At 41.4% G+C, this 121896-nt stretch overlaps 3 protein-coding genes across 3 annotated transcripts; 1 reads left to right on the top strand and 2 right to left on the bottom strand.

Moving 5' to 3' along the window:
- Positions 1 to 566: 566 nt before the first annotated feature.
- On the bottom strand, positions 567 to 32305 carry Tcea1 (transcription elongation factor A1). Its single transcript, XM_051197834.1, has 10 exons — positions 31993 to 32305; positions 23800 to 23862; positions 17814 to 17919; positions 13846 to 13933; positions 10980 to 11122; positions 9882 to 9938; positions 8821 to 8975; positions 6212 to 6358; positions 3388 to 3459; positions 567 to 1909 (listed from the first exon to the last, which is right to left on the bottom strand). Exons 1-10 carry the CDS (start codon positions 32053 to 32055, stop codon positions 1901 to 1903), a joined length of 903 nt encoding a protein of 300 aa, XP_051053791.1. The 5' UTR covers positions 32056 to 32305; the 3' UTR covers positions 567 to 1900.
- A 7007-nt stretch (positions 32306 to 39312) lies between these two features.
- Lypla1 (lysophospholipase 1) lies at positions 39313 to 65064 on the bottom strand. The gene is made up of 9 exons (XM_051197808.1): positions 64908 to 65064; positions 64372 to 64403; positions 51802 to 51867; positions 50459 to 50506; positions 49760 to 49830; positions 46904 to 46977; positions 44081 to 44182; positions 42366 to 42542; positions 39313 to 40978 (listed from the first exon to the last, which is right to left on the bottom strand). The coding sequence occupies exons 1-9, from the start codon at positions 64974 to 64976 to the stop codon at positions 40925 to 40927; spliced, it is 693 nt and encodes a 230-aa protein (XP_051053765.1). The 5' UTR covers positions 64977 to 65064; the 3' UTR covers positions 39313 to 40924.
- Positions 65065 to 78593: 13529 nt separating this feature from the next.
- On the top strand, positions 78594 to 86508 carry Mrpl15 (mitochondrial ribosomal protein L15). Its single transcript, XM_051197737.1, has 5 exons — positions 78594 to 78758; positions 79477 to 79631; positions 80261 to 80426; positions 84142 to 84265; positions 84829 to 86508. The coding sequence occupies exons 1-5, from the start codon at positions 78654 to 78656 to the stop codon at positions 85164 to 85166; spliced, it is 888 nt and encodes a 295-aa protein (XP_051053694.1). The 5' UTR covers positions 78594 to 78653; the 3' UTR covers positions 85167 to 86508.
- The last annotated feature ends 35388 nt before the right edge of the window (positions 86509 to 121896 follow it).

Genomic DNA, 121896 nt, shown 5'->3' with positions numbered 1-121896 from the left:
AAACAACACACACAGTGCTGATTTCCTTTGTTGTTTTGTTACAACTTCAAATATTTTTCATTTCTATATTATATATACATATATATACACACACACACACACACACACATTTGAGCTAATATAAATATTTCAGAATTTTTGTCATGCCCTAGCAACATTTCTAAATCAATGTTCAGCAGCACTGAGAGGCAAGCCAGGCTGTTACTTTCTCTTTGTGTGATGGTTATGGCTCTTCATTGTGTGCACATGTATCTGTGCAAGTAACTCTCCCCGTGGTCACTTCAGTTGTGCTGTCTAGGAAATAACTGTAAGATCCCTAAGAATGCATCTAGCATTCTTACACAAAGTCACATGTGTAACTATGTGCATCTAAGTTGAGATCATGTGACTGAAGACCACTGTTCTCCATCACCAGGAGTTCAGGCAAAGAACAGAAAATGACAGTTTTGACCTGTATGACCAAGCTTGAGTAGAACAGAGAACCTAAGAGCATGCTAATAGTTGAGGGAAGAAAAGCAGACAAAATTTTTAAAGTGTCAATAGCTAAATAAAATGACAAAGTATAACACCTGTTTAACAACAAAAAAATTTATTGATTTACAAATTTTAAAATGGATCACTTGAAAGTGGGACTATTTTAATCTTATTACTTTTAAACTAATTCTTTCAAAATGTACTTTATTTTTTAAAGTGGCAGAAATTACCGATGGACCAATCTTTTTTAACAATCTGCAGAGCAGAGCGCAAAGCCTGTGCAGTGGTCTTTACACAGACATCTGGCCAGATTCAAACACACAAGTTGTAAGCTTTGCAACAGTGGCCTTTACTATATGTATCAGAGCATCTGTATCAAGAAAGCTATGTGGAAACCACTGCTTATTACCACTGCAAAACAAGCAGAACACATTTAAACAAAGGTAAAACTTAATTGTGAAATATGCATTGTAAAACTACTTGCTACAGCCTACATTTCAGTTGGCTTAACATCATCATGTAAGAAAAAAGTCAGCACAAAAGATTCAGACTAAAAGATTTTTCTTTTTGCAACCTCCATATGCAAACAGCACAGCTTAATGATTAACACAGTTCTTAGGCTTAGTCCTTGTTCAGTAGATTCCCAAGTGCAAGTCCAGTCCAGGGAACTCTACTATGATACTGACATTTCCTTCCCAGTATGTCTTCCTATGGGCGAAAAGTCACCAGAAGTATGCCTGTGAGTGGCTTTGTAAAAAGCCTAGAAACTATAACAGAGTTCTGTGAAACTAAAATAGAGTGCAAAGTCAAATAAAACCAAATTGATTGTAATTAGGTCAATTCTCAAAGAAAAATCTATTAAAACCAGTAATATACATGAATGAGAAAGACAAGAAATGATCACTGCTGTTAGTAACAGATGCAAGATCTAGGGACTCGAGGCTTTGTGAGCACGGTAATTAAGAACAAATTGATATACTAATTCAAATAGTGTGCACAATTTTGATAAGCTGGTCAAGTACTACTGGAATACATATCATTTTTTTTTTTTAACTCTGACGTTTGTATTACTCCATTTCTCCTCCTTTAATATTTTAGGTACATAACAATGAGAAAAGCAATTTGTCTTTATGCATTAATGGAGAACAACACAATATTTAATAAAATGTAACATAAACTTACTTATAAAATTTTAAAAATGTGACACATTAGATACATTATCTAATTCTTCTATGGCCTCCTGGCTGACTTGAAACCATAGAAGGCCTTTAAGAAAGATGTTAGGTGAGAAACAAAAACCAATCCATGGGATGTGTACTGTTTACAAATATCATTTGCAGAGAAATAAGTTGCCTGGCCTAATTTTAAAGCTAATTACAAAATCCATTTTTCTTAATGGTCCAGATACCTTGCCGATTCTTCCAACTCAACAGAACTGCAAAAAAAGAAAAAAAAGAAATAGATTTTAAAAATACAAACAACGGGTATATATCTCAGCTTTATGTACTATATGAAAGGAGTAACTTTGAAAAAGACTTTCTATACCCAGTAGACCCTCATTTTGACTTTCCACCACAGAATTACAAGGACAGTGTAAGTAAAGAACAAATTTGCAACATTTTGAGCATTTTTAGTGTTTCTTATCAGCTTTCTACATTAAAATGAACTGTCTTAAATTCATTAGGTACCATATACTTTGAGCATTTTTATGTTTCTTATCGGCTTCCTACATAAGTACCATAAGGCACAGCCTGTTTGATGAACTGCTTATAGTAAAACAAACTACTGTATCTGCTCACTGCAGTGATACAACTATCCAGCATGTACGTAAACAGATCTAAGAGATGTATCTAGTCAGGCCAAGTTTGTTCAACAAGATTGGAAAGGGACAGGATGACAGATGGGGAGCTCAGGTATTGTTCATGCCTACTACATGAGGAAACAATAGACCTGTGAGGGTGAGATGCAAGGGATTTCCAATCATTGTGTGACTCCAAAGACTTGACCTTACCATGGGCATCTGTCTCCCAATCCCACACTACTAACAGCCTCATCTTAGTAATAATAAAGGTAACCTTGGGACTTTAACTAATAATGTGCAATCCTAATGTTACATTTTAGTTTTGGAGCTCAAAAACAAAAACAAACAAACAAAAATTATCACTCAAACATTACCTTTCCACTGGCCTGTACAGAAATGGGAGTGTCATCAGAAGTACTTATGATCAGGAGGGATGCACAGCCCCACTCCTTGCTTAACTGTTGGTAGACTGTTGGGGAGGAGCAATGGAAACGCCAATGGACAGTTTATAACCCTCAGTCATACCGACTGCTTTGGTTAAACTCAGTGCATCACAAAACACCACAACAAGAATGTGAGAAGGGGACTTGTAGAGAAGGGTGATTGACAGGGGTTGAGAGAGCTGAGAGGCTAGGGGTAAGAATAACCACAGTACATTATATACATGTGTGAATCAGCAAAGAACACATACAATAAACATTAGAATAGACAAACACTTGAAAATATGTATTTAAAAAAGCAAACTTGCCTTTATGACACAAATTGAGAGGCAATATGAAGGCTTACTGAAAAGCTACCAAACCACAACAAAGCCCCCTAGAATTCCTAAAATAAACATTGATATCATATATACCTCTAGACAATTTTCCAAGGTCAAAATTTTTAAAGTAAGTAATAAACACACACGGCTTTTCTGGAAGAACAAGAATGGAAATAATTTAATGACTACAGTATATATGGGAACATGTGAAGGTACTATAATATTCTTTCCTGCCATTCCAGCATTAAAACATATGTGTTTTTAAGATAAAGCTCTTCGAGGGCACATACTACTATCTTAGAAGGCTAAAAAGAGACAGTAGGTTATGATACACAACCATGGGGTGCCATACCTTCCACCGATTTCCACATTCATTACATACGACAAATGTTGTCATTGGTTCATCAGCACTACGAGTTTGCACCTGTAGCAAAATTAAATGAAAAAAATACTACTTACACACTAAAAATAATCAAACCTATGTAAGAACATACTTCATAAAGATATACAATAACTCCAGTGATATCACCCTAAGACGTGGAAAAGCATTATACAAGTTCAAATATACTACTGGCAAAGGAGCATATATTTTCAAATATCATTTTTCTCAATCCTTCTGTTTATCTGTCATGTGTAATTTATACAGTTAAGTGGAAAAAGTCTCTAAAAGACACCCTTTAAATTATGCTTTCTACAAATGATTAATAAATATGCAAACCATTAATTAAAATGTTAATGGCCTAAAGATGTTAATAAAATCCAAAGCATCTCTTTATAGCACACATAACTGCCACAATCTCTCTAAAAGCAGGTTAAAAAAGCAGGTTAAATAACCATATCTCTGCCATAGGAACTTGGCATTCTCATCTACTCTGATACATAATTAGAAATACAAAGATCTCAGTAGGGCAGTGGTGGTGCAAGCCTTTAATCCCAGCCCTCAGGACTCAGAGGCAGGCAGATCTGGGAGATTCAGGCCAGCCTGGTCTCAGAGCTAGTTCCAAGACAGCCAGGACTACACAGAGAAATCCTGTCTCAAAAAGCCAAACCAGGTGGGGTGGGGGTGGGGAGAATACAAATCTCTGTATAAGGACATTGAAGAATATCATTATATCATTTAATAATAGCATATATGCTGGAAATGAACACAGAAGAGTAAATGCATCTGATCAAACTAAGATGTTTACAAAAAAAGCTGGGCATGGCACAAAATTCCCAAAGAAAGGAAGCCACCATCTCAAAGACTTACTGTTCACATGGCAGTATAATTCACAATGGTCAATGGCTACCCAGTTTAATGGGAATGGAGTTTCACTTTTGTAAGCAGAAAGGCAAAACAACAAAACACTGCACTGCGACCATGTCTTAAATACCTGCCCCCACCCCCAAATAGAACACTCTGGAAGAACAGGGATGACAGGGTTGAGGAGGTAGCTTAGCCGTGAAAGGGCTTGCCTAGCAGGGACAAAGGCCCAGGTCCAATCCCTAGCACCACCATCTATACCAGGTATGGTGCTTCTTGCCTGGAATACCAGCATGTGGGAGAGGCATGAGGGTCATTAATTCAAGGTCATCTCTAGTTTAAGAGTTTACCCTTAAAAGACAGACATGGTGGGAAATACCTGTAGCCCTAATACATGGGAAATGGAGGCAGGAGGATGACATTTCAAAGCCAGCATCTATTGCAACATCACACCTCATTCTTAAGTTTATTAAGTTACAGAATGAACAGGAATGCCAACAATACTGCATTGTGAACAAGATATACTTAAATTTAGTAGATGATGAAATTCTAATTTAGCATCACTTCAAAAACTGGAAGTTTCTGGTAAATCATTAACATGATTTTAATTCAAAGCCCACGAAATAAACATTCTAAAGGCAGAAGAGCACTGTTCTTGCAGAGGATCTGACATCCTCTTCAGATCTCCAAGGGCACCCAGAAGCACCAAGATATAATACATGACAACATGCAGGCAAAACACAGAATAAATATATCTAAAAGAAGAAGGAGGAAAGGAAACATTCTAAATATAGTAATACAAGACTTTTGGATAAAAATAAATAGTCCTGTAATCTCAGCATTTGGGAGACAAGTGTTCTCTGTGAGTTCAGGTCTACAAAGCAAGTCCCAGGACAGCCAGGGCCAGGGCTATGACATAAACAACCCAGGTCTCGAAAAACACCAACCCCCCCCCCAAAAAAAAACAACAATAACAAACCACCAGAGTCCTTGACCCATTTTCTCAATATGATATGTTCTACACCCCATATCTGACTTTATCCCAACCTCTACCTTGATAAGTTTTGACAAATAACACTGAAACATTAGGCCAAATTCCTATGTTACAAATAAATAAATAAATAAATAAATAATAGATCCCCCAACCCTTGGAAATCCTTGTCTTGCATTTTCTAAAGCTATATAAACCCCACTCATTGTCTCCATCACTGCTATTTTCTCAATCCCTGCTTTAAGAAGATAGCAGAGTTCCTATCCTGTCTAACAGAAAATAAAGGTGTCTTAATTTGGCTAAAAGAATTGGGTAGGGATGTTTACTCTGCTCAGTGAGATGACACCTACACCCACAACCTGAAACATATGACCTTTAAGAGAAAATTTCTAAGGTCAGTAGATGACAGAGATAGAACAACAACAACAAAAAGTCCTATCTGGCAAATGAAAATGAAGAAAATGGTAAAAGTATTTTTATAGACATATACCAAACAGACATTTGTTAACAGTTCTTTATGCTATTAAAAAAACAAAAAAATCATATATGAACGTAAAAGTCATCATGCTTCAAATAGGAACAGGCAACTATTTGTAAGGCAGTTAGGCCTAAAGTACCTACAGGCCATGTGAGAATGGAGAACTTCCCTTAACTATATGGTCCTGCTTACTAGGACACAGTAATAGGCAACTGCTTATGAGCTATTACAAACAGCGGCCATTGTAATGTACCTTGTACATTTACAGTTTTTACAGTAAACATTTTCATGATGAAACAAATATGTCAACTTATATCTTCAATTAGCTGGGATCTACTGAGAAAGCACTTTTTCACCAGAGAGATCACATCTTTTGTGGAATAATATCAGGTCCTGTAATTATCTTTACTCTGAAACAGGTGTGAAACCTTAATGTGCACATGAGACCACAGTCAATCACAAACCTGTGTGTAAGTGCAGTTCTTCTTTTTACATTTGCCACACGTGAACAAGTCAGTCTGGGTCCCACCTGTCTTGGCCATCTGATGCTCTCTGATGGCTTCCTTAGTCAGGTTTTTCCTCATTTCTTTGAGCTCATCACTAGCCATTTCCTATGACAGAAACAGCAGTATCAATGAGTTACAGATACTTTTGACAGCTGCTCTATACATTGGATGCTCTATATACAGATGCTCTATATACATAGCTTAACAATAATCAATAGTAAAAGTAAAACCAGCTTATAAAATTTTAAGTTTGAAACTAATATTTTCCTTCAGAAGATTAAAATAATTTGTTTCCTTTTGAAATCTCTTTAAAGACGTATACATTTTTATGTGAAAATTAGGTATACATACTGTTTAAAATAAACAAACAAAGCAAGCCTATAGTGATCACCTCTGGAATCCACAAAGTGATCTAAATATTATCACCACCCATGCCATCCTCAAAGAAGCCAGGGGCCTTTGGAGGGACATCTGGAGGGGCTTAAATGAAGGTGGGGCTTAAATGAGTTCACCAGACCCAAGATAAATGATAAATAGGTGTTTATTAGGGAAGGACTTATACCCATTGAGAGTAAATATCTGAAGCAGTCTTCCTGCTGTGGAAGATGCAGTCTCTGTTGATGCTCTCCACAACCCAAGAGAGCACAAGCCAGCCCTTCCTCTCCCTTATAATGCCTCAAGTCTGCACCAGATAAATCATGCCTAAGGGTGTGGCCACCACTACAAGTCCACTGGCAAGGCAAGATGTATGGGTCAAATGGGCAGAAGACTAGCACCAAGCAGAGTCTGGTAGTCCAAAATAAGATAGCTTCTTCAGTCACTGAAATAATTATCGCAAGGAAAAACCCCACAAGGGAGATAAATAGCCAAGTCCCTGATAGTACTTAGTAAAGGGAGTGTACATATGAAAGCAAATAGCAGCTAACATTGTGATAATGGATTAACTAAACACAAAGAATTTTAAGTTCATCCTTTCTTATCAAGCCAACCGGGTAACTAACAGCTTGAATTTATATGAAAAACTGCTTCTATAAAAGAATCCTAGCTATAATAACATTTTAGAAATTACAGTGGTTATTCTACTCCAGTAACACATGATCATCAGTGGATGAACTCACTGGATAAAAGATTAATGGAGTACTTTACAATGGAAAAAAAAAATCACTAACATTACCCAAAGCCACTAACAAACCTCAGCATGCCACAAGGAAAGCGACAAGACAGTGTGTGCCTTCTGACAGAATGCACCTGAAGCAAAATCTATCACTTAAGGAAAGGGAAACTTGAGTATAATCAAACTATACAGGAAATCAGGGAAGAAAAAAATTAAGAAATATGATCTAATATAGTATTCACAGAAATTTATAATGCATGGGGCGAAGCAGAGGGGGTGCTGGCAGTACCACACAGTAAAAGAAGGTGGAGGAGAGGAAACATGAGAGGCAAAAGAGACTGCCTTAACACAGGTAGTGGTGGCATAGCTTTAATTTCAGCACTTGGGAGGCAGAGGCTGGCAGATCTCTGTGAGTTTTGAGGCCAACCTGGTCCACAGAGTGAGTTCTAGGACAGCCAAGGGTACACAAAGAAACCCTGACTCAAAACCCCTACACACCCAAAAGAAACTGTGTTAGCTTAAAAACCCAAATCAAAGGTGATGTGTAGACTTCAGCTCCTGGTACACCTAATGTATAATCAGTGCATATTATTAGCATTGCTGACCACGGTGATGGCAATTTAGTTATACAAGGATAATTATTTTAAATATATATTTAAAAATATGTATATGCATATATGTATATAGTGTTGAAAGGATAAAATCTTGGGATTTGTTTGACATAAATTCAATAAAAAAGAAAACAATAGAAAAAAGTATGATTTAAAAAAGGATGACAAGCCAGGCAGTGATGGTACACAACTTTAATCCTACCACTCAAGAAGGCAGAAGCAGGCAGATCTGTGTTCGAGGCTAGCCATGTCTACAAAGGGAGTTCTAGGACAGCCAGGGCTACACAAAGCAACTCTGGGTTAAAAGCCACCCCAGCAACAAAGGGTGACAAATTCTCAAAAGCATGTGGAAGTGGACCTCATGATGGACCCATGGGGTCTGATCACACTGTGTTCTGTACTTTGTGGAGGTTTGAGAGTATTTGTTTTATTGAGACAAAGTTTCTCTGTGTAGTCCTGGCTGTCCTCAAACTCAGAGATCCAGTGACTGCCTCTGACTCCCAAGTGCTGGGATTAAAGGTGTGCTAGTTACAGATATTTTAGTATGGATTAATTAACCACTGTTGGTTAATAAAATAACAGATTGTAGATACAATATAGTGAATGTTACCAGGCCCCTCCAGACAGGGTTTCTCTGTGTAGCTTTGAGCCTGTCCTAAAGTTTGCTCTGTAGACCAGGCTGACCTTGAACTCACAGAGCCTGCCTCTGCCTCCCTAGTGCTGGGATTAAAGGAGTGTGCCATCACCACCCCGCATCTTGAGTGTTTTCTAATATATATAATGTCATAGTTGTTTTTGTAGCCATTTTCACACATGAGATATTTATATACAGACTTGCTTACCTCTGCTGTCATTCTAGCAAACAGGTCAGGAGGAATATTCCCACACAGCACATTTTTCCTTAAATTTGGATTCTTTGCATCTTTAAGATTTGATATCCTACTCCGTACTCTGTTTTTGTATTTCATGTCTGTATTCCTTATTTCTTGATAAATAGGTACTTGACCATTAAGGAAAAAAGATTGTTATAAAGATAACATTTTTTTCTGCCAAATTCATAATTAATCCTTAAATTTTCTAACCAATTCATGAAAATGGTTTCCAATCTAAATAAGACGGTAATTCTTTCAGATTCCTTCATCTGTAATTGGTCAATAGTGCTAATCTTTACAACTACGACTAAGTGATGCTTTTTTCAATGCTTAATGTCAGAAGCATGCATGACATGATTCCAAAGAGTAACTCTGGCACAACCCAAGTTAGCAGATGTTTGAAAAAGAGTTCTAAAATCAAAAGAGCTTTAACTTGCCCAAGTCTGAATCCCACTAAGGACCTCCACATCTATGAGCATGGCCATAGCTCCCTCAGAGGTCTTATGAGTAGAGACCATTAGAAGCAGCACCGGAAGCCCATCTCATCTACCAGCTCAGTGACAAGACCACAGAAGGCCTGGTCAAAGCAGAGACCAAGGCCCAAGGGGACTCACTTTTTACAAAGGCCAGTTCCTCAAAACAGACATCCCCATCGTACACTGCCACGTAGGTACTCCCCATGCAAGACCTCTTGTGGAGTCTTTTCTATGGTGCAAGGCATGGATACATGTCCTGGCAGAAGGAACAGGGACTGAATACTGTGATGAGACCCTCCTCCTGAGTGAGGGTCACCTGTTCCTCCCCATTTTACATAACAAATTCAGATGCTACACTCCCAATATGAAAAGGCAGAAGGACAAAGCTATCATCAATCATATGCTGTTTAGTTTTGTATGAAATGAAAACTAAACATGAATGTCCTTCTCCTTCCTAAAAGTACAGATAAACCTCTGACTTATGTAGCAGAAGGAAAAGGACAATTAACCTCACAGATTACTAGACACAGCTTTGGATGTGAACAAAAAGGATATCTTCTTCAATCTGGGATCCCAGTTCTTCCTCATCAGCTCCAATAGCAACGTAGTCATCTAGAAAAAGAATGAAAAACTCATTGTTGTACAGTGTAAGCAAACCACTCCTATTTCTTCAATCCCATTTGCCTCCTCCACAAAATCTCTGAGTTTGTTAGGACCTGGTATCTTACTGCCCACTATTCCTAAGCTCTGGAATTGATCTAAGATCTGTGCCACACTACTTTTGCCCTGATAACTCCTTTTCCTGAGGAAGTAATTCATATACGAGGCAATTCTTCACTGCATAACACCATCAATTCTGGGTGCTTCAACTGAGAAGAGAAAGAACAGATATTGGGAAGACATGCCTTGCCTCCTGTGACTCAGCTACCACACAGAGAAACTACTCATTTCATCTGCCAATCACATACACAGATGCACTCACAAGACTACCACAGATGCTCAAAAAAGGAGAGAAGGAAGAAATAGAGCTGCCAGATAGAAAAAGGGAAAAAGCAGACAGAGGCAGTAAGGAAATTCAAGTAGAAAGAGCCAAGTAAGAAGCAAAACTGGTCACCCTAGCTATGCATAATTCAGCATAAAAGAAGAGAAAAAGGGTTAATTTGTATAAAATGTCAACCATTCTGTCTTTCAAACTTACTTTCTTAACTTATACACATACATTTTACACATTTTAGGGATGCAATGTGGTGCTGTACTATATATGAGATCTTATTTGTATGTTAAGTCTAAGATTAGTATTTCTTAGTATCAACCCACAGAAGTGTAAACTTTAAATTGTATATTACCTTTAATTATTAATATAAAACTTAAATACTGTATGTCATACTAACACTTAATAATTCATGTTGTTACTGCTTGACTCAAGGTAATGAGTTTTGCAAGTCAAAGATTTATGTGGGAAAAGCTTAAATTAGCATGAATCAGGAGAAGTATTAACACCCTAGAAGGCTCTGCTTCCTACTGCCCTCCAAGAACTGTTATTGGCAACAAAATCCTAAGCTAATCAGTGGGAGCTATCAGCAGGGTGATACCTAACACCAACATGAAGGGGGAGATAGCATGGGAGTGCTAAAGAGCAAACACTAAACTTACCTCCTGTCCGGAGAGCTGCAGCAAGCATCTCTCTGCATTTCAACCGCACAGAATCAGAAGTGCTTGGTGCCCGAGGAAAAGATGAAACGTAAGTGTCTCGAGCGTTTGTCTCATCCTTTCTGCTGCTTACATTGCTGCTGGAACTACTAAAATACATATATGTGGGTAAACAGACCAGAAAACAATCAGGGAAACCTTCCAAATAGCATTATCACTACTCTCTAAAAATAAAAATTGGGGTCTAAATGAGACATAGTATCTCAGTCACTATTACTTTGTTTTGTTTGTTTTCAGACAGGGTTTTTCTGTAGCTTTGGAGCCTGTCCTGGAACTCGCTCTGTAGACCAAACTGGCCTCAAACTCACAGAGGTCTGCCTGCCTCTGCCTCCTGAGTGTTGGGATTAAAGGAATGCACCATAGTGCCCAGCATCACTGTTACATTTTTAAAAGTTTCAATTTAATAGCTAAATCTCATGTCTTAAAAACACAGAAACAACCAGGCGGTAGTGGTACATGCTCTTAATACCAGCACTTGGGAGGCAGGGGCAGGTGGATCTCCAGGTATGAAGCCAGTCTGGTCTACACAGTGAGTTCCAGGACAGACAGGGCTACACAGAGAAACCCTGTCTCAAAAAACCAAATTAAAAACAAAACCAAATACCAAATATATTTTATTTTCCTCTAAACATTAACAGCAAGATTTTTTTTCTTTTTTGAGACAGAGTCTTATTGTTACATAGCCCTGGATAATCTGGAACTATCTATGTAGACCAGGCTGGCCTTAGCTCAGAGGTCTTCCTGTCTCCACCTCACCAGCGCTACGACTAAAGTGAGCAGCATCACAGTCAGCCCTATACTGTATCTAACAGGAAAAAATAATCCATTATAGTTTAGCACAGTACATAGAAATCAAGGGTCTTCTTGGCTTGAGGATAGGCATGAGGGATGGACCAGAAAACAAGGCAATGCAGCCAAACTAGAAAGGGGAAAAAACCGTTTCAAAACCTCCATACTAACTAGTTAAGACGGGCTCTAGTGAAACTTTAAGAACAAGAGCAGGTGTAATAAAGCAAGACTGTAAAAAGATTTCTTCTTAGAAACAGTACCTTAATCTGTATAGTATAATAATTTTCTAGACAACCTCAAAACTTTAAGTACTATCTGATTACCTACTTCTACTGGACATTCACCCCAACAAGTTCTTTTCAAAATGTTTCGGTGTAATCTCAATTATGTGTTGTTATAACATTAATGGTATCTATCACAAATTTTTTCCAAAGATTTATTAAGTTGTCTACCTCCTACTATCTACCATTGAACTAACTTGCTGAATTTGCTGTCAATAATACATCTTCTCCACTTCTCTCCAGGACAAACTACTGTTAAACATCAAAACAGCTCACTATGGACAAGAGTCATCTGTGTTATCTAATTCTAGTCAGTTTTATCAGAGGCCATCTCATATGACCCCTGTATTAGAAAATATTGTCTATACAGAGGTTTGTACATATCACACTCTCCCCTACAAGACCAAGTTTTCCAAAAACAAGAACTAGGATTTCATCCTGTGTGTATTTTCAATTGTAGCAGGGCACCTGTAAGTAGTAAATGAAAAAAAAAAAAAAAAATGCTCGTTTTTGAGACAGAATTTTATGTAGCCCAGGTTAGCTTTGAATTCTCAATGAAGCCAAAAATGACCTTCAATTTCTGATCTTTCTGTTTCTACCTCCCCAGTACGGGTATTACAGATGTGTGCCACTATGTCCCATTCTTAATAAGTTTGAACAAGATTGCTAGGACGAGCAGTCATAGATAGTGATAGTGAAGGTACTGATTAGGGATTCAAATAGCCCTTGAACTCATTTTCATTTGCCTTTTGAAGACTTTTCCTCCTAAATTTAGCCATTTAGAAGAAAATTATTTTTTAGTATTATTTTTATTAGTACTTAAAATTTAGGTAGAATATTATCTGCTAAAGTCTGGCATCTATCTAGAACAGGACACAGGAGGAAACAGGATTATCAAGACTAGTCCGATATATAATATAAAGGAAGTTGTAAGTCAGATCTGAGTGGCTTGAGGTTGAGCAAGGGTTTACATTTTGGTGCAAGAATTTGAAAATTTTTTTTCCAACCCTAGGCATCACATTTTAAGAGATAGGGTTGGTAACAGTGAAGCTAGGCTCCATCAGACCACATAGGCAAGTTGCAGTGCTTTGACTAAGTGTTGGCCCTAGGCAAAGCAGCAAAAGCCTTTAAAGTATTTAAGAAGTTTTGTTTTGTTTGTGAACATTGGTGGGGAGCTGGAGATGTAGTCCAGTGCTTGCTGAGCATACGCAAAGCCTGGATTCAATGACTAGACAGTGGAAAGAGGGGGTGCAGGCACAATCAGAGACCAGAGCAAAATGATGGAGCAGCAAAACTATCTAGTTATCCTCGCTGCTTGTGTGTCTTTGTTGACTTGACAAAAGCTAGAATTGTCTGGCAAGAGCAACCTCACCTGAGAAAATGGCTCTACCCATAGAACAGTGTGTGGGCATATTTTGATTTATATATGACATTGAAAGGTCCAGTTCATTGGGAGTGATGTCACTATTGATGTCCTGGGTTGTACAAGACAGCAGGAAGCTACAGGAAGCATCATTTATTCCTCGATGGCTTCTGCTTCAGCTCCTGCTTTGGCTTCCCTCAATGAGCTGTGTCCTGGGTAATGTATGCCTTTTGATCACAGATTTTTTTTTTAAAAGTCGGGATTTCTTTGTAGTAGCCTTGGCCACCCTGAAGCTCACTCTGCCTGTCTCTGCCTCCGTACTAGAAACCCTAACATAGCAACCTTAGCAGAAATTAATTTATATAAAGTAAACTACCTTTCTTCTCTTGCTTCAGGGCTATTCTGTGATGAAATTGTAGGTTCTTTTTTCTTTTCTTCAGGGTCTTTATCAGTTGATGGACCATCTGAAAAATTTATCATATTCCTAAACAGTCTACTTTTGTTAAAAATGCAAACAATTACATTATTGTACATTATTAATAGCTTATCCACCTCAAAAACAAATAAATGAAAATAAAAACTCAAACCCCAAAGAGGACCCGTTCACCATTAAAAATCTTCAATTCCACAACTGTATATAAAGTATAAGCAAACTATTATGTTAGCATATGTACTGGGGTATTTTTCATAACAGCTGTACAATCAACACTCCTAAATTGTCACTTGGAAAGAAATAGACATTCACATGCCAATGGCACCTGCAAGTTTAAAAGGAAAAAATAAAAAGGAAAGAGTATGGATGAATATATACACAGACATCCTGAAAATGAGTGCCCAAGCACAGAGAACAACAGTATTTGAGTGATCTTTTTCAAGAAAGTTAAAAACTTTAAAATACTACCTAAAGCAGTTAAGTTTTCTGCAAGAATAAATGAAGAGCATCTTCATAGAGACCATTCCAGCATCAGGATGGTCCATCTAGCACCTTCTTTTACTCAATGATCTATGAACAGAGCAGAGTCTGTACCCTTTAAGACTTAGAGCAGTAGTTCTCAATCTGGGAGTCATATCTTAGATATCCCGCATAACAGACACTGACATGATTCATAACAGTAGCGATTTACAATTATGAAGTAGCCACAAAATAATGTTATGGTTGGGGTCACCACAACATGAGGAAGTGTATTAAAGGGCTGTAGCATTAGGGTGGTTGAGAACCACTGACTTACAGGAAAGTGGCCAGACACTGGAAACAGATGTAACATGAGTTAATGCAATCATTGCACTGACAAGAAGCAATCATCTTAAGCCAGTCACAACTGTCCCTGAGCTAGGTTTAGAAAACATTTAGGTCAACTGTAGAAATTATTTCACTTATCTATACTTTGTTCTCTGGGGTATCTCACATTCTGTATAAAACCCTGTAAATACATATGAATGGTAATAGATTGCATCTCACCATTTAGAATAAGAATCCACAAAAGACAATGTTTTCTAACAGTTTAAAGATGATTTAAAGATTAAAGAAATAAAAATTTGTAACCATAAATATAGAGTGGGTTAGGGAAAAATTATGATACTAAATTGGAGGAGGGGATCTGAAAAAAATGTAAGATAGTTTCAGAGTCTTAAAATGTCTATCATAGACTGTTACAAGAAGGACAATAAAGTATACATTTTGACTTGGGTATGAGACGTAAGAATCTAATACATTTACTGAATATTCCAAATGTGGATATAAAACACGATCTAAACATGAGAAAACAGACAAAACAGAATAAGGGAACATACCACAAGAAACAAGGCAAGTCTTAAACCTAGGACAAATGGCTGAGGTGCCTATTTAACATATTGTGATAGATAGATATAACTGGCCCCCATAAGCACATAGGGAGTGGCACTATTAGGAGATGTGGCTTTGGTGGAGGAAGTGTGTCACTGTGGAAGAGGGCTTTGCGATCTCACATATGCTTAAGCCACACCTAGTATCTCAGACCACTTCCTGTTGCCTACAGGATCAGGATTTAGCTCCTTCTCTGGCACATACAACATATGTGCCTTTATGCTGCCATGTCCTGCCATGATAATGGACTAAGCCTATGAAAATGTAATCTACCTTCAATTAAATGGTTTTCCTTTTGTAAGAACTGCCATGGACATGGTGTCTCTTCACAGAAACACTAAGACATTATCAAAGTGGACTTGGTCATGGGGATCCCTCTGCACCCCACAGTTCCTTCAAAACTGTTACAGGGCCCTCCTGATTGGTATACCCCATTCCCTACGCTAAGTTCTCCAGCCCAGAGGCTCCTCCCTATATAACCCAGTCACTTTGGCTACTCCTCCTCCTTTACACTGTTTTCCTCTCTCCTCTCCCCTACTCCCTCTTCACACATGGCTTAGGGTTATGACCACTCTGGACTCTCCCAGATTTCTTTGCCTCTAGCTATGTCTCCTGTTTAACTACAATAAACTATCTCCTCCAACATACCTAGGAATAGCCACATCCTCCTTTTTATTTCCTTTTTTTCATTCATCTGGTGCCAAAACCCAGGCGTGGCATGAAGCAGTTTCTTCCCAAGGAACTCAGCTGCTCTGTAGCAAGCTGCTGGTCCGAGTCCCCTAAGATATGCACAGACCATTTGTTTCTTCTGGCTTCTACCACCCACAAAATTTGATTCCAAGTTCTAGAGTCCAATTTTCCAGATGCTGTTTCTCTCTGTCTACTTTCTCTGAGCTCTGGCCTGCTACGTCCTTCATGTTTCTCTGGTTCTTGTAGCCTCTCTCACACCTTTTGCCTGCATGCCTGACCTCTTAGTACTTGAGAGGTAGAGACAGGAGGATCAGGAGTTTAAAGTCATCCTTGACTACACTAAGTTCAGGGTTAGCCTGGATTACATGATCGCATAACTAACTAACTAACTAACTAACTAACTAACTAACTAACTAAGTAAATGTCAAAACAGAACAAGAGAAGGTTATTATACTCTCTAAAATGCCATCATTGATGAAAAGTTGAAGGCTTAAAGAATTGTTCAGATTACAAAACTAAACATAATTCTGGACTATATATTAGAGGAGGTAAATTAAGACACTATAATGCTTCTCTGTTGCTGTAATAGCATACTGACCAAAAGCAAGTTGGGTAGGAAAGGATTTATCTGGCTTACCATATATCACTGAAGGAAGCCAAGGCAGGAACACAAGCATGGCAGGAAACAAGAGCCATGAAATGAAGCAGAGACTATGGAGGAATGCTACTTACTGGTTTGGTCCCCAAGGCTCTTTGATTTCTTTTATAACCCAGGATCACCTGTCCAGTGGTATCACCAACAACAGAAGGTCAGACCTTCCCACATTAATTATTAATCAAGAAAATATCCCACACACTGGCACACAGGTCAATCTTTGGTGGTGTTTTCTCAATTGAGGTTCTCTGTTCTTAGATAATCCCAGCTTGTATCAAAAACTAACAAACTATAGAGCATGGACTATAAGTTAACGTATTATGCCAATGCTTGCTTCCCTTTATTACAACTGCATGAGAAAACATGCTTGTGTTGAGAATGCCAGCACATGCCTATAATTTTAGCTTCTCTGGAGACTGAAGCAGGGTCCCAAGTCTCAGGCTAGCTTACACAACACAGCAGGAGCCTATCTCAAATGAATGAAGGAAACTAAGACAGAAAGGAAAGGAAACGTTTTGAGGACAGGTATACTTAAGTATCTGAAATAAAAATGACATATTCAACCTATTCTCGAATGATTTTTTTAAAAGGAGATGATTGAATATGGAAAATAACATTGGGTGGTGGTAGCACACGCCTCTAATCCCAGCACTGGAGAGGCAGAGGCAGGTGGATTTCCAGGTTTGAGGCCAGCCTGGTCTATGGGGTGAGTTCCAGGACAGTCAGGGCTACACAGAGAAATCCTGTCTTGAAAGACCAAAAAGGAAAAAGAAAAAGAAAGAAGAGAAAAAGGTGGAAAATAGCAAAAAGCTGATCTGGACAATGGTATATTATGGGCTTTTAGCCTTACTGAAAGTAAAAAGTTATTTTAAAAGAACTTCAGGGGGGGGGGGAAATCACTTCAGAAAGCTTAAGAAGGTATGCACAAGCTTTCCTTCCCTTGGAGAAAAGCCCTGAAGAACTTATCTACAATTACAACTGCCAGGCACCACTAAGTTTATGAGGCTACAACTTTTAAGCAAATTAAACCAGGCCCCTCTCATCCTTATTACAAAGCACTGATCTCATTAGGTCAAGATTCATAGTCAAAAAAATACAGCAACCTTTTGAATAAGCCAGGACATCATAAGTATATGCAAGCAAAGATTAATTTTACCTAATAGTTTTTTCCAGGATTTGATGAGTGATTTGGCTAGAGATGTGACTTCATCATCTGTACTCTGCTTGCGAATAGCGTTGACAGACATTCCGATTCTCGTGGACTGCAAGGCAACAGCAAAGTGTCATCAAAGCTGTTTCAATCACACTTGCTTCTTTTTAGACTTTTCTTTCTAGTTCAGATTTTAAAACTTTATTCCCATTCTGGTCAAAGTATACATTGCAAACTTAAAGTACATGTATCTTTAGATCAAACATGGAACTCACCAATGCTTTATCACTAAGACAACAACTTTGTAATGTGGTATCATGGAGAGAGGATGAGATGTAAAGCGTACATGTACAGAAGGTAAGCTGAGATACTAATGGCCAACAGCTGCATAATCTCTCCTGTAGAGATTACCCCCAAGCACTGTCTGCAACTCACAACAAAGCCAACCAAACAAAAACTACCACCTAGAGAAGATTAAAAGGCATCTTTATTTTTTGATTCTATATAAGCAGCACATAACTAGGTATTAAAATGGATTTTAGAATACATGCAGTAATATTATACTAGAATAACTAGGTATATAAATCTTCCCAAGAACCTTTCAACACTGAGATCATTATACCTATTTTTAAAGACAAAGAGACTGGAAATACCAATATAACCTGCTCAGCATTATACCATTGCTCACTGGCAAGACCAGAATTTTCAGCTGTGCTTGACCACTTCTAGAATGAATGCTATTTCCAACTCACTAAAAACCATAAAAGATATGACAGCTCAATTATGAGCATAAATAACAATGGTAAATTATTCAGTATGTTCAAGTTGTTAGTAGACAATCTTTCAAAACATGGTCTATGGAAGAAAAACACAAAAGAAATTCTTAGTTGCTTGAAAAATAAAGGAAAATCCCTGCTGACACCTTTGAAGTACAACAGTCAGTAGGTACTCAAAGGCTTCCTTGTAAATTATTAAACGTTCAGCATAAAAACTGAAGAGATAAGTGGGCTGCAGTAGCCTGTGTTAGTCTCTCAGAAATCTAAGCAAAGCAGGCAAGGTTCAACAGCAGAAGAATGAAAAGAGCCCCCAAATTTAACACCTATCCCCAATATTTAGGGTTAACAAAGCAAGTTTTCTAAACAAAAGCTAACTTTAGATGCATGGAGGAAATAACTTGAGTTATCGAGCTGATAGAAGTGTGTCCTGACAACAACAGTGTTGGAGATTGCACCCTAGAAGGTCCTGCAGGAGACCACAGTATAAGGAGAACAAACTGCGCTGTTGGATGATGGCTGTTCAATGATCACAGGATGCTTTCGTTATTAAAACCAACCATTCCTTGCTTGGCACCTAGTCTACGAATGCAGCTGTCAACAATAAACATGCTTCCTTAAAGAGACTTGTAGAGCTGCATAACAAGAAAGATGGAGTGACAAAAAGGCTTGGGAAAATGGAAGAAAGCAAAGAATGGAGACAAATAGGAAGCTATTTACTTAGGCAACTAGGTTTGTATTTCTCTCAAAAGACTTAAAACTGGTATGCTAAGATTTAGATGCTATAAACAGGCTGCGTAAAAAGTGGCCTGTGACACTGTAGCAATTATCTATCTTCTACCAAGTTTGCAATTTAAAGTCAGGCATGCAGGAGAAAAGACAGGGAGGAAAGAAGGGAGGACTAAGGTGAAGAGAGACAGTGAGCACACTCAGGAACTGGACTTCACCTAGATCAAGTGGCTCCAAATCAGCTTGTTTGTTTCAGGTTCTGGGGACAGAACCCAAAGTCTTGAATGTGCTAGGCAAATGAGACATTTCTAGTTCAGTAATTAAAATTTTTTTCAAATAATTTTTTGCTTATGTTTTTCCCTTCTCCTGCAACTCCTCCCAGAAGTTCTCTACTTCCCTACCCACCTAACTTTATGTTCTCTCTCTTTAAAACAACCAAAAAAACAAAACAAAACCAAAAACATGCACAAAATCCAACGTGAAAATCAAGACAAATAGGCAAAAGACTAACAAGACCAAAAATGATAAACCAAATGAAATGAAAAGTCCACAAAGACACCAGAGATCATTTTCTGTTGGCCAACTACTTTTAGACATAGGGCTTGCTCTGGAGTGTGGTTGACTTACTCAAGTTACACTCCATTGGGAGGGGGGACGGAGGAGGGATGGCTCTCCCTTTCCCTCCAGATACCAACTGCAGATAAATTCTTGGTTAAAGGTGGAAGACTATGTCCACTTCCCTTTCTCTGTGCTGGGACCCCACTCACGGGCCTGTGCATGCTGCTAGTCTCTGTGCATTAACATGCACATCAGTTCTGGTGTCTGGAAGACACTGTTTCCTTAGAGTCATCATCACCTGTGGTTCTAACAATTTTTTTCATTTCCTTTCCCAAGTCTTGAGAAGGGTTTGATGAAGACAACTGGTTCAGGACTCAGTACTCCAAAGAATCTCATTCTCTACATATTGTCCAGTTGTGGGTCTCTGTGTTAACTAGCATCTATTAAAAAAGAATCTTCTCTGATGTGGGTGAGTCATGTGAGGAACACATATAAAAGAAAACATGCAATACTTATCTTTTGGGATCTAGGATCCCAAAATCCCAGGATGACTTTTTTCTAGACCAATACAATTACTGACAAGTTTCATATTTCTTACCAGCTGAGTAATACTTCATATGTAACTATAACACATTTTATTACCCACTCAATAAGCAAGTATCTCTATAGTAAGATATAACCATAATCCTTTGGGTATATGCCCAAAAGTGGTATCACTAGATCTTAAGATAATTCTATTCCTAGCTTCCTGAGGAACCCTCACACTGATATCCACCGTGGCTGTAGCAGTCTACACTCCCACCAGCAATGGATAAAAGTAAGCATTCCTCTTTCCCTTCATAGTATCCAGCATGAGCTATCTTTTTCCCACCCCATAATTAATCTTGACCATTCTGACTGGATATGAGATAATTAATTAATTATTAATTTCCATTTCCCTGATGGCTAAAGATGTTGAACACTTTCTGTTTCTTAGGCATTTGTGTTTCATCTTTTGAGAACTCTGTTTAGCTCTATACCCCATTTAAAATTAGGTTTTATGTTAACTTTTTTTTTAGTTTGCCATATACACTAGATATTAGCCATCTGTCAAATATTTTTCCATTCTGTAGGCTGATCCTTTGTCCAAATTACGCTGTCCTTATTATACAGCTTTTCATGAGGTCTTGTTTACTGAATGTTTGTCGTAATGTCTACGTTATTGGTGTTCTATTCAGAAAGTCCTTTCTGTGCCAATGTTTTCCAAGAATATTCCCCATTTTCTCTTCTATTAGAGCAAATTCAGCAAGTCATAAAGAACACCCAATGAGCAGCATTTTTCCATCATCTCTGCCTTGAGTTCTTGTCCTGGCTTCGTCCATGATGGACTGTGGTCAAGAACTGAAAGCTGAAGTAAATCCTTTCTTCCCTAAGCTGTTTTAAGTCACAGTGTTTGTCAGAGCAGGCAAGTAGTTTCCAGTACATTCAAAGCACTTTCCTATCTTTAACCATAATGAATTTCTGCACATTTCTGTTACTCTAACCCCCGCCAAAAATAACCCAAAAAACCTTGCCTACATTTTAACAGTCATTCTTCATGTCCTCCTGTATGGTCCTTCCATGTACACTATACAACCAATACTTTATGTGTTAGTATATTTGTCTGTTTTAGAGAGTTCTTATAAATGACAATCGTATAATATATGACTTAATATGTCTGGATTCTTTCAACATATTTTCAAGATTTGTCCCTATTGTAAAATACGTCAAAACTTTATTATTTTTTATAGGCATATAAAATCCCATTATTAAACATATATACACATATATACATACATACATACATACCACATATATAAATACCAGTATGTAAACAGCACATTTATCTGCTCACTAGTTAATGGATATTTGGGCTTTCTTCTGGACTGTTAGGAATAATGTTCTATACATGCTAATTCACAGATTTGTGTGAATATATGTTTTTTTTTGTTGCTCTTGGATACATACCTAGGAATAGAATTGATACATCATGTATTAACTCTGTTTAAAATACATTCTTAACAGCAGTAAGTAGAGGCTCCAATTTCTCTATATCTTTACTAGCAGGTGCTAGGATCTTTGGCTATATGCATTTTGGGGAGTACGGAGTAATGACTTAAATGTCCTGTGGTTTTCCACATGGCTAAGGATCCTGTGATGCTGAGTATCTTCTCATGTGCTAGCTGGCTTTCCCTTCCTTGTTTTCCTTTGAGTCAGGGTCATCCGTCTGTACCCCAGGCTGGACTTAACTGAGAAACTCTTCTGGTACCACCTCCTGCATGTTGGGATTACAGTGTCTTTTCTCCATTTTATTTGGAGAAATGCCTTTCTTTGCCATTTTTAATCTGGTTTGATTCTTTCTTACTGATTTATAGTAGCTCTTAATATAATCCTTATTAGGTAAGATTTGAAAATATAATTTTTTCCCAGGCATTGAATACAGAATTTTATACATAACCGGGTAAGTATCTACCACTCTACCAATGAGCCATGCTCTGGCCTCCTTTTTATTTACTCTGTGTGTGTGTGTGTGTGTGTGTGTGTGTGTGTGTGTGTGTGTGTGTGTGTGAGAGAGAGAGAGAGAGAGAGAGAGAGAGAGAGAGAGAAGACACATTATCCTAAGCTAGCTTTGAAATGTAGGCAGTCCTGTCTCAGCCCTGTGTTATAGGCTTTGAGTAAGATTTTAATTTACTGACATTCACAAACCCAGCCATAATAAAACTTCAAGTATCTATTATATAATTGGACTGAAGAGGGAAAAAAATTAGACTATATACTTTTATAACTCTATACATCTCTTAATTACATGCTGGGGTCACTAAGATTGTTTTCAATGTATTCTCCCCACACGAGTCTACTACTTACTCTCTGCAAGGAAGGGTTACACTTAGGTGGGAAGTAAGGTAATAACCAAAAGGAAATGGCTGCTGACGCTAGAACCCAGAAATTCAACTTCATGGCTAGCTTCCTCTTTCTTGAATCTGCATATAAAGTTTTTTTTATTTGGTTTTGTTTTCCACTACAGATCGTTTTAGCTATTTGGTGAAACTTACAGACATCTTCTTCAGAAGTGCTTTAAAGCACATTAAATAAAACACACAAGACTGCAAAGAAAAGGAACTACAGTAAGTACAGTAATATACTCGCTTCCTTATTAAGACAGCGTAAGGAACATAAGCATCCATCAGGATGAGCAAATGGACTTTAATACATCAGTATAAGTTAACAGAAATGAAAATACTTGTCATTTCTTTTACAGTCATACATAACTGTAGTTTGATCATCTTTATAATGAGAAATATGCTGTTTCAGTTAGACATTCCTGAACATAGGTATTCCAGTGAATTTCACTCACCTTTCTAATTCTTTCTTGAATTCTGACTTATCAAACAGAAACATCAAGGAAGAATGCTCATGAACAAGGTATGTCTATTGGGAAAGGCTATATTCATGTTATTGACCATACTTTCCTCCTGGCTCTCCTGGAACTCAAAGATCTACCTGCCTCTGTCTCCCGAGTGTGGGATTAACTAACGGCATGAGCCACCACCGCCAAGCCTTACTTTTAACATTTTGACTTACTTTTTCTATGTCAGATTGAATGGCTGAGGCTGAAACAGGAAGAAGAGTGTTGAACCTGTTATCCCTACAATAAGCTACAGTGAAATGCAGAAAGACCAAACCAGGGCCAGGAATCCAGGGGCACCCTGACAGTGAGATCTCATGACCCCATAACCTTGGAAAGTTCTTTGAGAAACACATATAATTTATGTCAATTGGATGATTCATGTTGTCACTTTAAAAAAAGAATGATCTACAAAAGAACAGTTAAAAGCATGTTATTGATAATGAAGACGATCCATTATTTTATGGCAACTACCAATTTAAAAAGTGTGACACATAGAAGCACATACCTGTAACAATTCCAGAGTCATGGGAATATTCTTAAGCTCTTTCAGCAAATCCAATGCGCCAGCCTAGAAAATAAAACAGATTCATATTGAATTCCCATGGCAGTAAAGTAAGCACTAGCCAATTAACAACTTACAATGGCTCATCTGCTCACATGAGTACAAAGATACATGTATGCATATACATACATACATCATCTTACAGTGGAGATTAAAACATCAGAGGTTCACAACATCTGCTTTCTGAGTTACAGCTGTGAAGTCATTTTGAATTGTATTTCCAACAGCATTTGTTCAAATATGTCCTCCAAGAAGAAATGTTAACTTGCATGGAAAATATCTACATGAGGGAAAAGCCAGACTGAGAAACTGGGAGGCCCAACAGCTATAGACCCTCTAGTTCTTACCCGTGCACAGAGCCAGAAGGAAAGGCATTGCATTATGAGAATTTGTATGAGGTCTCTGCATTTCAATGTCCATATCTAACAATCTGCCTGTCATAAGAACACTGCCATCTACCTGGTTCTTACAGAATTGTAAAGAGCAATTCCTGAAAGAAAATGTAGAATTTACATATATGTTATGCTCCTAAGACTATCTGGTGCCAATCACTACCTGGAGTCAAAAGTCTATACGACGCTAAAGATGCAACAAACCCCTGTGGGTGAGAGGTGCGCAGGAAACACTAGCTCTGGCATTAAAGAGGGACAGAGGGCAATGGTGCCACCTATGGCTTTTGGCCAACTACTACCCCACACACAACTTTGTTTGTTTGTTTAGGGGTTTATTAAGTAGCTTCATATGGTTTGAAATTCCCTATGTAAATCAGATTGGCCTCAAGTTCAAGGGATCCTCCTGCCTCTGCAGAGATTAAACGCATGTGCCACCATGCTGGGCACACTGGTAGTCATTTAATTTCATTTCTCCTAAAGCAGTCACGTAATCATTTCATTAATCCTCTACATTTCAATAGCACATGCACACATGCACATACATACTCACGCACACACGCAAACACACGTGAACACACACACGCACAAGCGCACACAAACACGCGCACGCACACACAGACACACACAGGTGTGTGCACACACACAAAGGAAAGTTTGTTTCTCCAAGTGTGTGGATTGCCTGTGTGTGTTGCAGCACTGAGAGGTCCGAAGTCAGGTACCCTCCCCTGGTTCCTCCCCACTTACATATTCAGGTTCAGCCTGCTCCAGTGACCGCCTTCCCCTTCTGTACTGGGATCACAAGGCAGCTGGTAAACCCATCTGCAGTCTTTCATGTGGGTTCTTAGAAAAAGAACTCCATTCCCTGTGCTTTATCCACTGCTCAAAACCAACCAAACAAACACAAGTTATGGGACATTTTCTTTTAACTCCATTTTCTTCTGCTTATTGAAAAAAGTCCTTTTAGCTAGTATAGTAGTGTACACCTTTATTCTCAGCACTCAGGATGCTATGGCAAATGGATCTCTAAGAGCTGGAGGTCAGCTTGGCCTACACAGAATTTCAGACCAGTTAGGGCTATGCAGTGATATACTGTTACACAACAGCAGCAGCAGCAGCAAAACTGACGAATTCTTTTAGACATGGAATTTTTATTTCTATCATACATTGCTTCTTATATACATAAAATAGAAAATATGAATAAGACAAATCAGCTAAGGTGTTACCAAAGTACTTCATATTCAGAACCAGGCATTTATAAATCACTTTTTGATTCAGATCTGATGTCTGCTTCTACAGAGGGTTGGATATGGCAGCACATAACTTGAAGCACATAACTTGAATCCTAGAACCTGGGAAGCAGATTGGCAGCTCTGTGCAAGTTCCAGACTAGCCAGGATTACATAGTAAGCCCCAGTCTCAAAAAACAAAAACAAAAAAAGTTGTGTCAAGAAGACTAGTAGCAACAGTGATGATGCTGGTAGTGTGGTGACATGTGCCTATAATCCCAGCACTGAGAGACTGAGGAAATAGCATCATACATTTAAGGCCAGCCTGGGCCATACAGGAACAACATCTTGTCTCAAAACAAACAGACATGAACTTAATGAAAGACTCTGTGAAAGAATCTGTAAGAACTAAAGCCAGGCTGGCTTTGCAAATGGAGAACTGTATTTTACCCCTACTCTTTCTGTAACTATTTACTACCTCAGGGTCCAAGGGTATTCCAGTGTATCTCTGATTTTCTTCTAAGCTTATGATATTCAGTCTGCATGCATGCCACAGTGCACTTATAGAAGTCAGAGGACACTTTCAAGAGTTGGTTCATGCTGTTAGGCCATCTCACCAGCCCTCTCTCCACAAGTTTTGACGGTCTGCTGTGAAAGTACACAGTACACTACGAAGAACCAACTCTATATGTAACTCATACTGCCTTCTAAACTCTTGAAACATGAAAACAAGGCACCTTGCAAATCAATTAAAACACAGCATACCTTGGAACAATAAAAATCCCACAAATAAGGCATGCTATAGAAAGGACTTTAATTTTTTAATGAAATTAAAAGTTTAATATTTTTATATGTGCATGGGTATTTTAGCTACATATCATATGTGTCTGAGTACTACATGCATACCCAGTGCCTTTGGAAACTAAGACAGTGTGCTGGATTCCTTAGGACTGGAGTTACAGCCAGTTTTTTATTCACCATCTGGGGTACTGAGAATCAAAAATGGTTCCTCCAAAAGAGCAGCTAGCGCTCTCATATGGATCATCTCTCCAGCCCTTTGTACTGTTATTAAAAATCAAAACAAAAGACTTCCAATCATGATTATTTAAAGTCATCCAACATCAGACCTGACCTTTCAGAATAAAATGGTTATCAACACTTCTTTTGGAAACAACAATATAAACATTTTAACTTAATTACAAACTTGAAAGAAAACACAAGAAAAATAATGAAACAGGTTATTATAAAGGATCTTAACAATTGTGGCTTAAAGATCTCTTTTTTTATGTTAAAATTTTGAATACTTCATATTTAGAGTCAACTAAATACAGTGAAACATTATTAAAGAACAATGGTCTATAGTTCAACATTAATAAAAAATATACCTAACATTCTGGTTTTCATGGGTACCCATGTGCATGTGGTACATATACATACACATATATGTAAAATAAATGAATAAATACATCTTAAAGAATTTCTACAGCACTTTTTTTTTCTCAGCACAAATGAGATTTAATCATTTATGTGCATATATCCCACCTCCCTCCAAATCAAAACTAAAAAGAAATTCATTTGGCAGCAAAGGCTAGTCTCAACAGATATGAAGCTAATGGTTTCTACATACCTCTTTTTTTTTTCTCACTTAAATGGAAAGGGTACTATATTCGCTGTAATTATTAGAGAAGTGTTAATGTCTCATTACAAGGAGCTGCCCAAACCCCTTTTAGGGGTATCACACAATATATGATGTGGTATCATAGTATCTTGTCAATCTGAAAAATTCTGGAGTCCAAAGGTTTTTAATAGATGGTAGATCTATCTGTATTCTCTATTTATGATAGCATTTTTCTTCTAGCTACATCTCCATGGACTTTCTGACCCATTTCAGACTAAAGATCAATAAGAAGTTAAGTCAAACTTATAGGTAGTTCTTAAAAAGCTGCACCTCTTCTAAGACACACGTCATGTCACATGTAAAACTGATTTTTAAAAAACACATCAGTAATACAACACATGATTTAAGTCATTTTCCAAGTAGAGACAACAGATTTACCTTATCTTGACTTTCTGTTTCTACTCAGTCCTCTGGTGAGAACAGGGTTAAGAGACTGAGGCAATGACAGGAAGAAAATGCTAAGTGACAGGGGATGCAGCAAGTATGCTTGTTCTCAACACTACCATGTGTTCCAGCCAGTTAAGATGAGTGTATCACTGGAGGTTCTCTACAAAATACTAAGACAAACTCAACAAAACTAGCAAAAAGCATGATTATATACTCAGTGATAACTTATCTTTGAGAGTTACTGTGTACCAGGAATTGTGTTAAATACTTCAAAAATTTATATATTTTATGTATGAGTGTGTCTGCACATATTTACTTGTATGTTGCCTACAGAGGCCAGAAGAGAAAGTTGATCCTCTGGGACTGGTGTTACAGTTAATTGTAAGCCCCCAATGTGGGTGCTGGGACCCAAAGTCAGGTCCTCTGCAAGAGGAGTAAGTTCTCTGAACAGCTGAGCTATCTCTTCAGTCCTTTGACAGATAGTTCTAATGCTCCATTCTGTGTGAGCACATGGCAGTAAACAAGACAAAAATCCCTTAGAATTTCCAAGAATTGTATTTTATTTTGATGTTGGGAGATTGAACCCAGAGCCTCATACATCTAACCTAATACTCTACTACACCAAGTTGTATACCCAGGGATTAAAGCAAACAAACAAACAAACAAAAAAAAAAAAAAAAAAAAAAAAAAAAAAAAAACCTCTACAGTTTGTGATGGAGTAACTATGCTTTCCATTCCTCTGGCCCATCACGGCAGTTGTGCTTTCTAGCTTACTACCAAACAAAAGCTGCCTTCTATCCCTTCCCAGTCATCTACCTCCTAACATCAAGTCCATTGCAACATCTTCTATAGACAATGATGCAAGAGAAAGAAAGATTTGACTCTAACTTCCAGAGCTACATTTAAGTTCACAGAACTGCAACCATTACACTATTTTATTACATTTTTAGCGCTCTGATCTGTTAACAGAGGTGCTTTTACAAAATACAGTATTCAAATTTGCAGGCAACCTAATTTATATAAAACTACAGGATTCCAGTATCTTCTCCACATGCAAAAAGAGGTACAGGGGACTCAAGAGTTAAGAACATGTGCTATATTTCCTCCTGCCCCAGATTCAAATCCATATTCTTGTCTCCTAACTTTAAGTCCTTCTCAGGCGTCTCACACACTGAAGAGGTAGATGAAATGGTCAAGTACACAGTGAAGTACTAAAACAGAAAACACCCCACACAAGAGCTGGGGAGGCAGGGGTTTAAGGCCCTATATAGATAGATGTTCCTCCAAGACAGACTGCACAGACATCCAGTAAAGTATTCCACTAAAGACTGATTGAAAGGACAAACATCAGCAGGTATTGGAACAATGTGGTGAGGTAGAAATAGTTAAGCACCACTGATGACAATGTAAAATGGTATGAGCCACTTTGTGGGGGGAAAAGAACAAATCACATTGTTTTTGACAGTTTCTCAAATGGTTAAGTAGGTTTGGGGTGTAGCTTAATGATACAGTGTTCGCCTAGGGGCCCAGACCCAGGATTAAAAAGAAAAGTTATGTATAGGCCCAGGATGGTTCAGTTCTACTCCTAGGTATATACCTAACAGAAATGAAAACATATGCCAACACAAACAGACATAGAATGTCTTAACAATAGTTTTATAGCCCAGAGTGGAAACAGCCTAGATGTACATCAAAAGAGGAATCCAAATGTGATATATGCACCAGTACAATAAAATACTATTCTGTAATAGAAAAGAATGAAATATTAACAAGATATGATACAGATTGGACTTTAAGACACATATAGTAAGCTGAGCATACTGGCATGTGTCTAGAGTCCCAGCCAGCTACTCAAGATCCTTAAAAAAAAAAAAAAAGATTTCTTAACTAATCCAGACAACACACTGAGACCCTGTCTCAAACATTACAGTAAGCAAAAGAAGTTAGTTATAAGATGTCACATAAGATTTCATTGATATAAGCCAGGTGTTAGTGGCTCACACCTTTAATCCCAGCACTCAGGAAGCAGAGGCAGGCAGATCTCTGTGAGTTCGAGGCTACAGAGCAAGTTCCAGGACAGGCTCCAAAGCCATACAGAGAAACCGTCTTGAAAAACAAAAACAAAAACAAACAAACAAAAAAAAGATTTCATTGATATTATATAATAATTCCAAGGTTTACATTTCCAAATTCTCCTTTATAGAATGGGAGTAGTAACCTAAAAAAACTATCTGAGTAATAAAAAGAGGTAAGATTGATAATTACCGGATTTAGAGAAATATATGGCTTAGTGTACCAGCTTAATAATTGGTAGCTGTTTTTAATTAAGTGACATCTCTATAGCTTGCTTGCTTTATTTATTTATTTACTTACTTTGGTTTTTTGAGACAGGGCTTGTGGAGCCTGTCCTGGAACTAACTCTGTAGACCAGGCTGGTCTTGAACTCACAGAGATCTGCCTGCCTCTGCCACCTCAGGGAATAAAAGGAGGTGTGTGCCACTAATGACTGGCATCTATAGCTATATTAAAATGATATAACAAAAAAAAAAAGCAGTACTTAGATTTGTCTATTAGTGACAACTATCATGCCACAAGCAGTTTCTCCATTTTTATGGTCTAAAATAACTTAAAAGTAGCTCATATTACATCATGCCTGGAATCTTATTTATGAGGAGACTGAATCAGGAGAATCACATAAGCCCAGGAGTTCCAGCTCAGCTTGGGCTACATAGCAAGACTCCATCTTTAAAACAAAACAAACATTTAAAAAAAGGGAGGGCATGTTTATGGCCCAGGACTTTAATCCCAGCACTCAGGAGGCAGAGGCAGGCAATCTCGAGTTTAAGGCCAGCCTGATCTACATAGTAAGGTACCGAGGTCAGCCAGCCTACATTATGACACCCTGTCTCAAAAAAGGGGGGAGGGGGCAAAGAAATGGATCAAATAAAGGCACTTGATGTCACGGTTTAGTAAGTTAAGTGCCAGGCACACACCTTTAATCCCAGCACCCAGAAGGCAGAGAGATCTCTGAGTTTGAGGCCAGCCTGTTCTACAGAGTGAGTTCTAGAACAGCCAGGGCTACAGAGAAACCCTCAAGTTGTCCTCTAATGTATGCACGTGTGTACACACACATACATAAATGTTGATGTTTTTAAATTTTAGAATTCATGGAGAGTTGTCATTCTAACCTTTCTTTCATCAGCTTGCTTAACTTCAGAGGACAGGAAAATGAAAGAAAAAGTAAAGAAAAGAAACAGCTTTATCTTTCTTTCTTATGGCAAATTTTCATAATGGTTAAGATTATGTGAACACTATCAGAAAAGAGACTGGAGAATTACTTGAAGTTTGTGCTAATGGATCAGGGAAAAAGAAATTACCCAGTTAACAACTTTTTCACCCTGAGAGCTTCCAGTGTGACAAAGTGAGGGCCTCCAGGCAGAGAGGTTTCCCAATTTAATCCAAAAACCAAAAATGTTCAATGTATCATATAACCAAAACTCATCTCTTGCAGCAAGGAATGAGATGGCTAATATCTAGAACAGAAAACAAACAGGAAATATTTGAGAAGACCAAAATTGCAAATGCAGATTAACAGGGCATGAAATTAAATGCTGGGCAACGCACCTGTTGAAGAAAAAGAGGAACAGAGGAACTGAAGTCTTAGTTATTTGGTATTAACACGAATTCCTAAGCTGGCAGCAAGAGGATAATCAGCCAGCTCCTGGCTCAACCAAAACTACTTAAGCGCTTAAGAAGTACTTTGACTCGGTCTCTTGACTTGCAAAATGGGCACACCATGCACTCACAACTGTGTCCTAGTCACAAAAGAATTCTGCAGAGGTTTGTAACTCTAAAGCCCTGCACAAATGTAAGCATCCCTTTACGGCTTTAATTTCCTAAATGGGAACAAACTGTTTCTATTAATTCGATCGTGCAAATGTGCTCGGTACGGAAGAACTCATTCAGGTGAAGCTGGCCGAGGACAGCTAAGTGCGCAGCAAAGGGATGGAGAGTGGGGACACAGAGGTGGACTCATAAACACAGACGAGGTCACCGCCCGCCACCACCTCAGCACCATGCCCACCTACCAGCGGCCCGGGGCTGAGTGCGGTTTTCAACCGTGGCTGCCCTGCACATCGCGCCCAGGCCTGCTTGCTAAGAGGCGGCGGGTTTTCTGTTTCCAATTACGATGCGGGTCTGCGGCAGAGCAGACGCTTTACCGCCCGCCTGAAACGGCCCGCGGCACCCAGTAAAAGCGCCCTAAGGAAACCGCGGCGGCCGCCGCACATTCTCCCACCCGGTGAGGGCTCAGACGCTGGGCTCACTGCGGACCCTGCCAGCCCCGACGTTAAAACCGGAGGGCGCGCGGCGCGGCGCGGCCCGGCCCTGACTGGCCCCGCGTGGGCCGGTGTCGCGGTCTCGGCCGCGGCCTGCCCGGGGCCCGCCCGCTCACCGCGTTCTTCTTCTGCACCATCTTGTCCATCTTCTTGGCAATGCGAACCACCTCGTCCTCCATGGCTCCGGAAGGCCTCCGCTCGCCCGGCCGCAGCGGACGGGAAGCGGGAGAAGCGGCGCAGACGCTCGACAAGCCGTGAAGCAGACGACCTAGGCCTTCCTCACCGACCCGGCCCGCGGCGGCGGCGCCAAACGCTCCGCCCCCTAGGCCGTGCCAGTCGAGCGCCGAGCGAGCCACGTAGGCGCTCTCAATCGATCGCGGAGGACTGGGCAGCCGCACGATTCCGTGAGTTGCCCTCCTGACCCGCTTCCGGCCGCAGCAGCCTAGAACTTCTGGTCTCTCCCGTTGCTGCTGGGTTGGGATGGAAGTTGCACGGGTTTGACGCCGGCGGAGCCCAGCCCTTGGCGGTACACAGCTTTGGTTCCCTCGGCACGGCGTCCTTTGGGACGGAGTGGGCGTGGCTGCCCGCTGGGGAGCGCTTGAGCGAGCACTGAGGTCCCGCTCTCCATCTTGGCTGTTGGAACCATCCCACCTGCTGATGCAAACCTACTCAGAAGATGACGGCCTTGAGAATTGTGACTTACCAAAAGCCAAGGTAGAAAACTGGCATGTGTGTATATTGTTTGGAGTTGTTTAAAGTTTTGAATACATCAGGAGCCAATGAACGTCACAGACATTAAGCCTCAAAGTGTCTCCCTTCCAATGGGAGTGGGGGAATTAACCGAAGCTGGGCATGGTGGCACGCGCCTTTAATCCCAACCGTTGGGAGGCAGAGGCAGTCGGATCTCTGGGAGTTCGAGACTAGCTTAGTCTATAAGAGCTAGTTCCAGGACAGACTTCGAAGCTACATATAGAAAGCCTATCTCGAAAAAAAAAGGCAAAAACCAACCAAACAAAAAAAGACTGGAAGCCTGTGGTGAGGCCATGGCACCTGATAATACTGGTTTCATATACTGCTACAAAGAGGTGCTCTTTCGTGTACTTTGATACAGTTGATAAGTATTATTGTGGAAAAGACAGGATTACAATGGGGAAATTTTAGTTGACTGAAATACCTTTTTAGTCAATAAAACTCCATTTCACTGAGGGAGAACAATACATGTTCTGATAGGCTAATCACAAGAGCTGTCACATGACAGGGGAAAAGCTAAAGAAAGCAGAAGTTATGTAAAATAGAAATCAACATTGTGTGTCTTGTGCGAGGATTAAGGAGAGTGAACTTCATTATACTAACTTAAACTGGCATGTTTGGCAACGTTGACTTAAACCCTGGTATGGTCAGATAAACAGTTTTCAGTTTGGCAGCTGAAAACTTTGGGATAAGTGGCTCCATTTTCGTATGTATAGGCTACCATGCAGTTTGGAAGAATCAGCCTCCTGTTTTTTCTCCTTAGTGTTATTAGATTGATAGAATTCAGTCACCTCTTTAACCATCTAGCTTTTTGTTTTGTTTTTCTGATCCAAGTTCATTGTTTCCATCTTCTTAAAGCCAGTCTGGACAATGTGTATGTTTATAGGGATTTCTATTTGTATGGTACTGTGGATTGGACCCACGGCTTCATATCTTCTACCCATAACCCACTTTTCTCACGTAGAGTTGTTCATAGTATTCTAATTATTTCAGTGACAGGTAGTTTTGTCAAATTGACACAAGCTAAAGTCACCCGAGAGGAGGAAAGGATCAATTAAGAAAAAGCCCCCAAAAGATTGGGCTGCAGACAAGCCTATAAGGCATTTTCTTAATTAGTTATTGATGGGAGAAGGCCAAGCCCATTCTTGGGAGATGTCATCTTTGGGAAAGCAGGCTGAGCAAGCCATGAGGAGCTATGAGTAAGCAGCTCCCCTCCATAGCCTCTGCATCAGCTCCTGCATCCAGGTCATGCCCAATTGAGTTCCCGCCCCAGTTCCCCTCAGTGATAGACTGTCACCTGGAAGCTATAAGCTAAAGTCAAACCTTTCCTCTCAAGTTGCTTTGTTCATGGTGGTTCTTCACAGCAATAGTAACCCAAACTTTAAAAAAAAAAAAAAAAAAAGTCTTTATTGTACTTAATCAAAGGCTTTAAAAAAAAAACCAGCCTTTGGTTTTGTTGATTCTGTTCTTCTAACAGCTTAATATCCAAACATTATTTATTCTGCTGTGGTTTTAGAGGCTGACCTGGAACTAGCTGTAGACCAGGTTGGTCTCGAACTCACAGAAATCAGCCTGCCTCTGACTCCCAAGTGCTGGGATTAAAGGCGTGTGCCACCACTGCCAGGCTTTCCAAACTTTGAAATAGCTGCCATTTTATATTCTCATCAGCAATATAGTTTCTCTACATGTAGTAGTTGGCATTATTTCTAGTTTTTAAAAAAAATTCCATTTATCTCTGTGTATGTATGCATATATTCACATGCACAACGACAACTTTTGAGTTCATTTTCTCCTTTCAGTGAAGGATCCAAGAATTGAACTCCAGTCATACTTGGCAGCAAGTGCCTTTACCTACTGAGCCATCTCACTAGCCCCATTATTATTATTATCATTTTTGATGATCTAATGGGTATGTAATAGTCTTACTGTTGTTCTACAGTAATAGTCTACTGAAGTTCTACTTCCAATTCCTTTAAGGTTTGTAATATCAATCACCATTCATATAGCTCATGGTTTCAATAGTTTGCAAGTATTTTCTGGTTTTTTTTGGGGGGGGGAAACAGGGTCTTACTATGTCTGGAACTTGGCATGTAGATCAGCCTGGCCTTGAAATCTCAGAAACCCACCCACCTTACCTCTCTGGGATTAAACGTGTGCTACCCACACCTTGCTTATTTTCTGGGTAGGCTCTTTGAAACAGCCATGTGTTTTTGTTTTGTTTTGTTTTGCATGAGGTGTATGGTTTGGATGGAGTTGCTGTCTACAGTTACCCAGTTGCTCACCCCCGTGCCTCTTTCAGCATAATTTTGTTCCTTTCTGTATGCTTACCCCTGTCACTTTCCTTTCGCAGCATCATTCCGTCTAAGTTCTCTTACCTTTCCACATTAATGTGAGTAACTGTGTCTAACAGTCCCACTGGGATTATAATAGGAATCGCATTAAACTTGAGCACTCATGGGGAAAGAATGAACACATTTACTACACAAAACCTTCCAATTTCTGTTAGTCCATTTCTGATACAATACAGGGTAATATATGAAACAGGAAAGTAAGACAACTCTCTCAGTACCAAAATGAGTTAAATTTCACTATATGAACCCCAGGGGATGCATTCAAACCACATCCTATCCACAGCCTATCTACATTTACTTAGATTTTCATGTCTTCTGTTGTTAATTTGTAGAATCCCTTTTTCCTCCATATCCTATAAACTTATTCATTTGTAACCAATTGCAAATGTTGATTTAATTTTGGTAATGTATAATCTCTAAGATGGTCAACTTTACTAACACACTAAAAGTACCCGGTTTAATAATCAGCGTATACCAAGGCCAGGTGTCCTTTCTCCACTCCTGTTCATTCCTCTCGTCTTTACAGTGCTCCACAGACGTGTGTGTGTGTGTGTGTGTGTGTGTGTGTGTGTGTGTGTGTGTGTGTGTGTGTGTGTTCAAGTTTGTGAGGCCAGTAGAGGATATTGGCTCCCCTGGAATTGGATTCATATGGAATTGTGAGCTGCCTGTCATGGGGTACTAGAGATTGAATTTGGGTCCTCTAAAATAACAAGCACTTGTAACTACGCCATCCAGATACTCACTACTTGCGTATACCCTGAATCAGTTCCAAACTAACACATTACGTGTCATTCTTTTTTGAAAATCTCTGTACCTCAGCTCATTCTATGGTGTGGATTATTTATCTGGTCGGCTTTTGACATTTGAGTCATTTCAGGTATTTTTGCTACTTCTCTGCTAAGATCTTTCATTGGAGTGGCTGATTTCATCGCCTCCCCCAGATCTGAATTTTAATGCTGCTTCTCCTTGCTGTCTTTAATAATAATCTCATATATTATTCCCAGACTCAATCCCAGGTCCTGGGCCGCAATCACTCTCCACTGTTTCATCGCTGGTGCACACTCTTAGAACCTTGTTTGGTGTGAGCGTGCTCACTTCTATGATAGGGCTGCACAGATGGAACTGTAGACAAAGCATTTGTAAATGCCTTACCTCTCCCGCATGCCCCAGTGGCAGCCTGACCCAGGGAAGTTTTTGATATTTATAAGTTTATACATACACACATATAAAAACACATATTGTACTATATATAATATGTATTATATATTATAATATATACATATTATATATATATATATAGTATATATTATAAATTTAAGACCAGAATTCATGTGAAAATAAGCTTCTAGCTAAAAAAATTCAGGAAGATCATTTTTTTCCTTTTAAAATTTAGTGTACAGGTCCAAAGACACACACACAGGCTTCCTTTATTTTTTGTGTTGAAAGCCTGGCCATTTTTCTAGTTCACCTTGTATGCAACCCCTAGAAGGATCATGTTTTTATAGTGGTAGATTATTTCCACATCTTTCCTCATCTGAGCCTCAAGTTAAATGAGCTACAGGAGCTGTTCCATTAATTCTCTTCGGCTCTGGAGAGTTCAGTTTCTGCATGGTGCGATGATTTGCATCATAATCTGACTCAGCATTTTTAAGGTGATTTGTAGGATAGGAAATTTTTTTTTTTTTTAAAATACAATTACCCTACAAGGGCACAGAGTAAAATGGTAATGACAATGGAATCAGGAAGATTGATTTGAATTCTAACAACTCTAGTCCTAGGCACAGCTTACCTCTGCTCTGTTTCCTCTTTCAGTTTTAGGGACTTGTACAAAACTAAAATGTTTTGTGAGTGTGGCAAGAATTGCATTCATTTACTTCCAGAAAGTAACAAGCCCTACCTACTGTAAAAGCAAGCAAAATTCTGTTATTTTGACTACAATTAAGCATGCACTGGATTTTTTTTCATATAGAGCTAACAACAGGCCATTACTCAGCAGACTGTCTAGTGCATATACAAGAATCTTAGCACTGCACCAACTAGGTATGGTGCCCCACGCCTGTAATCCCAGTGTTTTAGAAACTGAGGCAGGAGGGTTACTGTGAGTTCCAGGACAGCCAGGGCTATATTAGAAGACCCTGCCCTGACTGATAAAAGCCATAGGAAATAGGTGGTGCTCCTTTGCAGGGTAAATCTGTAAGAGAAATGTTAGAAATGACAGTATTTTTGTTATACTTTCTCATTGCTGTGATAAAACAGCAACCAAAATCAATCTATCAATCACTGTATCTACCTACCTACCTATATAATTTTTAAAAGCTTACTTTGGTTTACTGTTCTAGAGGGGTGGGTCTATCCAGGTGCCAGGCATGGTCAGCACATGTTTGTAACTCCAGCACTTGGGAAGCAGAGGCAGGCAGATCTCTGAGTTTGAGGCTAACCTGGTCTACATATTGAGTTCCAGAACAGCCAGGGCTTCTCCGTCTCCCTGGGTCCTGGGCAACCTTGCCCTGTTCCTGTGACCAACTCCTCTCTTCCCACCCCTTGGGTTCTCCTCAGCACCTGCCTGTCACTCCGTGCCAGCCCTTTCTTGGGCCTGGGCCTTCTCCTTAGGGAACCTTTCCTGATTTCAGGGCCTCTCTAATCCTCAGGCTCTCTCCCTGCCCTGGAATCGCTCTTCTCTGGGCTACCTTCCCTTGCCCCAGGATCCATCTTTGACAGCTCATCACTGACAGCTGTCAAAGGTTGCATGGGCTGTGTCATGCATGCATTAGATGGCTGCATAAGGATTCTGCGTGCAGAAACCAGCATGTTTGTGTTGTGCATGTGTTAGGTGACTGCATAAGGACCCTGCATGCAGAAACCATGTGGCACTGGAACCGTGCGGAGCTGGGCCAAGGGCAGCCCCATGACTCCAGTTTCAAGGGCCCCAACTGCTGAGACTCATTCTAAATCATTCCCGTTTGTTCCCTATAAGCAAGTGCCTCCTGCCTGTTATTCTCTTATTTTTCCATTTCTGCTCCCCTCCCTTTCCAAATAAACTCCATGTGGGTTTGTTGAATTTGGTAGATCGTGTTTCCTAGCCTGCAGCTGCAGCAAAAGAACAACCCCATCTCAGACAAAAGAGTCCATCTTGGCTAGAAAACATGGCAGCAATCAGTGTGCATGGTGACAAGAGCTGGAAGCTGAAAGAAAGATCCCACCTCAGCCAATAGCAAAAAGTAAGCAAAGTAAACTGGAAGTGGAACAAGGCTTTACCTCAAAGCCTGACTGTAAGCCTCTGAAGCAACACCAGTGGCCCTGTAAGGGCCCTAACTGCTGAACCCTGTCCTCATCCTACAAAGTAAAAAGCCCAGTCTCTGCACATGAAATCCCACCTATCTCCACCCTGGAAATCTCCACCGCCCTCCTGGACTTCCCCACCCCAATTAATCTCTTGTGCATCGAGGCTTGCTGTGCAGTGTCACTATGTGGTAACCCTTGGTTCCCAGCTGCCAGGACACCTTTCCATCTCAACTGCAGTGCGTACATGACCACAGTGACACGCTTCTTTCAGCAAACCTGCCCCTCCATATAACTCTTCACACAGTCCCACCCACTGGGGACAGAGTCTAAGGGGATGGTTCTTCTTCAGACCATCACAAAATCTGTTACCACTACGACTGCCAAAATCAAAAAAAGCAGAATCACAAAAGGGTGAGCTGGTCAACTTCAAGGATTCAAAGACCAAAACCAAAGAGCAGGCTCCTGTACTGGCAAAAATTAGAACTCAGTAATAAAATAAATACATGGAGAAAAAATATTTGGGTAACTGCCATATATACTGATTTAAAATTCCTAGTGATAACTACAGTAAAAGATAAAAACATCCAATAGGTTTCTTAAATAGTTAAGACACTGAAAGTGAATTTTTTAGCAGATTAAAGTTAAGTAAAAATTTTTTCCTTATGGAAGCTAATCATATCTCATCAAATTTTTTCTCCCAATGTATTTTCTCATGGTTCCATTTTTGTATCCCCCTTTTCAACATAGGTAACCATTCCTACACCTGTAATTCCAGCCTTAGGGAGACAAGGAGACCCTGCCTTAAAAAAACAGCACAAAAACATGGAAAAACAAGCATGCCATGGAAGTATATACCTGTATATCAGCACTTGGGAGGCAAAGGCAGGTGGATCTCCATGATGTCCATTAGTTACTTTGCTGTTGTTGTGATACATACAACACCATGACCAAAAGCAACTTAGAAGAGTTTATTTAGGCAAATTCCAGGCCAGCCAGGGCTAGGTAATAAGTAAGACCCTATCTTGAAAGATAAAACAATGCTTCATAAACCAATCCAAGAAAGCCAGAATTAAATTTTATTTCACACTGATAGAAACTGTGAAAAACATGACATATTCCCCACATTATAGCACAAGAATTCAATGGAATAGTTCTTACCACAAATAAAATTTTACTAATGGTATAACTTTTCTTTAAAGTAAAGCAAAATAGTAAATGATTGTTTGAAATTATTTTAAGTCTACACATAAGCATATGGCTTCATTATTAACATCCTATCCAGTCCATACCAAATGATTTACATATCATTTAGCACCCGTTCATAATGATGCTTCTTAGCATAGTCATGGTTAGTTAAACAGCAGGAAAAGCAACAGTTCAGAAATGGCCATAATTTGTGCAATATATTCAACTGTGTGGTACTACACTGTGTGTGTGTGTGTTCTAACCAGTCTTTATTAGCCATTTTAATAATTTTCACCAGTATTTTGGACAGTTGATTTAAGATCAGATGATTGCTATTTTAATGTTTGTATAGGAAGCTAACTCTCAAAAGATGCCTTTACCTAAGATGAAAATTTTAAATTAGTTACCAGATAAAAATAAAAGTTTCTGATTGATCACCTTGAACAGTATTTGGTTTCAAACATATGTAAAGAAAATGTAAACTTCAAGTCTGCTATAAGATATAACTGTTTTAGAAGTTAGACTTCAAAACTGGTCTTAAATAGTTATTTCTGAACATGCCAAGATATTATTCATCCTTTAAGGTTTTTTTTTTTTTTAACAGAGAGATAAAACCCAGAATATTACCAGGACTGAAGATTCTACAGTCTAGAGGGGGATTGAGGTGCAGTTCTTTGAAATATATTAAGATTAAGTAATGTTTGGTTTCTTTTCACATTACCTAGAATTAAAAATTTGTATGTCTGTGATTCAGAATGTCAAATTATAGTATATATTGACAGGATTTTTACGGCAGAGTGGCAATATTCATCTTCTATGAAAAAAATTTAACTTAGTTCTTGAAAGGAGAAAAATTAAGAGAAGAATAGCCTGGTTCCCCAATAAAAGGGCCATTAATTGGAGAGAGCAGTATTACTTTTCTGACACTTAAAAAACAATATCCCTGGTATCAAGGATAATACAATACCATCTAACTCTTATGTATTGCAGTCACGGATATATGAACACGCATATAAAATACAGATACTGCATGGTGACTAAACAGCTGAGAGATAAAACCACAGTCTAACTCACAGCATTTCCAAGTCACTTACAGATAATCTTAACAGCTTGTTTAGACCCGATCAAATTTCAGTGAGCATACCAGTAATTTTCAAACAATGTAATAAAACTCTGGTCATGGTATTTTATTTTGTTGAATTAATTTGAGAGAAAGAAACTAGCTGCTTCACTTAACCAACTTTAATACTAGTATATTCTGGATCGTATAATACATATATATTTATGTATATATATTTTTTATTTATTTTTTTTAAAGAATCATACATTTCCATCAGGGAAATGTCACTGACCATTGGTATGTATTTACAAAACATTTTAACACTGTGAACATCAGAAGTTTTATGATCAGGCATGGAGAAAGGTTTATACTCTACTACAGTGATGCTGGTGAACGTCTACACAAGGCCTCTTGGTTACGTCAATCAATTGGAGGTAGGAGTTTATCAATGAATTGCTTGACATCCATCATTTCCTGTTTGGAAAAAAAAATGATTTAGTGAACAGCTACATAAGTCAGAATTACATTTCCAAGAATGCCAGTAATAAAATCCATGTAGGCGAGGATGTTTTACTACTACAATAAAAAGGCATATAAGAGAAATGAGGCTCCAATAGAAATTCTGTAATATTTCTTAGGGTTATTATTATACACTGAAATAAAAGCTCCCATACTATCTAGTTCAATGAAGTCTGCATTTTCTGACATGCATATAAAACACTGGGGAGTCAGGAAGTTCAGAATGACAATTCCTATACCAAGTTTAGTAAGGTCTACTTACTGCCAATTGAGCATCAGTGAGTTTCCTCCTTAGAATGAAATGATAAATAGCTAATCTCCTTTGTGTGTGTGCGCCTCTCATGACAAATTACATAACAGCCACTCTTTGGAAAGAATGTGTGTCTACCAGACAGTCCCTAGGAAAGAAGAGGTAACTTTCTCCTGGAAGTTTCCTAGATCTGAACCCATTCCTCCTTTCCTCCAGTCCCTGGCCCTCACTGATCAACAAGCTAGCTATGCAGTGAACTTCCCACCTTGTACTTGTGTCACTGAGAAGTGCTATGTTACAACACTCTAAAGCCCTACCTCGCATGCTGGGCACAGACTGTCATTTACACGCTCAGGGTTTTCTACTCTTCTGGACTCAACAGCTCCTTTTAGGGTGTTCGGGGAGGTGGGGGTAGGGGGGTCTCTAGGATCCCAGGCACACTGGTCTTTTTGTGTACATTGTATTACTACCTACTTCCTTTGCACCTAAAGCAAATGACTTAATCTTGTTTAACGGTTGCAAAACAGTGTTAGCTTGGATTACACCCAGAGATTGGCTAATCAGATTTTATTCTAGGCCATTACAAGTACCCGAAACCCACCCATGTCTTTCTCTTCGAAGTAAATATCTCCTACTTCGTAAAGAAGACAAACTCCCAAGAACACTGTTCTCTCTTGCCTTGCCATTTCCCAGTAATACTCACCCAATCCTGTTCTTAATTCAAATGTTCTCTTTTAAGGTAGCACAGTCCAGCTATAGTCCCACATGATCACATAATATGTTACCCCTCATCATACACCTTTATTACCTCCTACTCATAGACATCTTTCTCCTGTTTCATTAAAGACTCACTTATAACAACTTTAAATTTACTAAATAAAAAGGTTTATTTATAAATTTGCCTTTGGATTATATACATTGCTCATTTATAAAAGGTAATCAGATTTTTTAAATTTAATTGAATAAGCTATCATTGAAAATTAACTGATTCAACTATGAATTCATTTTAAATCACCAATATCCAGGTGTTGTTTATCTTGAAAATACAACATTTTAAAGTAGTGGCTATATCCATTGCTTCCAGAAACCTACCTGTTGACATGAGCTGTGCATCATGCCTTCATAGACTTTGAAGGTTACATTATGTGGATTAACCAGTGCTTTTAGTTTTTCAACAGTAAGAGAACCAAACATTAGGGGAACTAAAGGGTCACAGTCTCCATGGCACTGGAGAATAGAAATATCTCTGTTAGTGCTATTGATAGGACCCTGTAAAACAAATATAAAGGAATGTTACTTATCAAATATAAAAAGCACTGTGCCAAACTCCTAAAAACTATAGATATACATGCATATGCTATACTCATAATTCAGTCAAATATTTTGATCAAGTAAACCCTCTATCTGTATTTTATGTTCCTTCAACATCTTTAAACTTCTATGGGATACAAGATTATTTTGCCATGTATTATAATACATGTTTCCAACAAATCAGATTCTTTAAACTGCTTACATTTCCATTCATATTTGAAAGTATATCAGTAACTATTAGCACACATTATGTTCTCATCAACTTTATAATGGAGTTAAATAGAAAAGTTAACTATTATGTACAATACACTGGAAAGTTATTATATGAGAAAAAGACTGAACTCTCAAATAGAAAATGAATTGAGTGTGACAAATTAGTATACCTGCACTCCCAGTGCCTGGGAGGCTGAAGTAAGGATCATGGATTTAAGGTCAGCCTGGTCTATATACTGTCTATATACTGTTAAGAGAAAACATAATAGCAACTCGAACACATCACTAATGTACTTAACTGGTATGTTCAAGGCACTAGGATTAATCCCTAGCACTGAAAACAAATAGTAAAGAATCTGAAAATAATGGAATCCCAGACTGATCGCTGAGAAACCAGCATTGGACCCACTCAGGTCCCCTGAATGTGGGTCTCAGTTAGAAGGCCTGGGCAGTCTAAGGGACCTCTGACAGTGGAGCCAGGATGTATCCCTGGTGCATGAAAGGACTTTGGGAGCACATTCCCCATGGAGGGACACTCCCTTAGCCTAGAGGCAGGAGGGAGGGCCTAGTTCCTACGCCAAATGATTTGACAGGTTTTGGTGACCCCTCCTGGAAGGCATCACCCTCCTTGTGGAGTAGAGGGAGGAGATGGGCTGGAAGGGGGGTTGGGAGGAATGGGAGGGAGAGGGAACTGGGATGGAGATGTAAAATAAAAATAATAAATATATATTAAAAAAATAATCTGAAAATAATTTTTAATGGTACATAATATATTATGTCACTGTTAAAATAATTTATAATTTTATAGTAGAATTCTGTAGTAAAATGACTACATTAAACATAATGAATTAAATGTGTGAATATGTATCTTAAAATGTACCAAATGATTAAATGTAAAGACAGCAAGCTTCTTGTTCTACCTATATAAACTACAGGAAACATAGATTTTATATATACTTGTAGTAATACACCTCACAGGGCTAAAGAAATACTTTAGAAATAAGATGACTGATCTAAGCCACGAACTTTGTATAGTAATGACGTTTAGTGTCAGCTCATCATCTGAAGCAAAGGTACCACTGTAGTGTGGGATGTCTACTGTAGGGGAGTCTGTAGGTGGAGCCGAAAGGAGGAACCCTTATTTCCCACTCAATTTTCTATAAACTTAAACTTCTAAAAAAGATTAAAAGCTTATTAAATAAAAAGAAAAAATGACTTGCTTCTAAACATTATCTGCTATCTCCTAGCTCTGTAATATCATTTATTCACACCATGTAAGCTACCTGTGGAAATGAAGCCCGAAGAGGAAGCCAGCAACTGAGCGCAGTGACGCCGGCCAGTTTCTGCTGTGTGGTAAGAGCGGTGTATAAAGATAGAGCGCCTCCCTGGAACAGAAGCAGAGAGTTAACTGGAGAACAGCTCTGCCAAAAGCCTGTGAGAGAATTCTCATTAGTAATGTCCACAAGAAAATATACTGTGTTAAATCAAACCAGGTAAGCTGGGTGTGAAGGTGCACCTGGGAGGCAGTTGCAGGTGGGTATCTGCGAGTATGAGGCCAGGCTGGTTTATAGAGTGAGTTCCAGGACAGCCAAGGCTGTACAGAGAAACCATATCTTGAAAAACCAAAACGGGGAAAAAAAAGTCAAACCTGGTAAAGAATGAAAACTTTAATGATTATGGATCGATCTCTACCTCCAAAAAAACATACCAATATAAGATCTCCACTTACAGCATTACTTAAGAACAGTCTGAATGTATAGTTCTCATTTTTCTCTCTGAAAAATCTTATAACTTCAAATGAGATTTAAGCTATTTTTCCAAACGAGGAATTGAAGATAATACAGGTGGAATGTCAGACACCATTAGAGGTTTGCCCATCTAGCTCACAACATGCTGTGTGTTGGGAACTATAATTGTGTCAGCCATCTAGATGCCATACCCTGACTATACCCATAAGGACATGAGAGACTTTCTGATCCCAGGCACCGATGTTCTGTCTCTCAGGACTGTGGGACTGGAATTCAGTTACTTTTAGGTCATCTCTATGTGCTTGGAAATGCAACAATGTAAAACCTAGAGCTATAAAAGCTAATATGGTCAACAGTTGGTAGAAAGGCAGATAAACAGTTAAACAGAAAAGACATAATCATGGAGAGGAAGTCCTGATGGCTTGCCAAGAACTACCTATTTCCTGGGGTGTAGATTTATTTTCAGTTTTCTTGATATAATGATACCACAGACTTAAAAGTAACTTCTTGCTTAAAGTATTTCAAATGGGTTTCCTTAGGTGTATAGAGTATTAGTGTGGAGGTCAGAGGTTGAAGTCTGGTATCTTCCACAATTGTTTTCCATCTTATTTTTTAAGACATGATCTCTGTTCTCTGACTGAACCTGGAATTACTCAAGGCTGGGAGGCCAGGTAGCTCAGGGGATCTATTTGTTACCACTTCCCCAGCTCTGGGACTATGGATGTTCGCCATCACACTCAGCTTTCCACACAGGTTCTGGGGATCTAAACTTGACACCTCATGGTTGTGTGTTAAGCACTATACTGCCTGATGCATCTCCTCAGCCCTAGACATTGATTTCTATAGGCTGTAATTAGTATCACACAACAGAACTATGTGCACATTATACTTTAAATAAAGCATTACATTTTGGCCTTATGCTTGTGTGGGTATATGTATTTTGTATTATTTAGACAAAGGCCACATTATCAATAACACCTTTTTATTTAAAATAACTTTTTCTTCTTTTGTTCTTCAAGACAGTTTCTCTGTGTACCTCTGGCTGTTCTGCAACTTGCTCTGTAAACCAGTCTGGTCTTGAACTCAAGAGATGAGCCTGCCTCTGCCCTCCTGAGTACTGGGATTAAAGACATGCATTGCTGTTTTGTGTGCATGTGGGTGTCAGAGCCCCTGCAGCCAGAGTTACTGCCAGCTGTGAACTGCCATATGGATACTGGGAATTGAACCTGGATCCTCTGAAACAGCACGTTGCTGTTAACCACTTCACTAACTCCAGCTCCCATCAGTAACATCTTTTATAATGTACTAATATTAATCACATTACCATGTATTACCACATTCCATTGAGTTTCTCATAGTTATTGACTGAGATTTCTCATAGTTATTGACTGAGATTAGAAGCTAGAGCATTCTGAGGAAAGGTTACTTAGAAACTGGTGAGTAGAAGTGTAAGTTCAAGGTGGGGATATAACTTAGTGATAAAGAGCTTCTTTTTCAGCTTGTGTAAGACCTAGGGCAATCACTAGCACCACAAAACAAACCAAGAAGGATGTAAGGTCAACATAAAGACACTGGACATGGAGAAAATACCAGGCTGAAGAAAGAAACCCATGTAACACTGTACTTAGAGCTTAGAAACCAAGCACTTAACACCTGCTCTCCTATAATCCTGTTTCACTCAAACAAGTAGTGCATTGTGGTTACTTTAACAAAGTACATTCTGGCTGGGCAGTGGTGGTGCATGCCTTTGATTCCAGCACTCAGGAGGCAGAAGCTGATGGATCTCTGTGAGTTGGAGGACAGCCTGGTCTACAGCATGAGTTCTAGGACAGACAGGACTACACAGAAAGACCCCCATCTCAAAAAAAAAAAAAAAAAAAAAAAAAAAGACAAAAATAAAAACAAAAAAAAAAAAAAAAGAGAGAGAGAAGAAAAAAGAAGTACATTCTAGGTTCCAATCAATTTTTTTAATGAATTGTGTGTCTTTCCAAGACAGAGTTTCTCTTTCTATCTCTGTTACAGCCTTGGGACTATCCTGAAAGTCACTTTGTAGACCAGGCTGGCCTCAAACTCACAGAGATCCACCTGCCTCTGCCTCCTGAGTGCTGGGATTAAAGGCATGCCTACCATGCTAGGCCATCCAAAGGCAATCTAAAAGAAAAATGTGACTGTGTAAGAAACCAGAAAATAAATAAATGAAGTCTATGAGGCACAAATTGTCCATCCAATCCAACTCTAAGTCAGCAGCTATATCATCTCTAAGATTCTGTAATAGCTCCAAACAAGGGACTCTTCCAAAGAAACACAATTGAAGGCATAGACTTGTAGACATGGTATGGACAAGCCAATCAAGCTTACCTGAGAAAATCCTCCCAAAATAATTCTGTTAGAGGGAATGCCATTCTTCACCTCTTGATCTATCAAAGCTTTTACTGGAAACAAGAAAAGTATCATAAATACTTTCAAAGTTAAGCCACTGATAACTAAAAATCTGATAACTAAAAATCTGAGGAATATAACAGAATCAGAGACTATTAAAGACAGAAATGGAAGAAAGCCTTGAAGCATTCTATTTAAAAACACAAAGTGGCATGTATGTGACTCCTCAGGCTCTCTAGGGGCTGCCAAGCTTAACACTTCTCTAACTTCCTTCTCCCCACAGAAAGCTGCATGTCCTTTTATTTATGGTTAATTCTAGTGTACATTTTATATTTCTTTCCAATAAACCAAACAGAAATTAGGTAAAACTTGTCATTTTAAAATGGAATATGTTTCAAGATTATGTAATTTGTGGCTTATAGTGTCTAGCACCATTAGTCATAATTTTTAAAACTGCTGCATTACTTTTTCCTGTAATTCAAATGATTAGAACTCTGTTTAAATAGAAACAGTAAATGAAGAGGGAGTCATTTGAAATTGTGTGTGTGCCTGGTCCAGAGTCCAGAAGGGGGTGTTAAAATCCCTGGAACTGCAGTTATAGACAGCCATTCCTAATTTAAGGTTACTTTTAGTTTATTAAAAATTTAAGATTGTCATAGTGGCTCAAACCTTTAATTCCAGCACTTGGAGGCAGAGACAGGCAAATCTCTTGTGAGTTCAAGGCCAGCCTGGTCTACAGAGTGAGTTCCAGGACAGCCCTGTCTCAAAACAAACAAAAATTAATTTCTTAAAATTAGTTCTTAAAGTTTGTATGGAAAAGAAAAGGCAGTCCAACTAGTATGAATAGCATGTGACCGTGGGTTTGACGCCAGGAAATGAAAGAACTATTGAGACAAATGAGCAGAGGGGCAGAGACAGCCCAGCCCAGCTGTCAGGAAGGGGGCAGCAGCTGTAGGCTTGAGGAATGTCAACTCCATCCAGCCCAGGAGCCTCAGACTATTTAGCTTTACTTTGTAGATTTCACCAATTGATGGTATAAATCTACACAGTATAAAACAAAAATGTTTTAACAAACAACAGCGAAAGAAGCCACTTGTAGAGCAGTGGGTTCCAAATCAGTCACATTCTAAGAGCATGGTGCCCTGCCCAGAACTTATTCTCTCTATCCTTGTCTTCCTAGCCAACTCTCTGACCTTCATTCCCTTCAATATTCACTTGTGAGGAAAGAAACAACCAACTCTATTGTTAACAGAGACTCTTACTCAGGGGCTTACTAATCAAGATAACTCTTCCATCTTCTACAGGTTCTAACACAATTATACCAAAATAAATATTTTTCTCGTTTAATATTAAGACAAAATCTTAGCTCTAGGATTCTGGCATTAATGTACATTCTGAGGATCTAAAAAGCCACTGGGCAGGGTTTCACATTACCCAGATAGTTAATGTGTTTTGGATGTATTTTTTTCTATCTCAAAGATTTCAAGTTGTTTTTAAAAAGAATAAAAAATTCTTTTATCTATTTTGGAAAACTTCAAATAAATATAAAAGAAAGAGCAGTTCAAGTACACTGCTCCAAGACTCTGCAGTTACCAATTCTCACCTGGGCTGGTTTCTTCTAATGTGGCCCAAAAACAGAAGTTACCGCATAAGACTAATCTAAAATCATTGCCAGTCACTGCATCATATGAAAAGCCCAAAGAAATTCTAACTTCAACATGCATGTAAAAGAAAAGTTTCTTGTTTTTATGTTTTCACTCACAAAACAGTGCTTATAAAGGAGAATGAAGTACTAAATTCACAGGAGTGTTAAATGAGCCAATTTATAAGAAATGAAGAGCTAGTACTGAGCTAAGTGATAAATCAGTGGTGTCTATCATTATTTCACTAATATTAACCATTTATATCACTTTTACTGTTGTCTTTATGTCATTATAATTACTTCAAGTCTCTTTAATAACTATATATAACTATTAGACAAAGCACTATTTTCTCCAGTGCCTATGTATTTTTGCTTTGAGACAGCGTTTTCTATGTGATCCAAGATGGCTGTATCTCACAGCCATCCTCTTGCCTCAGCCTCCCAAGAGCTGGGATTATATAGATAGGCACCATAACACTCAGCTTTGCTTATGTCAATCAAAACAAACTCTCTATCCAACAGAGCAGAACAAATAAATGCTGCTCCTTCCCAACTATGTGGCTGCCACGGACTACAGATGAGCAGAGTAATCAGAATGAACACTGTATACTTGTCTATTTGTGAGACTGGGTTAGTCCCCAGCATGGCAAAGGGAGGAAGGGAAGGTGATGAGGGAGGTCCTTCTGTATGTATGTTTCACTTATTGGTTGATGAATAAAATACTGTTTGGCCAATAGAGGCAGGAAGATAGGCAGAGGTAGGAGGCGAAGAAAATGCTAGGGACAAAGCCAGAGAGGCACCATGAGGAGACACCAAATAGCCGACAAAGGAGTAACGGGTCAGGGTATTCTCAGGTAAGCCAAGACCACGTGGAAATACATAGATTAATAGAAGTGGGTTAATAATTAAGACAGAGCTAGCCAATAGAAGCCCTAGCCATCAGCCAACAGTTTGTTTAATAGTTAATATAAGTCTTTGTGTTTATTTGGGGCTAACAGCTGCGGGACCAGGCGGGAAAGAAACTCCAGCAATAGGAGGGGAAGGGGAAAAAGGAAAGGGAGGGAGAGGAAGGCAGGAAGGGAAAAGATGAAGTAATGGATCAGGTCCTGAAAACACATTTAATCAAATTTAACTAGTGAATCTACTAAAAACATTTACTCAAGCTTTACTAATCATAAACACTTGGTACTCACCACTTTCTGCCGCCTGTTTAATTCCAGATTCATCCTCCTGAGAATCTGGTGAGAGTCCAATAATATCAAACCTGGAAAATAAGGCCATGAGAAAAGAACTATTAAAGTCTAAAAGTCCATACTTAGCAGATATGTTTACTAACTTTAGTTAGTCTGTTGAGAAATTGGGACACTCACTAACTATTCTTTCTGAAGGGTATGAGAGGAATCTTGAGGGGGCTGCAAGGAAAATGACCTTAACATCAAACCAGCCAGGGAGGCAAGCAGTTGGCAGGACAAAGATGCTATGGTGTACTCAGTGTGCCTATCTCATGAATCAATGTTTGATTAATGTACCCAACAAACACCAAGCAGCAGAACAGATTTCTCTTTATTACTCACTCTTGTTTTTCTACCTTATGTATAACTTCTTAAGTTAACACAGTTATAAAGCATGAATAATGGAATAAAAGTTAAACTTAATCATACTCTTACAATTTAAAAATATCTAAAGCAAACAAAAATCATGCATGTACACAAGCTCTTCTGAAAAGATTAAAATTGTTTTTTGTTGTTTGTTTTTTTGAGACAGGGTTTTTCTATGTAGCCCTCACTATCCTGGAACTCAGAGATCCACCATCCTCTGCCTCCCAAATGCTGGGACTAAAGGTGTGCCCCAACATTGCCCAGTTCTTAATGAGAAAGTAAACTCTTACTTACCAAGAAGGCATAGCCATATTCATATTTAATGTAACAGGCATAACAGGCCTATGTGGGAAAGAAACAGCTTATCAGGATACAGAGCCATGTGTTACATTGTGGCTTTAACATGCAATGCATGTCACACCACTATCTGCACAGCTGTTCCCTCTGTCCCCTAACACTTTTCTGAAGACAAAGCAGCTGTTGCAGAGGACTAAGTTGGCTCAGGACTAAACTTGGCTCATAACAAGTAATTTTTGTCTCAACAACCTTTCTTGATAACTGTAACTTCTAGGAAATGAGAACTGGAAATATATATACCAGGAGATTCTGCTAAGAGCATTTATTGCTAGCTACTATACCACCAATACCCATATGCCTAGATTACATTTTGCTTTTTCCCTAGTTACATACCTGCTTGATTTATTGACCTATAAATAAAATAAAGTTCTACCCTAGTGTTCATTATGTCCAACTCAAATCTGCAAAGAAAAATAGGCTGAACAATCCAATAAGCCTGGTACAAGAGGAAAATTAACATGAATATACTCTTACCAATGCCAACCTCCTCCTTAATTCATACAACAAACCAATTCAACCTTTTAGGAAAACATAAACTTTCCCAGATTAGAAAACAGTCTTACAGCAATTTAATTTAGGGGCAAATATAGTGGAAATTCAAATAGTCATGAATCCTGCCTCTTGCTTGTGCCAACCACACTAGCTAAAGCATTCGGCTGTAGCCTGCAGAAGTCGTCAGACTGGGCTCCTCCAGACAAGGAAATCCCAGACTTTATTCTCCTTTCCAGAGTCACCTCAGGTGCCCTGTTGTCGTTTCTGAGGAGTAAGCACAAACCTACCAGCATGGAACCAATGTTTTCAGCTTCCCCTGGCTGTTCTTAGCAACCTTTCACCTCAAATTAGCCATGTTTATTGATTTTCGGAGCTTGCTCTAAACTTGCTAGCTCCCTGACACCAGCCAACACTTTCAGAGCCAGGTGCTGAGACCTTCCCTGTCTATGATAGAATATCTCGTTGCCTCTAACTAATCAAACCCGAATGTCTTGAATTGAATGAAGATTTTTTTTCACAAATCTAGCTTATAACCCATTTATAGACAACACATGGTATCTGTGGAACTCTATAAGTACATATCTAAGAATTTAAGTTCATCTGACCCCTAGAAGAATATCTTAAGTTTCAAAAAATGAATTTTTGAAGTTATTTTAGCTTTAAAGAGTATTACATATCTTTGTAACCTAAGAGAGAAAGAAGTATATTCATATATTTTCTGGAAAAGAAAAGCTATTACAATTTGTTCTAGATTCTGAAGAAAAAAACTAGGTATTAAAAATACTCACGCATGTGGACAGATGTATTTGATGTGGGAACTTCTGATACCTGCAAAGGCTTCTGCCCATCCATGCCTGGTAGAAAATTATTAAAATCATGCTATTAATAACTTTTAAATTCTAAAAAACTGATACAGAGCAGTACTTAAAAACAGGTTAGCTCCTTAAAGTACTGTAAGAGTAAGGGATTGTACTGTTGAACACCAGTGATGACCAAGGAGCAATGGCCATTCTCTAATGTTTGCCTACACAAAGAATGTTCTCATGCCTTCGGACTGTCAGCAGATGCTGCTGTTAGATGACACGATTTGATACATAAAAGACCTTTAAAAAAAAAAACAAAAAACAGGAAAGTAGTTGTATACAAAGTTAAAACTAATCCATAGCCTTCCTATATACAAATGACAAACATATTGAGAAAAAAATCAGGGAAACAGTACCTTTCACAGCTGCCTCAAATTATATATATAGTTCTAAATATATCTTCTAATCAAAACAGTTATTTTAAGATAAAGATATATATGTCTTATGACCAAACAAATGAAAGACCTGTATAACAAAAAACTTTTAAGACACTAGAGGAAAAATTGAAGACCCACCCACAGTGACATATTTCCTAATCCTAAACAATTGGAACCAAAACATTCAAATATATGAGCCCCACAGAGGCGTTCTCATTCAAGCCACGGTATTCCACTCTCTGGCCCCTGTAGGCTTGTAGCCATACCATAATGCAAAATACATTCTGTTCAACTTCAAGACCCCATAGTCTTTCGTGCTACACTGTTTAAAAGTTCAACATCCCAACTTCAGTGTCCCTGTAAAAGCAAATGAGTACTTGTTACTGGGGACCACAGGTCCCTGAGGGTTAGTCTGTGAGCCCATGGCAGAGCATGGCAGCAGACAGGCATTCGGGCACTAGAGCATGCGCTGAGAGCTTGAGTCTACTCCACCTGCACAGGGCAGAAAGAGACTGAGCCTAGCATGGGCTTTTGAAACCTCACAACCCAATCCTTCCTAACTTACCACCACTGGAACCAAACATTCAAATGTGGGGGACATGCTCATTCGCCACACGGTTCCACTCATAAGTCAGTGTATTGCTCAATCACTATCAGAGAACTAACTTTTCACTGGAAGGTAATTAACACAAATACCTGAAACTTGAAAGTATGCAGAATGAGATCCTTTGGGGTGCTTAACCTGGAATGGGATAGCTTTTATCACACCCCTCCCCTCAAAGCTCAGGAATCAATGTGCAGAAGAGAAGATGGAGAGACTGTAAGAGCCAGAGGTGGTGGATTTCTTTAAGGAAACAGCATTTTCAAGACACAACAGTACATATGCACATATGAACTCAGAGACTGTGACAGCTCAAGTCAGATAAAATTACAGCTCAGAGGAAAGGAAGTAGGCACCAAGTCCCACCCCCAGTTAAGAAAACCTATTCACAACTGATAATTGCTGGGAACTCTCTTCAACCAAATGGCACCAGGGAACCATACTCTAGAGTAGACCTGTTCAGGAATAGTTGGGCCAACACAAATTGGATCCCTTATTTTTAAATTTTTAGTTTTTAAGAAAAAAAAAAAAAAAAACAAAGTTAGATGGTGTACTGGCTGGTTTTGTATGTCAAGTTACTTGACACAAGCTACAGTCATCAAAGACGAAAGGAGTCTCAGCTGAGGAAATGCCTCCATGAGATCCAGCTGTAAGGCATTTTCTCAATTAGTGATCAATGGGGGTGGGTCCAGCTCATTGTAGGTGGTGCCATCCCTGGGCTGGTAGTTCTAGGTTCTGTAAGAAAGCAGTCTGAGCAAGCTATGTTAAGCAAACTAGTGAACAGCCCCCCTCCATGGCCTCTGCATCAGCTCCTGACTCCAGTACCTTGCCGTCTGAGCTCCTGTGACTTCCTTCAGTGATGAAAAGCAAAGTGGAAGTATAAGCCAAATAAACCCTTTCCTCCTCAGCTTGCTTTTTGGTCATGGTGTTTTGCCGAAGCAATTGAAACCCTAAAACAGTTGGTTAGGGAAGAGAATATCTGGGAGGAGTTAGGAGAATGTCAAAGAATATGATAAAAATATACTGGGGGGGGGCACACCTTTAATTACAGCACTTGGGAGGCAGAGGCAGGTGGATCTCTATGAGAGGCGAGCCGGGTCTAAAGAGTAAATCCAGGATAGTCAATGCTACACAGAGAAACCCTGTCTGGGAAAACAAACAAACAAAAAACCCAAAAAATAAAAACAAAAAAACCCCACAACCACACAAAAGTCACAATCCTTTGAGCCAGAGGCTGTCCTCATTCTTAGTGTCTCTTCAGCCTTTCAGGTATGGGATTATAGACTTGTGCCACCATACCAACCTCACCTAATCTTCTGATGTATTTTCATTTCATTCCCCCTCCGCCAACATGTATCAATTTAAAAAGGGCTAGGCAGGCTTGGTACACGGTAGTTTACACCTTTAATCCCAGCACCTCTGAGGTAGAGGCAGGCAGATCTCTGTGAACTTGAGACCAGCCTAGTCTATGAATTCTATTTCAAAGTTAGAGAGAGGGGGTGGGGTGTAGATATTTCTCCATGGTGGTAGAATGCTTACCTAGCATGCACAAGGCACTGGTTTGGTCCCTAATGCCACCAAAGAAAGAGAATGTAACAGATCTGATAAAAATGAGACCCTTCTATACAGTTCCTGGCTTATTTACTCTCACATTATACTTAAACAGATTTCCTTTGCAATTTTAAATACTTTTATCAGTTTTTTATTCTGCATTAATCCACTGTCCTCCAAGTGTTGATAAAAAGATTTGAAAGGTATGATCCAGACTATTCTAGGAATTCTGTTCATGCTCATGTGTAAGTACAAGCTCATGCGGATTTGTGTGTTGTGTACTGTCAGAGCACAGTTCAAGAATAGAATTGTGTGAGGAGATTCTGGGGACTGTGAGAAGACACTAACAAACCAAGACAAGAGGCTTGTGGCTCTAGTTTCCTCAATAACATGGAAGGTCCTTGACATGTGCTTTCCTGATCCTCCCACATACAGAGGATCGGAGAGAGTTTACATTACTCATTATACCTGGCTATTGTTATTTGTCCATGGAACAGATAACAGTATTTGCCTCTATGGAAAAAACATGATTTTGCTACTCTGCTCATGTAAATCTACTTAACCCTCATTATAATTTGTCTGAGGCTATTGCATGAAGCTTTAGTCCATCTCATTTATCAACTCCTCTTTCTCCAGTCCCACCATCTGGAGAGAGGTTTTGTGTGTGTGTGTGTGTGTACATTTGTACTAAGATTTACTTGGAAAACTATAAAACAAAGAGCTGCATAAATGGTAACATGTCTCAAGCTCATAGAATATTATAATAGTAAGAAAGAGTATAATACCAGGGTAAGGATAGAGCTATAAATCAACTGGGAGTCCAGAAATTAACAGCCACAACTGATGTCAATTAAAAAACACATGCCCAGGTGGTGGTGGTGCATGCCCTGATTCCAGCACTTGGGAGGCACAGACCAAAAGAGCTAGGCCAGACGGTCTACAGAGTTCCAGGAAAGTCTCCAAAGCTACACAGAGAAACACTGTCTCGAAGAACCAAAAGAAATGGCTATGAAAAAATAAACTATAAATGAGAAAAATTAAACCGCTGTGCTTCAAGGACACTATGAAGACAATCTACGTAAGTGAAAATTATGTGCAACTTGTACATTTAATAGTAGTCATTCACAATATATACAGAACACCTATAACTAACAAAGTGGCCACCTAGTTTACAAATGGGCAAAGCATATTCTGTAAAGAAAACATTAAAATAATCAATAAACACAAGGACAGATACTTATCACATTAGTCATTACGAAAACACAAGTCAAAACCGCTCAGGGCTGATAAGACTACATATGCCTGTCATCCCAGAAGGCTGAGGCAGTAGGAGCCAGAGTTCAAAGATAGCCTGTGCTGCACAGTTAAGATTGTCTCCAGACCCACACACATGCAGCAGAACTACTGTGAGATTCCACTTCATACCCACCAAAATGGCTATTAAATCGGGGTTGCTCTCTGTTGAGACAGGGTCATACTAACTGGATGGCTTAGTATTCACTAAGCAGCTCACATTGGCCTCAGACTCATGGCGGTCTTCCTGCTTAGCCTTCTGTATTTACACAGGCATGTGTCACAACGTACACAGTAAGAACTTCCTGTAGTGTTGATATATACCTGCACTTCCAGATCACCAGACCAAGCCAGATTATCAAGTAATTCAAGCAATCCTTAATGCCTCTGAGCATTAACCTGAGAGGTCTTTTAAGCCATGTGACCAAAGCAGCACTTAAAATACACAATGTAGGGCTGGAGAGATGGCACTTATTTGCTTTTACAGAGGACGGGGTTTTGTTCCCAGCACCCACATGGTGGCTCAAAACTGTCCTTAACTCCAGTTCCAGGGGATTGATTGGATTACCCTCTTCTGATCTCCACAGGCACCAGGCGTGCACCCATATACTGATAAAAACACTCATGTACATAAATCTAGAACAAAATACAAAACCTTCTGGGTCATCTCAGCACTCAGCTAAGTCAGGAGAGGTTATGAGTTTATAGCCAACCTGGGTTACAATAAATAAATAAAACTTACTGTAAGTACATAACCCCCCCCACACACACACATACAGTTTCCCTGTAAAAAGCAACAGTCCAGACACATTAGGAAAGGTTCTTTCCTTGCTCACTGTCAATTCTTGTTTCAGTTTCTTTTTCAATTTCTAAGCATATCATTAGTGTATTCTCTATTTTGGGATTTGTTCTAATGACCTCTGGGATAAGTAAATAAGCCATAAACACCATGATATGATTTCAGTTAATTAGTGCTCTGGGAATGGACAGTCACCAAAAACCATGTTTATAAAACAATTGTCCACCAATTATTAAGAGTCCAAATGGAACACAGGTTCAATTATCTTCCTCAAAAAGCCTGGCCTGGTAACACACACGTGTAATGAATAATACTTGAATGGCTAAGGCAAGAAGACTATTAAACTTGAGGCTAACTGAGCCATACGGGGAATTAAAAGCCATACTTGAATGGATAGCAAGACAGTCTCTTAAGGGAGAAAATGGCCACATATAACAAAAGCTTGATTTAATATGACTAACTAATATGCTTGATAGCCTCACCTCCCTGTAATCTCATCTTATTGAGAATCAGAGACTTAAACATATGGCAACTAGGAAAATAGGATTCAGACAAAAAACAATTAACATTATTTTTACCATGCTTTTTGATATACAAAGTCTTGGCCTTTTTGTCCACATCAGATGGTCTATACTGCAGGCTTTAACCTTATGACCATTTATGGCTTGTATGTTTATTCAAATTCAAGGATGAAGAATAAAAAAGCTGGAGTCATGGGGCTGGGAATATAGCACAATTAGCAGAGTGCTTGCCTACTTTACACAACACCTCTGTTTTCAATCTCAAGCACTAAAGACCGGGCAGAACTGTGCATACCTGTAACCTAGCTGGACAGGTGGAGACAGGAGGATTAGTCCATGGTCATTCCTGGGCTATAAAAGGGCAGCCTGGGACACACTGAAACTCAAAAACAACAACAAAAGAGCTGGTGTCCAAATAAAAACCCCAACACTAGAATGTACCTCTTTTTGAGTTTCTAGCCAATGAGGTCTCATAGACCCTCAAACAGTACAGGCTATGGCAACTGTTCTTGGTGAGCAGAAGCTGACAGTAAGAACCTACTGCTGAAGATGGCACACACCTGAGTCACAAACACGGAGAAATCAAGCAGATACTGACCTGGAGGCTTTAGCTCTACTGACTAGCTGTCACCAATCTCACCCAGCTGTGAATGCTGCAAGCTGCAATAAGGACCTGCTTGGCAAGATTTGTGTACTGGTGAAATAATGCCATGAATGTTATGGGAGTAACCACTTTCTGTTTATATTTAAGGCCTGTTATAAGAAATGAAACCCATACCTAGGAATAGTTGGGAGATGAATATGATCAAAACACACTGTATGGGGGAGGGGGGAAAACTCTTTGTATGAAATTCTCAATGAATTAGTAAAATATTCTTGAAAAGCTGGAGTCCATTGTATTTAGAAAAACAAAGAGACTGAAAATACAGAAACTGCACTTCAAAGGCCTTTTGTTTTTCTCTCTAGCTCTTGAGCCTGCGGTAAAAGAGGCTGTTGAAGAGTTGTCTTTCAATTACCCAATGATAGAATAATGCAATATTACTTCAGGTACTTATTTACTTATTACTTGCATGTGTGCTTGCAGGCTAGAAGAGGGAACCAGATCTCATTAGGGACAGCTGAGAGCCATCATGTGGTTGCTGGGAATTAAACTCAGAAACTCTGGAAGAGCAGTGCTCTTAACCTCTGAACCATCTCTCCAGTCCTCATAATCCAACAATCTTAATACTATTTACTAATTGCTATTTCAGGCTTTTTAAAAGATATGCTAATATTATTAATTGGTGTTGTAGCCACACAAGCTGTTTTCCCTAATATATTTAGTCAACATTCCTAGCCCAATTGAACACCCCTCAAAAAAAAAAAAATTTTATAATAGATGTTTAAAAAAAAAATCTAGGACAGAATTTCAAACCTTTCCTATATAATGAAATAAGGATTAATATTTGGTCAGTAGTTCCAGATCTACAATCTAGTTTAAGAAAATGGACATAAACAAACCACCACAAAAATCAAAATAGAAGTACTACAAAGAAAAAAAAATGTCAAGGATCTGGAGAGATGGCTCAACAGCTAAGACCACTGACTGCTCTTCCAGAGGATCTGGGTTCAATTCCCAGTACCCACATGGCAGCTCACAACTGTCTGCCTCTCCAGTTCCAGAGAATCTGGCACCCTCACACAGACATAAATGCAGACAAAACATCAATGTTCATAAAAAATAAACTTTAAAAAAAAAAAAGAATGTCAACTCAGTCTAGAGAAAAGCTCAGTAGCAGAACACCTGTTTGTCATGTCTGAGGGTTCAATCTCTAAGACACAATCACTCACTCACACACACACACACACACACACACACACACACACACACACACACACAGTAGTGGGGTTTATTACACTATGGTCAAATGATTTTGGGAAAAGGTCCTCAGACAAGTCACTGGGGAAAGGTTAGTGCTGGGGGAGCTTAGACAACAATAAAGAGGTTACCTAGTATTCATGATGTCCAGAATCAACTTAGAAAACTGTATGTTCACATACAAAACAATGCCGTTGGAATAGCTTACCTGATAAATATATAAAAATAAATTTAATTCAAAATGAATTAAGTATCTAATTGTAAGAAGTAAATTTGTAAAGCAAGAAAAAGTAGGGACTAAAATTCTATGTCTTTGGATTAGAGGATGATTACTAGATATAAATAAAAAGCACAAGCAGCCAAATAATGGATATACATATATGTATATATGTATATATATATATATATATTGAAAAATCATTGTGTTTTAAGTTTAAGCAAAAAGACAACCAACAGAATGAGAAACAAAATTTACAAATCACACTATCTAGCAAGAGTCCAGTATCCAAAATACATAAAGGACTATTCTAAAACCTACTACATAAAGACAAAACAATTTTAATAGGCAAATGATTTGAATAGTTATTTCTCCAGAGAAGATACACAGAGGGCAACAAACCACATGGAAAGTCATGCCCACCATCAGTCATTAAGAGGTGCAAATTAAAATCCACAATTAGAAACCAATGAACTGATGGAAGACAAACAGAAGCCCAGTTGCTAAGGATGCTTACACAGCATTTGCCTGAGCCCCAGAACGTAAAACTTGGATGTGGTAGTTCATGCAATCCTGCATATACTCAGGAAGATCAAACCTTCGAGGTCACCTGCTGCATAGAAAGCTGGAGGCCAGAGTGGACTGCGGAGACCTGTCTCAAAAAGGAGGAAGAGGAGGATGGAGAAGAGGACAAAGAGGAGAGAATACAACTACAGATGAGAATGAAGAGAGATCAGAGCTCTCTCCTGTTGAACGTAAAGCGGCCCAGTAAGAAACCCGTTTGACAGCTTCTAAGGAACGATCCAAGAGGTTGTCCACTGGTCTCCATGCACTTGTGTGCACTTCTCTCCCCTCCACAAAAGAACTGTAAAATGGCACCACCACTGTGAAAATACCTCGGGAGCCATTTCTACTCTGGCACACAACATAGAGAACTAGACACCTAAGCACATGCAAAGACCTGTAGGTGAATGTTCAGAGTAGTGGGCTCATAGTGGTCCAAAGGTGAAAATGGCCCAAACTGTCATTAATTCTAGAACTGTATAGCCATGCAACGGGTTATTTGGTAATAAAAGAGCACATTACCCAGGCTGCAAAGACAGCTGAGGAGGTAACACTTGTTCTGCAAGTGTGACAACCCGAGTTTGAATCCCAGCACCCATGAAAAAGTCCAGTATGGCTGCATATGTCTATAGCCACAACCATGGAAGATGGACATAGGTTCCAAGAGCCTGTCAGCCAGTCTAATCAAAACAATGAACTTCTAGTATAGTGACAGAACCTTTCCTAAGTCAATAAGGCAGAGGGCAATGGAGGATGACACATAGTGTCCTGTTCTGGCCTCTACATCTGAATACACAAAGGAATGTACCACCACCAGCACCCAAAAGAAAATGTAATGTCTATCTATGTGACAACATAAATGATCCTAAAAAACATATGCCAACTGAAAGAAGCCAGACGAAGACCAGTCTGGGTTCCATTTATATGAAGCATTCAGAATAATCAGAACCATGGAAAATGAATGGTTGAGTAATGCCTGGGGCTGGAGAGATGGCTCAGCCGTTAAAGGCTAGGCTCACAACCAAAAACATAAGAGTAATGCCTGAAGAGTAAAAAGTCTGTCTTTTGTGCGATGTTGGAAATATTCTGAAGTTAATAAGGCAGTGAGGATTTTTGCAAGTAAACTAAAATCACCCAATCATATATTTTTTAAAGATGTGAATTTCATGGCATGTGAATTACATCTCAAGACCATTTATTTCCCAACCTCTGTCCCAGGCACAAAATAAAAACTCTTACATAAGAGAAACAAAAGGGGCGAGACATGGTGGCACATGCCCTTAAATACAGCACCTCAGAGGCAGGGCAGGAGGAGTTTCAAGGTCAGCCTTGTCTAGGTCACTGTATCCAGTCCTTTAAATTTTTTCACAGATAGAAGAACTTAACACAGAGCTTTAAGAACAAACCAATATTCAAAACCTAATCAGTTGTTCTCTGATATCCATGCACATGTATATACCCTCACCCCAATATGTGTGTGTGTGAGAGAGAGAGAGAGAAAAAGAGAGAGAATAAAGCCTAATAATAAACTTGTAGAACTTGTACAATACAAGTTTGTGGGGTTTAGTGTGGTTTGGAATTTGTTTTTGTTTGGAGCGGCCTGGCTGGCTGGAGAGATGGCTCAGTAGTTAAGAGTACTTGTACTCTTGCAAAGGACAAGGTTAGATTCCCAGCACCAAAATGGTGGCTCACAGACATCTGTAATCCCAGTCCCAAGGGATCCAATAGGCATGCACATGTATGCAGGCAAAACACTCATACACATAACATAAAAATAATCTAAAAATTAAAAAAATAAACTAAAGAGGCTTGCTATGTAGTTCAGGCTGGTTTCAGCTATATATAGTCTAGGCTGGCATGGCACTTCCAAGCCTCTTGCTTCAGTGTGTGTGTGTGTGTGCTAGAGGGACTATAGTGTACATAATCACAACCAGCTAACATTCTAGAGTCGAGGGGAAACTGAATAAATCCTACACATCCACTCCAATCTGCTTATCTTTTACGAGGGACTCTCTCTCTCTCTCTCTCTCTCTCTCTCTCACACACACACACACACACACACACACACTTACTTTGCTGTTTTGTTTTAATGGTTTCCTAAATAACTCAAGCTGCTACCAACTCACCACAATCCTGCAACCACATGTCACACCAGGCCATGACTTGCTTTTTAATTACAAAGAGAAAAATCAATGCAGTAAGGAAACCTGGAAGAGATGACCTTAACAAGTACAAATGACCTGTAAAAATAATAAATGGGACAGGGCCAGGCACTGGGACCCACACCTTTAACCCCAGCACTTGAAAGGCAGAAGCAGGCAGATCTCTGTGAGTCCAAGGCCAGCCGGTCTACAATACTGAGTTCCAGGATAGCAAGGACTATGTAGAGAGACTATCTTAAAAACAAACAAACAAACAAAAATAGGACAAATGACATCACTCTTCAAAAACAAACATTCTGCCACATAAAGACAGACATGCCAACTAAATGCATGAGTGACAATGAATCAGACTGCACTGCTGAGGAACCTGGCAAAACCTGCACATGTGATACATTAGATAATATTAAATGCCCTGAATTTGATAACCGCTCCACGGTTATATAAGACATCGTCCTTATACAAAAAAAGCATTCAGTTTATATATAGCTTATAAGAGTTACGTGGTATATAGGGCATATAACTATCACTTCTGCAATCACTCACCCATATAGCAACTGATTGATTTATCAGTAAAGAGATTAGTAAAATCAAGATAAAGTGGATTGAGGGATTTATGTTATTCTTGAGACTCCTGTAAGTCTGAAAATATTTCAAAATAAAAGTTCTTATATGCAATGAAAATAAATAGGCTGTATCTAGGTTGTGAAATTTCTTGCATTGCATCCCCCTTCTAAACATTAACATTCTGGGGTTTTGCCATACAATTGTAACATTTTCAAATTGCAAAAGCTACTTTTATTTTAGATAGAAAACTGACTTATGCAATACAGAACAGGACTTCCTCAATATTCATTTTAATTTATTACACATTATACATGAACACATCAGATGATGTCTGTTAAAGAGTTTAACATTACATTACTACTTGTAGACTGGCCTCACTGTATATTCATGGAATTAATCAAGTTACCACTTTTCTAGTGATAGTTCATAAGGTATTTTTATAACTGGTTATTTTTAATTTTTACATAAACAACTATAACATGAAGCAAATACCTCATTTCCTATCACAGAAGCTTCTGGTATTTCTAGACTGATTTTTTTTCTTCACATTTCACTCTAGCTCAGTGGTTCAGAACACTTGCTGCTCTTGTTCTTGCAGAGGACCGGGTTAGGCTCTCAGCACCCACTGACAGCACCCACAATTCCAGTTACAGGGCATCTGATGGGCCTCAGGAACACGCACACACATACACATACACACACCACAGTAAAAAAAAATCTAGCCTTTGCCAGGCTGTGGCAACACACGCCTTTGATTCCAGCACTCAGGATGCAGAGGCAGGTAGATCTGAGTTCAAAGCCAGCCTGACTTACAGAATTAAGTCCCAGGACAGCCAGGATCACACAGAAAGACCCTGTCTCAGAAAACAAGAATCTAATCTCTAAAGTTAGTACCTTAAAGGGACAACCAATCTAGCACAGTGCCTCATTCATTCCAAGGTAAGGTCTTATTTACTGTGTTGCCCAGGTTGGTCTCAAACTCCAGGGATCAACCAAATGGCCTGTCTCAACCTCCTGAGTATTTGGAACAATGGGCCTAATAACTCCTTGAAAAAAAAAAACATTTAATAATATTTGGGCTACTTTATAAAAATGTATCTTTAGGATTATTTTAAACCAATTTTTAAAAACTTAACCTTTTATTTTTTGTGTACACAGGCGTTTTGCATTGCATGCCTACAGACCCTGTGGAGGTCAGAGGAGTGACCGCATCTCTTGGAACTGGAGTTACAGACGGTTGTAAGCTACCATGTGGGTGTTCAAAATTGAACCCAGGTCTTTCAGAAGTGCAGCCTGTGCTCTTAATCACAGAGCCATCTCCCTAGTTTCAATTTTAGTTTTTGTCAACAGTCCTATTAACCCGTTTCAATCAGATCATCTCTGAATTAAACACGAGAAAAACTCTCAATCAGAAAAAAAAAAAAAAAAAAGAAAGAAAAACCATAACCTAAAGTTAGTACGGCATAGATTGATAATGGTACTGAGGTAAAGCGTCTGTCCAGCATATATAACGCCCTGGGTTTGGTTTCCAGAACCACAAAAACAAAGCCAAAGTTTGATAAAATTAATGTTTGAGTTGTCGCCCGTGCCTTTTCTTTTTTTTAAGAGATCATCTACTCTCTGATATGCTTAATGTTATTGTTATTTCTCTTAACAGACTCAACTAGTCCTTCTCAACTTGCTCTGAAATTTTAATTCCCCTGGAACGCTCTCAATTGCACCCTACCTCTGCAAACATTCCACTCCTCTCTGGTATCCAATACCCAACCAAAGAGCAGCTAACAATTTTAACATGTTCCGGAGACAAGCTGGAAGATAAGGGGGAGCATCTGGAGGTTTCGTAAGCAGAAACGAAGGTCTCATCACTGGGCTATGAGAAATGTGACCAGCAACACTTGTTCCTACAATTTCAACCTTCTTCAGCAACCTTTGACCAATGAACAGCAGCATGACCCCATCTCATTATTGTTACTAATAATGGTACCTACCCAGTATCTCCCAATCCATGAAGGAAAATAACCTAAAAGAGAAGAAGAAGAAAATAAGCCCACACGGAACTGTTCACACTGTAGCTTTGCTAAGTTCCAAAAGCAAATGACGGCCCTAAACACTTGGAACAATATTCCACAAGCTGATTAATTGCCAGGCGCCTTGCTTTTCATTGCTACAATAACGCGGCGTTCTAGCACTTAGAGGCAGATCACAGTCTGGTTAAGACAGTCGCCTCTCTAAAATCAAGTCACGAAAGCCCGACACACACAGCTCAATTTTGTCGTCACAAAAGTTTCCGGGAGCCAAAGTTACTCGGAGCTCCTGCGGCACATTCCTCAGGCAGATGGGCTGTTTCAGCACCAGCCCTGGGACTGGCTGCGGGGACGGGGTGCAAGCGAGGCAGGCAGGCAGGCAGCAGGCTGCGCCCCGCCGGCTCCGATTCCCGGCCGCGACCCCGCCAGCCCGCGAGCGGCGCGGACGCATCCGCGCGCGGCGGCCCGGGTCCCGCTGCGCCCGCTGGGCCCCCACTCACCGCGGCGGTGGCCTTGCGGGCGGCGGGCACGACGGCGGGCAGCGGGGCGGACATGTTGTTGCCGCACATCCACCGGCTGGCGGACAGCGCGTCGGAAGCGGAAGGGAGCTCGGGCTCCCGGCCGAAGGGCGTGCGAGCGCAGTGGCCCTGCCCGCCACCCCCACCCTACCCCGGGCGCGCGCTCAGGCGCGTGCGCGCCCACGCGCCGCCCTCCTCCGCTCCACGCGCTCGGCCCGCCGCGGCCCCGAGACCCCGCCCCCTCCGCGGACGCGCGTGCGCGTCACAATGCGGCTCCCCGCGAGGCGGAGGCGCGGGAGGCGGACTCCCCCGCGGCTGCCCTCGGGTCACCTCTCCCGGCGCTCCGGGCCTGGGCGGGCAGCGGGGACCCGGGCCAGCTCTTGTCGTGGGCATGATCCCCGAGTCCAAGTCCCCAAACAGGTTAGCGTTATTAACTAATGGGCAGCGATTGATTGAGCTGCTGGCGGGGTTGAGCGTGAGACTAAATGGCCACCTTTGTGTGCGGGTTGCATATTTAGTTTAGTGCATACTTGATATATTTCACTTGAGAAGTGTCAAAGACAAAGATTTAAGGCCAAAAAGCCACGACCTTCTGAAGTCTACAATTCAGTGAGGACACCAAATACACAGTTTTTAGGGAACATTGTTTAAGATTGGGAAGGTATCGGTAAACCAAACGCTTAAAGACGACCCACTTATTTAAATTACATAGGACAACCTCAGCGAGGGATTTGGGAACTGTTTAAAATTGTTCTTGTCCTGGATTTTAATGATGAAAATTTAGTAGATTCTCAAAAAAAGGTTAAATTGATGACAGTTTCTCCAAAATGATAGGTAATGGAAGGCACAAGACTTAGTCCACTATATATTTTGGAGACAAGGTTTCTCTGTGTCCTTGGCCGTCCTAGAACTCTCACTGTAGATTTTATAGAACTCCGACTACCTCTGACTCCTGATGCTAGGACTAAAGGTGTGGGCCGCCACACCCTGCGATGGCACTGTACATTTAAGTCAACCTGCTGGGTCTTTGTGACTATAAAAGAGCACAGTTGTCTTCAGCTCTCAGTATGAAACATGAAATGATCCAAATCACTGTTAGGGTAGTTTCTCAATAATGAAATATGTAGATTTCCAGAGCCTACCATTATCCCACTAGAGAGAACAAGGACACCTCAAGTTGGGGTTCCTGTCATCTGTCTAATCTTCCTACGTCTAAGTTCCTGAAATGTTTCTGGGGGTTCATATCCTCCAACGAGCCTGTTTCTGATGTTCTGAATGATTTCTTTCTTTCCCAGGTAAGGGAAAGAAGTAAATATAAAAATGTTTTAAAGGGGGAAAAATGTTGACGATATGATTGTACAAAATAAATCATGAAGTCACCAATATGGAAACTTAACAATATAACCATACTAAGTCAGTACACATGCAGAAAATTGTATTTTTAGATATAAGTGATAGCCGATTAGTTATGTAACAGCACAAAACAGTCACAATAAAGATTTAAAAATATAAGCAGTTTTATTGAGTATCCCTGACAAAATGCTGCGCAAGTTTGGGGATAAGCACGTACCTGTGAACCATGATTATCAAGTTCATAAGCATCAGCACCGCCTGTGGTGGCTGGGTTTCACTTTGGGCCCCCAGCCAGCTTCCAAATAATGATATGGAGACTTTTAAATTTATTTATTCTACATTCCAACCACAGTTCCTCCTTCCACCTCCCCCCAATAAAAGTTTCTGCCTCCTCCCATGTCCCACTGCTCTTTAGTCCCAAATAAACATGCACAGGCTTACATTAATTACAATCTGTTTGGCTCAGGCTTCCTATTGGCTAGCTCTCTTTAACCCATTTCTTTTGTTGTTGTTGCTTTTGTTTTTTTCGAGACAGGGTTTCTCTATATTTCTTTGGAGCCTGGTCTCCACATGGTCTTATCTTACTGGAGAATGCCTGGATGTCCTACCTTCCCATTAGCTACATGGCCTCTCCTTGACTGCCTATTACCTTTCTCTATCCCTGTTTTTATTTCCCACCTGGCTAAATTCTGCCTGTTCATTGGCTGGAACAGCTTTATTCATCAACCAATAACAGAAGCATATATTCATAGCATACAGAAGGGCATCCCCCATCAACCCCAACCCCCCATCCACTCCTCAGAAAGGGTAAGGCCTCCTATGGGGAGTCAACAAAGCCTGGCACATTCAGTTGAGGCAGGACCAAGCCCCTTCCCACTGTATCAAGGTTGAGTAAAGCATTTCACAGTATGGAGTGGGCTCCAAAAAACCAGCTCATGCACCAGCGATAGGTCCTGGTCCCACTGCCAGGGGTCCCACAAACAGACCGGGCTACACAACTGTTGCCCACATGCAGAGGGCCTACTGCATTCCCGTAATGTTCCGTCTAGAGTCCATGAACTGGGAGTTTGGGTCAGCTGCCTCTGTGGATTTCCTGACATGAGCCTTTAGCTTATGCTTGTCCCACTACTCTTATGACTTAATTTAACCTCTTTTAATTCATCTACATTTTGCCTTGGGGCTTTTTATCTTTGTTTCATTCTATATGTCCTACTCTCCTGCTTCCTCTGTATCTGTATGGCTGGCTGGCCCCTGGAGCCTCCCTCTTTTCTTCTGTCCCTCTTGAGCCTAGATTCCTCCTCCTCCTTACTCTGGAAGTCCTACCTATACCTCCTGTTTACCTATTGACATTTAGCTTTTTACTAGACCAAACAGGTGCCTTGGGCAGGCAAGGCAAATACAACACATCTTTACATAGTTAAATGCAACACACCTTTACATGGTTAAACAAATATTCCACAACATAAGCAAATGCTACACATCTTTACATGGTTAAACAAATATTCTATAACAATCACCCCTCAAAACTTCTTCTATCCTTTGCGTTATTACTGTGGCTTTTGTTTTTATTTTGCTTCCTAGTAATTTAATTGTCTTCTTGGTGTTCTTCTCAAGTTGGTTGACTTTACATGATGGGAGATGTCCTTTTGTGTGCTGCGAATATATGTCTCTCTTATTGGTTTATAAATAAAACAGTTTTGGCCAATGGACAGGCAGGATTTAGCCAGGCGGAAAATCTAAACAGGAATAGAGAAAGGTAGTAGGCATAGTAAGGGAGATGTCATGTAGCTGCTAAGAAAGCAAGAGACCCAGACATTACTGGTAAGCCAAGACTAAGTGGAAACAGACAGATTAATAGAAATGAGTTAATAATTAAGAGAGAGCTAGCCAATATAAGCCTGAGCCATCAGCCAGTTTATAATTAATATAAGCCTCTGTGTGTTTATTTGGGACTAAAGTCTGTGCAATAGGGCGGGACAGAAACTTCCATCATTTGGCAAGAATTTCCACGTACGACCTGACAAAATCTTAAAAAGTGATTCTGAACACAATAGAATCAAGCATGGCTTCTTGGTAGCAGCATTTTCTTGGGTGGGCTCTGTTCGCTAGAGGTAAGCAGAGGCTCAGCTCCTTTAAGAGAGGCTTCCTGACTTAGTGGCAAAAACTGCAAAGCTCTTTTAAGAGGTCCTTCTTCCAAATACTTAAATGGTATGCATGATTCTTGGTGGTGGCATGGACCGAGAATCTCCACAGATTTGTGGCAACAAACGTGGCTCCCACTAGTACCTTTGCCATGAAGCTAGATTCTCAGGAATCCAAGGAATGGGGTGGAGCCAGCTGCTGCTTTAATCCTAGGCATGTTGTATAGCAGATTAAAGACTAAAGATAGATAAAGACTGATTCAGAAGGGACAAAAACTCTCTAAACAGTTTACAGTGTGTTTAAAAATATGCATAGGCTTGAGAGAGTAAAGAAAAAAGATATAGAAAGTCCTTAAAAAAAGAAATAGCCTAGCTGGGTGTGATGGCACAGGCCTTTAATCCCAGCACTCCAAAGGCAGAGGCAGGTGGATCTCGGTGATTTCAAGCCCAGCCTGGTCTACAGAGTAAGTTTCAGGACAGCCAAAGATACACAGAGAAATCCTGTCTCAATGGAAAAAAACCCCAAAAGTAAAATAGAGTAATGAAGCCATGTAAAGATGGAAAATACACAGAGTCTGGGTGCTGTGCTGTCTTTAAATTGTTTGACTGCTGAGGAAGGAACAACAGCTGCAAAAGGACATGCGACTTTGGAGAAGAGGTTTTGCTTTTGTTACCATGGGAAATAAGAGGGTGTGGATTCATTCTACATGAAGAAAAATAAGGTTTAATCAAGGAAGACCCTCTGAAAAATATCCAATGGGAATGGATGGCCTGGATGATCCAACGTTCCAGATCACCTCTGTTACAGTTTCTTCTGAGTTCTGCATCCAAAACAGCTTCAAGGCTGCTGGTTGAGATGATTCACAGAATCATCCAGTCACAACTTGACCACAATCCTAAACTTTCCCTCTGAGATTATCACTGCCCCCAATCAGCAGGAAGTAGCCTAGAAAACAACACTCATATTCCAAGCAAATGGATAATGGATGTTTGTGTTTAATGTGTTGTTTACAAGTTGTTATGGATAATGGGCAAGAAGAAAAGCTAAGCAAAGGAAATTAGATACAGGGTTCTTGAAAAGAAAAAGGGGGGAATGATGTGGGGTCATGCTCTTGTTCACTGTAAAGATTTGTTACTCATATTGGTTTAATAAAGTGCTGATTGGCCAATAGCCAGACAGAAAGTTTAAGTGGGAAATGCTGATTGGCCAATAGCCAGACAGAAAGTGTAAGTGGGGCTATCAGACAAGGAGAATTCTGAAAAGAGGAAAGGCAGAGACACAGTTGCCAGCCAGATGCAGAGGAAGCACGATGAGAGCGCCTCACTGAGAAAAGGTACCAAGCCATGTGACTAAACATAGATAAGAATTATGGGTGAATTTAAGTCGTAACAGCTAGTTAGTAATGAGCTTGAGCAATAGGCCAAAGAGTTTATCATTAATATAAGCCTCTGTGGGTTTATTTGGGACCAAAGGGCTGCAGGACCAGTCAGGGCAGAAACTTCCAACATTTACATGCATTGGTTTATTTTTACTCTATGTGTTTATCTCCCCTTCTATAAAAAAAATTCCTTTGGAATTTTGATAGGACTGTATTTATCCTGTAGGTCTTTTCAGGTAATAAGAGCACTGGAATACTATTAATCCAGTCCATGAACATAGGATATCTTTCCATTTATTCATTTGTGTCCACATTTATTAATATTATCAGCATACAGATATTTAATCTCAGGCTAGGTTTACTTGTATTTTATTTTTTTAATTTCTTGACATGTGTTTATTATCTGTGTGTATATTTGTGTCATGGCATGCATGTGAATGTCAGAAGACAACTTGTGGGAATTGATTCTTTCCTTTTACTATATGGGTTTCTGGGATTGAACTCAGATTACTATGCTTGGTAGCAAGAGCCTTTCCCAATGAACCAACCTGCTTTTGCAAATAGGATTATTTTGTTAATTTTGTTATGCCAAGTTCTTGAGATCCCCCCCAAAAGACCACCAAGGAGCCTACTCACTGATGCAAACACACAAGGTTTAATGTTAAGTCACAAGCCTCGGCAGGGACCCTGTCCAGCAAACAGGCACAGCCGCTGCAGGAAGAGGGTGCCTGGACTCACTTGCAAGGGGTTAAAGAGGAAAAAACCGCAAGCAGGGTGGTAGCTGCCTTGGCTGTTCAGGATTAATGTGGGGGCTAGGGGAATTTCAAAATTGTTACTAACAGTTGCCCACAAGGACAGTTGTGTTGAAAAGATGTTATTTACCAAAATTAGTCATTGCCTGACCACCAGGATGGGGTCATTTTGTCCAGAGTGGGCACAAGTTGGGTGCTCCTTAGAACTGTTTATGGTTCCTTGGCTGGAACTGAATCAGCCTTATGCCATGAAGGGGATTTCTCAAGGTGGCTTTTTCTGAGGATGGACTTTCCAATTTACCTTGCTCTTATAATTTCATTATCTGATCATTTGTTTTTAGTGTATAGCAGCGATGCAACTAGCTTTTGTATGTTAACTTTATATTTCGTACATTTACTGCCTTTGTTACATGGTTCTAACAGTTGTTTTGATGGAGACTCTAGGATTTTCTAATAGTGACCTCTTCAGAAGTATTTTACTTTAATAAGCAATGCTTTATTGTATTAGAGCTATAGCAAGAAAAGTATTGAATTAGGTGAAAAGACAACTGAATAAGACGATCCAATATTAGATTACCAATTTTCTTGGATTTAATCTACCAAGTAACCCCCACTAAAATACCTATACATATTTTATAACAAATTATATTTAAAATTTTAGTAATGTGACTTTTAAATTGTATAATTATAAAAGTCACAAAGATATAGAATACCCATGCAAAGATATTCAAGGAACCTTTTTTGGGAGGGGAAGCCTTTGCTTTGGAGCCTGTCCTGGAACTAGCTCTGTAGACCAGGCTCATAGAGATCTGCATGCCTCTATATTCAAGGATCTTGAGGAAGAAATAGAGAATCTAGAAACAGCATCTACAGAGTAGCCACTCAAGAAGCAGCTGTAAAAATGTCTATACTGTTTCCATGGCATCAGCTTCCTGTGTCTTCCCTTGACAGTCTAAGGTGTTTCAAAGACTATATTGAGATGTTCCTTCATTACTTCAAAATGCCTCCATACCTCCAACACTCATCTTCCAAACACTGGCACTCTTGAGATGTCTTGGGTTCTTAGAAAACATACCCTTAGAGTTGATACCACTCTTGACCTCAAAGACACCAAGTCTGTGTTCAGTATTGGTGTGATATTGCCAGATACAAAGGGCTGAGGTTGTTCACGAAGAAGAAATGGTAGAGTTTTCCCTCCAGGTTTAAAGGGCTTATCTCCCTAACTTAGAACCAGACATATTGTTTTCCTGTTCGGGAATGATTCAGGGTATTTTAAAGAAAACAGAAACCATTATGGACAGGCCAGTTAGCAAGGTACAGGAGGATCGTGTAGTGGATGTTCTTGATATTACTATCAATGGAGAGGGTTCAGTTGGTTCCAAGACCCACAAGACATTGTGTATGAAGGCTCCTGAATGATTCCTCAAATCTTTGCAAAAACAAATGCAGACTGGAATCAAGGCCTGATAGTGATTGGTTATTGTGATGGCCAATCTTGGTTGTCAACTTGAGTACATCTGGAATCATTTAAAACTCAGGTAGATTTTCTTGACTGGATAATTTAATGTGGGAGACCCACCCTAAATCTGTACATCTTCTGATGGTAAAAGGGCAGGGTGTGGTGGCACATACCTATAATCCCAGCACTCCAGAAGCAGGCAGGTGAACCTCTGTGATTTTAAGGCCAGCCTGGTCTACATAGTGAGTTCCAAACAATCATAGCCGCACAGTAATACCCTGTACCCAATAAAATAAATAAATAGGACATGGAAGAAGGAAGCCTTTCCTTTTTGCCTGCTTGTCTTCATTCTTACTGGCAAGTTCATCTCCACTACTGTTGAGCATTCCTTCACTGACATTCGATCCTACTTCTTTGGAATTCCAACATAGACTGGAGATCAGCAGCTCTCTAGTAATCCTCTGGGACTACAGCGCCAGATTCAGACTGCTGAGTCATCCAGTGGGTTAAACATCTAGCAGATTTTGGCCTTTCCATCAGGAGACAGCCAGTGTTGGACTATCCAGACTGCAGTCTATAAATCACTGCCCACCCCTTATATACCCACCACCACCTATCCACTCTGTTTCTTTAGATAGTCCTGATGAAAACAGCCATGGGCAGCATAAGCTGATTATTGGTAACAGGCAAACTGGAAAATACTTATTGCCGTTGATGTAATCATCAACCAGAAATGTTTCAGTGATGGATCTAATGAAAAGAACTGTGTTGTCATTGCTTAGAACTAATCCACTGTTGCTCAGATGGTGTAGGTAGGAACAGATGCAGATGCCAAGAAGTCCACGATTATTGTGTCAACCATTGCTTATGATGCTGCCCCACTTTGATATTCGTTTCTAGCTCTGGCTGTTCTGTGAAAGAGTACTTTGATCATCTATGGCAAGTTATCCAAATTGTTCACTGCTGATGAAGACTTTAATGGTTGTAGAGAGCAGGGACATTACCAGTTTGGAGTTAGAGTTTCTTGAAGTATCTGTAGTCTCCCTTAATAGCCATTTATTGCCCACCTCTTTATTTGAACACATTTGTGACTGGTAAAATCTTGGGAATATACACGTGGCCCCCTTAGGTTACTGAAGGCTAAGAATGTTGTCAAATAACATCTGGGGTCTTCAGTAGGGACTTCCCCTCTTTGCTATAACCTACTTATCTAATGTCTCTATCAATGCATTTTTTAAAGTAGCTTGCTTTGTGACTTTGTTCTGTTACCATAAAAAATTCATGAGACTTACCATTTTGGAACATAATATTTGGGGTCACTTCAATCTGTGTTCCTGGGTCATGGTCATGAACATTTGGTTTCCAAATAAACCATCTCACATTCCTTCCCATGTGAAAGCTATAGTTTTGTATCCATGTGAAAGCTATAGTTTTGTATCACCAGTCTGGGAAAATGAACATGGGCCCCATGTGCGATCCATTTTCACTGGTGTGGTAGACAGGTTTCTATTGCTGTGCAGAGACACCATGATCACAGCAGCTCTTTATAAGTAAAACATTTCACTGAACCTTGCTTACAGGTTCAGTCTGTTATCACCATGATGGAGAGAGCATGGCAGCATGCAGGCGCACATGGCGCTAGAGAAGTAGCCTGGAGGAAGTCAACTGAGGCACTGGGCTGTATCCTGAGCGTAGGAAATCTCCAAGCCTGCCCCCACAGTGGCACACTTCCTCTAACAAGGTCATACCCACTCCAATAAGGCCATGCCTCCTAATAGTGCCAGTCCCTATGAGCTTATGGGGGTCAATTACATTCAAGCTACCACAACTGTAGAAGTCAGATGAGTTAGTGCCAGGTGCCAGCACAGGGTCCTTGTGCTCAACAGTCTAGCATTGCTGCTGTACATGTGTGTTGAATTCTTCTTAGGCTGAGATGTCTTGTGATTCACTTGATGTTCCATTGGTTATTCTGGGCTGGCTGTTAGAATCCTATTTGTTTGGATATTTTTTCTTGGCTTCAGAAGCCGTGGTTAAGCATCTACATTGCTTATTTTCAGTGTATGTAGTTTCAAAGCACAGGGGTTTATTTTTGTTTTATTTATTTTAGAATATCCCCTTGTTAATTTTGCTAATTTTTCCTGCCACTTCTCCATCATTAGCTCAAGGAAGGAGAAAATGTTGGGGAAAAACTGCCGTTTTGTACTCTGGTTGGTTTTATGCTTCATAGATGTATTAACTGTACCATTTGAGAAGTGGTAAAATTTAATTAAAGATAATTAATTGGGTTTATACTTCCTTCAATGAGGAACATTTGATCCCAATTTTTTGTTGTTGTTTGTGTATATGATAAATTGGAAGTTCTAGTCAATAGAATTAAAGATCATAAATGCCCAGCCTGCTTTACCTGACATATAAAAACACATTTAAAAATAATAAAATTAATAATTTACCAAAAAAAGGGTTTTGGAAGCTACATCCAAGTTTTAAAGATATGTCAAAAATAAATAGGTAAGACAGGCATAGTGGCACATGCCTTTAATGCCAGCATTGGAGAGTCAGTGGCAGTTGGATCTCTGAGTTTGAGGCCAACATGATCTATAGAGCAAGTTCCAGGACATCCAGAACTACACAGAGAAACCCTGGCTCGAAACAGAAATGACCTTTTAAAAGTAAAGATAATTATGAAAGCCTAACTATTCTCAACCTCTTACTTGCCATAATTTAAAGGAAAAAGGAAACAATGAGTTTATGAAAAGGTGTTGCCTGGCAGTTCAGAAGAGCAGTGTTGAGTACAGTATGGGTTAACTTTTCAGGCCTCCTTTTATAGGGAAACATGTAAACTGGGGATTTTGTAACATAAGGATTTTGCAAGCAAATTTTATAGCAGCATATGGGGGTTATATTATTTGATAGATCATTTTGGCAGAAAATCTCAAAGTTCCTTATCACACCTTATATCAGGACAGGGTACATGTGAATCAAAATGGAATTTTGCAGCAAATAGAAAATACTTATTCTAACCTCTTAACAAAATGACTCTTTATCCTAAGCTAGTATATCAGTTTTCCTTTTTTTAGTTTTCTTGTGTGAGATTATTTATTTCCTTTGTTTTCATGGGTGTAGTTAACCTCCTTAGGTTGGAGTTTTCCTTCTAGAACCTTCTATAGGCTTAAATTGTAGATGTAGCTTAAATTGTTATCATGAAATTTCTTATTTTCTTCACCTATGATGATCAAAAGTTTTGCCAGATATAGTAGTCTGGCTGACATCTGTCTCTTAGAGTCTGCAGCACATATGTCCAGGCCCTTCTGGCTTTTAGAGTCTCCATCGAGAAGTCAGGTGTAATTCTGGTATGTCTGTCTTTATGTGTTACTTGACTTTTTTTCTTTCTTTGTTCTATACATTTAGTGTTTTGATTGCTGTGTGCTAAGGGGACTTTCTTATCTGGTCCTCTCTATGTGGTGTTCTGTAAGCTTCTTGTACCTTCTCCTTCTTTAGGTTAAGAAATTTTTCTTCTATGATTTTATTGAAAATATTTTCTGGGCCTTTGACCTGGGATTTTTCTCCTTCCTCCATTCCTATTATTCTTAGGTTTGGTCTTTTCATAGTGTTTCAGATTAGATGTTTTATACCAGGATTTATTTATTTAACATTTTCTTTGACCAGCTTATCCATTTCTTCTATTGTGTCTTCGATGCCCGAGATTCTTTTTTATTCTGTTGGTGATGCTTGCCTCTGTAGTTCCTGTTCAAATTCCTAAATTTTTTATTTCCAAAATTTCCTCAGTTTGTGATTTATTTATTGCTTCTATTTTGACTTCCAGGGCTTGAACAATTTTTAATGTTTGTTTCAACTGTTTGTTTTCCTTTAAGGGATTCATTATTTTCCTCTTTAAGGTCTGTTATCATTTCCATATTTTAAGGTCTTTTTCTTGAGCCTCAGCTATTCTGGGACATTCAGGTCTGCTGTAGTAGGATAGTTTGGTTCTAGTGGAGACATATTGTCCTGGCTGTTATTGATTGTATTTTTACACAGGTGTAAAATCCTATGGATTTTCAGAGAGTGTGTTGGCTGTGTTTTGCCTGTTTCACTGGCCTGCTTAGCTGGTATATTCACGGGGAGTTCTTGCTGGTACTGGAGGCTAGGGGGAGGGAAGGTCAAGGAGGAATGGTCTGCTACACAGCTAGGAGCAATCCTGAAGACTGGGTTTGGGGGAAGAGAGTGGAGAAGGCAGAAGGGAAGCCTACCTGTTCTAGTAGGCATGGCCTGCCACAAAATGTACTTTTCATTTACAGTGTATTTCAGACAATTTATTCACATTTAAAGAACAACAAAAAATTATGTAAAATTCATTTTAAATGATTAATATGTGTAAACAGTCTAGTCAAAAGTAAAGATTGAGTCAGGGAAAGAATAGAGGAGAGCAAGAAAAGACATACCATAATGAGGGAGCCATTATAGGTTTTAAAAGAAATCTGGCGCTAGGGAAATGTCCAGAGATCTGTGACCCCAACTAACAATCTAAGCAATCCTGGAGAGGCTGCCTTAAATGCCCTTCCCCAATAATGAGGTTGATAACTACCTTATATGTCATCCTAGAGCCTTCAACCAGTAGCTGATGGAAGCAGAAGCAGATACCCACAGATAAATAAACACTGAGCGAACTCTTGAAATTCAGTTGCAGAGAGGGAGGAGTGATGAGCAAAGGGGTCAAGACCAGGCTGGAGAAACTGCTGACCTGAACAAGGGGGAACTCATGCACCCCAGTCTGATAGCTGGGAAATCAGCATAGGACTGACCCAGACCCCCTGAATGTGGTGTTAGTTAGGAGGACTGGGCAGTCTATGGGGCCTCTGGTAGTGGCTCAGTATTTATCCCTTTTTATTATGTATGTATGTATGTATTATATAAACATAGTTCAAAAAATTGAAAAAAATTGTTTAGGTGTGAAAGATGACCTTTAAGTTGAGACCATGACTTGGTGCTTCCTGTTATTGTTTTTTGTTGAAATAAATATATTACAAGTACGCGTGTGTATAATAGATACTAATTGAGTGATTACAGAGCTGAAAGACTTGATTGACCACATTCTTATGACATTCTTAATGTCATAAGACTCTTCAATTCATTCTCAGTTTTATATGCTTAACATGTTGAATTTGAGGTACACACATAACCTACAGTTAGCTATAGACCAATATTCCCATTGTTAGTGAGTGATGAATATTAGCAACATTACATAAGCCACACAACAAAGAAAATGTGTCCTTACAAGGAATTACACAGTAATTTGTATATTATGAATCTCATTTATTCCATATAAATTCTTTCCAAAATAGAGAAGCCATTATTTGTACTAACACTCAATCAGAAGTTCACTATTTAATAATATATATATATACACACACATATTTATATATACACATGTGTGTATATATACATATACAGTTTATAATTATATTTTGCAATTTTCTTCCCAAAAGTGTAAATGTTCTAGTAAAAAAGATGGAATATAATTAAAAACAATTAAGGACCGAAACTATTATGATACTGGGTAATTTTGTTATTGCTCTTGTAATTTGAGTCTGGACCTTACCTTTTTGTCATTTTTAGAACTGATGTATTCAGTTTTTAGTTTTGGTATTGGGCAGGCAAGAAGTTAAGATATGAGGAAACAAAGGAAACCTGTGGTTGAATTTTGGCATGTCTGTCCCATGCTTTCAGATTGCCCTCTGTGGTTAAAGATTCTATTCAGGCATTGTCAGAGGTTAAGGACCAGGGTATGTTCCCACTGTGTGCACTAAGTTTACAGGACAAGAGCCTATCTTATAAAAACAAACCTAAAGTAAGTTGATTTTGGATTCTTCAGGATTTCAAATAATCTAGGAGAAATATTTAGACTGACCCCCCTCTCTTATGTTTCTATTGGTTCAGCCAGTGACTCGCTCATAAAAACATTGTTTATAGTGGTGAACGAAACCTGATTGTGTAGCTGTTTTACAGTTGATTTGGATGCTGGAAAGATGGCTCAGCTGTGCAGTACTTTTTCAGAGAACCTGCATTTGGTTTGGGGCAGCTCAAGCTGGCAACCACATAGAATCCCAATTCCAGAGCTTGGAGGCCCTCTTCCGGCCTCTGCCAGTTCTCAAAAACACACACATACATCAAAACAAAACAAAGCCCTTTACATTTTCAACTGTAAGGCAAGATAGCAATTCAGTGGTATTCGGGGCAGGAAAAATGAGCCAGGTATTGCAATAGTTGACTACCAAAGCCCCAAAGCTAGAAACTGCTTACATTATTTTGGATTACTCTTTGCTTCCTGAGACGCCACTTTAAAAAAAACCAACAAAGAAGCCGAATTTTAACTCAAAAGATCATCTAACGTACAGGGTTCCCAGTCCTCTCAGGGTGGGAGCGAACACTTTTCGTTCATAATGTGGTACGGAAGCAAAAGCACGATCGCAGGAGAGCCGACGCCATTCCAAAACAAAGAAAAGCAGCCGAACTCGCCCTCAGGCTCGGAAGCCGGAAGCCAGAGTCCGTATTCCGCGGACGCCGGCGCGCGACAGGGGCGGGGCGAGGCCGTAAAGCAACTCCGGGCAGCGCGGCCTGCCGGGGCGCCCTTGGCGAAACCGTGGGTCATGGCCGGCGTGGTGCGCGGCGGCGGGGCCGGCCTGGACCTGCTCCGCTCCCTGCCGCGAGTGAGCCTGGCCAACCTGAAGCCCAACGCTGGCTCCAGAAAACGGGTAAACGGGGGGCGCGGGTGGGGGGGCGCGGGTGGGCTCCCCGGGCGCCCGGCCCCCTCCCCCTCCCGCGTGCGCCCAGCGTTTGCAAGGCTGGAGAGCGCGACGTTTGCAGAGGGGCGCGGTTTGCAGAGGGACGCGGTTTGCAGAGGGGCGACGTTTGCAGAGGGACGCGGTTTGCAGAGGGACGCGGTTTGCAGAGGGGCGCGGTTTGCAGAGGGGCGACGTTTGCAGAGGGAAGCGGTTTGCAGAGGGGCGACGTTTGCAGAGGGGCGCGGTTTGCAGAGGGACGCGGTTTGCAGAGGGACGCGCTCTGGGGAGCTGCGGGGGTCGCGCAGAATCGCGTCTGGATGAGGCGCATCGGCCCAGTGCCTACCTCAACTTTCCAACTAGTTGTCACTACAGGTCAGCACTAGCCGACTAGCCTGGGACCTGGCTTATTGCAGAGCTTGTTACTCCCAGGGATTCCATCCATCCTTGGAACTTTGCCTTGTGTTCCACCTTGTATTTTGGTTACTAGACGTTCCAAGTGTCCTGTGCTAGTGAAGGGCACGGAAGTATGAGAAGAAGTATGAGTAGCCAGAGCTGTGGCAGCGCTTGGCACTCAGTACCCTAGCTAGTACAGGCTGGGTGAATGAAGGCACAATAAAGGAATGTGCTGTGAGGTGAAACCGTTTGCAGAAATGTATCTGAAGGTCTTGCAACTCACTTTTCCTTGTAGGAAAGACGTCCAAGAGATCGGAGAAGAGGTAGGAAATGTGGCAGAGGCCACAAAGGAGAGAGACAGAGAGGAACTCGACCCCGGCTGGGCTTTGAGGGAGGGCAGACTCCATTTTACATCCGAATCCCAAAATATGGGTTCAATGAAGGACATAGGTAAGGGTGTTTTGCTTTTGAAGTACAAATCCCTAATTTTCACCAAGAATTACATAAACAAGTATGATAGAAACCTTATATTTACTTAGAAGCAAGCTTGTGGTACTGTTTCTCTGAACAATTTTCAGATAGGACACTTAACATTGTGTGTGTGTGTGTGTGTGTGTGTGTGTGTGTGTGTGTGTCTCTTAGGCAAGTATGTAAGATATTCTTCTACCAACACAATGGGGATGACAATGCTTGCTATCATGATTCTTTAGACAATTAGCAGTTCAAAAGGAATGTGTATCTTTCTATACATACATACATACATATATATATATATATATATATAATATATGTGCAGGTATGTATATATGTATATAGCATATTGTAGCTACCATTATTCTATGATTGTTATTTTGGGTTAAACCTTTTGAGTTTACTTGTGTACATGAAATGAATATTTAGAGGTAAATTGTTTTTAATGGAAGAAAGGAAGCACCAGTGTTTTATGTTTTTGTATGTTACTCATATGTTTATTTTAAACCATCAGAAATCATCAAGGAAAACAGAACAAAGCTGTTGATTTGAACAGGTTACAGGAAGACTGCTTGGTGTTTCCTAACTATTCTGTTCCTGTTTTGCAGTTTCAGGCATCAGTATCAGCCTTTGAGTCTCAGGAGACTGCAGTATCTCATTGATTTAGGCCGAATTGATCCAACACAACCTATTGACTTAACTCAGCTTGTCAATGGGAGAGGTGTGACTATCCAACCACTTAAAAGGGATTATGGGGTCCAGCTGGTTGAAGAGGTAACTCTAGATTTGTTTTTGTTTGTTTGGGGAGGTTTTGGTGGTGTATAGACAGTTTGCCATAATAGTGCCTCCTAACCTGTGAGGGACACCTACCATGTGGATACTTCACCAAACTGTATAAACTGTTTTCCTGTTTGCATGCAGGCTTCAGATATAAATTACTTCATAAGTTAGGCATAGTGGGGCGTTAATAATAATTTGCTACAGCTGTTAGGAACCTTAACTTACAACTTTTTAAATGGAGAACTTCCATCTCTTTGCTTCATGCACACTCTGTAGTTCCCCTTTGTCATGTTGGAATTCATTGGGGCCGTCGTTAAGATAAGGGATAACTATACAGTACTGCAATACTATGGCAAACAGTGTGACACTGGTACAGAAAGGTATTCATGTTTGGGAGGGATGGCCATGAGACCTCATGCAAAACAGTTGAAAACCTGAAGTGTACTGGAGATGCATTTCCAACTTGCACAGGATCTTGGTTTGATTCCCGGCTCTGCAGAACCAGTAACTGAAACTGTGAAGGTGAAACTGAGGGATTACTCAATCAACCCTTGCCCCATGCAGGCTGGAGAGAGAGGTCAGCAGTAACAAACATCAGCTGTTCACCCAGAACACCGTCTGTAACTTCAGTATCAGGAGACCCACCGTCCTCTGCCAGCCTTGATGGGAACTGCATATACATACATGGTGCACAGACATTTATGCAGACAAAACACACAGAATATATTCAAACATAGTTCATATTAACTGTGGTTGCAGAATGTTGATGTGCCTTCAGGGCATAGCTCTGTCTTTTGCTTTTGTGGGTCTGTACAACTTTTCCTTTCCTCCCTTGTTTCCTGGATTTTCACCTGTCAGCATAGGAATTATTTTTGTTGTTTGCGGCAGGGTAGCTCTGGCAGGCTGTCGTGGACTCACTGTGTAGACCAGGTTGGTCCCTGCTTTTGTCTCTTGAGTGCTGAGATGGCAGGCCTGTACCAGTACGATGATTCACCTACCCTATTCTTTTTAACAAATAGTTTAAGCACATTGCATTAAGATGACAAGGGCCTGCCAGTAACTCAAGTACTACCTGCGGCTCCGTTCCCACTCTTAGAAGTACACTATGTCTGCCTTTTCCTGCCCAAAGCATCTTTTTTCTTTTTTTTATCTTATGTGTGTGAGTGTTTTGCCTGCATGTGGGCACCGTATGTGAGTTTGGCGCCAGCTGAAGCTTTGAATGCCCTAGGACTGGAGTTATAGATGCTGTGAGCCATCATATGGGTTCTGGTAATAGAATCCTGGCCCTCTGGAACAGCTAGTTCCCTTGACTGCTGAGTCATCTCTCCAGCCTCCCAAATGATTTTTCTTACTCTCTGGGACATAACTGCACTCTGGTTCTTTTTCTTTCTCACTGTCACCTAAAACTTGTAAAGGTACTTTGGTATAGTTCCAGTATTGGCAATCTTAGCTCTGAAAGTTGCTGATAGTTATGGAAAAAAGGAGTGAATTAAATCCCTTTCAGCTTCAGTAGAAATTTCTGTTACACCTATGGACCAACAACAGTTCATAAGCAGATTAACTACTTAGCTGGGTAGTAACTTGGTGTCCACTAGAGGGAAGCATATGTCCGTCCATGGGAGGACCTTTTAAAGACCTTTGAGAATGTGACCTAAAGACGAGAGCTTTCCAGGTCTCACTTGGTATCTGATATGGTAGATCATGCTGTGATCCCGGCACTTAGAAGGCTGAGGCTGGAGGATTGCTGGGAGTTTGAGGCTGCCTTGAGCTACATAATGAATTCTAGGTATGCCTTGCCTGCACTATAAAACCCTGTCTAAAAGAAAAACAAAACAAACGAACTCTAATAAAACCAAGTAGTTAAGTTCATTTGGAAAAGCAATACCAAAGATATGATTGAGCTTCAATATTCTACTGTGGATGTGTAAAGAAAAGGACATGTACCTCATAGAAAAGTCCATGACCTTGGCAGTTTTTAAACTGCATGTCTCAATATGCTTTAGGTATATGTGTATTATGCTAGTGGACACTATACTGAATTCTATTCTGGGACAATGGTTAAAGAAATGTCACTCACTAATAGCTTGTATATTGTTTGCCTTTTCTGAGTTTAGCTCTGCAAGTAAATAGTGGATAATAAGATGCTGTGGTTAGTAGGCACAGAATTATCTGGGAATATATATTCTCCATGAAATTAAAAGAAACACAACTTGTAGATCTTCGTAAAAATGCAATTTATAATACTGAACCAACACCAGAGCCAGAATAGTGAAATGGGTGAGCAGACTGCAGAGTGTAACAGAGTAGTTGTTGGTTTGTTTATTCATTTAGTTTTTGAGGCAGGGTTTCTCTGTGTAATAGCTCTGGCTATTCTGCCACTACTGTCCGGCCTCAGAGAGTAATTGAATAGAAAAGAAAATCACAAATTAATACATCAACTCCCTAGTTCTGAATTGATAGTCTATTGATTACAAAAATGCACACTATTATCAAATATAAAAAGAAACTACATCCTATAGTTGATAGAATAGCTAGAATATTTCAGAATATATGAAATGTTGATAACAAAGAAATCAGAATAGAACTAGTTTTATCCATAGTAAAATGGCAAAAGCAGTGTTTTGAGGTTAGATAGGACTTTATAAGGAGTCCATTGCTTCATCTTCTATTAAACATTCTAGAGAAAAGTAGATGCCTCCTCCATTATAGAGAGCAGTGAATACAAAATGGACCCCCCCCATTGTTCTTTAGACAGTTAACTCCTTTAGTATTGTCGGTTAATTTTGTTTTCCAGACCCTTGCCTCCTCTCTAACCTTCTGTTGCTTACTTAGTGATAAGGAAGACTTGTTTTTATTTCATTATTAAAATTAAAAACAGAATTTTATGTGTCTGTTTTCACCTGCATGTATGCATACACATACCCCATATGTGTCTGTTGCCTGGGGAGGCCAGAAGAGGGCATCAGCATTGGGGTCCTGGCACAGGAGTTACAGATGGCTCTCAGGCAACACATGTGGGTGCTGGAAATCAAACTGGCGTCCTCTGGAAGAACAACTAGTCTCTAACTGCTGAGCCATCACTCTAGTCTCAGGGACATTTGGTTTTTGTCTGTATAACGGATCATAATGTTGTGGTTAAGAATAGAGATGGGCTGGTAAAATAGCTTTGTGGGTAAAGGCCACTCAGACATGGAGACATGTATTTAACACCTGGAATCTACATCAAGGTGGAAAGGGAACGCCACAAAATTGTCCTCTGACCTTCACATGCATGCTGCAGTCACACACACACACAGGTAGGGGGGAGTTGAATATAGTTTTTTGGGTATGTAGCTGACTATCCTTGGCTTTCCATTCTCAGCATTGGAAAAAGGAAAGTTCCAACTCACAGGCTCTGGCTATACTCTGGATTAGTGTTCTGACTTTGTGTCTTGGATGAGTTACTCAGCAGCCGCTATGTCTCCTTGTCCCCATCCTGGCTAGGATTAAATAGCGTACTTACTGCTAATGGAGTGTGGCCAGTGGATGCTTCTCTCACTACCTACTGAGTGCAGGGCTTGAGAACAGGTGAAGCATAGTGGCCGTAAGCAGAGGTAGTCAGAGGTGGGGCTGCAGGTTCTCTGGCGTGGGGAGCACAGCTGAATATGGACCCGTGCTGATTGCCGTCAGCCAAGCCATCCACTCACAAGCCTTGTGTTAACTCTGACAGGGCGCTGATACTTTTCAAGCAAAAGTGAATATTGAGGTGCAGTTGGCTTCAGAATTAGCCATTGCTGCGATCGAAAGAAATGGCGGTGTTGTTACTACAGCCTTCTATGACCCAAGAAGTCTGGGTAAGTCTGCCCTCCGGTCACTTTCTTCTCTCTTTATCCCATATTGCCCACTGCTGGCTTGCCAGTTGTTGGTGCTTCTGTTGTGCTCACAGCTGCCCTCTCTAGGCCCCCTTGGGCACTGCAGTCATATACACATAACTACAACTTAAAAAAAAAGTTTAAATATCTTTTTCAGAGGGGTGTTAGCGCATCTGAAGTGTTGACTGGCCCCCTCTATGTCTTCTTTTTTCCAAATTATAAACTACTGAAAATGACTTTTTCCAGCCTGGCTCAGGTAGGAACCCATGCTGTGCAAGTCTGACCTGAGTTTGATCCCACAGTGGAGGGAGACAGCCAACTTCTGAAAGTTATCATCAGATCTCCATATGCAGCATGGCATACAGGATAATAATAAGAAAATAAGAAATTTGTGAGGCGTTGTTTCTATTTTCTTTCTTAACCCCATTGAACCAAAAAGTTCTTGGAATTCAATTCTCATCTCAGTAAATAAATAATTTTAAAATGTTGAACATAGTTCTTATGTATAGCCAGTATTTACATCTCTTTTTTAAAATTCTGTTTAGAAATCCTGTGCAAGCCTGTTCCTTTCTTTCTTCGGGGACAGCCCATTCCAAAGAGAATGCTCCCACCTGAAGCTCTGGTACCGTATTACACAGATGCAAAAAACCGGGGCTACCTGGCTGACCCTGCCAAGTTTCCTGAAGCAAGACTTGAGCTCGCCATGAAGTACGGCTATGTTCTTCCCGATATTACGAAAGATGAACTTTTTAAAATGCTCAGCGCTCGGAAGGATCCAAGGCAAATTTTCTTTGGTCTTGCTCCTGGTTGGGTGGTGAATATGGCAGATAAGAAAATTCTAAAGCCTACAGATGAGAATCTCCTCAAGTATTACAGCTCCTGAACTCCCTTCAGTAAAGCAGACGTGTTGAGAGCTTCTTGGGGGTCTCAAGGCCTCGGATTGATCCCCGAGTAAAATCCCAGGCAGCAGAAGCTGCACAGAACCAAACCTTTCCTGGTGTATGCCTCAAAAAGTTCAACGGTGATGGCCTTTAAGCAGGTGATTTTTTTTAAAAAAGATTACTTAAAAGCACCTTCCCCCTTTTTGTTATTTGTTTGTTTTTGAGGCAGGATTTTTGGCTGTTCTGGAACTCACTCTGTAGGCTAGGCTGGCCTTGAACTCAGAGAGATTCCCTTGCCTCTGTCTCCCAAGTGCTGGGACTAAAGGTGTGTGTCATCACTGCTCAGCCTAATTTTAACTACTTCAAAACTTTTTTTTTTTTTTTTTTTTTTTTTATTTGGTTTTTCTAGACAAAGTTTCTCTGTAGCTTTGGAGCTTATCTTGACACTCACTCCGTAGACCAGGCTGGCCTCAAACTCACAGAGATCCGCCTCCCTCTGCCTCCCGAGTGCTGGGATTATTAAAAGGGTGAGCCACCATCGCCTGGCTAAAACATGTTTTACTGTCTTCATGGTCTCTTCTTTCCTGTTTTGTCAGAATGAAGGGCAAGTGTAGAGGATTGATTAGTAGGCCTGGGAGCAGGTGCTAAGGAGCTATGGCTTCTCTTTCTCAGTAGCCCCAGGGAAGCTCTGCTGCCCACTGTTAGGATAGTGAATCCCAGTTGGGATGGAAATGGTCAGAATGTGATTGACAGCTGGTGAGTCATATCAGCAGTGGAGCTAGAGAAGGAAAGGTCATAAATTAATTTTCCCAGCATTCCTAAGTATAGATCGTGATCAAGCCTTTAGCGTTCGTTGTTCTTGAAGATAGTGTTCCAATTGATAAAAATTTATTTGTCTCAGACTTGAAGACATTTCAGTTTAAGAAACTTATTGAGTGGTTATAGAAGCCTGTAACAAATGGAAATAGGGGTTTGTGTTTTGTTTTAGGTGGTGGTTTTAAAGCTGGCCTTGAATCCTGAGCTCTAGCCTTCCTGGCAGGTGGGACTACTATGCTCAGCTTAAACTCCATTACTGTAAAATATTCAGAAGTTAATGAGCTTACAGAAGCTTAATTTACTTAAGTGATTATTGTTTTTGTTTGTATGAAATATGGTCTCATGCATCCCCTGCTGTCCTTGAATTCCTGACCCTTTACTTCCCCTGCGTTGAGATTATAGGCCTGAGCCATCATGCCTAGCTAAACAATTAAACTTTGATCTTGAATAATTCATTAGAATTCTCCAACAGTTAAGGTGATTCCTAACTGGTTGTCTTAAAATAAAAACCCAAAACTCACAAATCAAGTAATGTGTTTTATACTGACTTTTATACCTTATGTTTGTTGACCTGGGATCTAGTCTATAAAGTGATGCATGTGTCTAGAGTGAGTTTCAGTTTTTATCCAGAACTGTGTAAGTTCTCTAGTAAGAACTGGAGATAAGGAAAATCATCCTTAGACCGACTTCTGTGTTTGAATTTGAAATCCATTTTTAACCCCCTTTTTGAGACAGGGTTTCTCTATACGTCCCTGGCTGTCCTGGAACTCTGTAGAGACCAGGCTGGCCTTGAATTCAGAGATCCACCTGCTTCTGCCTCCCGAGTGCTGGATTAAAGGCATGTGCCCCCACCACCCAGCTGAAATCAATTATTAAAACATGGTTGTATTTTTCAGAGACCTGGTTAGTTTTAGCTCTTCTGGTAGAAACTCCAAGTCTCCCAGCTTGAATGAAACAACATTCACTCACAGAGATACCAGGCTCTGTGGCAGTTGGTGGCAGCTGCTCTGGGCAGCTGCTTCTTAGTGAACTCCTTTCTGACAGTGAGGTCTAAATAGAGCCAGGGAGCAGCAAGCCAGCTTTTCCTGAGCAAAGTTAGAAGCTGCCACATAAAGCTTCTGTTGGTAGCTGTTGGCAGACCCTGAATCTGTATGTACAGTCCTGTTTTTTGAAGGGCCTAGAAGTCTGGCAGCTGGTGGTCTTGGGTGGAAAGTGCAGTTAGAAGTGATGAGTTAGGGGTGGTGGCGGCCCATGCCTCTTGTCCCAGCAATATGGAATGTTGAGTGCAGTGCTTTACGTAACTATCAGTAAATTGGTTAATTCGTCAATCCTTTTGGGGGTTGGGGTCCTCACTTAATCCCTGGATGGCCTAGAACTCTAGGCCTCAAACTGGCCTCAAATAGATCTGCCTGTCTCTGCCTTCCTAGGCATGTCCACCATGCTTGGCTTTTATTAATCTTTTTGCAGAGGAATGATATAAAACTGGGGAACTGTCTGTGGAAGCATTTGTCTTCTGTGTCTGCTTTTTCTTTTGCTGTTTGTTTTTTGAGACAGGATTTCTTTGTGTAACCCTGCTGTCTTAGAATTAGCTCTGTAGACCAGGCTGGCCAAACCCACAGCTGCCTCCTTCCTACATACTGGGATTAAAGGGATACAGTACCACCTCCTGGCAGTATGTACTGCTTTGAAAACATTTTTACTTTAAGCTGTCTTATACTTCCAGCATTAGGTATTTTAAAAGATACATTTAAGGGGCTGGGAATCGGCTTATAGGTTAAGAGCACTAGCTGCTCTCCCAGAGGTCCTGAGTTCAATTCCCACGACCATCTATGAGATCTGGTACCCTCTTCTGTGTGCAGCCACATAATAAATCTTTTTAAAGATGCATTTGAGTAGTCTAACAGTAAAGAGCTAATAGGATGCAATGAAAACTGCAAAGACTGCTCAGGTGCAAAGGAAATGTTTTAGTTGTCACAGTGGGTCCCTTAGCTATTCAGGGCTAAGGCTCACAAACCAAAACTTCAAGAATTAAGTGCATTTTATTCTGTTTAAGTCATGGCTGGAAAAAGTTCTTAAAACTTCGTATTAGAAGAAAAGTTCTTACTTGTTTTGAACATGATGTGATACTGAAGTATTTTAGGTTTGTAGCTCACCGTAGCTTCAGACTTGGCACGAAGTGGAGGTCAACCTGGAACCCCTGCCTCTACCTCCTTAGTGCTGTTACAGAAGGTCTGCCTCTGCGCCGGATACTGAAGGGTTGATGGGACCAAAGGCCACACCCTGCTGCTGTTGCACGCCTCTCAGAGGTCCCAGAGCTAGTGCTGTTTGAGTGGAAGGATGGGTTATTGATCACATCGAAGCTCTTCTCGCCTCGCGGTCACCTCATTTATTTTTGTTGGCGGGGGTTCAGTCCAGGCCTCGTGTGCTGATGGCAGCTGCTGAGCGGCACCCGAGCATGCAGCATCTATTGTACAGAGCACTTCCCTGCTCAGGGATTTAAAAGAGCCTTGCTAGCCTTCTGCTGTCTAAAGTGGGTGCATCAGACAGGCTGCTTCGGCTTCCTTAACCTAGGGCCCTGCCGGCCTGTAAGCGACAAGGATTGAGTGTGTGCAGGCCCTCTCCTGAGCCCCAGGGCTTCACAGGTTGTCACTGGGTGACACTGCCCGCCCTCTGCCTGCAGTGCCAGCTGCATCTCGTCGGTGACACAGATGCTTCCTTGATCTGAGCCTATCTGCATAAAAATAAATTTCCTTAAATGTAAAGACATCCTGCAGTATAGCTGTGTGTGAGGTGTGGAAATAAAGGACCCTGTTTGGTGTGTGGTAGCCCTAGGTAAGTTACTGCCTTGCCTTATTGGGCACGACTTTCCTTTGGTGATGCAATTTACCATTGTAGGACTCAGACACTGCCTCCACAGGAAAAGTTCTTCACAGGAAGTGAGAGAGGAAATTAGTCACCTCAAGGGAGACCACGCTGCTGCCTTCCATCTCGGAATGTGTTTTGAGGGGCCTTGGCCTCTCCTCCCCCATCCCTTCAAGCCGAATGACTAACTGCCCTCTCAAAATTCATAGGGAGCTGACAGCCAACGTGGCCTTTCTTCACTTTTCTTGTCTTGGTGGCCTACAGATGGAAGGAAGTCAGGATAGAGTGATAAAGGGAAGAATAAAAAACAGGAAGCAGGTGTTTGGTGAGGTAGAATGTTTATTTGGTGACAGGGACTTTGTCACAAACAGCTGTGTCCGGGTTGTGATACTGTAACCCCACAGCTCTTTCTCAGCCAAAACAGCACGTTCCATACAATGCGGCTCCTATGCTCAGCCCTTGTGCCATTGAAAGGGGTCCAGGAGGGAGTGTAGGGCCAGGATTCTGATCGCTCGAGGATCTAGCTTTAAAAGCAATAAAGTTTCAGTTCAGATGTGTCCTTTCCTGGAATGTGGCTTTAGCTCTTCTCAGGTGGCTTTTGGTGGCCAAACCCTAAAAACCGAGTTAATTCGTGTCTTAAAATGATTTTTAGGGCCAGGCATAGTTGTGTATACCTTTACTCCTCCCACCAAAAAGGCAGAGAAGGTGGATCTGAGTTCAAGGCCAGCCTGGTCTACAAAGTGAGACTGTGTCCAAAAACCTAAACAAACAAAACAAAAAACACATGCCTGTGACTCCTGCAATGTGCAGAGTGAGCCCAGGAAGATCTGGGCCTCGGAGGAATGAGCCTAGTGAGAGCTGTCTAGAGGAGACAAGGAGGAAACAAATAGCATGGGTACCAGACACCCCACACATGTACTCCCTATCAAAATGGCCTTTTAAAAGAATTTACGTTTTCTTATGCAAATGAATTCTATTTTAAAGCTTTCACTTTTTAAAAGAAAATTTTAATTTTCAATAATGGAATTTTTGTTTGAATTTTTAAGCCATGCGCATATTAAAAAATAACTTTAAAAAGTGTTGCCAAGGGATTTGTTTAAAGTTAAGATTCAGAGTTCCTTTATGATATGTCACAAGACTGCACAGTCATCCTATAGGCTTGATGTTCTTGCTTCCAAATCCTGGCAGTGTTATTAAGGATGGCTCAGGTTCAGAAGTGATCATACTTTGGGGTTAGCATGAGAAAGCTGGGGAGATATGCGTATGTTCCTCACGGAAGGGAAAATCCACCCTGAATCCAAATTTCAACCTGGAATGTGGTGGGTCTCCATAGCACAGGAGCCCAGCCAGGCAAGACCGGTGTTGGCTGCTTAGCCCATGAGCCAACTGCTGGGATCCTCTGTTGTACTCTAAACCAAAGGGGCAGGGACTGATCTCACTCTGCAAATCTTGCAGAGCCTGACTGGTCAGTTCCAGGTCTCTTTCCTCTCACTGGTTTGGTAGGCTTGTGGCTACCTGCCTGGAGGAGCAATTGAGAACGAAATGTTGCTTCCTGCTTAAACAAACTCTGCCAACAGGGGTTACCTTTGAAATGCCTTGGAATGAAAACTTAAAAACCGAAGTAACCTTTGAGATGCTTTCCAACTCATTTTCTCCAGGGACAGAGTCAATACCATTTCCAAGTAGGCAAGACTGCCCCCTGGCTGCCAAGTGTGAACATTCTTTAGGGAGTTTCCAGGTTTAAAGGATGCTATTAAATATTCATGAGTTTCTACATTTAACAGTCCTCCATAGAACACACAGGACACAATTCCAGAGACACAGAAATTAGAAAAACCACGTCAGAGGCACAGGTACTAGGAGAACCGAACTACTAAAATACAATATGCATAATCCAAAGTAATCGGTCCTATGTTTGGGTTTGCCGTTATTTTCAAAGGAATTGGAGCCTGGGTCTAGTAGAGCACACCAAGTTCTGTATTAGTAATAGTTGGTGACCACAAAACATGAAGGAAAGGCAGCCAGATCCCAAACTGTAGCGACTGGTTTCACATCAACTTTCTCGATCCCCCAGAAACTATTGATCCCATCACCTCTGTTTTAGATGTTGATGCTTTCAAGTTTCCTAAACATTACAGTAGCAACCAGCATGTTCCAGATACACACCCGACAAGCCCCTACTTGTTATATTATGAGTACAGAGTGAAGTCTCAGAGTGTACACTCATAAGCCACTGTTGAAGCCAGGGAGCAAAGTGTTTAAGGAAAGAGTTTTGAGGGGGTTTGTCCTTGGTGCAGAAGCCAGGCTAGCCAGGATTGCTGAGCTCCAGCTGGCTTGGCAGTAGAAAGGTGTGAATAGTGGTACTTTTTCTTAGGGCTGGTGATGTACATGCAAGAAGGGACATGTGAACCACTGTGCTAATGGGAACTTTTTTTTTTTTTTTTTTTTTTAATTAAAGAAAAGGTCTTTCTACATAGCCTAAACTGGACATAAGGGCTAGGATTACAAACATGCCTTACTGAGCCTGGCTGACATCTACCAGCAAATTACACAGGGCTAGTGAGATGGCTTAGTGAGTAAAGGTGTTTTTCAGTGAAGCCTACTGATCTGAGTTCAATTCCTGGAACCCATGTAAAAGGTGGAATCACAGGCCCACTCCACGTGTGCCCAGGCTCTCCTCCCACACCAGGCAGGAACACAGTAACACATCAGAAAGAGTTAAAGGAACTTACTCAGGGAAGAGTGATGCAGAATTGCGGAGGGGTTACTAACTCTGGAGTCTCCCTGGGAGCAGACACAGCTGCAGGTGAGTCTCAGTGCCCACTCGCCTCTGTCTTCATTCCCCGTTAGCTCAGTGATCTCCCCAGACTGTTAGGCTGGGCATTCTTTATGATCTGATTGATGTATGCCAGCCACTCAGAGGCAAAACAGAATCCAGAAATCAGGGCTGTTTCAAAAGTAAGGCAGGAAGCTGGGCATGGTAGCACCCACCTTTATCCCAGAGTTTGGGAGGCAGAGGCAAGTAGATCTCTTTAAGTTCAAGGCCATCCTAGTCTACGTAGTAAGTTACAGGACAGCCAGAGATAGGTAGGGAGACCCTATCTCAAAAACAAACAAAATAAGGCAGGGAATGAAGGAGTACATGGGTAAGTTCTTAGACTCCGGTTAGAGAGTAGAGCTTAAACATTCAAGGAAGCTTTCACAACAGTTAATTCAACATCCCTGATTCATTTAAATCAATCTCATGTAGAAAGGCAGAAAATGAGTTGAACTTGTCAATTTCTTCTTTTTCTTCTTCCTCTTCCTCTTCTTTTTGCAAGACAGGGTTTCTCTGTGTAGCGTTGGGAACTCAGAGATCCACCTGCCTCTGCCTCCCAAGTGCTGGGACTAAAGGCCACCACTACCTGGCTGTGAATTACTTGTTTATGTGTAATGTTGGGGCTCAATTCACAGCCCACATGTTAGGGAAAATCTCTACCACTGAAGCATACTGTCAAAGAACCTTAATGTCTAAAATTATCTTTATGTACAGATAAACATTTCTTACTCTACAGGCTACACTCATTGGATTTTGCCAAGTGCATGTTAAATTAAGCCCTCCCAACTCATTTGGCCACGGGACGGCAACACTGGCTTCCCCCTGGGATCTTATTGATATAGAATGTTTGTTGGGGACAGAAGAACTGCACCATGCTGAACTGAGGCCTCTGCAGCCTTGCGCATTGGAAAACATTGAAATAAGATACACACCTGCCATTGTTAACGGATCTGTGGTAAACATGGCCGCCCAGCTCAGCAGAAGGCAGAACTAGAGAGCCAAGCCTGGGAGACACTCCTGAATACGAAGAATCCTTCTTTAACAAGATCTCAAAATGATTCCCAGACACTTCAACTAAAAGTCGAAAAGCTCTGTTAATAGACACCATGCCTTTAATGAAAGTGCATGGAAACAAAAACAAAGGCACTGTGCTAACATTACTGCAGTGTCACATGTGGTCACTAGGTGGCAATATTACCTAAAATTTCATATACTTAGGCTGTTTAGACTCTGCTGTACATGTTTTTGTTTTTGTTTTGTTTTTAGAGACAGGTTTCTCTATGTAGCCCTGATTGTCCTGGAACTCTCTGTAGACTAGGCTGGCTTCAATCACAGACTGCCTCTTCCTCTGGAGTGCTGGGATTCTAGGTGTACACCACCATGCCTAGCCTATAATGTTTTTATAATTATCCTTTTTAAATTGACAAAACATTTTGCTTTTTATAGAAAGAAAAAAAAGATTTTAAAATGTGACGTATAATAAGCAAATTTTGCCTGACACACTATTATGGAGAAGAGGGTTTACAATTTTCTCCATTATAATAAAAATAATTCAAACAACACAAAACCAACAGGCAGAACTCCTGAAATAGCAGATTATTCTACAAATTCAGGTAAAATATTTGAAAATAATATCTCACTACTTGCATTCCAGATTGGGATGAAGCTGCAGTTAAAAAAAAAAAAAATTAAGCCAAGCTGATAAACACTTGCTTTAAACTGTGTTTGTGTGTGTGATTTCAGGAAGCACACTCATTAAAGAGATGTGAAAAATATAACAAGGATGGCGTCATTTTATAATGACATAAATAAACTGCTGAACCTTCAGCCTATTAAACATCATCATCAAAGACATCCAGGCAAGGTCACTGGTAAGATGAACTTCCTGCTTCTTTCCTTTAGAATAAACAAAGAAATCTATAAATTGAGACTTCAGGCATACAACTACAGGGAGCGCCAAGAAAGAGCAGCAACAGGACATACAGTGACAAGCACTTCAGGCCTGGCTCCTATGCCTCAGGCCATCACTGCTGTTCAGGGCCCTGCGCAGAAGTAAGATGCCAAGCATCTCCATCTCCAGGCTTTAGTGGCAATTTTCTGAGCTTGTGTCAAGCCAAATGTCCTTATTTCTGCCAGCCCGTGGACCTCCCTCAGTCCTCAGGGAGGAACTTGGGGTTCCTGTTGTGAGTTCCCTAGGCCTGTGGGTGGATGGAACACTCAGAGGGAGAAATGAGGAATCCAGAGAGGGCCCACTCAGCAGGAAGAGGCACACCCAGGTTAAACCTAGCATCAAAGCTCCAGGTGCCGAGCACGGCAGACACTCTCCTGTAGTGTTTCCAGGACTGTGTAAGGGTTTAAAAACCCTTACATCTTGTGGCCCAACGTCAGGGTCTAAGTGACATGTGACGTCGCAGCACATGGAATCTGGATTCCAAGTTTCTGCTGGTTGTTTCCATCTCCTCTGTGGAAGCAAGACGCCAAAGGGGATGGCACTAATTCCTTGCAATGACACGCATGTGCGAGACTGCTGTGCCTCTAAGGCTTTCCACCTTCGGAAGTCATGGACCTGCAGTAAGCACGGCTACCCTGCCAAGCTCAGGCAGAAGTGGAACTAGAGTGCACCCCGGGACTGGCTAAAGAGGCACGTGTAGACTGAAACCGAGAGGCCATCGATCTGTTGGAAACAAATGTTCTGCTTTCAAAAACTGGAAGACAAGACTGGCAGAACTATCAGGCTTCATCAAACAAGGATGGACGGTGAAGAAGCTCAATGTTTTGTCTCATTCGACACGGTACTGAACAAAGATAGTGACATAAAGGTTTCCATCAGCAGAGCCATGGCTGTCTGCTGCTCTTTTTTCTACCTTCCCATTCTGGGGAGAACCTTTTTTCCATCTCCTGCCCAGCTCTCCCGGGGTGAGAAACGTGTGGTAGTATCAAGAGCGGAACTAGAACTCAGTGTTCCAAATCCTATCACCACACAAAAGGAAACCAGTGGGGCGGCTTCTGGCTCCCAAGTATGGTGTGTAATGACCATGCTAACTTGTTAGAGGCGGAGAAAGTCAAGAAAGACAAGGGCTATTTGGACATTCTCACTGAACCAGAAGGAATGTGTCGTGTCCTGCCTGTGGCAACTCACCGAGCAGGTCTGGGTCTCTGGACATGGACAACCACTATCAAGAAAAGAGTAGATCTTAGGGCTCCTGGGTAGAACCTAAGAAAGGTCACCTGGCACGTTTGCCTGCTCTCTTGGTCGTCTCGAGTTCTAAGTTACTTTCACAGCTTTTGTACAGTGATGACACACTGTTCCCACGGACCGCCTAGTCTTCCAAACTAAACGTCAAAGTCTCAGCACTCTAAGGTACTCTGTTTATTACAAGCAAAGCCAGATGACTGAGCTGGAGAAATGGCCCTGGAGTTGAGAGTACTTCCTACTCTTCCTGGAGACATCAGTCCAATTTCCAGCACCCACATCTGGTGGCCCAGAGCCGCCTGTAACCCCATCTCAAGGGGATAAGACACCCACTTCTGGCCTCAGTGGGTACTGGTTACACATGCACACACACACACATGAATTTACACATACAATTTTTAAAAAGCTGGAAGTGGCTGCACATGCTTTTAACCCAGCACTAGGGAGTCAGAAGCAGTTTTGAGTTTTTGAGGCCAGCCTGATCTACAGAGTGAGTTCCAAGATAGCTACATAGTGAGACCCTGTCTCAAAAAACATTATTTTTAAAGAAAATCAAATTACTGACTTTTAATGTATGCCAGGCCCAGTCCTTTGACCATTAAATGCTCTCAGTCCCGCCACAGTCTTTCCGGGGCTGTTTGGAGCATCTGCCCATGATTGGATTTTCCCTGGGGAGCGTCTTGTAATGAGCCCAATGGGCAGATGACTATGACTACCCCCCCCAACTACTTAGCTGTCTTTCTGTTAGCATAGAGGACACCCACACATATTTGCTGCTTCAGGTGAAAACAAGACCAGAAGACCCTCAAAGGCCATTTGGGCTGGGAGCCGCTGTATTCTAAAAGGTCCTAGACAGCAAGCAACACCTCACATGGAGGCTGCCAAGGCTTCAGGAAAGTCTGGGGAAAATGGTTGGGGGAGGCAAGGTTTCATTCTGTAACCCTGGCTGGCCTAGAATTGTTGTGTAGACCAGGCTGGGTTCAAACTCACAGAGTCTGTCTCCTGAGTGCTGGGGTTAATGGCCTGGGACACCTTGTCCTGCATGGGGTCACATATTTGAAGATGCTGCCCAGTGGTAGAGACGGCCCAGAAAGAAGCAGCCTTGCCTGTGGAAGAATGAGAGGAAGAGGGATTTGTTTTTATTATTATTATTTTTTTAACTAACCCTATTTCTTCTGCTTTTCTTTCTTTTTTTATTTAATTTATTATTTTACATGTCGATCCCAGTTCCCTCTCCCTCCCTCCCTCCCTCTTACCCTCTCACATGCACCCTAACCACCCTCCCCTCCCATCCCCCCACCCCAATTTCTTCTGTTTTCCTTGCAGGGATCCTTGCTGTATTGCCAGGCTGACAGAGCTCTTTCCACATTAGCTTCCTAAGTAGATGAGGCTGCAGGTGAACCACCACGCTCATGACCCTCTCTCCTTCTCCCCCTCTCTGCTTGCTCTCTCTCTCTCTCTCTCTCTCTCTCTCTCTCTCTCTCTCTCTCTCTCTCGCTCTCTCTCTCTCTCTCTCTCTCTCACTCCTGGATCTGGATGGACTAGAATTCACCATGTAGACCAGGCTGGTCTCAAGCAGAGATCCACCTGCCCCCTTAGTGCTGGGAGTAAAGACAGTCACCACCACAGCCAGCCGTTCATTTACGTTTGAAAATACCTTTGAACATTCCTCATCTAAAAGTCAGACATGACACACTCCAAAGCCTGAAACTTTCTGAATGATCGCATGATGTCATCAGTAGAAAATTCCACACTTGAAAAATTGCTTCATACATAAGATCATTTAGAGTATTATCGAAATAGAATTATCTTCAATTTCTATGTTTACGTATGGATGTGCTTAGACTTTTATTTCCTCCAGAGGGCCTCTCATCAAGTATATGAAGAACCCCCAAACCTGAGAATGTCCTGAAATTCTGAACACTTTTGGTTCTGAGCTCTTCAGGTAAGGGACATGTGACCTGTTTTCTTCCATTTGTATCCGTATAAGTGTGTTATGATGTATCTATAGCTAAATTGAACCTAGTAAACATTTTATTCAGTCTTGCTGATGCAGACTGGTCATCCTAGCTACTTGAGAGGCTGAGGCGGGGCAAATGAAAACTCATGGCCAACCAGGAAATGCACTGAGGCCCTATTTCAAAATAAAAAGTAAAAACGCTGGAGGTATGTTAGCTCAGTGATAGAGCTCTTTCCTAGCAAGGTCCTAAGTTCAATTCCAACTATCAGTCCCAGAGTACAGAGGGGTTTTAATGATCTACCAAACAAAAATGTAAAGAAATCATTGTCATAGTATCAATTAGCAGTGTCTTCTTCATGTGTCAAAGGACATGAACATAACCTAAAATTGTCAGTGTATTACTTGTTTCACTTAATTAATTCAAGACAGAGTCTTACCATGTAGCTCAGCCTGACCTTGATATCACTAACTAGTCTAGGCTGTTCTGGAATTCTGCTTCCTGCCTTCCCTTCCTTCCCAAGGGCTGAGCTCCGTACATCATATGCCTCCATGCCTGGTTCAAGGTGCCTGCAATGTTACCATCCACAGTGTTTTAGACTTGTCATTGTGTACCATTTAAAAAGTTGGTTCTACAGTCAGAGAAACACCCTAAGGCTGACTAGCTAGGAGACCATGGAGTTGAGGCGTGCTAAAGCAGTGAGTGACCCTAGTGCCTGGGTCTGAAGTGTCCTGTGGATGCACTGTGCTGAGCTCCATCCTGTGTGCTGTCTGCTTCCCACCCTTACCTCCCCAGAGCATCTGAGGGGTTCAGAGCGTGCATCCCTTCAGCTGCTGGGACCCATTGCTGTTTCGAGGAAGACACTGAGACTTCAATATGGTGAGAAGGCATGAGCTCTGTGGGAGAAAGGAAAGACACCCAGGAGACCCATGGGTGCTTTGTCCTGACAGTGCTGCAGAGACGCTCCCAAGGCTCACACTTCTGCATGTGTGGAGATGGTCCTGAGGCTCACACGTCTTATGTGCTGAAGAGATGGTCCCAGGGCTCACGTGTCTTTCTGCATGTGCTGTGGAGATGCTCCTGGGGTTCATGTGTCTGCTGTGTGTTCCCTGGTTCCCACTCCTGTGCCAAGCGGATGCTGCTGTGGAGATTGAAGGTTTAGGCTTTACCCACTTTTAGTGCACCGAAGTGTTTTTTCGTTTGTTTCTTTGTTTTTGGTTTCTTGAGACAGGGTTTCTCTGTGGTTTTGGAGGCTGTCTTGGAACTCACTCTTGTAGACCAGGCTGGTCTCAGGCTCACGGATCTGCCTGCCTCTGCCTTCCTGCTGAAGTGTTGTTCTTTATTGGCAGTTTGTTGTTATAATTGCTTATTTAATCCACCTTCCCTATCGTGCCAAGTCCACAGGTCTTTTTACACTTGGCACTAAGTAAGTGCTCAGACATCATCTTCATTTGAAGTGTTCCAGCCTGGAGGATCCTCGAACTGTACTCTTATTTTGCAAATGGTATAAGGGTGTGGGCCCTGAAAGACTAACCACTCATGGTTCATGTTTCCATCCCAAGGCCAGCATCTCTGTGTCACATGTCCTTCCAGGAGGGAATCTGGGGCCAGTGCACACCCAGAAGCATGACTTGTAGGAGTTAATTCACAATGCTTGGGTCATGCCTGGGGACTGACTGGGTGGCTGAGCAATGGATGAATGCATGCATTCCAGGAGGAAAGGTGGGTGAAGTCCAAGAGCCTCAGGAGGTGGGCCCACCGCACTGAGCGGGGTGACACATGTGCCACCAAAGTGTCAGTGCCGCAGTCCCTGCCGAGAAGCAAGCACCTGGTGTGCCTTCTGTACCCAACCCTGTTTGCCTTCGTGTTCTGCCTTCCTCCATGGACACATCTGCCTGGTAGGGCTCCTGAACGGAGGCCTGGAAAACCCAGTGGTGTCCCGGTCATGGAAGGGGTCGCTTCATCACTGTGGGTGAGGGCTCCACGCTGGCTTCCCTGCGCTAGGAACACGCTCCCTTCCATGCAAACAGGGTCACAGGTGTCACAGTGCAGACCAGCTGCAATCCCACTTCTGGCTTCTCCCCTTGTCAACCGTTTTGAACATGGCTTCCAGAGGGGCTGCTGTAGAAGCCGTGTGTGTGCGCGCGCGCGCGCGCGTGTGTGCGCGTGTGTGCATGTGTGTGTGGTGTGTGTGTTTGCGTGTGCGTGTGTGTGCGTGTGCGTGTGGTGTGTGTGTGGTGTGTGTGTGTGTGTGTGATTTGAACCACGGGATGCTTAAGGGCTTCATGCTCGCTGCACTTGGAAGTAAGAATCGATGGCTGCAGTTGGGACCCCAGCTACGTCTTGGAAAACTTGCTGAGCATGATAAGGCTCTGGGTTTGATTCCCAGCAACACCCCCTCCCCAAAAAAATTCCTTTGTCTTTAAAACAAATTGTTTTAAGGTTCCCCTTTGGGTTTGTTTTCTTTTCTCTCTCTCCTGTTTTCCCACTTTTATACCAGGCGATCCTTGAACTCGCGGCATCTGTCCTGCTCTGGCCTCCTGAGTGCTGGGATTACAGGTGTGAGACACACCTTGCTGCGCCTCTGGTTTGCATAAAGTTATCCTATCCAGAACGGCAGAGCAGGCCCAGGTAGAACAAGAAAGCAGTCTTTCCCAGATGGCTCCATTTCTTTCTCTGGATACTTTTGGTGTCAAGATGACAAGTGGCTGGTAGGTGTGGGATCTGTGTGGGAAGTCTCCGACATGGCCACACTGAGAATGTTTATTGTAGAAAGGGACCTTTTGCCCTGTGAAGTCACCTCCTCCGAGTCACCAGTGGCTTTCTGATATTCTATCACAGGAAATTCCTGGTGGTCCACAAAAGCAGTCTCTGGAGTGCAGCTGCAGGGAGAGAAATAATGGCTGAAAGAGACAGTCTAGGGACTCTGTCAGGGCAGCTGAGCACCTGGGGCCTGGGGGATGCAAACTGGAGGACTCTGAACAATGTCAAAATGATCCAAGGGACAAAGGTCAGTAGAATTCTTATGTAATGTACTCCATCCGTGGGCACTACAGGGTGTCCCTTGTGTCCTATCAGGGGAATAGAAAATTGTTGGTTTTTAAATTTCTTTTTCCTTGGGGAGGTTATGTTTTGACACATATTTAAAAAATGATTTAGCAAAAAAAAAAAAAAAAAAAAATTTGCCTGGTGTGGTGGCACATACCTTTAATCCCAGTACTTGTGAGGCAGAGGCAAGTGGATCCCTTTGAGTTTAAGGCAAGTTTGATCCTCAAAGTAAGTGAGTTCCAGGACAGCTAGGGCTGAGACACAGAGGAAACCCCATCCTAAAAACCATAAATAAATAAGTAAATAAATAAATAATAAAGGTTAATGATATTTAATTTTCTGTGTGTTTTGCACACTTGTATGCCTGTGAATTTTTTTGCAGCACCTGTGTGTGTGGTGCCCAGGGAGGTTGGAAGAGGACAGATGCTCTGGATGTGGAGGTACAGCTGGCCGGGAGCCATCATGTGGTCTTCACTGCTGACCTGTCTCTTTAGCTCCTGGGTACAGCTTTTCTGAAACCGCGAAACTGAGCCCATCACTGTCTTGTCTTGTATCCAACACTGGTCATCAACACATCAGCTCCAAAGTTTGGAAAAGACAGTGGCGTGCATACCAAGTAACTATCAACCGAACAAGTAATGAATTAACTTTTCAGGGCTGGGAATAGGTAACTATTCTACAATGGAAACAGAACCCTCACCTAATGCACCAAATTGTGAGTGAAGAAAACTGATTCACACAAATGATTTCAACTGAAGACACTGGCAGGACCCACATGCTTATAGATAGTTCTGTATTATGCTTGTCAGCTGGCTGCCCAAGATGTTCCTGATCCAGACTCAAGATCCTGGGATTGCATGACTTCCCATATCCCTACTTAGGGAGGAGCAGACAGCACCTGCCACATTGTCTGGGGGCAGGGTCTGGATGATGTGATGTATGCCAAGATGTGTCTTCAGGATATGCTGAGGACTAGTGGATGGTGTGTGCATGCTCTTTCCCAGGACTTAAGAGTGGGGATGAGCAATGTCAGTCTAGAAGGTCGGCTCAGGATGAAGTAGATGTTGCTCTCTCTATGGTAACGATAACCTATCATTATAGATTGTGTCTCGTGTTTCTGAAGAATCAATAACTACTGTCCTGTCTGGAGGTACATGTCACAAGCCTAGACTTAGCACTGAGTATGTGTGTGTGTATGCATTCAGGTACCTGTGTGTCTATGTATGTGGCAATTAAGGGACAACCCCAGTTGCTCCCCAGGCACTGTCCACCTTGGTTTTTCCAGTCAGGGTTGTTTTTTCACCACTCTGGAAATCTCTAAGTTGGCTAGATCGGCTGGCCAGTAGGCTGCAGGGACCTACCGGCCTTAGCCTCCAGCCTTTTTAGGTGGGTGGGGAGTTCAGCAGTCACTTGACGTGGCTGCATCAGCTCTCTCCCTCACCAAACCTTTGTCAGCCTCCCATGTCCTCTCCCACACTAGGCTTTGACTTTTTGAGTTCTGTGTCAACTCTGTATCACACAATTGAATTCAGAAAACTCGGTGCGGCCATGCTCTCCCACCCTCTGTCTCTGATCACCTGCTTCATTTCCATGAGAGGTCTGGCCTCTCTGGCTTGTCCCTAGCAAGACTGTGGGCATTCCACTTTGGTCAGGACCCCACTTTCCAAACTGTGATGTTTTCTTTTATTAATCCCCTACTTACTGGCTCCACCACGCCCTGGATTATGTTCCCCTTTCCCTAGATGTGCTGATTGAACCCCAGTTCTCCACCAAGGTATAGTTTCCCCGTTGATACGATACTGATTGAATTCTGTTTTTATTCACCATCGTCTCTAGCGTTTTCTGAATCACCCTCAAGGCAAAAGCTTCATTTGATGTGTTAGAAATTCCATAATAAGAGTGGCTTGAAAGGCACGGGTGTGTCCTCGGTCTTCTGGGCACTAAAGTGGAAGGTCCAGTGCTAACACAACTTTACAGGGGCCAATGCATTTCTGAAGTCAGCAGGACAAGCTCTGTGGCCTTCTGGCAGCCTGTACTTTCCAGTCACACACCTCCCACCAGCCATAACAATTCGTGGAAATTAATAAATTCATTTATTGGGAGAGGTCATGGGTAAGACAGGAAGATCAGTTCCCAGTTCCCCAACAAGAGCCAATGGCAGTCTTCGCAGCACGGAATATTTGTAGCAAACAAAAGTGGTGTGAGTTATCGAGGAGCTCAGCAAGGCTAAGGCAGTTCTTGTGTTTGCTAACAAATGGTTGTCTCACAAAAGAAGTAGTCCCGGAGGTTATGTAAAGGGAGGGAACTGAGCTCACGGTCCTCATGGTCCTGGCTGTCCCCTCAAACTGTGGCCACAGAGGAGTGGAATTATTCTTGCTGAAAGCTAACACACAGCTCAGTGTGGGCGAGAACAGTGCTTTGACAAGCGCTGCTGGTGGAGGGAGTGGGCATCCACACTCTGAAGAAGGGAATCAAAGCTCCTTGCGCATGAAGTCAACTCAAGGTGTAAGGGTAAACCCATTCAGCTTTTAATAATAATAAAAAAAAATGTACAAGTAAATCGTAGCTTAGTCATGGTGCCAAAGCACAAGCACAGAGGGAAAAAAGTAAATAAAACAGAAAATGTAAAAATGAAAGCCATTTGTGGTGTAAATCGGGAAAGCATGGCCAGTAAGCAATGGAAGATGCTCCTTGTTAGTCATTAGGGAATGTAAGTCAAAACTCCACTTCCAGCCCTCCAGAATGACAGTTGTCCAAAAGACAACCCAAGGACATACAGAAAGTGCACTGGACCTTAGCCAAAGCTCCGAGAGGGCAGGAGGGAAGGATGCAGAAACACTGCAATGTAACCAGTCGGAGTTACAGTTAGACCAGTACCAAGTGCTGGTTTCCTTACATACCAAAAGGGGACTGTATGAAGCACATATGTGTTTCAATGAACTCAGGATTTTAAATGTTTTCATCACAAGGAAGCAGCAAGAATTTGAGGTAGTAGATAAGTTCACTCCAACGCTTGTACAGGGATGTCCTTAGCAGTATTCTTTTTAAGACTTAATTTATTTTTGTTTTATGTGTATGAGTGTTTGCTTGTATATACGCATGTACGTTATGTGCAGTTCATGTGTCCTTTGAAGCCAGGACAAGGTTGTGGTGAGATTTTGTTTATGATTGAACACATACAGTTTGCCTAAAGATCACTGAAGCCAGGAAGCCGTCCACTAGCTCTTACCTCTGCCTCAGACCAAAGGGTGATCCTGATCTCAGACTGCACTGAGCTCCTGCCTCCTCCCACCTTAAATTCCTCTCTAGTGCTGGAATTAACGGTGTGGGATCCCAAGTGCCAAGATCACCTTTGTGTGAGCTCTGTTTCTCTTGTAGACTGGATCAATTTCGTGTAGCCCAGGGTGGTCTTGAACTAACAAAGATCAGTCTGCCTCTGTCTCTCGAATGCTGGGATTAAAGGTGTGTGCCACCACTGCCTGGCCTCTATGGCTAGCTTTGCAATCTGATCTTCAGGCAGGCATTATTAGAACATAAATGAAATACTACCACACAAGGTGTTGGTGAGACACCAGGTGGATGCTTGGAACTGAACTCCAGTCTACTGCAAGAGCAAGAAATGCTTACTGAGTCAATCTCTCTAGCTCCAGAAGTATTATTCTTAATAGCTAAAAAGTAGAAACGGCTCATATACTCACCAAATGATGAATGAGGAGAATAATATGTCTACTGGTGCAGTGGGAGGCTTGTAAGTAATAGGAAAGGACGAGATATTATACGCTACAATACTACTACAACAATCCCTCATTGAGAACTAATGAGCACAGTCAGGTCTGCACCCAAGCTTCTCTTCACCTGGTGCTTTTCTAAGGACTGATGATGTATGCCCATGTGTATCTGTCTATGATGTCTATATGACTGTGTGCATGTGTATTTGACTGCATTGTATCTGTGTGCATATGTAGGTACATGTGTTTATGTATGCGTAAATGGGTGTATATGTGTATGTATTCATGTTTATCGGTATACTGATGTCTGTATGTGGTATGTATGTGTGAATGTGTATATGTGTGCACGTGAGTTTGACTGTATTGTGTCTGTGTGGATACGTGGATGCATGTCTGCATGTATGTGTAAATGGGTGGTGTGTATCTGTTTGCCAATGTGCATATGTAGTGTGTATGTGTATGCATTGTGAATGTGTACATGTGTGGATGTGTGTGTTTGAGTGTATTGTAGATGTGTGCATGTGTATATGCATGTGTGAACATGTGTGCATATATGTGATGTTTGTGTGAAATTTTTAGGAAAGTGATAGCTTCTATTTGGAATGATGAGGATATCCTAAATCTAGCTCATGGCGATGCTTGTAACTTGTGTGAAGAACACTAAATTAAGTTGTGCCCTTCAAGTGTGTACTTAACTGACACATGGGTGGGTGGTGGCAGGTACTAATGATGAGTTTTCTAGGCTCTGCTGGACATGCTGTCCTTTCCCGCCTTCCCTGATGTGAGCCCTGGGCAATCTGCCGGAGGTTTTATTTAGCTGTGAGAAGAAGAGAGCTGCCTCTCCTCCCTTTTCTTCTTTGTGTTTCATAAACAAAAATACCCCAAATGGCATCCTCAGGTTGGGGTTTTGGTCAGGGAGAAAAACAAAGATGATCTAATACATCGGAAAACCTTACGAGTGTTGCTTTGGCTGAGGTCAACTGAAATACTGTAAGTACATAAGTACATTTAATTGGACTTTGCAAGTTTTAAAGACGATGTTCAATTACTCAAAGGGTCCTTTTTGTTTGTTTTTGAGATAGGACCTTGCCATGTAGGCCAAGCTGACCTCTAAGTGCTGGGGTTCGAGGCCTTCCCTACCATGCCCAGGCGGTGTAAGCCTCAGAGACCACCTTGTTTACAGCCACAATTCTCTGGGGATCCATCCCAGTCCTTTGTTCCTTCTGAGTGGTGCTGCACAGTGTGGCCAAATCAGGGACACCCAGCCATTTATGTCTGAAGGTATACTTGGTGTTTCCAGGTTTCTTGTATTCAGGTTTTTCAATTCTCCCTGCTCGGCCCAGGGTAGCCTGAGATTCTCTGCCCCTGGTGCTGGGATTACAAGAACAGGACACCATGCTCAACTCACAAAGAATCCTTATTTCCTTCCTTCCTTCTTTCCTTCTTTCCTTCCTTCCTTCCTTCCTTCCTTCTTTCTTCCTTTCTTTCTTTCATTCAAGACAGGGTTTCTCTGTGTAGCTTTGGAGCCTGTCCTGGAACTTGCTCTGTAGACCAGGCTGGTCTTGAACTCACAGAGATCTGCCTGCTTCTGCCTTCCAAGTGCTAGGCTTGTGTGCACCACCAACGCCCAGCTAAGAGTCCTTATTAAAGCATAACTTACATGCTGCCTAGTTTTTTCCTTGAACTTATTTAAAATGCAGGCATGCATTCGTATTTGTGCTGTCTGTTTAGCCACGCAGACTCTGCCTTCTTTGTTTATTTCCTGTTCCTGTGGCCAGGGCAGACTCCACTTCCTATGCTTTTGTGACGTATGTAAGTTGCCACAAGGTTTTGTCTGCTAATCACAGCTGCTTGTACTTCTCCGATTTTCTGTATGTGGACCACAGTTGGGTGTGTCTCTTGCTGGTGGACCCTGAGCTGAGATCTGCTGCTTCCTTCATGCCAAGGACACACTCTGCTCTCTTGGTGTGCTCCAGGAAGTGGCTATGCAAAGCATATTCCCGTCTTGTTTCAGGGATGCCTCTGGAGTGGGTTACTTTTGTCTTGGAAATCCCTGTAACATTGCTGAAACTGTCAGAGCTACACCCAGGCCCTATCTTCCAGCTGTCTGTCCTTTCTGTCCTCTCAGGGCTAAGTTTCAGAGTACAGCACCCTTGACTGATTCCGGCACCCACCATGTGTTGCACCCTTGACTGATTCCGGCACCCACCGTGTGTTGCACCCTTGACCTTTCTGGAGCTGGTGCCTCACCCTGTTGACATTTTGCAGATTCTATTCTGGTCCATCAACTCATGCTAGATGCTATGGTCTATGAAGCCACCGATCCAGGTTCTGTTGACTTTTTGTATGTTCACGTTGGGATGATGGGAGCCCATTTTCCTGACAGTTAATGGTTACCTGATAGTCAAGCTTCATCTCTCCCCACAATTAAAGGCTCTCAAAATTCAACTTGTTTTACACTTTTTGTTTGTTTGTTTATTTTGGGGTTTTCTAAACAGGGTTTCTCTATCTGTACTTTGGAGCCTGTCCTGGATTCACTCTGCAGACCAGGCTGACCTTGAACTCGTGGAGATCCGCCTATCTCTGCCTCCAGAGTGCTGGGATTAAAGGCTTTCCACACTTATTTATATTTTATGTGTACAAGTAATTTTCATTCCTGCTGTATGTGTACGATGTGTGTGTCTGGTATCTACAGAGATCAGAAGAGGCTCTTGGGCCATCTGGAACTGGAGTTACAGATGGTATGAACACCCAGGTTCCCTGCAAGAGCAACAAGTGCTCTTAACCACTGAGCCATCTCTCAAGCCCTGGAACAAGACATTTCTGACTCTCTTATCTTCACCTTTTTTCCCGGCTCTAACCCTAGCATCCTTCCTTTGATGCTTCCTGGGTAATGGTCAGGACAAAAGAGGAGAGACTGCTCAGAAACTGAAAAGTTGAGATTTATTTTTGCTACTCACAAGCTTTCAGGTGATGTGTCATAGAGGCAGGGGGCTCCTGAGCCAGAGACAAAGAACTTCATTACTTATGGCATGGCATGGCTTGAGTTTTCACAGGTTTTAATTCACACCTCTGTTTGGGTGGGGTAGGCTTTCACCTATCCTGAGAAGGCGTCCACAAAGACCAGCAAATATTTATAGTCCCAAAAGTAGGCCTCATTTCAGTAAAGCACAACTCCTGGTCCCCAAGCCCATCTTCTCCAGTTCCACTCTGGGGTTTACCCAAACACATGTAGCATGTCTAAAGGTGATGTCTCTAATAAGGCTTCCCAAATTTGAAAGATAATACCTGGGTCTGACAAGTTCAGCAGTTTTCATGGCCCCTAGGTGGGTAGCTTGGTAGAGATCTGTAACCAGTTGCCTTCCCAGACTTATACGAAGGATGGTCTGTGGTTGGCAGCATCCATCCTTGTTCATCTGCGTGGCTACTTCTTCCTTTACCCAACTATTCTCTCTTTGGCTGTATTCTTGGTGATCCATAAGCTGGCATCTGACAGGGCTACCAAGACATGGAGAGGCCCCATTTATTTTAGGACTACTTCCTTGGTGGCCAAGAGAGTCACTCTGTTGCCTTTGGCCTCTGGGGAATCCCCTTTTTGGTATCTTTAGCAATTGATAACCACCCTCTTTGGGTAACCAGACAGATTTCTGGGGCTAAGATTTCTTCTCTATTATTTTATTTCTTATCCTACTGAGGTTTGCCATCCTCTTTCCCTGTCTAGAGCCCCATGAATATGGGCTGTGGCAAATCATGTTGGCTGTCACACTGACAGCCTTGTCTATTTCCCAGTGGAGTGCTTGAGTAAGAGCTTGAGAAAGAGTAAAAGCTTAGCTCCTGGACCTGAGGTCCTGGCTTAAAGATTGTGCTCAGATAGTCTTATCCTAGGTCACTGCCATTGCTTCTGTGTACCTGATCCCATCTGTGAACCATACCTCATCAGGTGTTGCCAGTGGGGTATCAGTCGGAACAGACCTGATGAACTGGATCAGGTCAGTCACTTCAAGTCATTCAGGGGAGCCATAAGATCCTTGCCTGGCAGAAGCCTGGCAGGGTTGAGGGCTTGTGTCTTGTGGAGTGGAATGTGGTATTAATTGAGAAACAGGGCTTGGTATTACTAGATTATCTTGATGTTGGACATCCATTCTCAGATATCCCCCTCAAGAGGGCCTCAGCAGAGTATGGGGCCACCAGAACAGTTCATAATCCTAAAGTTAGTTTGTCAGCTTCTTTTACCAGCAGGGTGGTGGAAGTTATGGCCTGTTATACATGGTGGCCATCCAGCTGTGACTGGGTCAAGTCTCTTAGGCAGATATGACACTGCTTTTTTTTTTTTTTTTTTTTTTTTCAGGATTCTGGGGTTTGTGGGAGGATGCCATTGGCAATGCCTTTGGCAATATCTGTGTACAAATGGAGTGACTTAATAATGGACATTTTTTAAGGCTTTGAAGACCCTTTGCTCAGTCCTAGTCCATTCCAAAGGCTATGTATCCCTGGCATAGAGCCAAATCCCATTTCCATAGCTGGCAACATCCAACCATCCCAAGGAATTCTCATGCCTTTTTTTTTTTAAGAGTTATTTATTATACAGCTGGTGGTAGGTTTGGATTAGCCAGCAGTGTCCACCATGGCCACTAAGGTTTTCTAATTGCTTGTTAGTCAGCTCTGGTGGCTTGCTTACATGTAAGAATTTACTCATCTCATTACATTATTTGGTTTTACAACTTTCCGCCATAGTTGTTTTTGTGGTTTGTCTATGTACAATTCTACAATGGCCTGATCCTCCTGCCTCAGTCTCTCAAGTTCTGAGGCTACAAGTGGGCTACCAGGACTGACTTGGAATAGTTTTTGAAGAGAGTGGTGAATGATATGTTCTAAACACACAATTCCTACTGTCGCCATTTGCGTGTGTCTAGCTCAGTGGTATTAATTATAGTCAGATGCTGAATCACTACAGCAACCCATCCAGGGAAGTTTTCAACATGCAAATTGAAATTCTGTAACAATAACTCCTCTCCCCACCTAGGCTTTATGAGTTTGACTATTCTAGGATCCTCATATAAATGGAATCCGCTAGTATCTGACCTCTTAAGACTGACTTATTTCACCTGGAGGAACCGTTAGGTTTGGGATACTGTTGACGTGATAATTTGACTGCAGTTGGACTCATAAGCTCATAGGGACTGGCATTATTAGGAGGGGTGGCTTTGTTGGAGGAAGTGTGCTACCATGGGGGTGGACTTTGAGCTCTCCCATGTTCAAGCTATGCCCAGTGTGGACACAGATTCCTTCTGCTGCCTGTGGATCAAGGTGTAGGACTCTCAGCTCCTTCTCCAGTACCATGTCTGCCTGCACGTGCTATGTCCCACGCGACGACAATGGACTGAACCTCGGAACTGTAAAGGAGCCACCCCAATTAAATGTCTTCCTTTATAAGAGTTGTCGTGGTCATGGAGTCTCTTCACAGCAATAGAACACTGACTAAGACAATCGCTAAACCAGATCAATGAATTACAGAGCTGTTAGGAGAGCTCAGGGAGGGGCAATGTTGTGGGGCAGATCTATTGATCTGATAGTGGGGGGGGATAGCAATGGTAGGTCTGCTTGGCAAGGTGAGACATGATCAACTTTGCTTTTCAACGGGATGCCTCTGGTCTTAGCATGGACAAGGTGAAAGCCACTTGAGCTAAAGTGAGGAGACAGAAACAGTCTTGTCAAGAAGCGGTGGGAATCTCCTGTCTATTTTAAACATGGAACCAACAGAGTTTGCCAGTGGATCAGGTGGTGTGAGAAAGGGGCTTCACTGTTTTACAGACTATCAGGCGCTTCTGTGTCACGATGCTTAGGACAAGTTGTAGCTCAGTAGCACTAGTTTCTAGATGGCTCCCCCTGCTGCCCTGAGCATCAGTATCCTCTTGGAACTCCATCATCCGCTGCCTGCTTTGCTCTCAGTCTCCCTGCTAACTGCCCCCTCCCCCACTCCACCCCCTCCCTTACCCCCTCCCCCACCCCCACCCCCTCCCTCACCCCCATCCCCACCCCCACCCCAGCCAGGAGGTTGTCATCTCATCTGCCCTGTTCACTACTGTACACTGCACTCTAACTCTGTAAATTCAGCCAGTGTTCAGGCACGGCTGTTCATTACTACAACACCTTCATAATCTATAATGACGACAAGGGTAGTTCCTTTATCTCAAACGTAGAATTTAGGGCCCGTTCCCAGGGGATTCATGTATACAGAAAAGCCAAGGAAAATTGCTTCTTGCCTTTTAGTATTTGACTTTGAAATGCTCAACCAAGGCTTCTGCTATGGGGCAGTATTGGCTTGTGAGGCTCCTCGTGAATCAGGGACCAAGCTCACTGATGGATGAGAGGTGGTGGACCGTGGACCCTTAACTGGAAGAAGCAGACCATTGAGTGCCTGGCCCAGAAAAGTAGAGACACATACATTGTCCTGAGCCTGTTTCTTGGTCACTCTGCTTCCCAGCTCGGTGCAGGGGGTGGCTTTGCTCCATCGCTGTCTCTCCCGTGTCCAGCCTCCTCTCGGGCCAAAGCTGTGACACCAAGCTGCCATAGTATGAGACCTCAGAAACCACAAACCAAAATGAAATGCTTCCTTCAAATATTTTGTCACAGTGACAGAAGGCTGACTAGCTGGGAGCCAATTCCTCATGAGTTTTTTGCATTAACTTTTGTTCATAATAATTAACTAAAATGATACTTGTCTTAATTACTTATTTTTTGGACTATATAATTTGGGTGCCCTGGGAAAGCACCTGGGCCCCCCACCCTGCCCCTGGCATTGCTGAAGGGTATGTGGGGTGACAAGCAAGGTGCTGTGGTGTGTAGGTTTAGGATATCATAAAGAAGGTCTTATGGCTTAAAGACTTCAGTTCACCTGAGCTGCTATAACAAAATGCTTTAATTTGGGTGGATTAAAAGAGCACATTTTCTCACAGTTTAGAAGCTAGAAATACGAGGTCAAGGAATTTGCACAGTTTGATTTTGGTGAGGCCCCTGTTCATGCCTTGAAGGTGGCCCCTCTTTGAGTCCTCTTTGGCTGTCTTGTATGTGTCAAGTGTGAGCTCTAGCATCTTTGCCTCTTGTAAGGATACATTTCTCTCATATATGGTCTCAATTAACCTTTGTTGCCTCCACAAAGCCCTTATCCTTAAGTATAGTCATTTTGAGAGGTAGAGTTTTAACATCCAAGTTTTTTTGGGGGGGCAGGCATGATTTAGTCATTCTATCTGAGGTGGGAACTTGCAAGGGAACACATAAGTTGTTGGAGTTGGATGGAAAATGGAGATGAGAGGCAATGGAGCTGAATCTCCTTTCCCTTCGAATTAGGTGTGTCTACCTGACTAATCAGCTGTTGTCTTCTGACATTGGCCTCTCCTTCTCTGGAGTCACTTAATATCATTAAACTCACATGGAGATGGAGATTCATTTGAGATGTGGGTCACAACCCTAAGGTAAAAACTTTGGGCGAACAGTGACAATGCTCAGTAAAGATCAGGGTACTTTCGGGAAACAAATGGAAGTAGGCATGGCATGAGATGGGACGTAGCTCAGTGGTAGAGTGTTTGTGGCCATGCACAAAGCCATGGATTCCATCTGTAGTGTCACAAAAGAAAACAGAGAAAGAGAAGGAGAGGAGAAGGAGGGAAAGGAGGACAGAGATAGGGAGATAGACAGACAGACAGCATTGACACTTATAGTTAGGTTCATCAAGCTGTGTTCTTGGGCTCCATGTGGATGGAGGGCTAGTGAGGGGCATGCATAGAAACTGCTATTCTGCATTTCAGTGGCTGTACACTCTTACCCTATAGATTAGATCTTCAAGCAGACGTTGGGCAAATGTCCCAGGCCCACAGACATCCTTAGGTCAACGAGGAACTTTCCATAGCTGTCCAGTTCAAGAGAAAAATGCTGAGTCACAGATACGTTTCCTTCTGATTCCGTGTGGGTCTTATCGTGTTCGTCAGGAAACACTAGCACACCCAGCCATTAATAATGATGGTGAAATGAAGTTTCCGAGTAAATCCGGGGTGGAGGTGAGGGTCACCTGCCTGGCTAACCTACACCTCTATCTATCTATCCAGGAAGGAAAAGCCCTATCTGGAGTCAGCTTAAGGAGACAGGAATGAGCAGCAGGCTGAGAATCCCTCAGCTTCACACGACAGGACAACCCCAGCCTCCTGAAGGTCATTGTTGGGTGGGAGGGATGGGTGTTGGTGTTGGCATATTTTCCTCCCAACTCTAAAATTTCTTAGTAGGCAGAGTAGACTAAAACAAATGAACAAACCAACTAACCAGTACTGTGGTCTTATGATGAGAGGGGACAGTCTTCTCATAGTCCAGGGTGAAGTGCTTCTCTAGGTGAACACAGGTCTATTCTTGCCCATCACAATGGATGACCCATTTTTACTTGTCTTCACTCTTAGACCTCTGGCCACCTTTTGAAAAACAAGAGTTTCATGCATGATATTCACTGGTGAATACTAATTTCTCCCACCATCCTTTCCTCCAGTCTGCCCTTCATGTCCCTTCAGTTAGCAAGTGTTTGATGCGTGGATCTTTCTGGAACTTATGATTATCAAGTAATCCCAAGAGAGTCTGTGTTTTCTACCAGAGGTGGACAGTTCTGACTGAAGCCCTCAAAGCATGACTCCATCCACATCCCAGATGGAAAACTCCCCTTTGGTGACAGAATATATATTATGTTGCCCAAGTTCAGTTCTTACTGACATAAGGGAAAATTCACCTCAATTATTTCCAGCCCCTTCCCCTTATCACATTCATAGCTAAGAAATTTTCACAACAAAATTAAATCTTCAGTGTTTAAGTCAGGGTGGTGATTAACTGAAGGGATCCAGTAAGAAGCGCTGGTGAAATCTGTTACTACAAGCACAGGCGTCAGGACACTGTAGCTTACTAAAGCCACCTACGTGGACACGTCATTTACCATGCCAAGAGGCACCACCTGGTGCAGTAATTACGGCTCACATATGGCTTCTGGAATGTAAACTGAGTTAAAATTAGAAGTCAGCCCCGTAGGTGGACTGGTCATATTTCAAGTGCTTGGGGGCTGCATCGTGTGTGCATGTGGCATGTGGGGCATCTCCTCATCCCAGCTCTGTCATCCCAGAGGGGGACATGTTGCATGGAGATGCTCTCTACACGGGACCTGCTCTCCGTGACTTGTCATTAGCCCTGGAGTGGCATTTGTGTGGATGCAGAATGCAGTCCAGGTTTCCTAAAGGACGGTTGTGTGAAACCGTGTGAGTGAACATGTACTGCTAGGTATTCTGGGAATGAATGCTATGCTACTGAACTGCACTCTCAGTCCTCCCCCTCCCTCCCTCCCCTCCCCCTCCCTCCCTCCCCTCCCCCTCCCTCCCTCCCCCTCCCCCCTCCCCTCCTACCTTCTCTTTCTTTTAAAATGAATTTTCTGTGTCAAGGTTTCAGCAGGAAGTACAAACTGGCTTGGAACTTTTTATTCTCTTGCCTTCTTCCCTACATAGGTGCTGGCATGACCACCCATAGTATCTTCAATGGCTCTTTCTAATGGTTTGCTAAGTTAGCCCTATTTCTTTTACTATTGTCAAAGGGACTAAGAAGTCCCATCTCCAGGGCAGGAAGACCCCTTGTCATCCACTCAGCCTGCATCCTTGTTCCTTGCCTTGGAGCTGCTCTTCCTTGACCAGATTCTCTCAGCTCCTTTGCGTGGCAACCTTCAGCTTCCAAGAGTAAGACCGTGCAATACCTCTGGCAGCCCAGAGCTGCCATTTGCCTTCTCTGCTGTGTCACATGCCCTGGATGCCTCCTCTCCCCCACAAATCTGTGTTGGAGGACACAGTGCTTTTAGTAGGTAAGGGACTGGCTCTACTCTGTCATTCTCAGGGCCTTTGAGAAGTTACTTAACTTCTTGGTGTAAACTTTTGAGTGTTTTTGCTCCTTTAATCTGTATAAATGGAGGTAATAGCTATGCTGTGATTACCTCCTTCCTCATCCTTTATCTCTGTCCAAGGCTGCCAAGTTTTTGTCTTGTCATCTTGGCTTTTGAACTTATTCAGAGTAAGCAGATTCTAGGGGAAGGAAACTTACCTTTCCCAAGCAAATGAAAAGCCTCAGAGACAGAAAGACCATGCCGTTGTTTCTAACAGGAGGACCACTTTTCAAGAGGGAATTCAGACCAAGGGCAGAAGATGGCTTGTAAGGAAAGATTAATGCAGAGCTATAGAGATTGACTACTATCTCAGACCCATAGATGCATTCTTTGGCTTACAGGGGCTTTCCACTCCCAACTGTTGGAGACATCTGCCATCTTCCTGGCACCCATGAGCCTGGCTGTGGCAGTGTGAAGTGTTAGGGACTGCGACGGACTCTTGTCTCATGTTCTGCTGGCAATAATTCTAATGATCAGAAATGGACTGTCAGTCTTCTAGCACTCCCCAGTTTTCCTTTAGGCCATGGTACAGTTGGCTGAGTAGGCAGAGAGGTAATCTGAGAGGAAATGTCAGGCAAGAGGACTGTGAGACAGGTGGCTTCTATTGTCACTCAGGTCTTCACAGCTGGCAGTGCACAGGGAGCTTTTGTGTCATGGTCCTCAACTGGTGGCTGTCTCCTCTGCAAAGGCCAGGCTGAGGTTTTCAGGACGACTCACTGTCAGACCCTGACCGACTCCACATCCACATCAAGGACACACATATGGTAGCTTAGCCTAATGCCCCATGGCCTGCTGGGAAAACCATGGTGGGTGGTGATGTGGAGGAGCACTCCGTCCCGTGGCTCATGCGTGCAGAGGTCACAGCACCCCACAGCTCTAAGGAGTGAACAATGAGTAAGAGGAATTTTAAAACTGTACCAAGAAGGGATATAAAGAAACAGAGCAAGGCACAGTGGCAGATACCGGTAATCCCAGCACTGTGGGAGGTGAAGCAGGAGGGTGCTAAGCTTGAGGCCAGTCTGGTCTACAAAATCAAACCAACCAACCAAACAACAAAGCCAAAACTCCTGAACAAAAAAAGGTAAACAAGGGGTGCTTGGGAATAAAAACAGAAACTGATACAAATGTAGAAGAAGCAACCATAAACCACTCTGAGACCCAGAAACATCTCCCTGATGGCTGCTTGTGGTACAGGGGATGGAGCCCAGGCCTTTGTATTAATTACTGTTCTACTGGTGGATAAACTCAATGAGCAAGGCTATGTATAGAAGGAAGAGTCTATCTGGCTCACAGCTTCAGAGGGACAGGAAGCATGCAAGAAGCAGCAGACACGATGGCTGGAGCAGAAGGTAGGACCCACATCTTGAACCTCAAGCACCAAGAAGGGAGACAGAGCTAGAAATGATGGGAGCCTTTTAAATTCCCAAAGCCTGCCTTAGTGATGTACTTCCTGCAGCAAGGTCACATCTTTCAAGCCTCCCCAAACAATACCATCAACAGGTGATCAGTTTTCCAAATGCCCTAGACTATGGGGGACATACCATTCAAACCTTACAAGTTAGGCCAGAGTTCTGCCACTGAAGCTACACCCCACATCAAGAGACATTTTAAAAGATATTTATTTATTATTGTGAGTGTGGTGCATACATAGGGGTCAAAGGACAACTTTGTGGAGCTATTTTCTTTTTTTAAAGAAGTTTATTTTACATACCAATCATACCGATTTCCCTTCCCTCCTCTCCTCCAACATGCCCCCCCCCCCCGACTCCTCCTGTCTCCATGCAGATGAGGTAAGGCCTCCCATGGGAATCGACAAAGCACTATAATCAAGCTGAGGCGGAACCAAGCTCCGCCCCCCCCTGCACCAAGAATGAACCGCATCCCACCATAGGGAAAAAGTTCCAAAGAGCCAGGAGCTAGTTCTTTTCTTTTATTTAGTTCCAGACCATGCTGTGCTCAAACACAGAGAACGGTCTTGCCCTGTCTCCTGAGTGCTGGGATTAAAAGTGTGCACCACCATGCCTGGCTAGACTTGGTTCTTTTCCTCTACCCTTATATAGATTCTAGGATTGAACTCAGGTGTGATGCTCATAGGGAAAGCATTTTACCCGTTCAGCCACCTTCCTGGACTCCAGATAGATTTTGTGTTGATTTGAGGCATAGTGATTTTCTTGTCATTCGGCGCCTATTACTGTCCTTCCTGTAGAAGCTTGAGCCTTAGCCATGAGAAGAAGCCTGGAGTTCTGCTGTCAAACCTTTCAGAGCAAGGGACTCCTCAGGCTAGCAATATGCAGTAGGTGACCCAGGGAAGCTAGGACTGACTCCTTCCTGTACCAGGGTCTTCACAGTTCCAAGCAAGATTTACTGTGCCCTCGGGCCTACCTTCAGAAACACTAGCTTCTCTACCTACCAAAATTTGCAGTTTCTGTGGCACTTTTTTACTGAGTCTTGTGAATTTAAATAACTATCTAAAACTTCTTGATAACATTCTATCATGAAAGTAAAATACTATAAAAACCTTATTAACTAATGCCGAATCACAGATTGAGCCTTTTCCCAAGATCAAATATAGTAACACTGTAGCACATTAGAACTTAAGAGCTAATATTTATAGAAAACATATTATGTGTCAGGTATTTCATAGTATGTACGTGTGTGTGTGTGTGTGACATGACATACATATTCACTTACTTTTTATATAACATTACATTAATGATTAAATGATTAATAACTTAGCTGATAGTCATTGAAATTTATACCATATTCAGATAATATGCAGCTGTGTGGTTACAATCCCAATTTCTTGCCCTTACTACTGACCTTATCTGGAAGTAGTATTGTTATTATGAGGAGTGATTTATAATTCCATATGACTGGAGTCCTCCTAACAGAGGGCAGTTAAATACAGAGACAAGAAGATGTTGTGAAGCCAGGAGAAGTTAGACACCTCTAAGCCCAGGGGAGAGACTGGGGAAATCTTTCTCTTAAAGCCACAGGAGACTTTGAGCTTGAGATTCTAGCCTCCAGAAATGAGAGAGGATACCTTTCTGTCATTTAGTCTTCTCGGCCTCTGGTTCTTTGCAATGGCAGTCTTAGCAAACACACTGTTATATATTTTAACCCTCACAGTTAAATCCACATGTTGAGACTTGGAAAAAGAAAAACGTCAAAATACCACTGGAGTGAAGCCGTTAACCTACCCCAAGATGCGGAACATTCACTAAGGAAAGTGACACAGTGCTGCCAGCCACACGGTAGGTGTTGTGACTTTTAAAGCAGAAAAAGCAAATCTCAGGGGATGGGTGAAGAGCACAAGTGCCTGAGAGATGGTAGCCAGCCACACCCACATGCAGGTTTTATTTGCATCATGTTATAATCAGAAAAGAGAGAAAAGGCTCAAGAATGCTAACTGCCACCACCCTCTTGGGATTCCAGGCTGCTGGTAAGTAAACAGCTGTGTGTGGACTCTGGAGAGCTTGGCTATGGATTAGATAAGAGATGAGTTAAGGAATCATTAATTTTCCAGGGCGTGACAATAGCATAATGGTTACATTAATATGCATATTCTAATTCATCAACAAGGTCAAATGGCATGGGTTTGGCTTTCAGTTTGTGGGGGGTACAACATCAAGGAGGTAACATGTAGTCTAACACAGCTGTTTACTTCATGGCAGCCAGAGATCAGAAACGGGTAGTGGCAGTTAGTGTTCACGTGCCTTTTCAAGGACACATACCTAGTGACCTCTTCAAGGTTCCACTTCCCCCAGCTAAACCTCAGACTGAGACCAGGTCTTCAAGCTTCAGACCCTCTGATGCGCAGGGCCCACTCAGTAGTGTTCATTGATCTGTTTTAGTAACCAGTGTACCACTTGAATATGTACGCGTTTGCTAATTAAATATTTAAAAATAAAAATCGATATACTACCCACACAGTTTGGCAATGCCACGATAAAGATAAAGGTTCTGTGGCATTCTGTTACCACTGTTTTATAGAGACAAACTGGAACTTTGAAGGTGTTGAAAGGGTCCTCAGTCTGGCTTTAGATGTAATCCTACATGAGCATGTCAATCAACTAACTTCCAATGGCAAAATGCTATTGCTCCACATCCCTTCTAGAGCCACCACCCTCTGAGACACACAGCAGCTCTCCCGTCTATACATCTTAAAGGTGGGAGCAGAAGTACGGAGCAGCATGGACACCCACTGCAAGGCTGGAACCAAGCCTGGAATCCGGGTTAAAGACCAAACAAACCCATCAGGAGCCTCAGCCAATATGTATGATATTTAGGAAGAGGAATTAGGGATCGGCTTCTGCATAGGGGTCCCCTGTGTCCTCTCGGCTCATTTACCTCAATGGGCCCCAGAATTCAGTGCATAAAGTGGATGGAATGGCCCTGCGCGCCGCATACCCTGAGGTCCAGGAGAAATGATGATTGGTAAGGAAGTTGACTAACTGAAAAATGCCATGGCAATGCTGCGTGCCCCTCTATTTGAGTAGCATTACGTCTCACTGGTATGGACAGAAAAATGGAACTAAGTAGATCCCAAAAGAGTCTGTTTTGGGGTGCTATTGAGATGGCTCAGCCATAAAAGAGCTTGCTACTCTTATGGAGGACCAAGAGATAGTCCGATTTCAGTTCCCAGCCCCCACATCAGGCAATCCCAACCACCTCTACCTCTCACTCCATGCACACATGCACATGACACACACATACACACACACACACACACACACCTTCTTTCTTTTCTTTCTTTTCTTTTCTTTCTTTCTTTCTTTTTTCTTTTTTGGTTGTCTGATGTTCTTATTAGAGTCTAAGACCTTGAGATGAAGTGTGGTCACAGAGGATCTATTCAAGCTGTTCCTGGGGACATTTGTCTTTTCAGAACTTGTTCTTGACATTTGGGTTGTGGATGGAACACTTTTATAGCCCAAGCTTCTCAGAAGCAGCCTGCATTGTCCATTAGGGCTGTCCATCCAGTTCAACTTAACGGTGATAAATCTTGCAGCCTCTCAGGGTCCTTACAAAGGTGGGTGTGGTGTGCTGATAGCAGGCATGATTAAGTGTTTTCCTGTGTCAAATATAGCTGTAATATGCTACAAACAGGCATTTGAGCTTTATACAAACTGATCTGCCACTATCAGCTACTTTGACATTTTATACTAATACTTAAAATAAATCTAGAAACAGGAAAGAAAGTACAGAATTATTGTTTTAAGCAGCTTGTGAGAGCTTATCTTCAAAGTGACAGAGATTCCATTGTATTTAGTGAAACTGCTCACTTCATTGGCATAAAGGTTAGTGGCCCGGACTTCATGGCTATACTGAGCCAGTTTCCCGTGTGAGCACGGAAGGCTGCAGACATCAGGGCATTCTGACACTCCAGGGCTCTCTCTTCTTGCTTGTGTGAGGACTGTCCCTAGCACCCAAAGGCACCAAACACATTTTCAGAAGCAATTTAGACAATTCTCCTAAAAACAAATCAAGCCATTGTGACCTTCTTTGTTGAAGGCAGGCCATAGAACTGGAAAGCATTTCTCTCTTTAAGCATGTTGGTCTTTACCTGGTATGTGGTATCTTTGCATGTCTGTGTTTCATAGTTAGTACATACATACATATATACAGCTCAAAAGAAGTATTGTACTAGTCTGAATTGTCTTTTTGGCCTAAGAATCCAAGAGAAAAATGTCCCTTGAGATGGAAAGCTGTTAGTTTTTTGTTTATTTATAGTTTTGGGGTGAAGTCTCACAGATCACCCAGGCTGACTTTGAACTACTTGGCTCAAGGAAGGTTATTCCAGTCAAGTAGCTGGGACTACTGATGTATGCCATCCTGCAAGCATCCAAGACTTTTCTTCATTTTATAATCTGCTTGTTATTGCTTACTATGCAGCTTAGGATGGCCTCAAACTCTCAATTCTCCTGCTTCAGACTCTCTGTATCACCTTGCCTGGCCCTAAAGCTTTTAAAGAGATCATAGAATATGCTAGTCCCGCCAGTAGTTCTTACCTCTGCCGATACATGGGAGTCATTTAGGGAACATACTGTTACCTGGAACCCACTGCTAAAGTCCCAAGTAACCGTCCCGGATTTGCTGCATGTGAAGATTGGGACACTGGTAGTGTTTGATACTCGCCTGACAGCATTCTGACAAGTCACAGAGGAGAAACAATTGCTTGTCTGTTACAAGTAGGTTTTTCCGCGCCTGGTCCCCAAGCCGTGCCAGCCTCAAATAACACACAGAGACATATTAGATATAAAGCTGTAGGCCAGTTACTAGTTCCTTATCGGCTAGCTCTGTCTTAAATATTAACCCATTTCTATTAATCTAAGTATTTCCACGTGGTCTCATCTTACTGGAGAAAGGGACTGGCATTCTTCTCTCTCTGTCCTCCATCTTGGATCTCTTCTCTATTACTTCCGGAATCCTCCTTGTCTCCTAGTCCCGCCTATCTTGCTTTCCTATTGGCCAACAGTGCTTTACTCATTAACCAATACGGGAAACATATTTACGGAATGGCACCTCCCATCACTTGTCCCTGTAGTTCACCAGACAGGTGGTATTTGAGATAGGGAAAGCAGGGCTTTGGGACTCCCTAGAGAGGTTGGGAGGAGGCAACCTAGGCTTTCAAGTTCTTCTTCATATCATTCATCAGGATTTCTTGGTACCCTTTACTGAAGCCAATCTAAGAATGGACTTACTGCTCAAGGCATCCTTCTACTTACAATCATGGGTAGGATTTCTTTTTAATTTTATCTTACAAATTAAAGACGTTTTCTTCTACAATATATAATGTTTTTGATTTCTTCATCTCCGGAAACATTTCTTGCCTGTTCCTTCCTTACTTGGCAATTTTGTGCAGATTTGGGTTTTTAAAGCCTAGAGGTTGGAGAGCACTAGTTATTTTTCCATGGAAGCCAGGTTCAGTTCCCAGAACTCACATCGCAGGTCATAATCATCTTAACTGCAGTTTTAGGAGATTTGATGCCCCCTTCTGGCTTCCATGGGCACCAGGCACACACAAGGTGAACAGACACACATGTATGCAAAATGCCCACACACATACAATAAAAGAATACATTAAAGGCTAGAGGTGCATGCTTGAGTTCATTTGGTAGAGGTGAAACAGGGGTTGACATTAAACACAGCAAATACAGGCCAGAATAGAACTGACAAAACCTGGACCAGTGTTTGGAGAACTCTCTTGTGGCATTTGTAAAAATGAGAAGTCAACTCTAATGGTTTCATTTTTCAAGAAAAGTTCTCAAAAAACATTTTATACCCAGGATCTAATCGGTGCAAAACAGGATTATAGAACCCATATATCCAGGATTTTCTGAGATCATTCTGTTTTAACTATTTTGTGTTAAGTAAAAGAAAAGTAAATAGAACTCAGAAATGTCAATATTTTGGTGTCTAAATAATATTCCTCCGACTGTGAAGAGGGTATAAAATCATCATTGGCTGTGGCTCACCACTGGAAATGATCACAAGCCCGAAGTCACTTCCATGTTACATGTAGGAGCTTTAGGGCTCTAAGCTGGAGGAAAGGGCCAGTGCTCCTTTTGTTCTCTCCCCTCACACACAGGAAGGAACAGTTCCCGAAAGCTGGGTGACAGCGCTCTGCACCATGCCCAGGTTACTGGTCTCATCAGTGCCTGAGCTTGCCAATCTTGCCAAGTCATAGGAAAAGCCTAGACAGAATTTTTTTTTTTTAAATTTAATTAAACAAGCGAGCAAGCAAGCAAACAAACAAAAAAATAGACCCTGGAGTACATATATCTGGGCAAACAGTGTAGAAGAATGCCAGTCTATGAAGATGGCAGCCCAGGGATCACTCTAGGCTTTCACACCACCTTGGCAGACAGAGGCCTTAATTTTGGAGCCTTCATAGGTCCTGCACACCCTTGGGAACCTGTTAAGAATGTTGCAGCCTAAGCCTGAGCCTTGGCTTTGGTCTTTAGGCCAAGAACCTTGCCAATATGGACATGGTCATGTCTCCTAAGCTTAGGATAGGTGATATATAGGACAGCAGGACTGTCACAATGATGCCTTTTGGAATCTTGATACAAATGATCTTGGACATTTTGAAAGTCTTGATAGACTTAGCATTCACCCTCATGCCTTGGTTTTTGGACCTACGTATTTATTGTGCTTCCTGACAAAAATAAGTTTCTTCAGAAATTCAGACTTACCTTAAGAGATTGATCTTTGTGGTGGTGTTTCTTCTCCTTTTACAATGCTTTTATCACAGGCATTACATATATATAAAACCGGTTTCACGTATTTAATGTATTTTGATCATATTCTCCCCCAATAACTCTACTTTGTACCCTTTACATTTCCATCAATCTCTATCT

This window comes from Phodopus roborovskii, unplaced genomic scaffold (assembly GCF_943737965.1).
Source record: "Phodopus roborovskii unplaced genomic scaffold, PHOROB, whole genome shotgun sequence".
In the NCBI taxonomy this organism is placed as follows: Eukaryota; Metazoa; Chordata; class Mammalia; order Rodentia; family Cricetidae; genus Phodopus; species Phodopus roborovskii.
Note: the sequence above shows the minus strand (reverse complement) of the source record. Positions and strands in the feature narration are given on the sequence as shown.

Excerpts from the sequence above, each read along its gene's own strand:
- Tcea1 (XM_051197834.1), bottom strand. The coding sequence starts at position 32,055 with ATGGAGGACGAGGTGGTTCGCATTGCCAAGAAGATGGACAAGATGGTG. Across the intron at positions 23,863-31,992 it reads TGGTGCAGAAGAAGAACGCG|GCTGGCGCATTGGATTTGCT; the intron begins GTGAGCGGGCGG and ends TTTATTTTCTAG. Across the intron at positions 17,920-23,799 it reads TGACTCTGGAATTGTTACAG|TCCACGAGAATCGGAATGTC; the intron begins GTATGTGCTTCT and ends GTTGCCTTGCAG.
- Lypla1 (XM_051197808.1), bottom strand. The coding sequence starts at position 64,976 with ATGTGCGGCAACAACATGTCCGCCCCGCTGCCCGCCGTCGTGCCCGCC. Across the intron at positions 64,404-64,907 it reads CCCGCAAGGCCACCGCCGCG|GTTATTTTCCTTCATGGATT; the intron begins GTGAGTGGGGGC and ends CTTCTCTTTTAG. Across the intron at positions 50,507-51,801 it reads AAATACATCTGTCCACATGC|GCCTGTTATGCCTGTTACAT; the intron begins GTGAGTATTTTT and ends TTTCCCACATAG.
- Mrpl15 (XM_051197737.1), top strand. The coding sequence starts at position 78,654 with ATGGCCGGCGTGGTGCGCGGCGGCGGGGCCGGCCTGGACCTGCTCCGC. Across the intron at positions 79,632-80,260 it reads GGGTTCAATGAAGGACATAG|TTTCAGGCATCAGTATCAGC; the intron begins GTAAGGGTGTTT and ends CCTGTTTTGCAG. Across the intron at positions 80,427-84,141 it reads GGGTCCAGCTGGTTGAAGAG|GGCGCTGATACTTTTCAAGC; the intron begins GTAACTCTAGAT and ends TAACTCTGACAG.